Source organism: Ictalurus punctatus, chromosome 1, assembly GCF_001660625.3.
Source record: "Ictalurus punctatus breed USDA103 chromosome 1, Coco_2.0, whole genome shotgun sequence".
NCBI lineage: Eukaryota > Metazoa > Chordata > Actinopteri > Siluriformes > Ictaluridae > Ictalurus > Ictalurus punctatus.
Window position 1 is genome coordinate 2,918,298 of NC_030416.2, and position 124,462 is coordinate 3,042,759.

The 124,462-nt window shown below is 40.6% G+C and overlaps 13 protein-coding genes across 22 annotated transcripts in view; 6 read left to right on the top strand and 7 right to left on the bottom strand.

The window, feature by feature from the left end:
• lmtk3 (lemur tyrosine kinase 3) overlaps positions 1 to 419 on the bottom strand; it is a 19,063-nt gene extending 18,644 nt beyond the window's left edge. For all 3 annotated transcript variants that reach the window (XM_017483287.3, XM_017483202.3, XM_017483121.3), the window contains exon 1: positions 1 to 419. This exon is cut by the window's left edge and continues 127 nt beyond it. The gene's annotated coding sequence lies outside the window, so the exon portion shown is untranslated.
• Positions 420 to 1,794: 1,375 nt separating this feature from the next.
• On the bottom strand, positions 1,795 to 6,726 carry leng1 (leukocyte receptor cluster (LRC) member 1). Its single transcript, XM_017480642.3, has 5 exons — positions 6,270 to 6,726; positions 5,763 to 5,945; positions 4,957 to 5,175; positions 4,709 to 4,824; positions 1,795 to 2,466 (listed from the first exon to the last, which is right to left on the bottom strand). Exons 1-5 carry the CDS (start codon positions 6,399 to 6,401, stop codon positions 2,235 to 2,237), a joined length of 882 nt encoding a protein of 293 aa, XP_017336131.1. The 5' UTR covers positions 6,402 to 6,726; the 3' UTR covers positions 1,795 to 2,234.
• Positions 6,727 to 7,020: 294 nt separating this feature from the next.
• On the bottom strand, positions 7,021 to 20,342 carry tmc4 (transmembrane channel-like 4). Its single transcript, XM_017465600.3, has 16 exons — positions 19,656 to 20,342; positions 18,268 to 18,454; positions 17,993 to 18,141; positions 17,736 to 17,903; positions 17,402 to 17,487; positions 16,839 to 16,984; positions 16,600 to 16,747; positions 15,728 to 15,886; positions 15,031 to 15,185; positions 14,522 to 14,642; positions 9,253 to 9,350; positions 8,895 to 9,078; positions 8,437 to 8,567; positions 8,123 to 8,278; positions 7,808 to 7,886; positions 7,021 to 7,574 (listed from the first exon to the last, which is right to left on the bottom strand). Exons 1-16 carry the CDS (start codon positions 19,681 to 19,683, stop codon positions 7,356 to 7,358), a joined length of 2,214 nt encoding a protein of 737 aa, XP_017321089.1. The 5' UTR covers positions 19,684 to 20,342; the 3' UTR covers positions 7,021 to 7,355.
• Positions 20,343 to 21,898: 1,556 nt separating this feature from the next.
• On the bottom strand, positions 21,899 to 29,508 carry LOC108264261 (lysophospholipid acyltransferase 7). The gene is made up of 9 exons (XM_017465606.3): positions 29,378 to 29,508; positions 28,028 to 28,107; positions 27,775 to 27,904; positions 26,727 to 26,853; positions 26,468 to 26,624; positions 26,096 to 26,291; positions 25,836 to 25,988; positions 25,502 to 25,678; positions 21,899 to 24,842 (listed from the first exon to the last, which is right to left on the bottom strand). Exons 2-9 carry the CDS (start codon positions 28,101 to 28,103, stop codon positions 24,488 to 24,490), a joined length of 1,371 nt encoding a protein of 456 aa, XP_017321095.1. The 5' UTR covers positions 28,104 to 28,107; positions 29,378 to 29,508; the 3' UTR covers positions 21,899 to 24,487.
• Positions 29,509 to 33,405: 3,897 nt separating this feature from the next.
• LOC108264268 (lysophospholipid acyltransferase 7) lies at positions 33,406 to 39,038 on the top strand. The gene is made up of 9 exons (XM_017465621.3): positions 33,406 to 33,494; positions 34,864 to 34,943; positions 35,177 to 35,306; positions 36,616 to 36,742; positions 36,870 to 37,026; positions 37,210 to 37,405; positions 37,542 to 37,694; positions 37,840 to 38,016; positions 38,203 to 39,038. Exons 2-9 carry the CDS (start codon positions 34,868 to 34,870, stop codon positions 38,555 to 38,557), a joined length of 1,371 nt encoding a protein of 456 aa, XP_017321110.1. The 5' UTR covers positions 33,406 to 33,494; positions 34,864 to 34,867; the 3' UTR covers positions 38,558 to 39,038.
• A 21,546-nt stretch (positions 39,039 to 60,584) lies between these two features.
• Positions 60,585 to 68,086, bottom strand: LOC108264271 (lysophospholipid acyltransferase 7). Its single transcript, XM_017465634.2, has 9 exons — positions 67,988 to 68,086; positions 66,610 to 66,689; positions 66,248 to 66,377; positions 65,138 to 65,264; positions 64,879 to 65,035; positions 64,529 to 64,724; positions 64,268 to 64,420; positions 63,928 to 64,104; positions 60,585 to 63,406 (listed from the first exon to the last, which is right to left on the bottom strand). The coding sequence occupies exons 2-9, from the start codon at positions 66,683 to 66,685 to the stop codon at positions 63,052 to 63,054; spliced, it is 1,371 nt and encodes a 456-aa protein (XP_017321123.1). The 5' UTR covers positions 66,686 to 66,689; positions 67,988 to 68,086; the 3' UTR covers positions 60,585 to 63,051.
• A 156-nt stretch (positions 68,087 to 68,242) lies between these two features.
• LOC108264277 (lysophospholipid acyltransferase 7) lies at positions 68,243 to 74,057 on the top strand. Of its 2 annotated transcripts, none has more exons than XM_017465656.3 (9): positions 68,243 to 68,320; positions 69,934 to 70,013; positions 70,246 to 70,375; positions 71,665 to 71,791; positions 71,919 to 72,075; positions 72,243 to 72,438; positions 72,586 to 72,738; positions 72,879 to 73,055; positions 73,236 to 74,057. In XM_017465656.3, the coding sequence occupies exons 2-9, from the start codon at positions 69,938 to 69,940 to the stop codon at positions 73,588 to 73,590; spliced, it is 1,371 nt and encodes a 456-aa protein (XP_017321145.1). In that variant the 5' UTR covers positions 68,243 to 68,320; positions 69,934 to 69,937; the 3' UTR covers positions 73,591 to 74,057. The 2 variants fall into 2 exon arrangements, with proteins under 2 accessions (XP_017321145.1, XP_017321135.1); XM_017465646.3 differs by lacking the exon at positions 68,243 to 68,320 and adding an exon at positions 68,626 to 68,727.
• An 880-nt stretch (positions 74,058 to 74,937) lies between these two features.
• Positions 74,938 to 86,831, top strand: LOC108264329 (glutathione S-transferase kappa 1). Of its 3 annotated transcripts, none has more exons than XM_017465771.3 (7): positions 74,938 to 75,017; positions 77,842 to 77,923; positions 78,536 to 78,664; positions 79,013 to 79,158; positions 86,136 to 86,252; positions 86,336 to 86,429; positions 86,517 to 86,831. In XM_017465771.3, the coding sequence occupies exons 2-7, from the start codon at positions 77,872 to 77,874 to the stop codon at positions 86,564 to 86,566; spliced, it is 588 nt and encodes a 195-aa protein (XP_017321260.1). In that variant the 5' UTR covers positions 74,938 to 75,017; positions 77,842 to 77,871; the 3' UTR covers positions 86,567 to 86,831. The 3 variants fall into 3 exon arrangements, with proteins under 3 accessions (XP_017321260.1, XP_017321253.1, XP_017321268.1); XM_017465764.3 differs by having other exon boundaries at positions 74,961 to 75,155; XM_017465779.3 differs by lacking the exon at positions 74,938 to 75,017 and adding an exon at positions 75,084 to 75,169.
• Positions 86,832 to 89,821: 2,990 nt separating this feature from the next.
• Positions 89,822 to 94,928, bottom strand: LOC128629175 (uncharacterized). Of its 2 annotated transcripts, XM_053676013.1 has the most exons (5): positions 94,795 to 94,928; positions 94,005 to 94,178; positions 92,772 to 93,201; positions 92,509 to 92,662; positions 89,822 to 90,553 (listed from the first exon to the last, which is right to left on the bottom strand). In XM_053676013.1, exons 3-5 carry the CDS (start codon positions 93,055 to 93,057, stop codon positions 90,466 to 90,468), a joined length of 528 nt encoding a protein of 175 aa, XP_053531988.1. In that variant the 5' UTR covers positions 93,058 to 93,201; positions 94,005 to 94,178; positions 94,795 to 94,928; the 3' UTR covers positions 89,822 to 90,465. The 2 variants fall into 2 exon arrangements, with proteins under 2 accessions (XP_053531988.1, XP_053531968.1); XM_053675993.1 differs by having other exon boundaries at positions 92,772 to 94,178.
• gstk1 (glutathione S-transferase kappa 1) lies at positions 94,353 to 98,062 on the top strand. 3 transcript variants are annotated; one of them, NM_001200353.1, is given in 9 exon segments: positions 94,380 to 94,428; positions 94,534 to 94,607; positions 94,699 to 94,764; positions 95,078 to 95,159; positions 96,129 to 96,257; positions 96,688 to 96,833; positions 97,582 to 97,698; positions 97,786 to 97,879; positions 97,967 to 98,060. In NM_001200353.1, coding segments are annotated over 7 exon segments (684 nt in total). In that variant the 5' UTR covers positions 94,380 to 94,428; positions 94,534 to 94,607; the 3' UTR covers positions 98,017 to 98,060.
• Positions 98,063 to 98,088: 26 nt separating this feature from the next.
• Positions 98,089 to 102,914, top strand: LOC124629198 (glutathione S-transferase kappa 1). Of its 2 annotated transcripts, none has more exons than XM_047162071.2 (8): positions 98,089 to 98,716; positions 98,827 to 98,898; positions 99,688 to 99,769; positions 101,259 to 101,387; positions 102,185 to 102,330; positions 102,455 to 102,571; positions 102,642 to 102,735; positions 102,820 to 102,914. In XM_047162071.2, the coding sequence occupies exons 2-8, from the start codon at positions 98,827 to 98,829 to the stop codon at positions 102,867 to 102,869; spliced, it is 690 nt and encodes a 229-aa protein (XP_047018027.1). In that variant the 5' UTR covers positions 98,089 to 98,716; the 3' UTR covers positions 102,870 to 102,914. The 2 variants fall into 2 exon arrangements, with proteins under 2 accessions (XP_047018027.1, XP_047018052.1); XM_047162096.2 differs by having other exon boundaries at positions 98,209 to 98,716; positions 101,259 to 101,291.
• Positions 102,915 to 103,200: 286 nt separating this feature from the next.
• On the bottom strand, positions 103,201 to 109,068 carry styk1b (serine/threonine/tyrosine kinase 1b). The gene is made up of 10 exons (XM_017465741.3): positions 108,918 to 109,068; positions 107,380 to 107,441; positions 107,093 to 107,272; positions 106,715 to 107,008; positions 105,961 to 106,142; positions 105,156 to 105,227; positions 104,604 to 104,812; positions 104,329 to 104,369; positions 104,141 to 104,237; positions 103,201 to 103,959 (listed from the first exon to the last, which is right to left on the bottom strand). Exons 2-10 carry the CDS (start codon positions 107,438 to 107,440, stop codon positions 103,764 to 103,766), a joined length of 1,332 nt encoding a protein of 443 aa, XP_017321230.1. The 5' UTR covers position 107,441; positions 108,918 to 109,068; the 3' UTR covers positions 103,201 to 103,763.
• Positions 109,069 to 113,752: 4,684 nt separating this feature from the next.
• mlf2 (myeloid leukemia factor 2) lies at positions 113,753 to 121,586 on the top strand. The gene is made up of 8 exons (XM_017465753.3): positions 113,753 to 114,527; positions 115,694 to 115,811; positions 115,922 to 115,963; positions 117,389 to 117,442; positions 117,725 to 117,850; positions 118,759 to 118,918; positions 119,679 to 119,862; positions 120,492 to 121,586. The coding sequence occupies exons 1-8, from the start codon at positions 114,484 to 114,486 to the stop codon at positions 120,493 to 120,495; spliced, it is 732 nt and encodes a 243-aa protein (XP_017321242.1). The 5' UTR covers positions 113,753 to 114,483; the 3' UTR covers positions 120,496 to 121,586.
• Positions 121,587 to 124,462: the final 2,876 nt, after the last annotated feature.

Genomic DNA, 124,462 nt, shown 5'->3' on the forward strand with positions numbered 1-124,462 from the left:
CCTTTCTTTCTTTCTTCCTTCCTTTCTTTCTTCTTTACGGTTTGTTGTTTGTCTTTTCCTTTTTCCCTTTCTTCTCCGTCAGTGAGAGGATTTTTTTTTCTTTTGTGCTCCTCTCACCCTAACGACAACACCATCGTCAGCATCACCATGTCCGCCTTCATCTTTAATTATCTCATTATAAATATATACATCAAATAATAATAATAATCCAGATAAGAAAGCTCGGGTCGACCTCTGCTCTCAGGATCCTTCTGTCTACCACAGACTCGCATTTATTTTACTGTTTTGGTTTGGGTTTTTATTATTATTATTATTATTTTTAAATAGTGTCTGTTATTTTCCGTTGCCCTCCGCCTGTCTAGAGAGGTGCGCGCGCGAGACGTTCTTCGGGGTCGCGTCTTGTCGCGTGCGTGCGTGCGTGCGTGTCTGCGTGAGCGCGTAAACCCAGATTGTTTTTCTACAGAACTGTTCAGTTTGCGCGAGCTCCAGTAGAACCTGTTCAAAATATAAATGTTTTATATATATATATATATATATATATATATATATATATATATATATATATATATATATATATATATATATATATATATATATATATATACAGAATGAGCACGCGGACAAGCGGAACAATCGGCTAACTGTCGCCTTTGTCTGTAACATTAATGATAGGCATTACATTTGTGTGTGTGTGGTTTTTAAAAAAAATAATTTTTAAAAAAACAGAGCGTGCGACCTTGTTCTTTTTATTAAAACAAACAAAACAAAACAAAAAAACAGCGCGTGCTCACTCATTGTAGTGAATGCTGCTATGAAGCAACGGTTCTCTAAAAGAATGTGATAAATACCACAGGAGTGTAAACACCAAGCTTCCAACACGATACGAGAGCATATTCATCGAATCTTATGGCAATGATTCGATTTTGATGATAACACTGAATCTGCTTCGATGTAATACGATATATAATTTCGATTCAAAACGCGACAATATTTGCCAATAAATTTGAGCCTGCTATATTATTTAGATTCCGAACGCGACAGTTGACGATAACATCGGATCTGAAGATGCAACGCGATACGATTTCAATTCAAAACGCAACATTCGATGATAACATCGAATCTGCTACGATGTAATGCGATACAATTTCAATTCACAAGGTGACAATATTTGATAATAGTAAATCTGATACGATGTAATACGATGTAATTTTGATTCCAGACGCAACAATATTTACAGCTAACTTTAAACCTGCTATATTATTTTCATTAAAAAACGCAACATTTGACGATAACATCGAATCTGCTACGATTTCGATTCATAAGGTGGCAATATTTGATAATATTGAGTCTGCTACGATATAATACGACACAAGGTGAAAATATTTGACTTTACCACTGACTCTGCTTCCATACAGTTTCGATTCAGAAGACAAGGATTCGATATTTGATGATCCACTTATAATCGTTCATTTTTTAAACCGATTGAGTCAAATCGCCCGAGCCAAATCCTACTCCCCCAATAAATGCCAATGCATCTTGTCACGTGCGTCCATAAAACTGTTGGTATTTATCACATATTTTACAGAACCATTATTGCAACCTCATCAAAACATAACTTAGGAGATGGGTACTAAAATAACCAAACATGCACATGTACAGAACAATACAAAGCAAAGATGAAACTTTAGAAAAGGCTTGATTTAGTAGAAATGTTGCAACGATTACCTACATGGACATGAAAGAAGACAGGGATATTGGATTAAAAAAAAATGAGCGTGCATGAGAAGTGAGAGCTAGGTTGGTTAAAGGATTTTTAATAGCAAGGTCTTTGAGAAAATTTTAACATGAAATTTGATAACGAAGGCAGGATGAAAAGAAAACATTTTGAGACTTCAAATGCTTAACTACTGTGTAGGAACCAGACATCGTGTTTGGCCCACGATACTTTATATACACGTAAGGAAAGAACATCAGGAATGATCTATACTTTACACAGATTTTATATTCCAGCTCACATAAACACACTTATGAGATACAGGAGTTTGGGGACTGTGTGTGTGTGAGAGATAAATGAAACCATAGGTTATGTGTGTTCCTGTGTCTCTGTGACTGCTTGTGCTTGATGGCACTTTTTTGATGACATCACGTCGAGGACGTCATACTTTGCTTTAAAGCATAAAGCACGTGAGACGTCCAGGTGGAGGCGGAGCTTCAGTCGAAATAAACAGGAGAGTCTAGGACTTCGAATTCAGGAAGTCATATATCTCTCTGTCTCTGTCTCTTCTCGATCTCTTGCGTACTAGTTCTGGAAAGTATGCGTTGTTGTACGGTCTGTCTCTCTCCTCCGACTCCTTCTGTCCATCCTTGGCTCCGCCCACTCCATTCCTCTGGTCCAGCAGGGCCTGAGCACGTCTCCTCTCCTCAGCTTCCCTCTGCAGTCGCTCCGCACGCAATCGCTCCTTCAAGCTGAACAGTAGGGCAGATCGATTTATTGTTTACTCAAGGCTTGTTTAGCGACAGTTCACTTTCACTTTCTTTTATATGTCTCTCTATCCATGTGTGTATCCTGTTATCTATTTTCCCTTTCTGTCTATTTATACCTTCCCATTTATTTATCTAATCTGTACCTGTCTATTTATAAAAAAAAAAACAACAACATCTGTCTGTACGTCTGTCTATCTGTTCATCGGTGTATCTGTTTATCCAAACATTCATCCAATCTGTCTATCTGTAATTATGTTTCTGCCATCCAAGCAACCATCCACCTGTCTGTCTAACTATCTACGTGTATCATCCATCCAGCCACCTCTCTGTCTATTATCCATCCATTCATTCACCCATCTACCTGTCTATTATCCATTCATCCATCTACCTATGTCTATTATCCATCCATTCATCTATCCACCTATCTATCTATCTATATCTATTATCCATCCATAAATCCACCTATGTCTATTATCCATCCATCCATCCATCCATCCACCTATCTGTGTCTATTATCCATCCATCCACCTATCTATCTATGTCTATTATCCATTCATTCATCTATTCACCTATCTATCTACCTATCTATTATCCATTCATCCATCCATCTATCTATGTGTATTATCCATCCATCCACCTATCTATCTCTCTATGTCTATTATCCATTCATTCATCCACCTATCTATCTCTCTCTCTCTGTCTGTATTATACATTCATCCATCCATCCACCTCTCTCTGTCTATCTGTATTATCCATTCATACATCTATCTATCCACCTTTCTCTTTATTATCTATCTATCTATCTATCTATCTGTATTATCCATTCATCCATCCATCCACCTATCTATTATCCATCCATTCATCCAGCCACCTATCTATCTCTCTGTCTGTCTATCTGTATTATCCATTCATCCATCCATCCATCTATCTATCTATCAACCTTTCTCTTTATTATCTATCTATCTATCTATCTATCTATCTATCTATCTAGCTATCTCTCTATCTGTATTATCCATCCATCCATCCATCCATCTATCTATTATCCATCCATTCATCCAGCCACCTATCTATCTATCCACTTTTCTATGTTTATCTTTCCACCTATCTATGTCTATTATCCATTCATTCATCCAGCTACCTAGCTCTCTGTCTGTCTATCTGTATTATCCATTCATCCATCCATCCATCTATTATCCATCCATTTATCCAGACACCTATCCACCTTTCTATATTTATTATCTTTCCACCTATCTATCATCTATGTCTATTATCCATCCATCCACCTATCTATCTATCATCCATTCATTCATCCAGCTACCTATCTCTGTCTATATGTATTATCCATTCATCCATCTATCTATCTATTATCCATCCATTTATCCAGACACCTATCTACCTTTCTATGTTTATTATCTTTCCACCTATCTATCATCTATGTCTATTATCCACCCATCCACCTATCTATCTATCTCTCTATGTCTATTATCCATTCATTCATCCACCTATCTATATATCTATCTCTCTGTCTGTATTATCCATTCATCCACCTATCTATTATCCATCCATTCATCCAGCCACCTATCTATCTCTATTATCCACCCATCCACCTATCTATCTCTCTCTATGTCTATTATCCATTCATTCATCCACCTATCTATATATCTATCTCTCTGTCTGTATTATCCATTCATCCACCTATCTATCTATTATCCATCCATTCATCCAGCCACCTATCTATCTATCTATCTCTGTCTGTCTATCTGTATTATCCATTCATCCATCCACCTATCTATCATCCATCCATTCATCCAGCCTCCTATCTATCTATCTATATGTATTATCCATTCATCCATCTAGCCACCTATCTAGCCACCTATCTATCTGTCTGTATTATCCATTCATCCACCTATCTATCATCCATCCATTCATCCAGCCACCTATCTATCTATCTATCTCTATGTCTGTCTATCTGTATTATCCATTCATCCATCTATCCACCTATCTATCATCCATCCATTCATCCAGCCTCCTATCTATCTGTCTATATGTATTATCCATTCATCCATCTAGCCACCTATCTATCTAGCCACCTATCTATCTATCTTTCTATCTATCTGCCTGCTCACCTATGTCTATAATCCATCCACCTGTCTGTCCATCCATCTAATCTGTTTAAGAAATGCTCTGATATGTAAATGAATTGAAACGAGACGACTCTCCTCACCTCCCGGCACTCGTCCTCTCCCCTTTATCTCTCTTCTCCTTCTTCTTGTGCTTTTTCTCCTTCCTGTCTTTCACTGCCAGAGCTTTTTTGATGTCCTTCAGAGGGTCCAGACTGTCCTACACAGGTACACAGGAACAAGCAGACACATTTCCCACTTAAATACATCATTCATATAGGACACGTTATTGATGCATCACACACACAGTGTGTATTATTATTATTACTATTACTGTTAAGATTCACAGTACCTTTAACTTCCGGTCCTTCTTCTCTCTCTCCTCCTCACTTATAACCTTCCTTTTGCCCTTGTCTTGTCTCTCTCTCTCCTTCTCTCCATCCTTGTCTCTCTCTCTCTCCTTCTCTCCGTCCTTGTCTCTCTCTCTCTCCTTCAGATACCAGGGAGTGGCCTCAGTACCAGGGGCGGGGCCAAGAGACACCAACAGACCAATAGCACGCTCCTGTTTCTCCTGATCGACAAGCAAAAGAAAACGAGTCAATCAGCGTCACAATGGTGTGCGTGTGTGTTTCCCGAAAAGCTCAGTGGGTGTGACTTGGATGTAAAACTATATTCCTCCCAAAAGGACAACGTGTGACGTTTACTTTTTTATTATTCATTTAAATATGTTACTGTTTAATAGGCAGAAGATCCTAATTATTACGCTGCCTAGAAGAATAGTTAGTGAGCACGACTCAATTACTCATCTAATGCACTCCTCTATTAACGGGACCCAACCGACAGGAAGTGGGCTGGATGCTGGGGTGGAAATACCATGCTTTACTTGATCACTCATTCTTTCCAGATTGTAGAACTTAGTTTTATAAGTTCCGACGACACGTAATGCATTACATCTCTCTACAGTGGCAGAATAGTGCACCGGGTGCCATTATTGATGCGTGTGAAAGACCTGGTGCCAGTTCTCTGCTCTGCTCTGACAGTGTCGGAAAGTAAGCAGGTGTACACCGCATTACCGGTCGTAACAGAACTGCCCTCACGCTCACTGTTTATGAAACGTTATGGCTTTATCGAGTCATGCGTTATGTTCTTCACACGCACCTTCTCCTCTTTCTTCTCGTGCAGGTACTCGGCGTTGCCTTTCTTCTCCGACGAGTCCTCCAGAGGAAACAGGTTGAGATGCTCAGTCCTGCCGGTCTCTCCACACGTCTCTCCCTCGTCCCCCTGTCCTGCTGTGTGATCGAGCGCCGCGCGGGATTTCCTCCGTAGATACGCTGTCCGAGCCTTCAGGGAAGGAGAGGGAAAAAAAATTAAAAACATGCAGCATCAGAATCACTAACAATAATAATAAGACTTTTAATTGTGATTCATGACTTTTTTATGCTCAGATAAACTTACTGACTTCCACACTTTCATGACAGATTAACCAAAATTTTAATTACATGAGTATTTACACATGCATACAAGAATACAATAAAAAGTTAAAAAATGTAAACAAAAATCTTCTAAAACAATAGAATTAATATATAATGTAAATATATTATAAATGAATATAAACATTGGTTTAAATCATATCTTATACCCGTATGACGGGGTTGCCATGGTTACCTCTTGCTCCGCGAGCTCTGCGCGCCGCCGTAATTCTTTCTCCTCCTCGGCCGCGCGCTCTTCGTCTCGACGCACGCGCGCGACGTTGTCTTTATTGCGCACGTGCCAACTCTTTTTCGGCAAAATATTCATGTTTTCTTTTGCGAGAAAGGTAAATGCAGAAAATAAACAAAATACACGAACAAGAAGCCGAATCTATGGCCTTTAATTCGGGGGGAAAAAAGTAAGCCGAAAGAGGCTAATCGAAAAACACGATAACGGGCTAAATAGCTAGCTGACGTTAGCTAGCGTCCAAAATATAATTCGAATTTAGTCACCCAGATTAATCTAAAGTCTATTTTGAAGTCTACTGTGAATTAACATTTCGCCCATGTAAACATTCAATGTTACTTGTCGACGGTTTCGGAACCGACGACAAGTAAACAACGGAAGTAGCCGTACGTAACATGGCAACGTCATCACGTAAATGAGTCCGTACGACCTAGTGGAAAGACCAGTGACGACCACAAGATGGCGCCCAGGATAGAGAACAATCGACCGACAGCGCTCTCGGCCAATTAAAACAGCCTTCCGACACGCCCCCCCCTTAGGTTTGGTACGCCCATATCTTACGACACGCCCGTTGCTCTGACCTGCAGGGACCATTGCCACCCCAAAGCCGGAGGTTTCCTCTTAAACTATTTAAATAGTTAACGAATTTTACAGTAATATCCCATATAATTACTGCAACTAATCATTAAGTCAAAAATAGTTCCATAGTATGATCTTTAAGCAGAAATTGACACAAAATAGACACTTTGTATATACATTTTTTTTTTTTTACATTATATAACAGCATACAGTATAGCAAGCCGTCTCAGAGTAGGTATGTAGGTAATTATAGTGAAAAAAAAACAGTGGTCACAGTTATAAAACTATTTCCATGTGCATCTGTAGAGCATCCTACTTCACATACAAACAGTAGTATAGTAGAGTCGTAAAGCAAAGTAAATTGTTTATGTACATTTTGCCACTATGAAGTATAAAGGAAAACAATAACGATGTTGGTATGAGTCTATTGCCTTTTCATATGACACGACAGGAACGTCAAACGTCTCTTTCATAAAAGCCACCATTCGTAAAGTCTCTAGCTGGCATTGCTGGTTCTTCATCTGTCTCGAATGTAGAATTGTAGTGTTCTCCCCATCGTGGCACAGCATCTCTTGCTCCTCTGCTGTCTCTTAGTTCTGGTTCTTGTTCGTTTCTGGAAACCTCTGCGCTCAACTCCTTGATCTGTTTGACCAGGAACTGTTTATCTCGTCCTTCCTGTATCGCCAGGGAGAAAGCATGCGAGATAGCAAACAGAGAGCATTTTAGTATTCATACGTTATGAGAGAACATTTACAGTTATGTAAAAAATATATATATTTTAGAGAAAAAGTGTAATGGGCGCATTAAAAAAAAAACAGAAGCAGGCCCTCATGGTAGCATATAAAAATAATGACAGAAACATGATGTAGTCAGTCAGTTACTGGCTGTAGTGTATCTGATGCACTCACCTGTTTTTGTTGTTTCTTCAGCAGATTAACAGTTTTCCCATAAACTGAAACCAACACAGCCACGTAGCACATCACCACACTGCAGAAGAGTACAGTTGGTAGTTTACATTGTGGTATATATATTTATATACATACATACACACATATATATTTTACCACAAGCTGCAAATTTTGTCTTTATTATGTCCCACAACATTAAATGCAACTATAAACAGGTAAAAGTATGATGGGCTATTTTTTTTTGTGCCATAAGAGGAATAAACCTCTTTAGGACTCTTTAAGACAGACAGACAGACAGACAGACAGATCACTTACCATGATAAGATGAAGAGCGGGATGGAGAAAGCCTGTGAGCCAATAAACAGCAGAAACTTCTGCGTTGTGTTGGACAGCGAGTTGAAGGAATCAGGAATGACAGTCCACATGGAGGAGGAGAAACGGAATGGACCGCAGCCATACGACGGATGAATACTGCAGATAATAATAAAAATAATAATACAGTGCTGCTGGAGAGATTTCTTGGGTATTATATTTGTACAGCCCATAGCTAACCAGCTGAATAATCACCCAGCATGTTAAATGGCTAGATTTCTAACTATTAATCAGTGAGTGTGTGTGTGTTGACACACCTAGCTACACTGTAAATAAGCACCACACTAGAGAGCACCCAACCGAACAGAAGAACCAGGAAGAAGAAGAAGTTGGAGCTCGTAGAGCGAAACGTCCTCACCGCCGGACGACAGTTCTGGAATAGAGTGACCTGAAGAAGAAAAAAAACGAGAGAGAGAGAGAGAGTGAGAGAGATGCACATACAGTGGTTGTTGAAAGTTGTGAACCCTTTAGAATTTTCTGTATTGCTGCATAAATGGCCTAAAACAACATCAGAAGTCCAAAAAGTAAATAGAGAACCCAATTAAACAAATGAGACAAAAATATTATACTATATAAATATTGTAAATATTGAAACACTTGTTCTTATTAGAAAAAAACTTCAGTAATCAATATTTATCAATGCATCAATATTTAAATGAACCTATAACTAATTTATTATTACCACTATTACTACTACTACTACTAATAATAATACCTTTTTGCAGTAGAATATGATGATGAACTTGATGGTGTTGATGAGCGGCAGTATGGGACAGAACAGAGCGCCGCACCACACTACAGTCTGACTGTAAACAAGCGCTAACACGTTTGACGCAACAACAAACTCCTGACGACCCACCCACTGAGCCAGCTTACACGAGCAGTGATCCACTACCAGCCTGTAACATACACTTCAGTTAGGTCCAAATCTTTGAGTCCACAATAATAATAATAAAAAAAATTCATATGAAACTGAAATCTATCTGAATACTCTGTTCCCTTTATATATTTCAAATTATGATGATTGATAAACAAAGAGACAGACAGAGAAATTACAGAACAGATGGACTAACCTGCGAGGAAACTCCACCAGTACCATCACCAAAATCGTAATAAGAAAGTCGAACAGCGTCAGTTTGTACATTTCCTGCCCAACACGTGTCTCCCAGCACTGTGCGTGCGATGGAAGATAATGAAACAAAAAAACTCAATAAACAACACTGTATGAAGAAAATATAGAATAAAATTCAATATTTCCCACAGGATTAAAACATATTGCTAAATATGTTCCCACAGGAGGCTATTGCTAGCTAAATTTACCACAGGATGTTATTAATAGCTAGCTAAAGTTACCACAGGAAGTTTTTACTAGCCAAATTTACCACATAAGGTTATTACTACTATTACCACAGGATGTTATTAATAGCTACACTTACCACAGGAACAAGAAGCTATTACTAGCTAAATTTACCACAGGATGTTATTACTAGCTAAATTTACCACAGGATTTTATTACTAGGTAAATTTACCACAGGAAGTTATTACTAGCTAAATTTACCACAGGAAGTTATTACTAGCTTAAATTTACCACAGAAAGTTATTACTAGCTAAATTTACTACAGGAAGTTATTACTAGCTTAAATTTCCACAGGAAGTTTAATAACTAGCTAAATACTAGCTAAATACTAGGTAAATACTAGCTAAATTTACCACAGGATGTTATTACTAGCTAAATTTACCACAGGATGTTATTACTAGCTAAATTTATCACAGGAAGTTATTACTAGCTAACTTTACCACAGGATTTTATTACTAGCTAAATTTACCACAGGAACAGGATGTTATTACTAGCTAAATTTACCACAGGATGTTATTACTAGCTAATTTTACCACAGGAAGTGATTACTAGCTAAATTTACCACAGGAAGTTATTACTAGCTAAATTTACAACAGGAAGTGATTACTAGCTAAATTTACCACAGAATGTTATTACTAGCTAAATTTACCACAGGATGTTATTACTAGCTAAATTTACCACAGGAACAGGATGTTATTACTAGCTAAATTTACCACAGGATGTTATTACTAGCTAATTTTACCACAGGAAGTTATTACTAGCTAAATTTACCACAGGATGTTATTACTAGCTAAATTTACCACAGAAACAGGAAGTTATTACTAGCTAAATTTACCACAGAATGTTATTAGTACCTAGATTTACCACAGGAAGTTATTACTAGCTAAATTTACCACAGGATGTTATTACTAGCTAAATTTACCACAGGAACAGGATGTTATTACTATCTAAATTTACCACAGGATGCTATTACTAGCTAAATTTACCACAGGAAGTTATCACTAGCTAAATTTACCACAGGATGTTATTACTAGCTAAATTTACCACAGGAACAGGAAGTTATTACTAGCTAAATTTACCACAGAATGTTATTAGTACCTAGATTTACCACAGGAAGTTATTACTAGCTAAATTTACCACAGGATGTTATTACTAGCTAAATTTACCACAGGAACAGGATGTTATTACTATCTAAATTTACCACAGGATGCTATTACTAGCTAAATTTACCACAGGAAGTTATCACTAGCTAAATTTACCACAGGATGTTATTACTAGCTAAATTTACCACAGGAACAGGAAGTTATTACTTGCTAAATTTACCACAGAATGTTATTACTAGCTAAATTTACTACAGGATGTTATTACTAGTTAAATTTACCACAGGAACAGGAAGTGATTACTAGCTAAATTTACCACAGAAACAGGAAGTTATTACTAGCTAAATTTACCACAGGATGTTATTACTAGCCAAATTTACCATGGGATGTTATTACTAGCTAAATTTACCACAGGATGTTATTACTAGCTAAATTTACCACAGGAACAGGAAGTTATTACTAGCTAAATTTACCACAGGATGTTATTACTAGCTAAATTTACTACAGGATGTTATTACTAGTTAAATTTACCACAGGAACAGGAAGTGATTACTAGCTAAATTTGCCACAGAAACAGGAAGTTATTACTAGCTAAATTTACCACAGGATGTTATTACTAGCCAAATTTACCATGGGATGTTATTACTAGCTAAATTTACAACAGGATGTTATTACTAGCTAAATTTACCACAGGAAGTTATTACTAGCTAAATTTACCACAGGAAGTTATTACTAGCTAAATTTACCACAGAATGTTATTACTATCTAAATTTACCACAGGAACAGGAAGTTATTACTAGCTAAATTTACCACAGGAACAGGAAGTTATTACTAGCTAAATTTACCACAAGAACAGGAAGTTTTTACTAGCTAAATTTACCACATGAAGTTATTACTAGCTAACTTTACCACAGGAAGTTATTACTAGCTAAATTTACCACAGGATTTTATTACTAGCTAAATTTACCACAGGAAGTTATTACTAGCTAAATTTACCACAGAATGTTATTACTAACTAAATTTACCACAGGATTTTATTACTAGCTAAATTTTACCACAGGATGTTATTACTAGCTAAATTTACCACAGGAAGTTATTACTAGCTAAATTTACCACAGGATGTTATTACTAGCTAAATTTACCACAGGAAGTTATTACTAGCTAAATTTACCACAGGATGTTATTACTAGCTAAATTTACCACAGGAACAGGATGTTATTACTAGCTACATTTACCACAGGATGTTATTACTAGCTAAATTTACCACAGGAACAGGAAGTGATTACTAGCTAAATTTACCACAGAAACAGGAAGTTATTACTAGCTAAATTTGCCACAGGATTTTATTACTAGCTAAATTTTACCACAGGATGTTATTACTAACTAAATTTACCACAGGAAGTTATTACTAGCTAAATTTACCACAGAATGTTATTACTAACTAAAATTACCACAGGATTTTATTACTAGCTAAATTTTACCACAGGATGTTATTACTAGCTAAATTTACCACAGGATGTTATTACTAGCTAAATTTACCACAGGATGTTATTACTAGCTAAATTTACCACAGGAAGTTATTACTAGCTAAATTTACCACAGAATGTTATTACTAACTAAATTTACCACAGGATTTTATTACTAGCTAAATTTTACCACAGGATGTTATTACTAGCTAAATTTACCACAGGAAGTTATTACTAGCTAAATTTACCACAGGATGTTATTACTAGCTGAATTTACCACAGGAAGTTATTACTAGCTAAATTTACCACAGGAAGTTATTACTAGCTAAATTTACCACAGGAACAGGAAGTTATTAGTAGCTAAATTTACCACAGGATGTTATTACTAGCTAAATTTACCACAGGATTTTATTACTAGCTAAATTTACCACAGGATTTTATTATTGGGTAAATTTACCACAGGAAGTTATTACTAGCTAAATTTACCACAGAATGTTATTACTAGCTAAATTTACCACAGGATGTTATTACTAGCTAAATTTACTACAGGATGTTATTACTAGTTAAATTTACCACAGGAACAGGAAGTGATTACTAGCTAGATTTACCACAGAAACAGGAAGTTATTACTAGCTAAATTTAACACAGGATTTTATTAGTACCTAGATTTACCACAGGAAGTTATTACTAGCTAAATTTACGACAGGATGTTATTACTAGCTAAATTTAACACAGGATGTTATTACTAGCTAAATTTACCACAGGAAGTTATTACTAGCTAAATTTACCACAGGATTTTATTATTAGGTAAATTTACCACAGGAAGTTATTACTAGCTAAATTTACCACAGAATGTTATTACTGGCTAAATTTACCACAGGATGTTATTACTAGCTAAATTTACTACAGGATGTTATTACTAGTTAAATTTACCACAGGAACAGGAAGTGATTACTAGCTAAATTTACCACAGGAAGTTATTACTAGCTAAATTTACCACAGAATGTTATTACTATCTAAATTTACCACAGGAACAGGAAGTTATTACTAGCTAAATTTACCACAGGAACAGGAAGTTATTACTAGCTAAATGTACCACAGAATGTTATTACAATCTAAATTTACCACAGGAACAGGGAGTTTTTACTAGCTAAATTTACCACATGAAGTTATTACTAGCTAACTTTAACACAGGATGTTATTACTAGCTAAATTTACCACAGGATTTTATTACGAGCTAAATTTACCACAGGAACAGGAAGTTATTACTAGCTAAATTTACCACAGGAAGTTATTACTAGCTAACTTTACCACAGGATGTTATTACTAGCTAAATTTACCACAGGAAGTTATTACTAGCTAAATTTACCACAGAATGTTATTACTAACTAAATTTACCACAGGATTTTATTAGTAGCTAAATTTTACCACAGGATGTTATTACTAGCTAAATTTACCACAGGAAGTTATTACTAGCTAAATTTACCACAGGATGTTATTACTAGCTAAATCTACCACAGGAAGTTATTACTAGCTAAATTTACCACAGGATGTTATTACTAGCTAAATTTACCACAGGAACAGGATGTTATTACTAGCTAAATTTGCCACAGGATGTTATTACTAGCTAAATTTACCACAGGATTTTATTACTAGCTAAATTCACCACAGGATGTTATTACTAGCTAAATTTACCACAGGATGTTATTACTAGCTAGATTTATCACAGAATGTTATTACTAGCTAAATTTACCACAGGATGTTATTACTAGCTAAATTTACCACAGGATGTTATTACTAGCTAAATTTACCACAGGATTTTATTACTAGCTAAATTCACCACAGGATGTTATTACTAGCTAAATTTACCACAGGATGTTATTACTAGCTAAATTTACCACAGGAAGTTATTACTAGCTAAATTTACCACAGGAACAGGAAGTTATTAGTAGCTAAATTTACCACAGGAACAGGAAGTTATTAGTAGCTAAATTTACCACAGGATTTTATTACTAGCTAAATTTACCACAGGAAGTTATTAGTAGCTAAATTTACCACAGGAACAGGAAGTTATTAGTAGCTAAATTTACCACAGGATTTTATTACTAGCTAAATTTACCACAGGAAGTTATTACTAGCTAAATTTACCACAGGATGTTATTACTAGCTAAATTTACCACAGGAAGTTATTACTAGCTAAATTTACCACAGGAAGTTATTACTAGCTGTCTAGTTAGCTACCACAGAAGGTTAAATATATATATATATATATATATATATATATATATATATATATATATATATATATATATATATATATACACACACACACACATGCATACATACATATATATGCACTGATATGTGTTTTCTACATATTATTGATTATCTGATACTGTGTGTTGTTGTTCTTGTTTACCTGATACTGTGTGTAGTTGTAGCTGCAGGGTGAACAATTTTGTGTGTTTCCCTGACATGTGATCTGTTCCCACAGTGTGTACAAGAGTACACCTAAACTCACTAAACGTAGGATCACGGCCCTGAACAGAGGGAGGAAGGGAAAAAAAAGTTATGTTATTTTGTATAATTAGAAAGATTATTTAGACCCCATATACACTGATAATTGATTACACAGTATATTGTGATATTAAACAAGTCACCTGGCCCTTTTCTACTATACAAAAGCTGCTGTTAGCAAGTTAGCTAGGTAGCTATAATATTATTTGGAGATGGCCAGGAGTTGTTTCCATGGTTACTTTTATTTATCCGAGCTACTTAAGCAAGTAAAGTACGCTAACAACTTCCTAGCATAGGATCATTAGTAAGTTAGCAATGTTCTTCAGCTTGCTCTTCATTACAAAAGAAAATAATACAATATTAGAACATGATTCTGTGTTGTCCCTGTGTGTGTTTATGTGTGTGTCTAACCGTAGCAAAGCAAAGATCACAGTGACACTAGGTGAGTATTTCTCCAGCCTAGCGATCTGGTCACACAGAAAAGGAACGACAAAATTACTAGCCGTTATAACCATTGAGGGCAGATACTCCAGCAGCAATCCCACGATGCCTTCCTGTTGTTGAGACTGAAAAAAAAAGAGACCAAGATACACTCATTAGTTGTTTCTCACCAGGCTTTCATTTTTATACAGCCATTGTTGTATTTTCGACAGTATGGTCTTCGCCTGTAATTCTGGAGCTGACGTCAAATGACTTAATGCTAAACGAATGATTTTAGCCACTCGTTTTAGCACTTCTCTCTTAGGAAAAACTGAATCAGAGAATATTCTATAACTGGACGGTCAGAAAATCATGTAGACATAGTTAATAGTTTTTTCTGTCAGCTAGTGTGATTCATTAGCTAGTTTAAAATCTGTACCTGGAAATCACCAGCTACAAGTGTGCTAGCTAATCTAGCTATTTAGCCGGATAGCTGCTGAGCATTTACGAGGCACTCTTCAAACATTTCCCTTTATTTGAAGGACTTCTTAAAATGTTTATTACTATAATGACTGATACTAATATACTTCCATTTAAAATAACTAAAAGTTGTATTTTTTGTGAAATGAGACTTTTGCTAGCAACTAAAGCGTTTTAGGTAAAACCGTGTTTTTAAACATGGTTTTACCTGACTGTACTGGGTTGCATTGCCGATGGCAAAGAAAGCGCCAACTATCATTGCCAGAGCGATGAGGCCTAGGAAGAATCGGAGGGAATACAGAAAGAACGCTTGAGAGAGAGTGAGAGACTCAGCCTTCCTGTTAATCCTCTCCTCCTCCAAATCCACCTGAGAGAAGAGAGAGAGAGAGAGAGAGAGAGAGAGAGAGGGAGAGAGAGAGAGAGGGAGAGAGAGAGAGAGAGAGATGCAGATAAAGAGACATAAAGGTCGGGTGTTTGGAAGGCTCTAATATTGGTGGTTATTGACAGACATTAAAATTAGCCATTTTGTTTGCAAAATTAAGGCAATCCTGTACATTCTGTTAGACTCCTAATCAGGAAGTAATGCTCCAGAAAATAATTAAAGTAAGGTATTGTTTTTTAGGTCACATTGGAACACACTTTCGACATGGGAACACAAACATTCAATACATTTAGGTGGCTAAACTCATGACAATACTGTTGCTAGGCAACGGGAGCATAATCTAGCTATTGACAGAGACTAATGATTTCACTAGATAGCACATAGCGCCTAAGTTATGTAGACAAACATGACGTAATCAATAATGCTTAGCATTAACCACTAACCAAACTGCAACAGGCTGGGCCATATTGAGAAACGTCAGAACATTTTGACTGCCAAAGACATGATGAAAATGATCGCATTGGAGGCGTATCCAAAATGTGGGCGTGTCATTGAATCCATATATGGAATTAAGATCATCTCCTTGTGCGTATAGCTTGATTTTTAGATCAAATTCATATACATAAACGTTCATAATCTTGAGAGTTCAGCGCAATCGTTTTACGGTTTTGTCTAACTGAACAGGAAGTGGCGCTCACCTGTAGCCGATAGCGCAGGTTGTTGTGTTTTACTCTGGCAGCTCGTTCATCCTGGAGGCCGTGATCCCACCCTGTAAAAACAAGCACACTGTACCCTCCTAAGCGTCCTCCATCCATCGCCATGACAAGCCGCGCCACTCCACCCATCCTGTTGACCAATCACAGGCTGTCATTCATTGTATGCATACATTTAGCGCTTGGATAGATGTATGTAGATGCTACGTAAGCAAAGGTATTACCGAACCACGATGCATAACAGGCAAAACAGGAAGTAGAAGGCAGCGCTGAGCAGGTACGCCAGTGGAATGTTGTATGAAAACCCGTTGCTTGTGACCTCGGTGTTATTATAAAATCCATAGAACAGGAATGAGTACTCCATGAAGCCCTGGAAGAGGACGAGGAACAGGAATGCTACGCTGTTAGAAAGCTCTGACACTGGAGACAACTTCATGAAATGCTAAATAAACATTGTCTTACAGGAAATTTTACCATATCAACAATTACACACTTTTTTAATCCATTTATGTGAAGCGTCCATTTGCAGAGCCAGAACTACTTTCCAAACTCTGGTGTGTTTATCATGATGTAACTAAAATATTTCAAGTCATTCTTATCACCACTGATTCCTGTTACGTAAAGTGATAATAGCGGCCATGTGATGTCCGTGTGATACTCTGGTTTATTACTATTAGATTAGTATTAGAGTTCATAGTTCAATGAGTCAAATATCATAAGCACAAAAACACACACTCGAGAACTAAATCTGGAATGTGATGTGTCTGTGTGTGTGTGTTTGTTGTACCGTTCCTGAGAGCAAATCCAGGAAGTAGGTGTAGTAAACGGTGAGAGCTTGAGGCTGAACATCGTAACGCAGACAAACCTCCACACCTGCATCAAAAACAGAGATCTCATATGCAGATGCAGATGCACAATAAAGACTTTATGAGGAGTTTAAAAAAAATGAAACAGTAATCCAATCAGAAACGGACCAATGATGGTACAGCGGCGGAGACAGGACCACAAGTTACTGCTTATGGTATAAATAAAGTTTCTTAAATTGAATAGAAAGAAACAAAACTGAGTGGACTCAGTGGATTAATAAATAAACAAACAAATAAATAAATAGCAGCTTTTACCTGAAAGGTTGATGGCGGAAACGAGTGCAAGACCGCTGGAGTTGACCGAGTAGAAAACGATGCTGGGGATGATCACGAAACCAGCCATCAACAGGAAGGACAGGAAGTTTAGAACAACAAGGAACCTCAAGAACAAGAAATACGACTGGACGCCTCCTCCAAAATGTCCTGTTGAGGGGAAAAAAAACAAAAACATTTCCAGTTCCTTTCACTTGGTTCTTCTGAGCCCAGAATAAATCTATATGATTTTTTGTTACCTCCGATCTGGTGCATGGGCCTCCTCCAGAGCTGGACGAAAGATAAAATGCTCGACAGGTCCTCACGAAAACGCCGAAAGGACTTGGAGTGACGGAAACGCCAGGAACCCCAACTAGACACAACGGGGATTCGCATCTGCTGCACCTGCCTGAGAGACAGAGACAGAAAAAGAGAGTGAGAGAGAGAGAGACATGCCTGACTGGCAGCTATATTGGTATGTACTTTTCATGATATAATTTTATAACTAATTAAAAAAATCAAACACATATTATACCGTATAGCTTTCTTCAGTCCCATGTGAAGCGGCAGCTCTCTCAGATTTTGCATTTTGTTGGAATTTTCATCCTCTCCGTCGTCGACCTCAGGACGTGAGGCCCAGTCAATCTGCACTGCACCCTCGTTCACGTCGCTGAAAGGAGCTTTGCGTGCCCTAAGGGAGCCATAGAGGCCGCTGCTATAGTCTGGAGCAGGGAACACGGCAGGGAAAGGAAATGATGGGTACGGTGAGAGAAAAACAACCGTGTGGACTGTGCAGGATGCTAAATCCTGTACAAATTGGAGGCTCTAGTTTGAGACCTCGCAGGTTCTCATCTAGCAGCTTCTTGGCCAGCGAAATCACGCAACGGAAAAAATTTCCCATCGGGCCAGTCCAACTTGCACGAGGTGCTTCAGGAAGCATGGGGTGAAATTTCTGCAGATTACCTCAACAAACTAACAGCTAGAATGCCAAAGTTCCCCAAGGCTGTAATTACTGCAAATGGAGGATTCTTTGACGAAAGCAACTACTTTGTTATTTTAAGCAGAAATCATTGTTTCTAACGCTAGTCCATGTCTCGACTCTATTCGCTATTCATTTAGCAGCTTATTTGACGAACATATGTGAGTTTTTGTGGAAAATGCGAAATCTGTGAGTAACTTTTGAACAGAAGCATATACACTTAGGTCCATAAGTATTTGGACAGTGGTACAATTTTCATGATTTTGCCTCTGTACATCATCACAACCGCTTTGAAATGAAGCAGTCGTTTAACCGTAGGAGTTACAGCCGTTTTCTTGGCTTGGCTAGATGTTGTGAAGGGGTTTTTCTCTTCATCAAGGAAAGAATTCTGCGGTGTTCCAGGTCTTTCTCATGTCGCTGAGCTCGCCAGTGCGTTCCTTCTTTTTAAGAATGTACGAAATTGTTGATTTTGGCCACTCCTAAAGTTTCTGCTATCTCTCTGATAGGCCTGTTTTGATTTTTTTTCCCAGCCGTATCCAACCGTATATTTGGATTTCCAATTATCAGCTATCAAATACAAATTCAACACTTGGAATCAACTCTAGATCTTTTATCTCCTTAATTTGTCATGAAATAATGAGGAAACAGGCCGGACCTGCCCATGAAACCGCTGATCAATCAATTGTCTGATTACTTCTGAGCCTGTGAAAATGTATAAGACACAGAACCTTAATAAGGTTCTGAGTGTTGGTTAAAAAGAGCCATGGATGCCATTTATGGTTTAGTTCTCTAAGATGTCCTCCCAACAGAAAGACACTACATAGGGTACATCTGATTCACTTAATCACAGCTTTCTGACTAAAAGAGACTAGTACTTTAAGAAATAAAAATAAATAAAATCAAACAAAGCTTATATTAATGTATGACACACGATACAATCCTACCTGCTGTGTTTAATTGTCTCAGCTCCATTAGAAGTGCACTAGATCCACCTTCGAGTAATGAAATACCAACACCAAGCACTCAAACACTCATCAGTCTAAATGACGTAAAGTCTGTAGTTACTGCCAAAAAAACCCATATGTGTGTGTAAGTGTGTGTATATCCAGGATTTTCTCGGGCCTGGACTTTGAGCTTGAAATAAAAGTGTCTTAGAGACACTTCCTTGTATGAGAGTGCATTAATCTCCCATTGTGAGGTCAGTATGTGTGTGTGTGTGTGTTTGTTTAGCGGTAGAGTTGCAAATTAATCCGAGGGGGATGAACCACTGAACAGGTTTGGCCTCAACCTAAATATTTGTTTCTGTTCTTAGCAGAACAATGGCTATTTCCAGGCTCTGTTTCAAACCATACTCATTATTCACTATACACTGTAGGTCACATAAATGCGGACACTCGACTCTGGATTTGTCACAAACCACTAATATTCACGATAATGTAGGACACATAAACGTTGTTAGTCCACTATGGACGAATCCCAAACCCCACACACACTATTCACTATTTTTTGTAGAACAAATAAACACCGTCAGTCCACTGTGGACATGTCCCAAACCATACTCATTATTCACTATACACTCTAGGTCACTTAAACACCGTCAGTCCAATGTGGACGTGTCCCAAACCACACTCATTACTCACTATACACTCTAGGTCACTTAAACACTGTCAGTCCACTGTGGACATGTCCCAAACCACACTCATTATTCAATGTACACTCTAGGCCACTTAAACACCGTCAGTCCACTGTGGACGTGTCCCAAACCATAAAACAGCCAATGTAACGGCACTAACTAGTGAATTGGCAAGTGTATTACCCAAAATGCAATGTGAGCAAACGTGCTGTTAATAGAAGTAAGCTAACATTTATTAACTATCACATACCGTAGGCGTAGCACTGAATGTAGCAAGCTAACTAGCATTACACAAGCTACTCTGGTATTTAGCTATATTAGCTAAATAATAATAATAATAATAATAATAATAATAATAATAAAAATAGCTAGCTAGTTCAAGACTATTCCTCAGTATTATGCTAGTTAGCTTTGTTAAATACAGCGTTTATTCAGTAGTCTTATGACCCGTATAGCTAGATAGCATAAGACTGAGGGATGGCCACTGAACTAGCTTGCTAGTTTGGTAGTTAGCGATTATTACTGCATTAAATAATACAAAAATATTATATAATAAAGTAAAGGAGCTCATTTACTCTCGAGTACTGTGCTAATATCATTACAACATCATCACGCTAAAGACAGAAACAGGAGCTACTGTGTGTTAATGGCTGCCGGTTACCATGGAGATCAGGGCAGATCGAGGTGTGCATGTAGTTAGAATTTATCTGGACTGATACAAGAGTGTGTGTGTGTATGTGTGTGTTAAACATTTACTGTCTCTTCCAGGAAATTCAAGCTTCCTGCTGAGAGCGGTCATAAAGTGTGACCACACATACACAGCATAATGACATGTTTTCCTATAAATAATATAACTAGCTATAAATAATTATCATTATCCATGTTCTAAACCACATAATGCTCACTACCATAGTGCACTACTCTCATACGCAGTCAGAACAGAAGGACTGAAATCCCACAATGCCCTGCTATGGGCTAGTGCCCAAACAATGCACTCCTGTTTACTGTGGTTTGGGACACGTCCACAGTGGAATGATGGTGTTTATGTGGCCTGCAGTATATACTGAACAATGTGTGTCATTTGGGATACGTCCACAGTGTTTATGTGGCCTAGAATATATAGTGGTTAGTGCGTGTGGTTTGGGACACGTCTACAGTGTTCATGTGGCCTAGAATATACAATGTATAGTGCGTGTGGTTTGGGACATGTCCACAGTGGACGCAATGTTTATTCAGTCTACAGTATATAGTGCATGTGGTTTGGGACATGTCCACAGTGGACACAGTGCTTATGTGGCCTACACTATATAATGAAAATGAAGTGCAGTTTGGGACACGTCCACAGTGAACTGTAGCCTGCTACTAAACAAGCTAGCTAGGGTTCTTGGCTAACCCATAACAGCTAGCTAGTTAACAACTTCATAAAATAAGGCGTTAGATATAGCTAGCTGACTAGCGACACATCGCTGGCTGTTGGAGTCGCTAATCATCCATCGCTAAAAAGCTTAGCTAGCTTGGTTATTATCGAACAGCAGTAGCAACTTAAGACGCAGGTTCATTTCAACTTGGAATTTTAATATCAACACATGACTATTTAGTCTCATGGCAGAACAGGGAAACACTTTTCTCATGTAAAATACTTAAAAATATACACAAAATATACATTCACGTTCAGTGTGATGGAGTGAGTGAGAAGTACGAGGCTTTTTCCTGTGAGAAGTAACTGCACGTCACGATGCGGTGTTCGTGTGTGCGGAATGACTGTGGAAATCCATAAGGATCTACGGTGCAGCTACACTCTTATTCGTAATGAATGTGTTTCCACCGAAGATCCTACCGAAGCCACGTGAAAAGCAAAACATAGATTTACAAACTAAATTTTCGGAAATTTCCATTCGTAAAATTCGCAATTTTGTCGCTGTGTTCACGCAGTATTACTCACGACAGGAAATTGACGCCTTAGAGAATGTTCCAGTGAAGGAAAGTGACAAACAGAAATAAACAGAATGTTGGTACCCAAAAACAACAACAAAAAATCCACCATATAAAAACTACATAACTAAGATGGACTTCAACTCCCATGAACCTCTGTAACATTTCTGGAATTAACGCACACCTTGTCTCACTTTAACGCTCAGGTTCTTGTACCATTGCGCTACACGTCGTCTATCACGTACCCCTGAGAACCTCCAATCACGTTCACATGGCAGTGGAGCGTCGGCTGGTTGAGGCAGAAGCAGTGCACGATGGGAAATGTAGTCTTTACACACCAACTATGACTTTCTACCACGCTTCAGATCACCTCTGTTGGTGAATGTTGTGAATAATACTGGGTGTATGGCAGTTAGTACAGAAGCAGTGCATGCTGGGAGATGTAGTTCTAACGTAACGTTGCTCATGTCTCGGTTTGGCACGTCATACTCTCTAACATAACGCTCCATCCTTTTCTAATGTAAACCTTAACATGAGAACTGGCATCGAAGCAGTGCATTCTGGGAAACGGTGTTCTCACACATTGGTGATTGAGAAATTTTTTAAACCTCTTTTCTTTGATTTCACAGAAGCAGTGCATTGTGGGATATGGAGTTCTTAAACACCTTCCTTTTTTGTAACGCTAATCTCTCTGTCCTACAGACAGTATTTATGTGCAGTGCATGCTGGGAGATGAAGTCATTATGCACTGGTTACTGGCACATGAAACTTTTATATTCATTTTTAAGTCCTTTTTTGTTCCCTCCCTCTATCTGTCCATCAACCGTTTCGTTTTTTAGCACATTCACGGCACAGAAACATCACAATCTGTTCATCCCCCCGTTTCAGTTCTGTCTTTAACACACCCCCAAAACTTCATCAGCCCAAGTGAAGTGGGGTTCTATCCTTTTTTAAACATGTATCTTCCCCCTTTCATCCCTCTATCCAGCTTGCTTTTATTCTTCTATATTTGCATCTTTGTTTTTCCATTTTCCTTAAATCCCTAAACTATCTTTTTTTGTTAGTCTTTTTCTTTCTTCCATCATTTATTTGTTTTTCATCCCTCCATCATTCCCTCTTCTTGATTTTGATATTCCTCCATGTCATCCGTTTCTTTTCCTTCTCTCCATCCTTCCTTCTCATCATTTCATTCTTTCCTTCCCTCCATAATGCCATCCTTTCCTTCCTTCTCTCCATCATTTCCTTCTTTCTTTCCCTCCATCATCCTCTTCCTTCCATCATTTCCTTCTTTCCTTCCCTCCCTTCATCACTTCATTAATTTTTCCCCTCCATCATTTCCTTCAATCTCTCCATCAATTATTTCTTTCCCTCAATCATTTCCTTATTTCCTTCCTTCTCTCCACCAATTCCTTCTTTCCCTCAATCACTTAATTCTTTCTTTCCTTCTCTCCATAACTTAATTCTTTCCCTTTTCCCCTCCTTCTCTCCATCATTTCCTTCTTTCCTTCCTTCCCTTCATCATTTCATTCTTTCCTTCCCTCCATAATGCCATTCTTTCCTTCCTTCTCTCCATCATTTCCTTTCTTTCCCTCCACCATCTTCTTCCTTCCCTCCATCAATTCCTTCTTTCCCTCAATCACTTCATTCTTTCTTTCCTTCTCTCCATAACTTCATTCTTTCCTTTTTTCCCCTTCATCATATCATTCTTTCTTTCCCTCCCTCATTTCCTTAATTTCTTTCCCTCCCTTCATCATTTCATTTTCCTTCTCTCCAGAATTTCCTTCTTTCCTTTCCTATATTTCTTTCTTGATCATCTTCCCATCTTTCTCTCTTTCCCTAAGCCATTCTTTTCTTTCATTACTTTACCGTGTCATTAGTGAGTTGATGTGACTGAACGCAGTTTGGAGGAAATCAGTGACGGTGTGCTCGTTGCTAAGGGTAACCAGTTCCCTCAGACTGAAAATCCTTACACACTTCCTCCTCCTGCATTCGGGCTGCGAGTGTGCGCTCCTGATGCGCATTTTAAAGGAAGCTGTAGAGGGCGTGGTAAAAAGAGAGCTAAAACAGGGGGCTAAAACAGGGGGCTAAAACAGGGGCACAGAAACAGTGCATGCTGGGATTTGTAGTTCTTACATGGCAGGTGCGCTAATAATAATCCAAAATACCCAGCGCACGCCTGAAATCCCATAATGCACTGCAGACCACAGAATGTCACTTCTCACGCTCCTCCCTCGTCCTCTCCTTCTTCCCACCCCCCATCAGTCGTCCGGCAGCGATACAGACGAAGGCCACGACGTGGATCAGGAAGTAAATAGAGCTCCAGTAATGCAGCGTGTCACTGGCATTCAGCAGGACGAAGCCCATGCACATGTAGTCGTACGCGCGCATCTTCAGGAACCAGTGCACCCAGTCGAACACCTTCTGTCCCTCAGCGCCGAGACGCGCGCGCACACACGACTCCATCGACAACTCTGCAGCAATACACACCGGGATGGTGAGGAAGGACAGGTAATAACCTGCGTGCAGACCGTGCCAGTACGCGCTCACCAACATCGTCCATCCCGCTCTGGAGAGAGAGAGAGAATTTATAATTTTTTATTAAAATTGTATGTGTGCGCGTATGCGTGTGTATGAGAATTCTTCATTTGCTTCTTTGTTTTTCCGTTTTCCTTTCCCTAAACTATCTGTTTGTTTGTGTCTTTTTCTTTCTTCCCTCATTTATTTTTTCCTTTGCCATTTGTTCTTCATCCCACCATCATTCCCTCTTTTTGATTTTGATATTCCTTTCTATTGTTCAGTTTCTTTTCCTTCTCTCCATCATTTCCTTCCTTCATCCCTCATTTCCTTCCCTCCATCATCATCATCATCATACATTCCTTCGTTCCTTCCCACCACCATCGTTTTTCCTTCCTCCATTTCCTTCTTTCCTTCCATCATCATCCTTTCTTTCCTTCCCACCACCACCGTCATCATCCTCATCATCATTCCTTCCTTCCCTCCTCATTTCCTTCCATCCCTCTATGATTTCACTCTTTCCTTCCCTCCATCATCATCATCTTTCCTTCCTTACCTTCATCATCATCTCCATCATCGTCATCGTCTATCCTTCCTTCCCTACATCATTTCCTTCTTTCCTTCCTTCCCGCAATCATTTCACTCTTTCCTTTCTTCCTTCCCTCAATCATTTCATTTCATTCTTTTTTTCATGGTGTGCGTGTGTGTTACCTCAGGGCGTAGGCTCTGAACGGTGCGCTGCTGTAGATGTACTGATGAAGCCACCACTGCACTGTCATGTTCCAGTAGCGCATACCGTGTCGCACTTTCACACAGAAGTCTGTATTGTAGCAGTCGATGTTCTGGATAGTTCTGAAGTCATACTCGACCAGAGCACCGGGCTCGGGGCTAAACACACACACACACACACACATCAATGTTTATGTTACTCTATTTGTTTCACTTCTCATATAGACACTAATAAATGAACAGTATTGGGAATATGGCCATTGGAACAGAAGCGGTGCATGCTGGGAAATGTAGCTGGCTACTTTAGGACACAGACCTGTATTGCACTGTAGGTCCGCCTCCTGGTTTAGACTCCGCCCCCTTTGGGTAGCACCCGAGTCCTGCGGTGATGCAGCCAGCCTCGGCTCCGCACCACGCCGAGTAGAACCTCATGCGGAACACGAAGAACACTGCCACCATGTAGAAAAACCTGCGACGTTTATTATACACGTCGCGTTATACACGGCTACGCGATAGCTCCAAACATCGTCAGCCTTCAGTCATTCATCCTTTTCATTTAGAAGAAGAAGAACGCACCTGAAGAAGAAGTTGTGCTCCAGGAAGTCGTCGGTGCGAACGTAGGACAACGGGAACAGGAAGTTAACACCCATGAAGAGAGCAGCATAAACAGGAACCAGCTTTAACTTGCTCAGGCACGGCACTTTACACGGCAGCGCGAGAGGATCGGTCTGTTCGAGCCAGTCCACATACGTCTGATAACGGAAGAACGGCCCTGAGAGAGAGAGAGAGAGAGAGACGGAGAGAGAGAGAAAGAGATGGATGCCAATGGAATGCCTTTTCAGTCACCATGGAAACCTATTTACGCCACAATGCAAGATTATGAGAAGGTTATGTTACTGCGTTACAACACGGAGCGATAACATGTAGGAATCTCACAAACAAACTTACCCGTCATGATCCCAACGTAGCAGTAGCTGTATGAGAGGATGTCATAGAGGGAGGGCTCGTGAGAGAGCCGGCCAATCACGGGCGACTTGGAGAACGAGCTCACTTCCTTTTTCTTCTCAAAGTGATAGCTCTGAACCTCGTACGCCAAACTGACCAACTGTTACACACGACACATTACACATGCATGATTCGTTTCTTCACTTTCGCACATGCTCAGTACAACGGCGTGAGAATCTTGTGAGCTGGGGTTCCCGCTGACCTTCAGGGTGAGGAGAAGCTGGATGGCGTTTGCGAACGGCGGCGGAGCCGGAAGTCCGAACCACATGACCATACGGAAGAAGAAAAGATAAAGGAACGTCCATCCGAGAGAAAGGGGCGGAGCTTTCCTACAAAGAAATCAACAATATATAAAATAGACAATGAATATTAAACATTAGAATGCAATACGTAAGGAATAAAACACTTCCAATTACAATTTTAAACGAACTCCACTGACAGAACGGGTGAAACGATTATACGACTACAGTTTAGCGTTTGACATAGTAATTAAATGCGGTTTTGAGTTGCGCTTCAGTTGATATCTCCGAGCACATGCTCTCCCGACATACTAATATGGGCGGGTGAGAGGCGGAGCCACTGTCTGACTGGCTGTCTCTACTGCGCTTAAAAATTTTCACAAAACTGCGACTTCCCTTTCGACCAAAAAAAATTAAAAAGGCTCTGAAATCGCACAATGGGAGCGAATGGTGCCATGTTGTCCACACATATACATATACTGAGTAATCCTGGACACACTGATTATACATTATTTTCGTATTTAAATTGATTATTTAAAAAAAAAAGTTTCCGTAAATAAAGAATAAACAAATAAATAAATGTATGTGTAATTAATACTGATAATTAATTAAGAAATCATTTTCCATATGTATTTATAAAAGATAATTATACGCTTCATAATTATTAGGCATGTTTTCGTTACAGTGTTCTTTGAGAGCAGCAGGCTGTGTTTGTCATATTAAAATGTGTCGTTTGCATAGAGCCACAAAAATATAGGGAACAGGAAGCTGTTTAACACGGAAGTCTAATGATGAAATCGCTGAAAGCTAACCACGCCATGACGAAAGGCACGAAACATCATCTTTACGACTGCAGAAACACAAGGACCTATCCTGTGGATATACAGCATCACATCTGAATAGCTGGGGACTCTGATGTCTATGCTAACACTAAAGTCTACATTTTAGTGGGCGGGGCTAAAGTTGTGTTAAAAAATCTGGACACACGCACACACACACACACACTCTCACCTCCAGTTGACTCGGATGATCAGCCACGTTCCCAGAACGGTGCACAGCGAGTGTAAAGTGTGTATCCCGCATGTGCCGATGGTCATGAGGAGACCCAAACTCAACGCTGCCCCCTTCTTCGCTTGAGGACCTGTTACACAACGCAACACACACAATAATAATGATCTCATCCTGCGAGGAGTCGAAAAAAAGAATAAAGTTTTGAAATAGGACACCGCTTTTAAGACAGTGTATTAATGTTCGTTAGACTTACTGAGGTAGCGGAACAGGATCCCCACAGGTATGGATGCGGCGAGAATTCCCAGGTACACCAGCTCATCTGGAGACATTTCTCTGTTCACAGTAAAAGGAAGAAATAATCCTGTGAGCAATGCCTTAGAAACAGCAGAGGCCCTACTGAGAACACGAACATGAATTCTAAAATATGAGAGACGAAATGGCCGACGTTCTACTAAGAACACGAACTAGACATGAATTTGTGAATGAGAATAAAACAGATGTTTTAGATGGAACCTTAAACACTCAGAGGCTCTAGTTATTTTTCGACATCGCTGTGGTTACGCTGCATTTACATGCGGTGGATGTAAAACACAGGATGTTTGTGATATGAGGGAGAAGAAGCTCAGATCAGACCAGATCAGATGTGGAGTTAAAGAAAAACGCATCTCTGATAGGCAAATGACGGAAGAGTCTCGTTTCAGAGCCGACTCACTGTGGCTTTAATTTACGATTTATGATCCTCACACCTGTTTGTTCAAATTCAAAGCAAGCTGGTCAGTTTATATACAATATAATATAATATAATAAAATATTCTATACGTTTTAGAGAGTATCACGGACATCATTAGGACTGTGATAACACTGACATTAACTCCACTGTTAATCTAATCGTGTGTTATTTCTGCCCCAAATCTTTCAATCCTTTTCCAGGTTACATAACTTACATTTTATAAACAGCGAACACATAGAAATAAAACCATTTCAAAACAGTTTAAACTGTGACGAATATCATCAATCGGATAACTGATATATTCTCCATTAACGTCAGAAGATAACAGATTTCAATAGTTAATGATGTTTTTTACAGGCTCGGTGGCATCGTACAGCCTCCTGCGATATCTATTACAATTTAAATATTTATACAATAATTATTATGACTGAACCATATACAAGTCTAGTGTCAGTATCTGTTTTTTTTTTGTTCAGGATACAGACAATTTATTTTATCAACATTTAAACCTGTTTTAATTATCATTATATTCACTCTGTGTATTATATTTATTTATATTTGATTTTTTTTAGGTGTTTACATGTAAATGGCCATGTCACATTATTCACACAATACACATCAACAAATTAATAGTTTACAGCTGAGCAATTTTAGATTCTTTTATAATCACAACTATTTATTATTCTAAAGATATTTAAGTCCCAAGTCCAACATTTTTGCAACCTGTTTAAGTGACCTGTCCACTACTGACATGCTAGCAGGACTTAGCACAGAATAACAACCCGAACATAACAGGACGCTTAAAATAGCATTTAAAAGCTGGTAGTCTTATTTTACTAAAATCTAAACTGAAATAGTTTTATTAATACTTACAACAGCAGGTATAAACGTCTTCCGGTCTACACTAGAGGCACAGAGTGAGTGAATCACTTCCTGTTACCAGGTTAACCGCACGCGCCTATTGGTCGAGCTCTGATTGGCTGGTTCGTTTCCCCGCCTAGCGCATGAGAGCTAGCTAAAGCACGAAGTGACTGTCGAATAGGTAATAATAATAAAATGATAATAATAAATAATAATAATCACTGATTTTAAAAGATATTTAAATCCTCGTTTCCTAATGAACGACTTTCACCTCCTCATCCGAGCCATCACTTCCTACAACTGGACAGCCCCCTCCAAAAGTATTGGAACAGCAAGGCCAATTCTTTTGTTTTTGCTATTATGCCGAAGACATTTGGGTCTGCGATAGAAAGTTGAATATGAGACCATAGATCATAATTTCAGCTCTCATTTTCTGATATTTACATCTAGATGTGTTAAACACCTTAGAACACGGCACCAACAACTGGGTATCACACCACCCAATTTTTAAGTGAGCAGAAGTATAGGAAGAGATAGTAACTGAAAGTAGATAACACGTAATATTTGGTATATCGGATATAGGGAATATGGGAGAAATATGGATTTAATTCTCTTCACACTCCATAATAGTAGGTGGCGGTATATGCACCTCTTAAGTTGATTCACAATTCGCTATAAAACCAAAAAGAAGACGAAGAAGAACACGAAACGTGTTAATGACGGAAAGGGCACACGGTATAGTAGTTCACATAACACAGAAAGTGCTATTGATCTGACGATAATGTCAACTGAAATGGCAGGAATCAGCACATGGGAGGTTTTAGACCAGTCAACAGTAGGTAGTGATCACTATCCAATAATAACCAGTATAGGAGTATACATACACCAGGATAGCGAAGTGAGAATACCAAGGTGGAGGTTAGATAAAGCTGATTGGCAGATGTACCAATTGCTGGGTGAAATAAAATGTGTAGAATTAGTGAATAGGGATATTACAGATGTACAATAAATGAACAGGAAAGTGACTACGGCAGTCATACAAACAGCTGAAGAAAGAATTCCTAAAAAGACAAGAAATAAAGCTTTTAGGCAACTCAAGGCTCACCATACACTGGTAACTTTGATTAACTATAAAAGCGGACAAGCAGTAGTTAGGAAACCAATTAGCTCAGCCAAACGTGGGTATTGGAGACAATTCTGCAATAAAATTGGAAGAGAAACCCAGCTATCAGACATCTGGAGAACAATTGGGAAAATGAGCGGAATGAGAAACAGTGTAGAAATACCAGTGTTAAGTAGCAATAATATAAATGCGATCAGCAATGCAGAAAAAGCAGAACTTTTGGTAAAAACTTTTGTGAAGATCCACAGTACTGAAAAACTATCCTCAACAGCTAAGCAGTGAAGAGATCAGACACTTGCCCAAAACCCAGGGATAGTGGAAAGAAGGACTACATCAGGGGGAGAGTTGGACTTACCATTTACTCTATTTGAATTAAAAAGGGTAACATCAAATGCACGGCAAACAGCACCAGGGAAAGATGGTATATGCTATAGCATGTTAGATCACATGAGAGACACCACACTTGATATGGTATTAAGACTGTTAAATATGGTATGGAATACAGGAAAAAACCCACTAACATGGAAACAGGCAGTTATAGTTCCAATACTCAAACCTGGAAAAGACCTGTCAGATCCAGCAAGCTATAGACCCATAGCATTAATGTCACAGCTAGGCAAAACTATGGAGAGGATGGTAACAGATAGACTAGATAATTATATAGAAAGTAAAGGGCTTCTTTCACCGTATCAGTCAGGATCTCGTAAAGGGCGGGGGACAATGGATTCTATATTATGCCTAGAGACAGAAATTACGAAAGCTCAAACTAACAAAGAAAGTGTAATTGCTGTATTTTTTGATGTTGAAAAAGCGTATGATATGCTTTGGAAGGATGGACTTCTAATTAAACTTGACAAATTAGGAATAAATGGTAAGATGTATAATTGGGTATTAGACTTCCTGAACAGAAGAGCAATAGAAGTTAGAGTAGGTGCAGAGTACTGAAATAGGTATGCAGTGGAAAATGGTACCCCACAAGGCAGTGTATGTAGCCCAATACTGTTTAATATTATGATCAATGACATATTTGATTAGGTCGGAGGAAATATAGGAAAGTCACTTTATGCGGATGATGGGGCACTCTGGGTTAGGGGTCGGAATATAGAATATTTAAGAAAGAAAATGCAACATGCAATAGGGAAAGTAGAACAATGGGCAAATGAATGGGGATTTAAACTATCAATTTCAAAATCACAAGGTATATGTTTCTCTAAACGTCATAAAACAGTACCACTTAAATGACATGGGCTAGATCTTGAACAGGTCAAGGCTGTGAGATTTTTAGGAATGTTTTTTTGATTTGATGAGAAGCTGACCTGGGGTCTGCATATTGATAAAATTAAAAACAAATGTAAAAAGATTAGTAATGTTCTGAGGTGTCTGTCAGGGTGAGACTGGGCAGCAAGTAAGGCATCGCTCATAAATATATATCAGTCTCTTATGAAGGCCGCCTTTGATTATGGCTGCCTAGCATATATGTCGGCATCACAATCAAATCTTAAAAAGCTTGATGTGGAACAGGCACAAGCACTTCACATATTTACTATTTAAATCATCACCAGTGACTGCATTACAGGTGGAGACAGGAGAGATGCCGTTGTGTATCAGGAGGCTTAAGATCATGCTGGCATATTGGGTAAATCTACAAGGGCATAGCAGGGTGCACCCCACGAAAGCCATCTTACAAGAATGAAGAGTTTTATATGACTAACTTTAATAGCTTTGGATGGTTAGGAAATGCAAAGGCACAAAATGCAGGGCTCAGTCAGCTACAAGTAAGCCCCATTGTGGCAATACCAACTGTACCACCCTGGAGATTCATAAAACCATCTGTAGATACAAGATTACAACAAATATTAAAAGAGAATTAGAAAATAGCACCACAAGGGTTAATAATTCAAAACTATATGGACCAATATCAGGATAAATTACTCATATATACAGATGGGTCAAAACAGCCTGAGACTGTCAAACAGCCTGTAGCAGTCAAAAAAAGGACGACTGATTATTTATCAGTGTACACTGTAGAATTGTTAGGAGTCCTATTGGCACTGCAGTGGTTGGAAAAAAGTCATCAGAACCAAGATGTCGCTATAGCTTCTGACAGTCTATCAGCACTATCAAGCATACAGTCTGGGACAACATCATGCAGACAAGACATTGTCTACCAAATATTTTATCTGCTTCAAAGTACCATTATGTAGAGCAGAGATCAAAACCCTTATAAAGGGACACGCGCATAAAACATGGAAGGAATACTAGGACACAGCTGACACCGGACGACACCTATATACCATACAAAAACAAGTAGGCATGAGTGTGAGGCAGGCCAGAAACCCAAAGGAAGAGATGATAATTATGCGTCTTAGAATAGGTCATGCTGGATTAAATCTAGCATTAAACAGAATAGGAAAACACCCCCACTGGACTCTGCACACACTGCAGTACACATTCTGTTAGACTGCAAAAGGTATGAGGAGGAAAGAGCTGAGCTAGAGATGCAGATTGGAAAACAAAACATGACACTAGAGAACTTGCTGGGGAAAACATCTGGGGAAATGCACCGCCTCCTAATGAACTATTTAAAAAGTACTGGTATAAGTGAGAGTATTTAGTCATCTATAGTACGAATAACTAGTATATAGCTATTTATCTCTTTATTTTCTTTTATTTATGCAGTATTGTTTTGGTATTATTATTATTATTAGTGTTTTTTTTCTATTTAATTTTAGTATTATTATTATTCCTATTATTATACTTTTTTCTTTTTATAAAAAAGTATCATTATTATTGATCTAATAATAATAATAATAATAATAATAATAATAATAATAATAATAATAATAACAATTTATTTAATTAATCCCCCCCCCCGCCAATCTACTGCCCACACTCCAGTCCAGTAGGTGGCGGTAATGCACCTTTAGTGGTTTGCCAACCGCCATTAAAAACAAGAAGAAGAAGAAGAACACGAAGAAGAGCACGAACGTATTAATACCTGCTGGTGTATGTATTAATAAAACTATTTCAGTTTAGATTTTAGTAAAATAAGAGTACCAGCTTTTAAATGCTATTTTAAGCGTCCTGTTATGTTCGGGTTGTTATTCTGTGCTAAGTCCTGCTAGCATGTCAGTAGTGGACAGGTCTCTTAAACATGCTGCAAAAATGTTGGACTTTGAACTTAAATATCTTGAGAATAATAAATAGTTGTGATTATAAAAGAATCTAAAATTGCTTAGCTGTAAACTATTAATTTGTTGATGTGTATTGTGTGAATAATGTGACATGGACATTTACATGTAAACACCTAAAAAAAAAAATCTAATATAAATAAATATAATAAACAGAATGAATATAATGATAATTAAAACAGATTTAAATGTTGATTAAATATTGTCTGTATCCTGAAAAAAAAAAAAACCAGATGACAAAATGTCTTCATACAGGCACTAGACTTGTATACGTTTCAGTCATTATAATTATTGTATAAATATTTAAATGGTAATAGATATCGCAGGAGGCTGTACGATGCCACCGAGCCTGTAAAAAACATCATTAATTATTGAAATCTGTAATCTTCTGACGTTAATGGAGAATATATCAGTTATCTGATTAATGATATTCGTCACAGTTTAAACTGTTTTGAAATGTTTTTATTTCTACGTGTTCGTTGTTTATCAAATGTAAGTTATGTAACCTGGAAAAGGAGTGAAAGATTTGGGGCAGAAATCACACACGATTAGATTAACAGTGGAGTTAATGTCAGTGTTATCACAGTCCTAATGATGTCCGTGATACTCTCTAAAACGTATAGAATATTTTATTATATTGTATTATATTGTATATAAACTGACCAGCTTGTTTTGAATTTGAACAAACAGGTGTGAGGATCATAAATCGTAAATTAAAGCCAGAGTGAGTCGTCTCTGAAACGAGACTCTTCCGTCATTTGCCTATCAGAGATGCGTTTTTCTTTAACTCCACATCTGATCTGGTCTGATCTGAGCTTCTTCTCTCTCATATCTGTGGTTGCATGCGAACATTACATCACAAACATCCTGTGTTTTACATCCACCGTGTGTAAATGCAGCGTAACCACAGCGATGTCGAAAAATAACTAGAGCCTCTGAGTGTTTAAGGTTCCATCTAAAACATCTGTTTTATTCTCATTCACAAATTCTTGTCTGGTTTGTGTTCTCAGTAGAACGTCGGCCATTTTGGCTCTCATACATTGGAATTCATGTTCGTGTTCTCAGTAGAACGTCGGCCATTTTGTCTCTCATATTTTAGAATTCATGTTCGTGTTCTCAGTAGGGCCTCTGCTGTTTCTAAGTCATTGCTCACAGGATTATTTCTTCCTTTTTATTGTGAACAGAGAAATGGCTCCAGAGGAGCTGTTGTTCATGGGGTTCTTCTCCATATACGTACCTGTGGGGGTCCTGTTCCGCTACCTCAGTAAGTCCTGACTCTCAGCCAAGAGCTAATTAAGGTTCTTAGCTTTCTAAAGGGGTTCTATGTAGGAAACTTCTCTGATGCAGAAACACTGTTCTGGTATTCTACGTAGGTCTGTCTAACGAACATTAAGAGAATGTCTTAAAAGCGGTGTCCTATTTCAAAACTTTATTCTTTTTTTTCGACTCCTCGCAGGATGAGATCATTATTATTGTGTGTGTTGCGTTGTGTAACAGGTCCTCAAGCGAAGAAGGGGGCAGCGTTGAGTTTGGGTCTCCTCATGACCATCGGCACATGCGGGATACACACTTTACACTCGCTGTGCACCGTTCTGGGAACGTGGCTGCTCATCCGAGTCAACTGGAGGTGAGAGAGAGATAGAGAGAGAGAGTGTGTGTGTGTGTGTGTGTGTGTGTGTGTGTGTGTCCAGATTTTTTAACACAACCTTAGCCCCCCCTTTTAAATGGGAAGGAAAGGAATTGTGTTGAGGTTAATGTAGACATCAGGGACCCCAGTTATTCAGACTTGATGCTGTATATCCACAGGATAGGTCCTTGTGTTATAATCAGTGCCTACAGGATTTCACAATTTTTGTGATCACACAAATTAATGCAAAATCGAGCTTTTTTGGCCGCAACAATCACAAATTTTTTTTTTCTGTATAGTGTTTTTCGTGTGAGATATCAACTCAAAGTGGCAGTTAATTAGCACGTCAACGCTAAACTGTAGTCGTATAATTTTTCGCAAGAATATTGATGTTCACCATTGTCAGGAAACAAATTTAGAGCTTTGAGTCATGATTGACTAAGCTAGCTGACATTAGCTAATTATGTTACTCGAGGTAATGTAAGTATAAGTAGCGAATGGAAGGTACTAACCGAAAATACACTCATTTACACTCAAACTATTTTTCAAGGTAAACAATCGCCGCGCTCCATGATGTTCATCTGATACCTGCTGTAAGATACACATCAGAATGGAGAAGTGCTCTTTAATGCTTCACCTGTTCTGTGAGTGGAGTTTGTTTAAAAACCAGTGACTCGCAGACCATAACAAGTTACTTTGAGTGTTAGTTAGGGTCATACAGGGTCAAACTGCTGGAAACTTTGCAGAGTTGTTTGGTGTGTATGAAAGAGCTATCCAGCTCCTAGTAGCCTTATAGCCTTTTTATCTTTCAGATGCATTAGTGTTCGTTTGGGTCTGTGTCGTGTGGTTAATAACGAGTTTGTGATTTATTCTCTTGGACCTGACACTTATACGTGAGCTCTCAACCAATGATGTACTGGAGCTACACAGGGACACGCCTCCCTCATTTCCATATTGCACACGGGAGAGTAAAAATAAATAAATGTATAAATATGGAAATAAAATACATCCGGGTATAAATAAATATAACAATAAATGAACGCATAAATAAATAAATATAAAACATAACTAAAAGAATAAAAATAAATAAATACAGAAAATAATGAATGAAGGATAAAAGTAATACAAAATTAAATTTAGGAAAAAATTTATTTATTTTTAATTTCTGCAGGTTTGGTCCTCCATATACATGCAACGTGCTGTTTTTTACTAAATAATAATTGTAATTGGAAGTGTTTTATTCCTTACGTATTGCATTCCAATGTTTAATATTCATTGTCTATTTTAAATATTGTTGATTTCTTTGTAGGAAAGCTCCGCCCCTTTCTCTCGGATGGACATTCCTTTATCTTTTCTTCTTCCGTACAGGCACGTGGATCGGACTTCCGCCTCCGGAACTGTTCCCTAACATCATCCAGCTTCTCCTCACCCTGAAGGTCAGCGGGAACGCCGACTCACGAGATTCTCACGCCGTTGTACTGAGCATCTGCGTACTGTAATCATAAGCGCATGTGCGAAAGTGAAGAAGCGAAATTTGCATGTGTACTGTGTCATGTGTAACAGATGGTCAGTTTGGCGTACGAGGTTCGGAGCTATCACTTTGAGAAGGAAAAGGAAGTGAGCTCGTTCTCCAAGTCACCCGTGATTGGCCGGCTCTCTCATGAGCCCTCCCTCTATGACATCATCTCCTACAGCTACTGCTACGTTGGGCTCATGATTGGTAATTTTGTTTGTGTTGTAACGCTGTAACAAAACCTTCTCAAAATGTTTCTCATGCGGTTGCATTGTGATGTAAATAGGTTTCCATGGTGACTGAAAAGGCATTCCATTGGTGTTCCATCTCTCTCTCTCTCTCTCTCTCTCTCTCTCTCTCTCTCTCTCTCTCTCTCTCTCTCTCTCTCAGGGACTTTCTTCCGTTATCAGACGTATGTGGACTGGCTTGAACAGACCGATCCCCTTTCACTGCCGTGTAAAGTGCCATGCCTGAGCAAATTGAAGATGGTTCCTGTTTATGCCGCTCTCGCCCTGGGTGTTGATTTCCTGTTCCCAGTTTCCTACGTTCGCACCGACGACTTCCTGGACCACAATTTCTTCTTCAGGTGCGTTTTTTTTCTTCTTCTCCTTTTAACTGAAGCTTTTGATGTGATGTGCTGTTGCTAGGTAACTGCGAGGCTGACGGTGTTTGGAGCTAGTGCGTAGCCGTGTATAACGCGACCTGCATAATAAACGTTGCAGGTTTTTCTACATGGTGGCGGTGTGCTTCGCGTTCCGCATGAAGTTCTACTTCGCGTGGCATGGAGCCGAGGCCGGCTGCATCACCGCGGGACTCGGGTGCTACCCAAAGGGGGCAGAGTCAAAACCAGGATGCGGACCTACAGTGCAGTACAGGTCTGTGTCCTAAAGTAGCCAACTACATTTCCCAGCATGCACCGCTTCTGTTCCAATTTCCATATTCCCAATACTGTTCATTTATTAGTGTCTATATGAGAAGTGAAACAAGTAGAGTAACATAAACATTGATGTGTGTGTTTAGCCCCGAGCCCGGTGCTCTGGTCGAGTATGACTTCAGAACCATCCAGAACATTGACTGCTACAACACAGACTTCTGTGTGAAAGTGCGACAAGCTATGCGCCACTGGAACATGACGGTGCAGTGGTGGCTTCATCAGTACATCTACAGCAACGCACCTTTCAGAGCCTACACCCTGAGGTAACACACACACTTGCAATTTTCTTAAAAAGATAATAGGGTTCTCTCTTTCTCTCTGCCTTTGTCTCTCACACTTTCTTTCTCTTTTCTACCATTCTCTTTCTGTCTCAGGTGACTGTAGAGGAGCCGTGTGTGTGTATGAAGTTTTAATAATGATGAAATTTCTCTCTCTCTCTCTCTCTCCAGAGCGGGATGGACGATGTTGGTGAGCGCGTTCTGGCATGGTCTGGATGCAGGTTATTACCTGTCCTTCCTCACCATCCCGGTATGTATCGCTGCGGAGTTGTCGATGGAGTCGTGTGTGCGCGCGCGTCTCGGCGCTGAGGGACAGAAAATGTTTGACTGGGTGCACTGGTTCCTGAAGATGCGCACGTACGACTACATATGCATGAGCTACGTCCTGCTGAATGCCAGCGACACGCTGCATTACTGGAGCTCTATTTACTTCCTGATCCATGTCGTGGCCTTCATCTGTATCGCCGCCGGACGACTGATAGGGGGAGGGAAGAAGGAGAGGATGAGAGAGGAGCGCGAGAAGTGACACTCCGAACTGCCGAACGCATTCCACAGTGCATTATGGGATGTTAGGCGTGCTGGGTGTTTCAGGTTATAATCGCAGGGTGTCTGTGGGTCATTAATATGTCTTACATTCCTTAATGTAAAAATAAAGCCTTAATTAGTATTAAAATGTCTTACATTCAAGTTTCAAATGTCTTAAATATTCAACCGGACCGACATCGTAAAGAAGATATACATGTTATTTTTGCTCGTTGCTGTATGAGACGGTGAACCCGTCTGACTGTGTTGCACTCAGAAACATTTTTGTGGGCAGAGGTTTACAGCATTTCACCTCATGGGTAATGAGAAGTGAATTTTAAAAAACTGAGGACTTCCTGCAGTTTTCCGGCAAAATGAAAGCCACAAGGTCTAACATGTTTCTGACTTCCTTCACTTTTATATTACTATTGTTATAGTACTATTACTAATTGTACCCCGAAATAAAATTTTTATTGTTGTTGTTATTATTATTATTATTATTATTATTGTTGTTGTTAAGTATTTTTCAGTGCAATAATAATGTTGAGGGCTGCAACTAAAGGTTATTTAGATAATCGATTAATCGGTCAATTATTTCTTCATTTAGTTGGATTAAAAGGCCAATTTTTATTTTCTGTATTCTTACATTTATATACAAAGACATGTTGTAACCCCAGTACAGTTACTGCTCTCATAAAAAAAAAAAAAACATTTAGTTTCTAAATATAGCATCAAACAACATATTTGACAGGAGGATTTCCAAAGTGATGTCACAGATCCAACTAATAATAATAATACTAGTAATAATGTTTCTTAAGACATCCATCCATCCATCTTCTACCGCTTACTCCTTTTCAGGGTCACGGGGAACCTGGAGCTTATCCCAGGAAGCATCGGGCACAAGGCGGGGTACACCCTGTACAGGGTGCCAATACATCGCAAGGCACAATCACATACACTCTCACACACCCATTCATACACTACGGACACTTTAAACACGCCAGTCAGCCTACCATGCATGTCTTTGGGAGGAAAGGGGAGGAAACCGGAGTACCCGGAGGAAACCCCTGCAGCACAGGGAGAACATGCAAACTCCGCACACACATGGCCCCGGCGGGACTCGAACCCCAGACCCTGGAGGTGTGAGGCGAATGCGCTTGAAACATTTTTGGCCTGTATACTTATAAATACTGTCAATTTGTATGTGTTCTTTTTGTTGCTTGTTCATTTAAAAATGATCAATTTGTATAAAAATTAAGTTGGTGTGGTTGTGTCGGAGCTCGCAGACTCTCACTTTTGGCACTATTACCACTAAAAGTGCCTAAGGCCATGCCCTTAATATTAAAATGAAGCTTGATTAACCAGGTTTTCAGAGAGCGGCTGGTTTAACTGTCTCCTGTGCTGTGTTCGAGTAAGGACGATTTGCACTCACATTAAACGGGGGTATGTAAAAAAACTAAAAACGAACACGAAATTCATTGTTTAAACTGCAAGTGGTTTAAAAACCACCTGTATCCGGAGATGTCAAGGAAAGTGATTGAACTGTTTTACGACGTGGTTTCGCCCTATGCCTGGCTGGGGTTTGAGGTGAATCTCTAAAGGTGCGTTCACACTTAATGCGATTTTATTGCTGCAAGTCACCAGTAGGTGTTCCTACTACTGGTAGCATGGGTAGTAACATGGGTGGTGCAACTAACATTCCACTTTTGACAACAAACCAGTTTTCTTAATGCTTAAATTAAACATTCTGGAGGGAGAGCAATCTTATATAAAATTCACCAGTACATGTGTGTGTGTGTGTGTGTATACGTACATATATACATATACATATACATATATATATATATATATATATATATATATATATATATATATATATATATATATATATGCACATAATATCCTACGAGATGAAGTGTGTGCTCTTTGCCGTTGTGGCCGTTTACATTCAAGGCCGTCCACCTTGAAACAATTTAGACTCACAGGCAGCGTTCTCCCATTGGAAGTCGCTGCACCAAGTTGCTCCAAATTTGCATCAAGTTAAACTTTTCTCAACTGGACACGCCCACATCTAGTCACTTGTATCAGCAGAAGTCGCCAGCTCTCACTGAAAAAGAATGGTCTCCGGTCCATTCAGTCCTCGTTTATTCCGCTGAGTGTTTACGGTCAGCATGCATTCAAGAGCTCACATCGGAAATAAAACCAAAATAAATTTTATTCTGGTTAGGCTCTGTCACGTATTGTGACGGAGTGGAGATAGGACAGATGCAAGTGCAGTATGAACAGTTGTTTATTTTAAAAGAAAGACAGGCAGACAAATCCAAAACGTGATCCAAAAACGTAATCCAAAACAGGCGAAGGTCAGGCGATCGGCAAACAGGCATACACAGGGTTAAACATGAATCAAGGTCGTGGATGATCAGCGTCTAAACTGCTAGCAGCTGAGGGCAATACAGACACACGTGAAATCCCAGCCAATGACAGAACAGGGAGGAGACATGACAGAAACATAAACAAAACACACGTGTCCAGATGTCACTACTGTCAACAATGGAAAAGCAGGTGCTCGCGCATTCGCGCTTAGAGCACGCTGCTTCAAGGGGAAATCATGACAGGCTCCTCATAGCTGAACTTTTGCCACACTGAAGAGGAAATAAAGAAACTTGTAGCTAGCAAGCTCAGTGAATTTAAATAGATTTTTGAAGTGTATATAGTGATCACTTCTTTATGAACATAAAATCTACCATCATGCTAGTACCCTAAACCACAGGTCCTGGGTCCTGATTGGCTGGAACAAACACCTTCACCCTAGCTCATAAACTGGTCATGAATTATAATAAAGATGTGACAGCGCATCAATTGATTCACTGATGCGGAACATAATCCACGTGCACAATTGCACACATACTACTTGTCTAAAATGTATGAGTGGAGACCACCTCAAATTATTCTGCTGAACATTTGATTCATGTGATTAATGGTGTGTTTTTCTTTCTTTCCTTCTCTGTGTTCAGGTGCGGTGTCGCTACAGAAATGTGTGGAACATGGAGCTCAAATTACGCCCTGCCCTTCTGGGCAGAGTCATAGAGGCATCAGGTAAAATAACAAAATACAGCACACCGATTCAGAACTACTTTACTTTTATCCAGAGCATGCCCAATACCGGTGTCAGCCTCAGGTGCGCCTAGAGTCTGGTACACTTCATACACTTTTCTGGCCACAAGCTTCAGAATCGTACGCTTGGTAGTCTGATTGGCTGATGAGATAATCCTGCATGCTTGACGCCTAGCTCTGTGATTGGTCATTTTCAATGTCTGTCAAATAATAATAATAATAATAATAATACCATATATAATTTTCACAATATTACTGGTCATGATTTCAAAAGGTAGTCGTGAACAGTGCTAAATGCCATCTTGACAGGCACCAAAACGTTAGCTTTGTAGACGTCATACAGAGATTAAAATGCAAATAAAAACAGTCTAATGCATAGAGTTGTAAAGGAGCATCAACAGGACATTAAACGATTCCTACCACTTTTAAATTATAACGCTTGCTTTCAATACACCCCTACCATGGCACGTAAAACCTTGTGTTTGTGTGTGTGTGTTTGCAGGTAACAAGTCACCTGCACCTGCAGTTTTCTGTTAAAGCTTTGCCAATGGTCAGCATAATTAATAAAACCAACGTAAAATGTTTATTCAGTAAACTGTGTCTTGTGTGGATCATTCGCTGACCAACAGAATGGCTCGATTAAAGTATATACATTCTGGATGTAGTTGAGCTACAAGTCCGGTTTCAGTCAGAGTAAAGCGTTTACATGACATTTTAAAAAGGGACAGGTTTAAGATGCGATGGAATCGAACCATTGATGGAAAAAAAGAAATCAAAAGGAAAATACATTGGTTGATATATTGATTTGTTTAAGGAAGACTAATGAATATTCGTGGGGGTGGGGGGCGGGTAGCGACGTCACTGGGCTCAGTGATATGTAATTCCCTGCTGCCTTGGCATATTTTCATGGTGATGGATATGTAGTAATAGTTATCTAGCAATGCACTTTATTTGATTTTGATCATTGTAACTATGGCATACAATGGATATTAATTGAGAATTGTTCCTTAATAATATGCCAAATGTTTCACTCAGAAACATATTGTAATATTAGAAAAAAAAAATTCTTTCAGAACTGTTTATTACACATCTGTTTTCATATGTTATATGCAATGATTTGCATAAGGGTAGAGATGCAAGAAACTGTGTGTTTGAGATGTTCTAAAAATATATAATTACAAACAAAACAAAACAAAAAAAAGGGGGGGGGGGGGGGGGGGTGCTGCACGCCCATAAATAAAAAAGGTTTTATTTGTCACACATATAGTATGTGGCCCTTCACTTGGTGTCAAAAACTTGATCTGGCCCTTGGGTCAAAAAGGTTGCCTACCCCTGGGTTAGTACCTACCAAAAGTGGTCCATGGAAGGACAACAAATTGCTGAAAAAGTTAATTCTGGCTATGATAGAAAGGTGTCAGAACACAGTGCATCGCAGCTTGCTGTGTATGGGGCTGTGGGCACTAGGATGCGCTTTGGGAAGAAGGCAAGAAGGCCAAGGCAGTTAGATGCTCTGGGCAATGTTCTGCTGGAAAAGTTTGGGTCCTGGCATTCATGTGAATGTTACTTTGGCACATACCACCTAAATGTAAATCCACACCAACCACTGAGATTAGGACCACCTGGAGGCCCTGCTGAGTCGTGTCTTGACTGCAGGCCTAAAGGTCTTCCACATACTAGTGATTCAACCTCTTGTCTATTCACCTCTACTGTCTCCCCCTCATCTGAAATCTACCATCAAGTAGAAAAACTGTGGCAACTTGACATTTTACCACATAGAAGTGAAAAGTCTAATCAAGATCAAGAGGCTATGGACCTTCTGCAAGCCAAAACAGAGAGTAGAAGTCAATGGAGTCCTGAGATATGCCACACCCTTGTTACATGTAAAAAAAACATGAACACTCTGACAGTGCCCCATGAAGTACTTCTAGGTAACCTTCATAGTACTGAGAAGTGCCTCATCAAAGATCCAGAACATGCTGCAGCACATAACGCAGAGATTGCCAAGCTTGAACATGCAGAATATCCAATCAAAGTAGAAATACAGACGGAGTGCTTAAAGGAATCCTGGTTCATTCTCCACCATATGGTGACACAGGTTTTGATAGAGGCCCGAGAGTAGTGTGTTGTAATAGTCCAGTTTTGGGATAACAAGAGCCTGGACTAATAGCTGTGTAGCCTGTTTAGTGATAGTTAGTTAAAGGCCCTAGACTCGATTCCGAGCCATGGCTACTTGATAGATGAACGATCTGTAGGAAGATCGATCATGTGCCAGTTGGATAAGTTGGGTCAAAGTCTTCTCGATTGTTGCCTTGATGGTGTCGAGCCATCAAGTTGCTGATCTTCCTCTTCTTCTTGTTCCTTCGATGCGTCCCATCATAACGTCCTTCTCCAGTGAGTGATCTGTTCGTACAATGTGTCCAAAGTAGGCAAGTCGTAGTTTGGTGATCCTTGCTTCGAGAGACATGTCCGGTTTGATTTGCTCCAATATAGATTTATTTGTCCATCTGGCTGTCCATGGTATCAACAGGATTCGTCTCCAGCACCACATTTCGAAGGCGTCGATTCTTTTCTGTTCTTGTTTCTTGACTGTCCAGCTCTCGCTGCCATATGTTACAATGGAGAAGATGAGACTGTGCATGAGTCGTGTCTTTGTGGGCAAAGAAATGTCCTTCGATTTGAAAATTCTGTCCAGTGATTTCATCGTTGATTTTCCCATGGCTATTCTTCGTTTCACTTCTTTGAGAGTAGTTGCCTATGTGTTGATCATTGATCCAAGTAGGCTGAAGTCGTTGATAACCTCAATTTTGTCTCCATCCAGGTCAAAGGTTCGTCGATCATAATTTTCATTGGTCATCACCTTGGCCTTCTTGAAGTTCAGCAACAGTCCCATTTCCTGGATCTCTCTTTTAACTGTCCGCAGTAGGTTCTTCATTCCTTCTTCAGTGCCCACTATCAAGGTAGTGTCGTCCGCATACCGTAAATTGTTTACATTTCGGCCTCCAATTTTGATCCCTTCTTCGACCACGTCCAGTCCGGCTTTTCTGAAGATTGTTTCCGCGCACAAGTTGAACAAAAACGGTGACAGGATGCAGCCTTGTCTGACGCCTCGTTCCACTCTGAACCATTCGGTGTTTCCATGTACCGTTCGGACGGTTGCTTCTTGTTGACCATATATATTTCTGATGAGGCTAGTCAGATAGTCTGGTACGCCCATGTTCTTGAGTGTTTTCCATAGCTTCTCATGATCGATGCAGTCAAACGCCTTGTTGTAGTCAATAAAACACATGTACAGAGTCTTCTGGTATTCTTTGGCCTTTTCCATCAACCATCAAACGTCTGCGATGATGTCACGTGTGCCTCGGCCTCTTCTGAACCCCGCTTGTTCTTCTGCAAGTTCTCTGTCAACGTAAGGCTGTAGTCGTCTTTGTATGATCTTCAACAGAATCTTGCTGGCATGTGATATTGGAGCGATGGTTTGGTAGTTACCGCAGTCTGTTGCAAAGTTTCGTGATTACATCGATGACTGTTTCTGATGGTTTAATAAGTTCGATAGGTATGGCATCACATCCTGGAGCTTTGTTGTTTGACAAAAGCTTGATGGCAGCAATGACTTCTTCCTTCAGTATGTCTGGTTCTTGCTCGTATACAGGGGGTGCTTCTTCTTCAGTTGCTGCATCATTCTTGTAGAGATCTTCTGTATATTGTTTCCATCGGCTTTTGATTTGTTCTGGCTCGTTTAGTATATTCCCATTTTTGTCTTTCAGCATGCCCATCATTGGTTGAAAATTCCTTCGGATCTGCTTGATCTTCTTGTCGGCTGCTCTTGATCTTCCTTTCGTATGTTCATCTTCCATTTCTTTGCACATAGTTTGGTAAGATGCTTCCTTATCTTTTCTAATAACTCTTGTCAGCGTTTTGCTGATATCGTCTGCCGCCTGTTTGTTGCCACTAGCTTTAGCTTGTCTTCTTTCTTCTATAACTTTCAGCGTTCCTTCCGATATCCATGGTTGAATTGTCTTTTTCTTCACATTCAGTATTGTTTTCATTTCTGCTACAATCGTGGTCTTTATTTCGGTCCATAACTCTTCTGGCTCTTTATCTTCTGTGTTCAATACACCAAATCAATTGTGAAGATTCTTCCAAAATGCTTCTGGTATGTTGGCAAAGTCAAGTTTCGGCTCAGTCTTTTCCTTGGTTTTTTTCCGTAATTTAATTTTCATCTTGCATTATAGAAGTTCACGATCGGTAGAGACACAATCATATCACTTTTTATGACAAAACCAAAACACCATTACACAGAACAAGTCCATTTCAAAGGAGTCCTGGCAGTGCTTGCTCATTCTGCTAGTTGTCTTCGGCCCAGGTACTTTGCGTACCGTAGAGGACCACCCTTGGGGAGAGGTTAGGCTAGCACTTACACCCAGGGTACGGCTCTTCACTTCATCACACAACAAAAACAGAAAACACAGAATTACAACAATCAGATGCTCAGCTCTACCCCCATTGATCCTTCTGGGGCAGGCTAATGGTTATACATATACATGTAGTCAGTTCACGGGATACAGTTCACGGGATGCATTAACATCGCCTTTCTCATGAGTTGTCCCTGGTTAGTTAATTGTCGAATCGTGACGGTTACTTCTCCCCATTTCTGACGATCCACGTCACCAGGCCTATGCCTGCCGTGTTAGTTTCGACCTCAATAACCGCTTGTCCAGGGTTTCTGAGCAATAAATCTTGGGCAATTCGGGGCTCATGGTGTATCCGCGTGCTGCTACTATTCATATTGAAGGAACATGGTAAGTGTAAAATGGGTTGGAGGGTCTCTGCCTCAGTTTGAGCTGGACACACATACCAGTAGACTGCCATTGCTAGTCGGATCCTGTTTTCTCGGATAGGCCTTTGTCGACCACTACCTTGTATGCACAGGGCCCCGTTAAAGTGCTCACTAATGTTCGACCTGATAATCCTTTCCCTTGTCCACTCGGTGTAGTTCTTGTGTCTTTGTGGCTACAGTGTCCCTTCCCCTTCCGCCAAGTCTTTTGTGGATTCTTCCAGAATGCAGCTTAGGGACTCGCCCGATGGTTCCCTAAGGGGCAAGGGTTCTATGCTCCCCGCCTGTGGAGCACTATGTTCAGTAGTGTCTTGTGTGGCCAGTAGTTCGTAGTCTTCATACATATGATCCAGGTCCGTGGTCTTGGTTGCGTTGCCAGTGTCATTGTTGTTGTCGTGCATGTGCTGGAGTAGCATATGTATTTGAACACCACCCCCCGTTGAGGCAGTAACGCCTCACCGATAACGATGTATTGGCCAGAAATGTGGTTAGTCGTTACTGCAGACACCGCAAGTTTCCTAGTACAGGGTATAATACAGCAAGCAATCAGGGCGATGATGAAGAATATGGTCAGTAGGGCACCGACCAAGCGGGTGAGAGTAGTGACCCAGTCACCAGAGAGTAACCAGGTTAACCAGGTGGGGAGATGTAACTGGCTCCCAAAACCAGTGTTGGCCACCTGCTCTTGCTGTAGGGCCTTAAGTCAGGCCAACACCTTGGTCAGGGCCCCCTGAGCGCCGGTGTGAACTGGAATGGTGGCGCAGCATTCAGGGCCAATCATGGTGCAGATGCCCTACTCTGGTGCTTGCATCTGATTGAGGATGAAGCAATTTTGGGCCGCCTTTAGAGAGGTGGCATGGAGTTGATCCCAGATGAGGCCCAATGCTCCCAACAAATAATTAATAAACCTCTGTTGATTATACCAGATATAGTTTATCCAGGTAATGCGGTTTACTTGTACGGCGGGAAACAATATGGAGGCAAAGCCGCTCCCCACAGCCTCCATTGCTTTGAAGCATTCTGGGACTCCCACAGGAGTACCCCCAAAGTCCAGGTGAACACATTCATCTGCCGCCCAGTCCGAGTAATTCATAGTGTCGCCGTCATTAATGTATTGGGTCCACAGGGCTGTGTCACGCCTAGCACGGGCACAAGAGCGCGAAGCCGTGTTGGGCAGAAGTAATACACGGGTTTTTCCATCAAGTCTGACAGACGCACAACAGCCTTGCCATTCTGCTGGCAGGGTCTGCCGGACACGATCCCCACCACAGTACCAGAAAACATCAGCAACAGCTAAGGTCCCGTCGCCAAGGTTGGGAATAGGGAGGGAAACACGCTGAGCGTCTGTGCATGTATAATCCATGGTAGAGTTACATTCCGGGAAGGTAGAAATCTCAAGGGTAGCTGAAGGGAGCAAAACGTTACAACGGGAGGAAAGGTTCCCTATGGGGTATACACCCCGAAGGATGAGCACAGGCAAAGGGAAAAGGTCAACGGGACATCCTCATGAACAGGGACATAAGTGGAGCCACTCGTCTGTATGGGCTGGAAAAGGCATGAGGAGCTCACATTACGCATCCACTTGGCGCCATAATCAGCTGAGAGGGCGCCAAGAGGCAAATAGTGAGGCATAGGAACTCTTCCGTATACGGTTGAGCAAGACATTCAGCAAGGTCACCCATGGGGAACATGAGATGGGGAGAGGAACTACGGTCATGGCAGACGAGACATGAGCGGTCTGTGACCGACTGAGCCGTATGGAATATCCAGGCCAGGTACATATTGGTTTGGTCACGTACCAGTGAGCTGTTATTGAATGTTATAGAGTAATGTTGCAACTTCATGAATATATGGGTGTGTGCCACCGGGAGGGCCACAAGGGCATGGGTAAGACGAGCCGATAATGACGTGGCAGAGAGGAGATTAACACATGACCCATTAAAACAATGAAATGACAGGCGGGGAGAATCCTGAGCGAGGGCAGAGAAAGGCAAAGTAAGGTGGGAGGAGTTAAAGTAACACCACCAGTTTACTGATGATCCCTTGAGCCTCAGGTGTCCGATCTCAAGGTCTGCGTTGGTCTGGTCAAAGGAGTAGGAGGCCGTATGAGGGCTACCTCGAAGCAGGGATTCTGAATGAGCAATAGTCACCAGGGCCAAAGCACAAAACATCTTGCGGGACATAATGTCCCCAGGATAGTTCGGTACCGGGCCAGAATATTCAGCTGGGAGGTCCTGGGGCGTGTGGGGGTCCTTGGCTTTGGGAGAGTCCAAGTGCCCACCCAGCCGATACCTCGCTTAGATCTAGGCAAAGAAGCAAAGGGCGGCGGGACAGTGAGTGCCACAGCTACTAGGTCGGGAGCGGACGAGGTGTTGAAAATGGAGGTGTCGTTCATGGTCTTATCAGAGTGTATTGAGTCTGGGGTGTGGAAAAGAAAAAGGAAGGTGACCAGGCCAAGTACAAATGCTGCTGGCCAGGCGACAGCGATCAATTTATCTGAGCGGTCATGTTTGTAATGTAGTATCTAATTCAGGGGACCCATTATGCATAGAAGACGGACCCAACCACTCTTCCTAAGTGGGGAACAGCGCATGCGTTTCATCTATGGCAAGAAGGGTGTGTAATTCAATTGTTTCGTAAGGCAGATGGTCCTGAAGGGGGGGATCGGTGAGTTGATGGACCAGCAGGGCCAGGGCGTCTGAGTTGGAGCAGGGGTCACCAGTCACCTCTGGACAAGCCGGACTTTCTGCAACGCGGGATGTGTCCTTAGGACTATCAGCTGTCTCAACCAAGGCTGGGCTGTCAGTAACAACGCCTTCCTCGCAAGCTTGTTCCGGGCTTAAGGCACGTCTGAGGGCATGCCGTTTGGTTCTGGCCCTGATTCCCTGAGCAGGGCTTTGAGCGTCTTCAGAGTCACTGTCAGTACTACTGTTGATTTCACTAGAGGAAGGGTTAGGCAGCTGGGCCGGTCGTGTCTTCCCAGAGGTTGAGGGTTGCTCCTAGGATGGGTCATGGTATAGGGAGCCTTTACCAAGACCTCGGCTGCAATGGTTCAAGTGGTACCAGTGTGGTCTGCCCTCAACTTTCACGGCTGTGGGTGTAGTTGCAACTACCTTAAAGGGGCCTTCTCTGCGGCCATCGAAAGGATTCTTTCTTTTGAAGACACGGACGTAGACATAATCACCCGGCTCTACCTGTCTCACGGGGGGAACCTCGGCTCCGTGGATTGCGTCACGGACCTGCGAATACAAATGTCTATGGATACGAGGGAGGGTGCGCAAATAATCTTGCATTTCGCCTTCCAATTGTTCAAGGGAGGGACCCGTATAAGGGCCCCGTGTATATGCTATTGGCATAGGGCGCCCTGTGAGCATTTCATGTGGGGTGAGGTGCGTTATGCGGCTGGTTTGAGAGCGCATTTTCATTAACGCCAGAGGCAGAGCTTGAACCCAGGTTAACCATGAGCTATCACAATTTTTTGCCAGCTTGCTTTTTAAAATGCCATTGGCCCACTCTACCATGCCCTGGGATTGGGGGTGGTACACACACCCTAACTTATGGTCAATTCCCAGGGCCTCTGTAATGTACGTGATGGTCTGATTTACAAAATGAGCACCATTGTCTGAGCTCAGAAAGTCGGGTATGCCAAATCTAGGTATAACCTCTCTACACAGAAATTTAGCGGCTGATCTGGCGTCCTCTTTTGCCAATGCAGTGGGCTCCACCCACCTGCTAAAGCGATCTTCTATCACCAAGATATACCGCTTGTTCTCTTTCCTATTTTCTGCCCCCATGTCCACATAATCCATCATTAAGTGTCTAAACGGTCCCATGGGTGGAGGAATGTGTCCGTGAGGGACTGTGAAATGTTTTCGCACATTATTTTTGATACAAACTTCACATCTGTTTATGGTGAGGTCCATCATACTGGCCAGGTAAGAAGACCACCACCCTTGCCGAATTTTACGTATAGTTTCAGCCCTGTTGGTGTGATCAATACCATGGGCTTCTTTTATTAGCAATGGGAGGAAGCTGGCCAGGGCTACGCATAGTCCTTCAACACTGTGCCATAGTCCAGTCCCCGCTTCTTTTTTAGCCCCCCATTTAATCCAAGTATCTCCGACACTAATGCCATCATCTGAGTAGGCCCCACCACAGCTTTTTTTGCTGCTTCGTCCGCACTACTTGGTGATAAAAGAACCATCCGTTTTATGCACCTTACATTTAACAACGGCTAACTCTGATGGCTAAAAATCATCGACGTATTGCAGTACGGTGCTCTGGCACTCTAGGGCTGCGAGATCCTGGGCCAACACCTGATTGACTATTGACGGACTTTCGCAGTACCCTTGTGGGAGCCTAGTGTACGTGTATTGTTGTCCCTCGTATGTGAATGCAAATAGATGCGAGTCCAGGTGTAGTGGCACACTAAAAAACGCTAAAACACAAATCTATGACCGTGTACCATTTAGTCCCCTCTGGGATATTAGACAGAAGGGTCTGAGGGTCCGGCACCACCGGTGTTTCTGGTATCACTACCTGATTGACTGCGCACAGGACATGCACCAATCTCCACTTATCTGAGTCGGGTTTTTTTACTGAAAAAATGGGTGTGTTGCATTGGCTTCTAGTGGGGATTAAAACCCCGGCCTCTGTCAGCCCATGTATGGTAGACCTTATGCCTTCTCTTGCCTGCTTTGAAAGTGGGTACTGTTGCTGACAGGGTAGTCTTGCATTTTCTTTTATTCTTATCTTTGCCAACCCACCTGACTTCATTAGACCTACATCTGTTGAATGTTTAGTCCATAAGTGTTCTGGGATGTCCTTCAAGAGCTCTTCAGTATCTGTGTCTTCCCCTTCATTTAACATTACCATTTGGCCGTTTGCACAAGTCATCCCTGAGTATATGCTGACACTGCTAGCGACGACAGTGTCAACCGCCATAACTGAGATGCGCGTATACTTCCCATCTGGTGAGTTATGCAAATAGGGATTCCTAATTGGCTTCCATTCCCTGACTTCCCTAGCTTGCTTTACCATTGGCCCTAGATCTCTTGATTCAAAATCTTTTGCGACCATGAGAGTGACCTGGGTAGCTGTCTCTTCCTCTTGGTACCAGTTCATCATTCTTTCGGGGAGTTTTATCATGGCAGCCACCCCCTGGGGTCCACTGACTATGTCCATGGTTTTAATAGTCATTTCTTGACCTTGTTCCATTTCCTCCCACAGCTGAGCATATTCCTGGTCATGTCCTCCGTTATCATACCTGATTGTACAGTGCAATGGTATTTCCGCCTCCCTACACTCAGGTCTCAGGTGGTGTAACCATGGATGCCACTCTTCATACCTGTTCCATATTTCTGACTGGGACAGGTCAGCTATCTCCAGACAGTACACATTGTTCCATTCTTGTGTAATTCTCTTGGTATCGTGTAGAATCACACACTGCGTGGCTATGGGCTTGGGGAACGTTACCCATATTCCTGTGGCTTTGCATTGTATTTGTGCCCCCAACTTGCATAGGGCGTCATGCCCTAACAGACTGACCGGTGCTCCCGGTGAGTATAATAAGGGGGCCTGAATTGAATTGAAATCTAGAGTCAGTTCTTGCAGCTCGGTAAATCGTAAGGTCTGTACTTTTCCTGAGAAGCCCATCGTTTGAATCGCCTTACGTGTGAGGGGGAGCTGCGAGCCTTCTTTCCCGATACTTGAGTAGGTGGCTCCAGTGTCGATCATAAAGTGTATTTCCGATCGTTGCTGTGACAGTTGGTTCTTGTTCGGGATGCAGTGTGGTGACATAATGAATCAACTCCCCCTCAGGCTTCTCTAGGCTTCTTCAACTTTAATTGGGGTCCGGCCCTCCATATGGACCATACATGGGGCCTCCTGGGGGTACTGGGGCCAGTGGCTGCCACTGTGATTGTAACCTGTAGTTCTCCTGCAGAGGTTGGTCCTAGCATTTGCCCCTGTCTCTCGGCTCTGTCCACCCTCTCTCCTCATGTTGGCTTCGGAGCAAGGGGGCAATTTCTTCTTACGTGGCTGGGGTCTCCGCACTCCCAGCACCCTTCAGGTTGCATGCTCATTCGTTGTATGAATCTCCACTCCCATACCCCCTTCCTCTTCCCCAAAGGGATGGCACTTGTTGTTGTGGGGGCCCTGCTAGGTACATGAAATCTTGTGACATGGGTTGCATTATCATTGGTGCCTACGCTACTTGCATCGGTGGTTGTCCTTGGAATCCATGTGCGGTCGCTGTCGGGGCTGGTCCACTGGGGGCAGTTGTTGGCTGGGGTGTCACCATTAGTGCCGCCTGCTTGACGTTTTCCTTTTTCTTTTCCCTTTCTTCTTGCTTAGTCCTGGTTATCTCCCCGAGTTGTGCTTTGTACAGCTGGGTCAGCAATGTTTCAGTGGCATCTTTAGCCTCCTTCTTCAGCTTCCTGAATTGGTCCACATGATGTATTACGTGGGCAATAAATGTGCCCCAATCCACTGAGCTAAGTCCTACTACCTCCTCCAGTTTTTTCTGTACCTCGTCGGGGAGAGCCTTTTTTAACAACATCTTGAACAGACCTACACTGGCTACTGTCCCACTTGTCGCCTGTCTCGTCTCTCCATTTATCCTGGAAACTTTGCACAAAGGTCATCACATTCTCATTATCCTGTAACTTTACAGTTTCCAGCTTCCCTGTATCCATTTTGACCAGGTACATGTCCCTTATCACATTCCATATGTCCTGTCGGTACAGACCGAAGGGGATGGGGTCAACCTTCAGTTCATCCATCAGATCCCCATGCTCTGACATACTCAGTATTTCTTCTGCTTGTCCTTTGCCCACTGTTTGGCACAGGATTGCTTTTATATCCCCAATTGCTAGGTGTTGTCCTGCTGTTTTTTCCTTGAATTGTGTGATCCATTTTTGTCCTCCTTCACACATGTTGGGCAGCCGTTGGATGAGTCCAGTTAGATCCATGAAACTCCATGGCGTGCAATGCAGGGCTTTCCCTTTGACCATCAGGGGGAGTTGTTTAACCGGGCTATCCCTGCCATATAACGATCGCCTTCTCCTCGATGTCGATGTTCCAGGTTGGCTTTCCTGGTATCTAATAGGGAATTCCAGCTCTCCCCGGTTTCTCAGTACTCTTCCCTCATCCACTTTTCCTATTCCTACTGCGGCCGCTGTTATTTGTGTCTCGTCTTCGCTGGTTTCCTCCTCCACCTCCGTGTCCTCTTGTTTGTCATCTTCTTTTCCCATCTCCTCCTGTGTCTCACTTTCCAAATCTATTAGGTTTTGAGCCTTTGAGTCCCCCCTTTTGGACAATCCATGTACCTGGGCTAGAGTTTCGGCAACTTCTCATAGGTTCTCCAATTGTTGTGTTGTAGAGCGGTTCAGTGCTTTCTCGACGGCGTGGAGTTTCCTTACCTCCTTTAATTGTTTTGTCTTCACCTTTTTTACGGAGTTGCCTATCTGCATTGTCTGATCTGCGAGCTTCTCCAGCTTGGTCATCTGTTCTTTATCATATATGGCTACGTCTTCCAGTCATGCAATGCGGTCCTCTATTCCCTGTTCGTCCTCCCCCAGGTATGAGGTTATCTTGACGTCTCCTTCCAACCTGACTATCCTTCCTGCTCCTTCTTTTTCCCGTTTGGCCCACCTATTTTCCACCACTCTTTCCCATCCGTCTTCGACGTACTGTTTCCTCTTTCCCGACTTTCCCCACTTTCCTCCCGCCAGTCTCTGTCATCTTCTGAGTTGCTGTCTTGCACTTCCTTGAGTCCTTTTCTCTGTTCCTCCTATGATTGATATGCACCTCGGCCACCCACACGTATCAGCTGCATTGGGGTGCTCTTGGGACATTTGCCATAGGTCATTTTAATCTCTGAGTGTTCTCCAGTCTCAGGGCACTTGTGTAGGTACTTCCTTACTACATCTTGCCGTTCTAGGTTGTCCATGTTAGGTAGGTCAATCGTTGAGCTCCAACTTCTCCTGTCATTTCCTGCTTCATCCTCTTCATTCCCCCTTTCTCTCTCTTTTTCTTCTTGTTCCTCCTGTCCCCTGCGGGTTCTCTTCTGGAGTCCCTTAAACGTCCCCTGGATTTCCATTTCAGCCTTCTTCCATGTTTCTTCATCCTCGCTCTCCACTTCTTTTACCATATATATTCCTGCCACTGGTACACATCTCCGTGGCTTTACTGGTGGCTGAAACTGGGGGTTATATGGCGGTGGGGGCTCCAGCTCCCTTTGTTTCTCACATAGTGGTGCTATTCCCTCTTCCTTACTTTCTTTTTCCTTTTCAATCATGGCTTTTTCTCTTCGCAGTGCCTACTGTATCCTCTTTGTCAGTTCCTCCTTTCTTTTTTCTTCTCTTTCCCTTTCTACCTCCTTTGCCTGTTCTTTAAGCATTTTCTCTCCCTCCCTTCTATCCTCCCCTTCTCCTTCAAACCAGTCTATTATTCTTTCTTGTTTTATCAATTTCTCCTTTGCCTTTTCACCCTGTTTTTTCTCGCCCCAAATCGCCAAACTATCCCTCATTTTTTGGCATCAATGTTCTTTAAACGTCCCTCCTTCTGGCCACTTCCATACCCCACAGGTTTTCTCGTTCCACTTTTTACAATAATGTCTAATATCCTTTTCATACACCACTATGATCTCCAATGCCATTTTCCCACCCTCCATCACTAGTTCACCTGTGCGTTAACTATTATACTTTGAAGATCAGGTGTTTGCCCACTCCCCCAGCCCTTTCATCTCTTTACACGCTTTTAACTTGCACGACTTTTACTCTGCAGCCTTTTATCGCAACCGTATGCCTCTCCCACCTTCACTCCAGTTCCTTGCCCGCTTCGTGTTGTACTTCGGTCCTCTCCCTCGGAGTCTCCTTTGTTTCCCCTTCCTTTTCTTCCTCAGCCCGAGCTTTCCCTACAAACTCACAGTACAGACTTATACAGTTATATACACTTATGTACACCTACAGTATCTCACAAACGTGAGTACACCCCTCACATTTTTGCAAATATTTGATTAAATCTTTTCATGTGACAACACTGAAGAAATTACACTTTGCTACAAATAGCAAAATACAATCAGAAACGGACCAATGATGGTACAGCGGCAGAGACAGGACCAAAAGTTACTGCTTATGGTATAATTAAAGTTTCCTAAAATTGAATAGAAAGAAACAAAACTGAGTGGACTTAGATTAATAAATAAACAAATAAATAAATAAATAGCAGCTTTTACCTGAAAGGTTGATGGCGGAAATGAGTACAAGACCGCTGGAGTTGACAGAGTGGAAAACGATGTTGGGGATGATCACAAAACCGGCCATCAACAGGAAGGACAGGAAGTTTAGAACAACAAGGAACCTCAAGAACAAGAAATACGACTGGACGCCTCCTCCAAAATGTCCTGTTGAGGGAAAAAACCCCAACATTTCCAGTTCCTTTCACTTGGTTCTTCAGAGCCCAGAATAAATCTATATGATTTTTTGTTACCTCTGATCTGGTGCATGGGCCTCCTCCAGAGCTGGATGAAAGATAAAACGCTCGACAGGTCCTCACAAAAACGCCGAAAGGACTTGGAGTGATGGAAACGCCAGGAACCCCAACTAGACACAACGGGGATTTGCATCTGCTGCACCTGCCTGAGAGACAGAGACAGAAAGAGAAAGAGAGAGAGAAAGAGAGAGAGACATGCCTGACTGGCAGCTATAGTGGTATGTACATTTCATTATATAATTTTATAACTAATAAAAAAATCAAACACATATTGTACTGTATAGCTTTCTTCAGTCCCATGTGAAGCGGCAGCTCTCGGAGATTTTGCGTTTTGTTGGAATTTTCATCCTCGCCGTCGTCAACCTCAGGACGTGAGGCCCAATCAATTTGCACTGCACCCTCGTTCACATCGCTGAAAGGAAGTTTGCGTGCCATAAGGGAGCCGTAGAGGCCGCTGCTATAGTCTGGAGCAGGGAACACGGCAGGGAAAGGAAATGATGGGTACAGTGAGAGAAAAACAACCGTGTGGACTGTGCAGGATGCTAAATCCTGTACACATCGGAGGCTCTAGTTTGAGACCTCGCAGGTTCTCATCTAGCAGCTTCTTGGCCAGCGAAATCACACAACGGAAAAAAGTTCCCATCGGGCCAGTCCAACTTGTACGAGGTGCTTCAGGAAGCATTGGGTGAAATTTCTGCAGATTACTTCAACAAACTAACAGCTAGAATGCAAAAGTTCCACAAGGCTGTAATTGCTGCAAATGGAGGATTCTTTGACGAAAGCAACTACTTCGTTATTTTAAGCAGAAATCATCGTTTCTAAACCTAGTCCATGTCTCGACTCTATTCATTTAGCAGCTTATTTGACGAATAGATGTACGAGTTTTCGTGGAAAATGCGGAATCTGTGAGTAACTTTTGAACAGAAGCATATACACTTAGGTCCATAAGTATTTGGACAGTGGTACGATTTTCATGATTTTGCCTCTGTACATCATCACAACCACTTTGAAATGAAGCAGTCGTTTAACCGTAGGAAGTACAGCCGTTTTCTTGGATTGGCTAGATGTGGTGAAGGGGTTTTTCCATTCATCAAGGAAAGAATTCTGCGGTGTTCCAGGTCTTTCTCGTTTCGCTGAGCTCGCCAGTGCGTTCCTTCTTTTTAAGAATGTACCAAATTGTTGATTTTGGCCACTCCTAAAGTTTCTGCTATCTCTCTGATTTTTTTTTTTTGTGATGGTTTTTTCAGCCTAATGATGGCCTTGCATCGACACCTCTTTGGACCTTATATTTGGATTTCCCATGATCAGCTACTAAATGCAAATTCAACACTTGGAATCAACTCCAGCTCTTTTATCTCCTTAATTTGTCATGAAATAACGAAGAAACAGGCCGGACCTGCCCATGAAACCGCTTATCAATCAATTGTCTGATTACTTCTGAGCCTGTGAAAATGTATAAGACACAGAACCTTAATAAGGATCTGATTGTTGGTTAAAAAAAGCCACAGATGCCATTTATGGTTTAGTTCTCTAAGATGTCCTCCCAACAGAAAGACACTGCATAGGGTACATCTGATTCACTTAATCACAGCTTTCTGACTAAACGAGATTAGTACTTTAAAAAATAAAAATAAATAAAATCAAACAAAGCTTATATTAATGTATGACACATGATACAATCCTACCTGCTGTGTTTAATTGTCTCAGCTCCATTAGAAGTGCACTAGATCCACCTTCGAGTAATGAAATACCAACACCAAGCACTCAAACACTCATCAGTTTAAATGGTAAATGGCACACTTACATAGTGTTTTTTTTCAAAGTGCTTTACACTGTGTTTCATTCACACACACACTCACACCCCAATGGTAGCAGCTGCCTTGCAAAGCGCTAACTTGCCATCGGGAGCAACTTGGGGTTCAGTGTCTTGCCCAAGGACACTTCAGCATGTGGAGTCATGTGGGCCGGGAATCAAACTGCCAACCCTACGATTAGTGGACAACCCGCTCTACCAACTGAGCCACAGCCGGCCTAAATGACGCTCTAAAGTTTAAATGACGTAAAGTCTGTAGTTACTGCCAAGAAAAACGTGTGTGTAAGTGTGTGTATATCCAGGATTTTCTTGTGCCTGGACTTTGAGCTTGAAATAAAAGTGTCTTAGAGACACTTCCTTGAATGAGAGTGCATTAATCTCCCATTGTGAGGTCAGTGTGTGTGTATGTTTGTTTGTTTGTTTAGAGGTAGAGTTGCAAATTAATCCAAGGGGGATGAACCACTGAACAGGTTTGGCCTTAACCTAAATATTTGTTTCTGTTCTTAGCAGAACAATGGCTATTTCCAGGCTCCGTTTCAAACCATACTCATTATTCACTATACACTGTAGGTCACATAAATGCGGACACTCGACTCTGGATTTATCACAAACCACTAATATTCACGATACTGTAGGAACATAAACGTTACATAAACGTTGTTAGTCCACTATGAACGAATCCCAAACCCCCCACACACTATTCACTATTTATTGTAGAACAAATAAACACTGTCAGTCCACTGTGGACATGTCCCAAACCACACTCATTATTCACTATACACTCTAGGCCACTTAAACATCGTCAGTCCACTGTGGACTTGTCCCAAACCACACTCATTACTCACTATACACTCTAGGTCACTTAAACACTGTCAGTCCACTGTGAACGTGTCCCAAACCACACTCATTATTCACTATACACTCTAGGCCACTTAAACACCGTCAGTCCACTGTGGACATGTCCCAAACCACACTCATTATTCACTATACACTCTAGGTCACTTAAACACCGTCAGTCCAATGTGGACGTGTCCCAAACCACACTCATTATTCACTGTACACTCTAGGCCACTTAAACACCATCAGTCCACTGTGGACGTGTCCCAAACCATAAAACAGCCAATGTAACTGCACTAACTAGTGAATTGGCAAGTGTATTACCCAGAATGCAACGTGAGCAAACATGCTGTTAATAGAAATAGGCTAACATTTAACTATCACATACCATAGGTGTAGCACTGATTGTAGCAAGCTAACTAGCATTACACAAGCTACTCTGGTATTTAGCTATATTAGCTAAATAATAATAATAATAATAATAATAATAATAATAATAATAATAATAGCTAGTTCAATGATTATTCCAATGTATTATTCCTTAAATACAGCGTTTATTCAGTAGTCTTATGACCCTTATAACTAGATAGCATAAGACTGAGGGATGGCCACTGAACTAGCTTGCTAGTTTGGTAGTTAGCGATTATTACTGTATTAAATAATACAAAAATATTATATAATAAAGTAAAGGAGCTCATTTACTCTCGAGTGCTGTGCTAATATCATTACAACATCATCACGCTAAAGACATAAGCAGGAGCTACTGTGGGTTAATGGCTGCCAGTTACCATGGAGATCAGGGCAGATCAAGGTGTGCATGTAGTTAGAATTTATCTGAACTAATACAAGTGTGTGTGTGTGTGTGTGTGTGTGTGTGTGTGTGTGTGTGTGTGAAACATTTACTGTCTCTTCAAGGAAATTCAAGCTTCCTGCTGAGAGCGGTCATAAAGTGTGACCACACACACACACAGCATAATGACACGTTTTCCTATAAATAATATAACTAGCTATAAATAATTATCATTATCCATGTTCTAAACCACATAATGCTCACTACCATAGTGCACTACTCTCATACGCAGTCAGAACAGAAGGACTGAAATCCCACAATGCCCTGCTATGGGCTAGTGCCCAAACAATGCACTTCTGTTTACTGTGGTTTGGGACACGTCCACAGTGGAATGATGGTGTTTATGTGGCCTGCAGTATATAGTGAACGGTGTATGTGGTTTGGTACACGTCCACAGTGTTTATGTGGCCTAGAATATATAGTGTATAGTGCGTGTGGTTTGGTACACATCCATAGTGTATACACTGTTTATTCGGTCCACAGTACATAATGTATAGTGTGTGTGGTTTGGGACGTGTGCACATTGTTTATGTGGCCTGTAATATATAGTGTATAGTGCATGTGGTTTGGGACATGTCCACAGTGGATGCACCGTTTATGTGGTCTACAGTATATAGTGCATGTGGTTTGGGACACATCCAGTGTTTATTCGGTCTACAGTATATAATGTACAGTGTGTGTTTTGGGACACATCCACAGTGTTTATGTGGCCTAGAATATATAGTGTATAGTGCGTGTGGTTTGGGACATGTCCACAGTGGATTCACTGTTTATTCAGTCTACAGTATATAGTGTGTGTCTTTTGGGATACGTCCACAGTGCTCATGTGGCCTACACCATATAGTGAAAATGAAGTGCGGTTTGGGACATGTCCCTAGTGGACTGTAGCCTGCTACTAAACAAGCTAGCTAGGGTTCTTGGCTAACCCATAACAGCTAGCTAGTTAACAACTTCATAAAATAAGGCGTTAGATATAGCTAGCTGACTAGCCACACATCGCTGGCTTGTTGGAGTTGCTAATCATCCATCGCTAAAAAGCTTAGCTAGCTTGGTTATTAGCGAACAGCAATAGCAACTTAAGACACAGGTTCATTTCAACTTGGAATTTTAATATCAACACATGACTATTTAGTCTCATGGCAGAACAGGGAAACACTTTTCTCATGTAAAACACTTAAAAATATACAAAAAATATACATTCACGTTCAGTGTGATGGAGTGAGTGAGAAGTACGAGGCTTTTTCCTGTGAGAAGTAACTGCACGTCCACAATGCGGTGTTCGTGTGCGGAATGACTGCAGAAATCCGTAAGGATCTACGGTGCAGCTACAATCTTGCTCGTAACGAATGTGTTTCTAGCGAAGCCATGTGAAAAGCAAAACACAGATTTACAAACTAAATTCTCGGAAATTTCCGTTCATAAAATTTGCAATTTTGTCGCTGTGTTCACGCAGTATTACTCGCGACAGGAAATGGACGCCGTAGAGAATGTTCTAGTGAAGGAAAGTGACAAACAGAAATAAACAGAATGTTGGTACCCAAAAACAACAAAAAATCCACCAAATAAAAACTACATAATTAAGATGGACTTCAAGTCCCATGAACCTCTGTAACATTTCTGGAATTAACGCACACCTTGTCTCACTTTAACGCTCAGGTTCTTGTACCATTGCGCTACACGTCGTCTATCACGTACCCCCGAGAACCTCCAGTCACATTCACATGGCAGTGGAGCGTCGGCTGGTTGAGGCAGAAGCAGTGCATGATGGGAAATGTAGTCTTTACACACCAACTATGACTTTCTACCACCCTTCAGATCACCTCTGTTGGTGAATGTTGTGAATAATACTGGGTGTATGGCAGTTAGTACTGAAGCAGTGCATGCTGGGAGATGTAGTTCTAACGTAACGTTGCTTATGTCTCGGTTTGGCACGTCATACTCTCTAACATAACGCTCCATCCTTTTCTAATGTAAACCTTAACATGAGAACTAGCATCGAAGCAGTGCATTCTGCGAAACGGTGTTCTCACACATTGGCGACTGAGAAATTTTTTAAACCTCTTTTCTTCGACTTCACAGAAGCAGTGCATTGTGGGATATGGAGTTCTCAAACACCTTCCTTTTTTGTAACGCTAATCTCTGTCCTACAGACGGTATTTATGTGCAGTGCATGCTGGGAGATGAAGTCATTATGCACTGGTTACTGGCACATGAAACTTTTATATTCATTTTTAAGTCCTTTTTTGTTCCCTCCCTCCATCTGTCCATCAACCGTTTCATTTTTTAGCACATTCACGGCACAGAAACATCACAATCTGTGTGTGTCTTTAACACACCCCCAAAACTTCATCAGCCCAAGTGAAGTGGGGTTCTATCCTTTTTTAAACATGTATCTTCCCCCTTTCATCCCTCTATCCAGCTTGCTTTTATTCTTCTATATTTGCATCTTTGTTTTTCCATTTTCCTTAAATCCCTAAACTATCTTTTTTTGTTAGTCTTTTTCTTTCTTCCATCATTTATTTGTTTTTCATCCCTCCATCATTCCCTCTTCTTGATTTTGATATTCCTCTATGTCATCCGTTTCTTTTCCTTCTCTCCATCCTTCCTTCTCATCATTTCATTCTTTCCTTCCTTCTCTCCATCATTTCCTTCTTTCCTTCCCTCCCTTCATCACTTCATTCATTTTCCCCCTCCATCATTTCCTTCTCTCCCTCCCTCCATCATTTCCTTCCTTCTCTCCACCAATTCCTTCTTTCCCTCCATCACTTCATTCTTTCCTTCTCTCCATAACTTCAATCTTTCCCTTTTCCCCTCCTTCTCTCCATCATTTCCTTCTTTCCCTCAATCATTCCCCTCTTTCTCTTCATCATTTCATTCTTTCCTTACCTCCATAATGCCACTCTTTCCTTCCTTCTCTCAATCATTTCCTTCTTTCTTTCCCTCCATCATTTTCTTCCTTCCATCCATCAATTCTTTCTTTCCCTCAATCACTTCATTGTTTTTCCTTCTCTCCATAACTTCATTCTTTCCTTTTTTCCCCTCCATCATTTCATTCTTTCTTTCCCTCCCTCATTTCCTTAATTTCTTTCCCTCCCTCCATCATTTCATTTTCCTTCTCTCCAGAATTTCCTTCTTTCCTTTCCTATATTTCTTTCTTGATCATCTTCCCGTCTTTCTCTCTTTCCCTAAGCCATTCTTTTCTTTCATTACTTTACCGTGTCATTAGTGAGTTGATGTGACTGAACGCAGTTTGGAGGAAATCAGTGATGGTGTGCTCGGTGCTAAGGGTAACCAGTTCCCTCAGACTGAAAATCCTTACACACTTCCTCCTCCTGCATTCGGGCTGCGAGTGTGCGCTCCTGACACGCATTTTAAAGGAAGCTGTAGAGGGTGTGGTAAAAAGAGAGCTAAAACAGCAGGCTAAAACAGGGGCACAGAGGCAGTGATTGCTGGGATTGCTGGGATTTGTGGTTCTTATATGGCAGGTGACTAATAATAACCCCAAATACCCAGCGCACGCCCGAAATCCCATAATGCACTGCAGACCACAGAACGTCACTTCTCACGCTCCTCCCTCGTCCTCTCCTTCTTCCCACCCCCCATCAGTCGTCCGGCGGCGATACAGACGAAGGCCACGACGTGGATCAGGAAGTAAATAGAGCTCCAGTAATGCAGCGTGTCGCTGGCATTCAGCAGGACGAAGCCCATGCACATGTAGTCGTACGCGCGCATCTTCAGGAACCAGTGCACCCAGTCGAACACCTTCTGTCCCTCAGCGCCGAGACGCGCACGCACACATGACTCCATCGACAACTCTGCAGCAATACACACCGGGATGGTGAGGAAGGACAGGTAATAACCTGCGTGCAGACCGTGCCAGTACGCGCTCACCAACATCGTCCATCCCGCTCTGGAGAGAGAGAGAGAATTTATCATTTTTTATTAAAAATTGTATTTGTGCACGTGTGTGTGTGTGTGTGTATTCTTCTTTATTTGCTTCTTTGTTTTTCCGTTTTCCTTTCCCTAAAATATCATTTTGTTTGTTTCTTTTTCTTTCTTCCCTCATTTATTTTTTCCTTTGCCATTTGTTCTTCATCCCACCATCATTCCCTCTTTTTGATTTTGATATTCCTCTGTTTCTATTGTTCAGTTTCTTTTCCTTCTCTCCATCATCCCTTCCTTCATCCCTCATTTCCTTCCCTCCATCATCATCATACATTCCTTCCTTCCTTCCCACCACCATCATTATTTTTCCTTCCCCAATTTCCTTCTTTCCTTCCCACCATCACCGTCATCATCATCATCATTCCTACTTTCCCTACATCATTTCTTTCTTTCTCTCCTACCCGCAATCATTTCAATCTTTCCTTTCTTCCTTCCCTCAATCATTTCATTTCATTCTTTTTTTCATGGTGTGTGTGTGTGTGTTACCTCAGGGCGTAGGCTCTGAACGGTGCGCTGCTGTAGATGTACTGATGAAGCCACCACTGCACCGTCATGTTCCAGTAGCGCATACCGTGTCGCACTTTCACACAGAAGTCTGTATTGTAGCAGTCGATGTTCTGGATGGTTCTGAAGTCATACTCGACCAGAGCACCGGGCTCGGGGCTAAACACACACACACACACACACACACACATCAATGTTTATGTTACTCTACTTGTTTTACTTCTCATATAGACACTAATAAATGAACAGTATTGGGAATATGGCCATTGGAACAGAAGCGGTGCATGCTGGGAAATGTAGCTGGCTACTTTAGGACACAGACCTGTATTGCACTGTAGGTCCGCCTCCTGGTTTAGACTCCGCCCCCTTTGGGTAGCACCCGAGTCCTGCGGTGATGCAGCCGGCCTCGGCTCCGCACCATGCCGAGTAGAACCTCATGCGGAACACGAAGAACACTGCCACCATGTAGAAAAACCTGCGACGTTTATTATACACGTCGCGTTATACATGGCTACACGCTAGCTCCAAACATCATCGACCTTCAGTCATTCATCCTTGTTCATTTAGAAGGAGAAGAACGCACCTGAAGAAGAAGTTGTGCTCCAGGAAGTCGTCGGTGCGAACGTAGGACAACGGGAACAGGATGTTAACACCCATGAAGAGAGCAGCATAAACAGGAACCAGCTTTAACTTGCTCAGGCACGGCACTTTACACGGCAGCACGAGAGGATCGGTCTGTTCGAGCCAGTCCACATACGTCTGATAACGGAAGAACGGCCCTGAGCGAAAGAGAGAGAGAGATGGATGCCAATGGAATGCCTTTTCAGTCACCATGGAAACCTATTTATACCACAACGCAAGGTTATGAGAAGGTTATGTTACTGCATTACAACACGGAGCGATAACATGTAGGAAGCTCACAAACAAACTTACCCGTCATGATCCCAACGTAGCAGTAGCTGTATGAGAGGATGTCATAGAGGGAGGGCTCGTGAGAGAGCCGGCCAATCACGGGCGACTTGGAGAACGAGCTCACTTCCTTTTTCTTCTCAAAGTGATAGCTCTGAACCTCGTACGCCAAACTGACCAACTGTTACACACGACAAATTACACATGCATGATTCGTTTCTTCACTTTCGCACATGCTCAGTACAACGGCGTGAGAATCTCGTGAGCCGGGGTTCCCGCTGACCTTCAGGGTGAGGAGAAGCTGGATGGCGTTTGCGAACGGCGGCGGAGCCGGAAGTCCGAACCACATGACCATACGGAAGAAGAAAAGATAAAGGAACGTCCATCCGAGAGAAAGGGGCGGAGCTTTCCTACAAAGAAATCAACAATATATAAAATAGACAATGAATATTAAACATTAGAATGCAATAAGTAAGGAATAAAACACTTCCAATTACAATTTTAAACGAACTCCACTGACAGAACGGGTGAAACATAAAAGAGCACTTCTCCATTCTTATATGTATCTTACGGCAGGAAAAATTATACGACTACAGTTTAGCGTTTGACATAGTAATTAAATGCCGTTATGAGTTGCGTGACAGTTGATATCTCGCAGCACATGCTCTCCCGACATACTAATATGGGCGGGTGAGAGGCGGAGCCACTGTCTGACTGGCTGTCTCTACTGCGCTTAAAAATTTTCGCAAAACTGCGACTTCCCTTTCGACCAAAAAAAATAAAAAAGGCTCTGAAATCGCACAATGGGAGCGAATGGTGCCATGTTGTCCACACATATACATATACTGAGTCCAAAAATAAGGAATAAATAGCAAAATCCTGGACACACTGATTATACATTATTTTCATATTTAAATTGATTACTAAAAAGTTTCCATAAATAAAGAATAAACAAACAAATAAATATATGTGTAATTAATACTGATAATTAATTAAGAAATAATATTCCATATATATTTATAAAAGATAATTATATGCTTCATAATTATTAGGCATGTTTTCGTTACAGTGTTCTTCTTCGAGAGCAGCAGGCTGTGGTTTGTCATATTAAAATGTGTCGTTTGCATAGAGCCACAAAAATATAGGGAACAGGAAGCTGTTTAACACGGAAGTCTAATGATGAAATCGCTGAAAGCTAACCACGCCATGACGAAAGGCACGAAACATCATCTTTACGATTGCAGAAACACAAGGACCTATCCTGTGGATATACAGCATCAAGTCTGAATAACTGGGGACTCTGATGTCTATGCTAACACTAAAGTCTACATTTTAGTGTGCGGGGCTAAAGTTGTGTTAAAAAATCTGGACACACACACACACACACTCTCACCTCCAGTTGACTCGGATGATCAGCCACGTTCCCAGAACGGTGCACAGCGAGTGTAAAGTGTGTATCCCGCAAGTGCCGATGGTCATGAGGAGACCCAAACTCAACGCTGCCCCCTTCTTCACTTGAGGACCTGTTACACAACGCAACACACACAATAATAATGATCTCATCCTGTGAGGAGTCGAAAAAAAGAATAAAGATTTGAAATAGGACAACGCTTTTAAGACAATCTGTTAATATTCGTTAGACAGACCTACGTAGAATACCAGAACAGTGTTTCTGCATCAGAGAAGTTTCCTACGTAGAACCTCTTTAGAAAGCTAAGAACCTTAATTAGCTCTCGGCTGAGAGTCAGGACTTACTGAGGTAGCGGAACAGGACCCCCACAGGTATGGATGCGGCGAGGATTCCCAGGTACACCAGCTCATCTGGAGACATTTCCCTGTTCACAGTAAAAGGAAGAAATAATCCTGTGAGTAATGCCTTAGAAACAGCAGAGGCCCTACTGAGAACATGAACATGAATTCTAAAATATGAGAGACAAAATGGCTGACGTTCTACTGAGAACACAAACTAGACATGAATTTGCGAATGAGAATAAAACAGATGTTTTAGATGGAACCTTAAACACTTAGAGGCTCTAGTTATTTTTCGACATCGCTGTGGTTACGCTGCATTTACACGCTGTGGATGTAAAACACAGGATGTTTGTGATATAATGTTCGCATGCAACCACAGATATGAGAGAGAAGAAGCTCAGATCAGACCAGATCAGATGTGGAGTTAAAGAAAAACGGATCTCTGATAGGCAAATGACGCAAAAGTCTCGTTTCAGAGACGACTCACTCTGGCTTTAATTTACGATTTATGATCCTCACACCTGTTTGTTCAAATTCAAAGCAAGCTGGTCAGTTTATATACTATATAATATAATATAATAAAATATTCTATATGTTTTAGAGAGTATCACGGACATCATTAGGACTGTGATAACACTGACGTTAACTCCACTGTTAATCTAATCGTGTGTTATTTCTGCCCCAAATCTTTCAATCCTTTTCCAGGTTACATAACTTACATTTTATAAACAGCGAATACGTAGAAATAAAACCATTTCAAAACAGTTTAAACTGTGACGAATATCATCAATCGGATAACTGATATATTCACCATTAACGTCAGAAGATTACAGATTTCTATAATTAATGATGTTTTTTACAGGCTCGGTGGCATCGTACAGCCTCCTGCGGTATCTATTACAATTTAAATATTTATACAATAATTATTATAATGACTGAAACGTATACAAGTCTAGTGTCTGTATGAAGACATTTTGTCATCTGTTTTTTTTTCAGGATACAGACAATTTATTTTATCAACATTCAAATCTGTTTTAATTATCATTATATTCATTCTGTTTATTATATTTATTTATATTAGATTTTTTAGGTGTTTACATGTAAATGTCCATGTCACATTATTCACACAATACACATCAACAAATTAATAGTTTACAGCTGAGCAATTTTAGATTCTTTTATAATCACAACTATTTATTATTCTAAAGATATTTAAGTTCAAAGTCAACATGTTTAAGAGACCTGTCCACTACTGACATACCAGCAGGACTTAGCACAGAATAACAACCTGAACACAACAGGACGCTTAAAATAGCATTTAAAAGCTGATACTCTTACTTAAAATTAAAATCTAAAGAGAAATAGTTTTATTAATACTTACAACGGCAGGTATAAACGTCTTCCAGTCTACACTAGAAGCACAGCGTGAGTGAATCACTTCCTGTTACCAGGTTAACCGCACGCGCCCATTGGTCGACATGACGATTCGATAAACTTGAGCTCTGATTGGCTGGTTCGTTTCCCCGCCTAGCGCGTTATGGCTAGCTAAAGCACGACGTGACTGTCGAATAGGTAATTATAATAATAATAATAATAATAATAATAATAATAATAACTGATTTTAAAAGATATTTATATCCTCGTTTCCTGGTGAACGACGTTCACCTCCTCATCCGAGCCATCACTTCCTACAACTGTACAGCCCCCTCCAAAGGTATTGGAACAGCAAGGCCAATTCTTTTGTTTTTGCTATTATGCCGAAGACATTTGAGTTTGCGATGGAAAGTTGAATATGAGACCATAGATCATAATTTCAGCTCTCATTTTCTGATATTTACATCTAGATGTGTTAAACACCTTAGAACACGGCACCAAAAACTGGGTATCACACCACCCAATTTTTAAGTGAGCAGAAGTATAGGAAGAGATAGTAACTGAAAGTAGATAACACGTAATATTTGGTATATCGGATATAGGGAATATGTGAGAAATATTTATTTAATTCTCTTCACACTCCACAACAGTAGGTGGCGGTATATCCACCTCTTAAGTTGATTCACAACCCGCTATAAAACCAAAAAGAAGACGAAGAAGAACACGAACGTACTAATACGTGCCGTTGTATGTATTAATAAAACTATTTCAGTTTAGATTTTAATAAAGTAAGAGTATCAGCTTTTAAATGCTATTTTAAGCGTCCTGTTGTGTTCAGGTTGTTATTCTGTGCTAAGTCCTGCTACCATGTCAGTAGTGGACAGGTCTCTTAAACATGCTGCAAAAATGTTGGACTTTGGACTTAAATATTTTTAGAATAATAAATAGTTGTGATTATAAAAGAATCTAAAATTGCTCAGCTGTAAACTATTAATTTGTTGATGTGTATTGTGCGAATAATGTGACATGGACATTTACATGTAAACATCTAAAAAAACTAATATAAATAAATATAATAAAACAGAATGGATATAATGATAATTAAAACAGATTTAAATGTTAAAATATTTAAATTAAAATATTTAAATTAAATTTAAGGATAAAATATTGTGTGTATCCTGAAAAAAAAACCCAGATGACAAAATGTCTTCATACAGACACTAGACTTGTATACGTTTCAGTCATTATAATAATTATTGTATAAATATTTAAATTGTAATAGATACCGCAGGAGGCTGTACGATGCCACCGAGCCTGTAAAAAACATCATTAATTATTGAAATCTGTAATCTTCTGACGTTAATGGTGAATATATCAGTTATCCGATTGATGATATTCGTCACAGTTTAAACTGTTTTGAAATGGTTTTATTTCTACGTGTTCGCTGTTTATAAAATGTAAGTTATGTAACCTGGAAAAGGATTGAAAGATTTGGGGCAGAAATAACACACGATTAGATTAACAGTGGAGTTAATGTCAGTGTTATCACAGTCCTAATGATGTCCGTGATACTCTCTAAAACATATAGAATATTTTATTATATTATATTATATAGTATATAAACTGACCAGCTTGCTTTGAATTTGAACAAACAGGTGTGAGGATCATAAATCGTAAATTAAAGCCAGAGTGAGTCGTCTCTGAAACGAGACTTTTGCGTCATTTGCCTATCAGAGATCCGTTTTTCTTTAACTCCACATCTGATCTGGTCTGATCTGAGCTTCTTCTCTCTCATATCTGTGGTTGCATGCGAACATTACATCACAAACGTCCTGTGTTTTACATCCACAGCGTGTAAATGCAGCGTAACCACAGCGATGTCGAAAAATAACTAGAGCCTCTGAGTGTTTAAGGTTGCTCACAGGATTATTTCTTCCTTTTTATTGTGAACAGAGAAATGTCTCCAGAGGAGCTGTTGTTCATGGGGTTCTTCTCCATATACATACCTGTGGGGGTCCTGTTCCGCTACCTCAGTAAGTCCTGACTCTCAGCCGAGAGCTAATTAAGGTTCTTAGCTTTCTAAAGAGGTTCTACGTAGGAAACGTCTCTGATGCAGAAACACTGTTCTGGTATTCTACGTAGGTCTGTCTAACGAACATTAAGAGAATGTCTTAAAAGCGTTGTCCTATTTCAAAACTTTATTCTTTTTGTCGACTCCTCGCAGGATGAGATCATTATTATTGTGTGTGTTGCGTTGTGTAACAGGTCCTCAAGCGAAGAAGGGGACAGCGTTGAGTTTGGGTCTCCTCATCACCATCGGCACTTGCGGGATACACACTTTACACTCGCTGTGCACCGTTCTGGGAACGTGGCTGCTCATCCGAGTCAACTGGAGGTGAGAGAGAGAGTGAGTGTGTGTGTGTGTGTGTGTGTCTAGATTTTTTAACGCAACCTTAGCCCCCCTTTTAAATTGGAAGGAAAGGAATTGTGTTGAGGTTAACGTTGACATCAGGGACCCCAGTTATTCAGACTTGATGCTGTATATCCACAGGATAGGTCCTTGTGTTATAATCAGTGCCTACAGGATTTCACGATTTTTGTGATCACACAAATTAATGCAAAATTGAGCTTTTTTGTCCGCAACAATCACAAATTTTTTTTTTCTGTATAGTATTTTTCGTGCGAGATATCAACTCAAAGTGGCAGTTAATTAGCACGTCAACGCTAAACTGTAGTCGTATAATTTTTCGCAAGAATATTGATGTTCACCATTGTCAGGAAACAAATTTAGAGCTTTGAGTCATGACTGACTAAGCTAGCTGACATTAGCTAATTATGTTACTCGAGGTAATGTAAGTATAAGTAGCGAATGGAAGGTGCTAACTGAAAATACATTCATTTACACTCAAACTATTTTCCGAGGTAAACAATCACTGCGCTCCATGATGTTCCTCTGATACCTGCTGTAAGATACACATCAGAATGGAGAAGTGCTCTTTAATGCTTCACCTGTTCTGTGAGTGGAGTTTGTTTAAAAACCAGTGACTCGCAGACCATAACAAGTTACTTTGAGTGTTAGTTAGGGTCATACAGGGTCAAACTGCTGGAAACTTTGCAAAGTTGTTTGGTGTGTATGAAAGAGCTATCCAGCTCCTAGTAGCCTTATAGCCTTTTTATCTTTCAGATGCATTAGTGTTCGTTTGGGTCTGTGTCGTGTGGTTAATAACGAGTTTGTGATTTATTCTCTTGGACCTGACACTTATACGTGAGTTCTCAACCAATGATGTACTGGAGCTATGCAGGGACACGCCTCCCTCATTTCCATATTGCATACGGGAGAGTAAAAATAAATAAATGTATAAATATGGAAATAAAATACATGCAAGAATAAATAAATATAACAATAAATGAACGCATAAATAAATAAATATAAAAAATAACTAAAAGAATAATAATAAATAAATACAGAAATCAGTGAATGAAGGATAAAAGTAATACAAAATTAAATTTAAGATAAAATTCATTTATTGTTATCTTTTAATCAGGTTTGGTCCTCCATATACGTCCTAACGTACTGTTTTTTACTAAATAAAAATTGTAATCGGAGGTGTTTTATTCCTTACGTATTGCATTCTAATGTTTAATATTCATTGTCTATTTTATATATTGTTGATTTCTTTGAAGGAAAGCTCCACCCCTTTCTCTTGGATGGACGTTCCTTTATCTTATCTTCTTCCGTACGGGCACGTGGATCGGACTTCCGCCTCCGGAACTGTTCCCTAACATCATCCAGCTTCTCCTCACCCTGAAGGTCAGCGGGAACGCCGACTCACGAGATTCTCACGCCGTTGTACTGAGCATGTGTGTACTGTAATCATAAGCGCATGTGCGAAAGTGAAGAAACGAAAGATGCTTATGTAATGCGTCGTGTGTAACAGATGGTCAGTTTGGCGTATGAGGTTCGGAGCTATCACTTTGAGAAGGAAAAGGAAGTGAGCTCGTTCTCCAAGTCGCCCATGATTGGCCGGCTCTCTCACGAGCCCTCCCTCTATGACATCATCTCCTACAGCTACTACTACGTTGGGCTCATGAATGGTAATTTTGTTTGTGTTGTAACGCTGTAACAAAACCTTCTCAAAATGTTTCTCATGCGGTTGCACTGTGATGTAAATAGGTTTCCATGGTGACTGAAAAGGCATTCCATTGGCGTTCCATCTCTCTCTCTCTCTCTCTCTCTCTCTCTCTCTCTATATCTCTCTCAGGGATTTTCATCCGTTACCAGACGTATGTGGACTGGCTCGAACAGACCGATCCTCTTTCGCTGCCGTGTAAAGTGCCGTGCCTGAGCAGGTTAAAGTTTGTTCTTGTTTATGCCGCTCTCGCCCTGGGTGTTGACTTCCTGTTCCCAGTTTCCTACGTTCGCACTGATGACTTCCTGGAGCACAATTTCTTCTTCAGGTGCGTTCTTCTTCTTCTCCTTCTAACTGAAGCTTTTGATGCGAACATCTAAAACAAGATCACTGTTGCTAGGTAACTGCGAGGCTGACGATGTTTGGAGCTAGCTCGTAGCCGTGTATAACGCGATGTGTATAATAAACGTTGCAGGTTTTTCTACATGGTGGCGGTGTGCTTCGCGGTCCGCATGAAGTTCTACTTTGCATGGCATGGAGCCGAGGCTGGCTGCATCACCGCGGGACTCGGGTGCTACCCAAAGGGGGCGGAGTCAAAACCAGGATGCGGACCTACAGTGCAATACAGGTCTGTGTCCTAAAGTAGCCAGCTACATTTCCCAGCATGCACTGCTTCTGTTCCAATGGCCATATTCCCAATACTGTTCATTTATTAGTGTCTATATGAGAAATGAAACGAGTAACATAAACATTGATGCGTGTGTTTAGCCCCGAGCCTGGTGCTCTGGTCGAGTATGACTTCAGAACCATCCAGAACATCGACTGCTACAACACAGAATTCTGTGTGAAAGTGCGACAAGCGATTCGCTACTGGAACATGACAATGCAGTGGTGGCTTCATCAGTACATCTACAGCAGCGCACCGTTCAGAGCCTACACCCTGAGGTAACACACACACTTGCAATTTTCTTAAAAAGATAATAGGGTTCTCTCTGTCTCTCTGCCTTTGTCTCTCACACTTTCTTTCTCTTTTCTACCATTCTCTTTCTGTCTCAGGTGACTGTAGAGGAGCCGTGTGTGTGTATGAAATTTTAATAATGATGAATTCTCTCTCTCTCTCTCCAGAGTGGGATGGACGATGTTGGTGAGCGCGTACTGGCATGGCCTGGACGCAGGTTATTACCTGTCCTTCCTCACCATCTCGGTGTGTATCGCTGCAGAGTTGTCGATGGAGTCGTGTGTGCGTGCGCGTCTCGGCGCTGAGGGACAGAAAATGTTCGACTGGGTGCACTGGTTCCTGAAGATGCGCACATACGACTACATGTGCATGGGCTTCATCCTGCTGAATGCCAGCGACATGCTGCATTACTGGAGCTCTATTTACTTCCTGATCCACGTCGTGGCCTTCGTCTGTATCGCCGCCGGACGACTGATGGGGGGAGGGAAGAAGGACAGGACGAGGGAGGAGCGTGAGAAGTGACACTCAAACTGCCGAAGTGCATTATGGGATGTTAGGCGCACTGGGTGCTTCAGGTTATAATCTCAGGATGTCTGTGGGTCCTTAAAATGTCTTACATTCCTTAATGTAAAAATAAAGCCTTAATTAGCATTAAAATGTCTTAAATTCACGTTTCAAAGGTCTTAAATATCCAACCGGACCAACATCGTAAAGAAGATATACATGTTATTTTTGCTCGTTGCTGTATGAGACAGTGAACCCGTCTGACTGTGTTGCACTCAAACATTTTTGTGGGCAGGGATTTACAGCATTTCACCTCATGGGCAATGAGAAGTGAATTTTAAAAAACTGAGGACTTCCTGCAGTTTTCTGGCAAAATGAAAGCCACAAGGTCTAACATGTTTCTGACTTCCTTCACTTTTATATTACTATTGTTATAGTACTATTACTAATTGTACCCCGAAATAAAATTTTTGTTGTTATTATTATTATTATTATTATTATTATTGTTGTTGTTGTTGTTAAGTATTTTTCAGTGCAATAATAATGTTGAGGGCTGCAACTAAAGTTTATTTCGATAATCAAATAATCGGTCAATTATTTCTTCGTTTAGTTGGATTAAAAGACCAACTTTTATTTTCGGTATTCCCAACGGCCCGCCCCCTATATGTTGTATGCTATACATTGTGTGAAGGATTTTGAAAAATATTAACATTATATTTTGAAAACAAAAAAAAACAACCGAATGTCCACATGCTTTAAAGCAGAAGTATACTATACTATAATAAAAATGTTAAACGAAAGCAGAAACTAAGGGTTAAGGTTTAAGGGGCTGAATGTTCTGCAGTAACACATACATTCCCTCATTTAAACAAAGTAACGTGTTACTTCATTCTGTAAATATACGACACTTCTTACATTTATATGCAATTGCATGTTATAACCCCAATACAGTTAACGCGCTAATAAAAAAAAACAAAAAAACATTTAGTTTCTAAATATAGCATCAAACAACATATTTGACAGGGGGATTTCCAAAGTGATGTCACAGATCCAACTAATAATAATAATACTAGTAATAATGTTTCTTAAGATATGTTTTATTAAATTAATTTTTATTTGGCTTAATGCTTTTTATTCAATTTGATCGATTTTGCCATTTCTTAAAACATTTTTGGCCTGTATACTTATAAATACTGTCAATTTGTGTGTGTTCATTTTGTTGCTTGTTTATTTAAAAATGATCAATTTGTATAAAAGTTAAGTTGGTGTGGTTGTGTTGGAGCTCGCAGATGCTCGCTTCTGGCACTATTACTGCTAAAAGTGCCTAAGGCCATGCCCTTAATAGTAAAATGAAGCTTGATTAACCGGGTTTTCAGGGAGCGGCTGGATCAACTGCCTCCTGTGCTGTGTTCGAGTAAGGACGATTTGCACTCGCATTAAACGGGGTATGTAAAAAAACTAAAAACAAGCACGAAATTCATTGTTTAAACTGCAAGTGGTTTAAAAACCATACGGAGATGTCAAGGAAAGTGATTGAACTGTTTTACGACGTGGTTTCGCCCTATGCCTGGCTGGGGTTTGAGGTGAGTCTCTAAAGGTGCGTTCACACTTAAAGCGATTTTATTGCTGCAAGTCACCAGTAGGTGTTCCTACTACTGGTTGCATGGGTAGTAACATGGGGGGTGCAACTAACATTCCACTTTTGTCAACAAACCAGTTTTTTTAATGCTAAAAGGAAACATTCTGGGGGGAGAGCAATCTTATATAAAATTCACTAGTACGTGTGTGTGTGTGTGTGTGTGTGTGTATATATATATATATATATATATATATATATATATATATATATATATATATATATATATATATATATATTTGTATATACACACACACACACACACACACACACACAGAGTATCTCACAAGAGTGAGTACACCCCTCACATTTTTGTAAATATTTGATTATATCTTTTCATGTGACAACACTGAAGAAATGACACTTTGCTACAATGTAAAGTAGTGAGTGTACAGCTTGTATAAGACTGTAAATTTGCTGTCCCCTCAAAATAACTCAACACACAGCCATTAATGTCTAAACCGCTGGCAACAAAAGTGAGTACAACCCTAAGTGAAAATGTCCACATTGGGCCCAATTAGCCATTTTCCCACCCCGGTGTCATGTGACTTGTTAGTGTGACAAGGTCTCAGGTGTGAATGGGGAGCAGGTGTGTTAAATTTGGTGTCATCGCTCTCACACTCCCTCATACTGGTCACTGGAAGTTCAACATGGCACCTCATGGCAAAGAACTCACTGAGGATCTGAAAAAAAGAACTGTTGCTCTACATAAAGATGGCCTAGGCTATTAGAGGATTGCCAAGACCCTGACACTGAGCTGCAGCACGGTGCCCAAGACCATACAGCAGTTTAACAGGACAGATTCCACTCAGAACAGGCCTCACCATGTTCGACCAAAGAAGCTGAGTGCACGTGCCCAGCGTTATATCCAGAGGTTGTCTTTGGGAAATAGATGTATGAGTGCTGCCAGCATTGCTGCAGAGGTAGAAGGGGTGTGGGGTCAGCCTGTCAGTGCTCAGACCATACGCCGCACACTGGATCAAATTGGTTTGCATGGCCATTATCCCATAAGGAAGCCTCTTCTAAAGATGATGCACAAGAAATCCCGCAAACAGTTTGCTGAAGACAAGCAGACTAAGGACATGGATTACTGGAACCATGTCCTGTGGTCTAATGAGACCAAGATAAACTTATTTGGTTCAGATGGTGTCAAGCGTGTGTGGCGGCAACCAGGTGAGGAGTACAAAGACAAGTGTGTCTTGCCTACAGTCAAGCATGGTGGTGGGAGTGTCATGGTCTGGAGCTGCATGAGTGCTGCCAGCACTGGGGAGCTACAGTTCATTGAGGGAACCATGAATGCCAACATGTACTGTGACATACTGAAGCAGAGCATGAACAGTATGCAGTATTCCAGCATGATAACGACCCCAAACACACCTCCAAGACGACCACTGCCCTGCTAAAGAAGTTGAGGGTGAAGGTGATGGACTGGCCAAGCATGTCTCCAGACCTAAACCCTATTGAGCATCTGTTGGGCATCCTCAAATGGAAGGTGGAGGAGCACAAGGTCTCTAACATCCACCAGCTCCGTGATGTTGTCATGGAGGAGTAGAAGAGGACTCCAGTGGCAACCTGTGAAGCTCTGGTGAACTCTATGCCCAAGAGGGTTAAGGCAGTGCTGGAGGCCTCACAAAATATTGACACTTTGGGCCCAATGTGGACATTTTCACTTGGGGGTGTACTCACTTTTGTTGCCAGTGGTCTAGACATTAATCGCTGTGCGTTGAGTTATTTTGAGGGGACAGCAAATTTACACTGTTACACAAGCTGTATACTCTACTGTACATTGTAGCAAAGTGTCATTTCTTCAGTGTTGTCACATGAAAAGATATAATCAAATATTTACAAAAATGTGAGGGGTGTACTTTTGTGAGATACTGTATATGCGCATAATATCCAACGAGATGAAGGAGAAGCAGTGTGTGCTCTTTACCGTTGCAGCCATCTACATTCAAGGCTGTCTACCTGGAAACGATTCAGACTCACAGGCAACGTTCTCCCATTGGAAGTCGCTGCACCAAGTTGCTCCAAATTTGCATCAAGTTAAACTTTTCTCAACTGGGCACGCCCACATCTAGTCACTCGTATCAGCAGAAGTCGCCAGCTCTCACTGAAAAAGAATGGTATCCGGTCCATTCAGTAGTCATTTATTCCACTAAGTGTCTACTGTCAGCATGCATTCAAGAGCTCACGTCGGAAATAAAACCAAAATAAATTTTATTCTGGTCAGGCTCCACATAACTGACCTTTTACCATACTGAAGAGGAAAGAAATAAAGAAACTTGTAGCTAGCAAGCTCACTGAATTCGAATAGATTTTTGAAGTGTATATAGTGATCACTTCTTTATGAACATAAAATCCACCATCATGCTAGTACCCTAAACCACAGGTCCTGGGTCCTGATTGGCTGGAACAAACACCTTCACCCTAGCTCATAAACTGGTCATGAATTATAATAAAGATGTGACAGCGCATCAATTGATTCACTGATGCGGAACATAATCCACGTGCACAATTGCACACATACTACTTGTCTAAAATGTATGAGTGGAGACCACCTCAAATTATTCTGCTGAACATTTGATTCATGTGATTAATGGTGTGTTTTTCTTTCTTTCCTTCTCTGTGTTCAGGTGCTGTGTCGCTACAGAAATGTGTGGAACATGGAGCTCAAATTACGCCCCGCCCTTCTGGGCAGAGTTATAGAGGCAACAGGTAAAATAACAAAATACAGCACACTGATTCAGAACTACTTTACTTTTTTCCAGAGCATGCCCAATACCGGTCTCAGCCTCAGGTGCACCTAGAGTCTGGTATACTTCATACACTTTTCTGCCCACAAGCTTCAGAATCATACGCTTGGTAGTCTGATTGGCTGATGAGATAATCCTGCGTGCTTGATGCCTAACTCTGTGATTGGTCATTTTCAATGTCTGTCAAATGGTCTTTTTTTTGTGAAAGTGGGCAGGTCATCGCTACCTAGCTAGCTATAATAATAATAATAATAATAATAATAATAATAATAATAATAATAATACCATATATAATTTTCACAATATTACTGGTCATGATTTCAGAAGGTAGTCGTGAACGTGCTAAATGCCATCTTGACAGGCACCAAAACGTTAGCTTTGTAGACGTCATACGGAGATTAAAATGCACATAAAAACAGTCTAATGCATAGAGCTGTAAAGGAGCGTCAACAGGTCATTAAATGATTCCTACCACTTTTAAATTATAAAGCTTGCTTTCAGTGCACCCCTAACATGGCAGGTAAAACCTTGTGTTTGTGTGTGTGTGTGTGTGTGTGTGTGTGTGTGTTTGCAGGTAACAAGTCACCTGCAATGGTGCCAAATAAAGCTCAGTACATGATAACCGACCTGGACCGGCTGGCGTCTTATATGAACGTCCCTGTGTGTCAACCGTCTCACGCGTTTGAGGTTATGTTTATTAAAGGTATTTAAAAAAAAAAAAAGTCAATGTTTACATAATTCACACAGTTTGTAGCTGCTATATTGCTATATTGTAAATTATAACAAAAGCTATCTTGCTTTGCAGATGTTCCAATACATTAATTGTAACTATAAATGGATAAAAAAATAGGACATGCCATTCAATAATAAATGGAAATAATTGTAATCATTGACAAACTGCTATGGTATAAGAGGAATAAAACACTTCAGAATGAGCTGGTATTGGAAAATGATCAGCTTTGGTAATTTTAATAATTGGATCTTGGCTTGATGTCGGGCCACATCGCAACTCCTTAGTGTTTTATTCCTTCTCTCTGGGTCACTCTCTCAGGTTCTCTCCCTGCGATGCGCTTTATAACTGCCGTAGCAGAGAAAGAGAAAGATGGCGATCACCTTTTAGAGAACGTTTCTAGAGAAGTGTGGAAGCGAATCTGGAGCACGGATCAGGATATCTGTGAGCCAGCGTCTCTCTCCGAGGTAATACTTACATGTACATGTGTAAAAATCATCTGAACTGTTAAACCAATTAAATTATCTCTTACAATGGCACCTGTAAAGGGGTGGGATATATTATGCAGCAAGTGAACAGTCAGTTCTCAAAGTTGATGTGCCGAATGCAGGAAAAAATGGGCACACGTAAGGATCTGAGCGACTCTGATATGGGCCAAATTGTGATGGGTAGACGACTGGGTCAGAGCATCTCCAAAATGGCAGGTCTTGTTGGGTGTTCCTGGTATGCAGTGGTTAGTACTGAGGGGGGGAAACTACAGCTGTGGGTCTTATACGGCCTGCCAGGCACTTTTATCCGACCCGCAAGGCAGCTTCTAAATGGATTAAATATAATTAAATTTGAGTTAGGGATTTGGTCCAAAAGGACTATTCTGATGCAATACCAACCAAATCCAATAGATGGTGCTGTATCCTGGGGTGGATGTCTTTGGGTTCTATGTTTCTTTTAGGGGGGTCTGGGCATACTCTCCCCAAAACTTTTTTAAAGGCACCAAATCATCTTTCTAGTCATGTATATTTTGGAGTAACACTGGGTGTTCAATCTATAGAAATAAGGTTATTTTTGGTCAAGGTAAACCGGTCTCATAATTTGTGTTCAAATATGACTTACTTAAATTATACAAAAATAAAGAAATTAAAGTCCCCATCCATCCATCACCAACAGAAGGCAAAAATGCCTCTACATGTAGACAAAATACTTTTTGGATTTTATTTAGAGTGAGAGAGAGAGAGAGAGAGACAGAGAGAGAGAGAGAGAGAGAGAGAGAGAGAGAGAGATGTTATATTTATATTGGATTTATATTGTACATTTTTCCTCATCATTATTTGTTTTGTGTTAAAGTTTTGCCAATGGTCAGCATAATTAATAAAACCAACGTAAAATGTTTAATCAGTAAACTGTGTCTTGTGTGGATCATTCGCTGACCAACAGAATGGCTCGATTAAAGTATATACATGCTGGACGTAGTTGAGCTACAAGTCGGATTTCAGTCAGACTGAAGCGTTTACATGACATTTAAAAAGGGACAGGTTTAAGATGCGAAAAAGGGGGGGGGGGCAGCGACGTCACTGGGCTCAGTGATATGTAATTCCCTGCTGCCTTGGCATATTTTCATGGTGATGGATATGTAGTAATAGTTATCTAGCAATGCACTTTATTTGATTTTGATCATTGTAAATATGGCATACAATGGATATTAATTGAGAATTGTTCTTTAATAATATGCCAAATCTTTCACTCAGATTGTAATATTAGAAAAAAAAAATATTTCAGAACTGTTTATTACACATCTGTTTTCATATGTTATATGCAGTGACATGCATATGGGTAGAAATGTAAGAAACTGTGTGTTTGAGATGTTCTAAAGATATATAATTATAAACAAATCAAAAAGAAAGGAGTGGGGGTTCGGGTGGGGGGGCTGCATGTCCATAAATAAAAAAAGGTTTCATTTGTCACACATATAGTATGTGGCCCTTCACTTGGTGTCAAAAACTGATCTGGCCCTTGGGTCAAAAAGGTTGCCCACCGCTGGGTTAGTACTTGCCAAAAGTGGTCCATTGACGGACAACAAATTGCTGAAAAAGGTCATGCTGGCTATGATAGGAAGGTGTCAGAACACAGTGCATCGCAGCTTGCTGTGTGGGGGGCTGTGGGCACTAGGATGCGCTATGGGAAGAAGGCAAGCTGGCCGAGGCAGTAAGATGCTCTGGGCAATGTTCTGCTGGAAAACTTTAGGTCCTGGCATTCATGTGAATGTTACTTTGGCACATACCACCTACCTAAACATTGTTACAGACCACGTACACCCCTTCATGGCAACGGTATTCCCAATGGAAATGGCCTCTTTCAGCAGGATAATGTGCCCTGCCACACTGCAAAAATTGTTCAGGAATGATTTGATGAACATGACAAAGTGTTCAAGGTGTTGACTTAGCCTCCAAATTCCTCATCAACTAGCATTACACAGGATTGCTTAATTGATGGATGGACCAGTGGTCCACCACAGCAACTCTATTTGATTCCGCAAACTCGTAAATCCACACCAACCAGTGAGATTAGTACCACCTGGAGGCCCTGCTGAGTCTTGTCTTAACTGCAGGCCTAAAGGTCTTCCACATACTAGTGGTTCAACCTCTTGTCTATTCACCTCTACTGTCTCCCCCTCATCTGAAATCTACCATCAAGTAGAAAAACTGTGGCAACTTGACATTTTACCACATTTTACCACATAGAAGTGAAAAGCTAAGCAAGATCAAGAGGCTATGGCCTTCTGCAAGCCAAAACAGCCAGCGTAGAAGTCAATGGAGTCCTGAGATATGCCACACCCATGTTATGTGTAAAAAACATGAACACTCTGACAGTGCCCCATGAAGCACTTCTAGGTAACCTTCATAGTACTGAGAAGTGCCTCATCAAAGATCCAGAACATGCTGCAGCACATAATGCAGAGATTGCCAAGCTTGAACATGCAGGATATGCAATCAAAGTAAATGGCGCACTTATGTAGAAAGTAGAAAGACAGACGGAGTGCTTAAAGGAATCCTGGTTCATTCTGCACCATAAGGTGACACAGGTTTTGATGGAGGCCTGAGAGTAGTGTGTTGTAATAGTCCAGTTTTGAGATAACAAGAGCCTGGACTAGTAGCTGTGTAGCCTGTTTAGTGATATAGGGTCTAATTTTCTTGATCCCGTACAGAATGAACCTACAGGATCCTGCAATTGTTGAAATCGAAAGTCACCCCAAGCTTTCTGGCTGTCCTGGTTGGTTTGAGTGTGGTTGAGCCAAGCTGTACGGTGAGGTTGTGGTTGATTGAAGGGCAGGCAGGGAGGAGCAGAAGCTCAATTTTTGCCAAATTGAGCTTAAGGTGGTGTTCCCTCACACAGTTTGACATGTCAGACAGGCAGGTGGAGATGCGTTATATAAGCAGTTAGAACTGAAAAAGTTCATAAAAAAATTCCCCATAGTTCAGAAATGTAGAGCTCTGCCAATATCTCTAAAAATGGCACTTACCTACAGTGTGCTTACATCTACAACAGCCACCTTTCTTTTCTGCAGGAATGGACTGCTTCGGGCAATTTGTGGTCAAAATAGGCCGTAGAAATGAGAAAAGATGGGGTATATTGTTTAAGTGCCTAACCATCAAATTATAAACGTTAACAAACATTTACAGGAGTAGTCCTGACCAGGGTTCTAGTGGAAATTAAGGGAATTTCAAACCCCAAACCTTTGGGTTACGTGTCAACAGATCTGGCACGTAATATGAAGAGGAATTTCACTTTTCAGCATGAGAATGACCCAAAGCAAACCTCTAGATCAAGGTTTTGGAATGGCCCAGCCCTAAATCCAATCAAAAATCTGTGTGGTAACATGAAGAGAGCTGTGCACAGGAGATGGCCAGCTAATCTGACAGAATTAGAATGCTTTTGCGAGGAAGAATGGGAAAATATCGCTAAGTCAAGACGTGCCGAACTCATTAACTTTCCGAAAAAGATTGAATGCTGTGATAAAATCTAAAGGTGCTTCAACTAAGTATTAGTTTAGGGGTCTGCACATTTATGCAACCAGGTTATTTTTTATTTTCCCCCCTAAAATGATTCTTATTGTTTTGCACTTTAATTAATAGGATAACATTTCACAATAAAGGTAGAAAACGTTCTGACATGACTTATCTTGGTTTAATTTAAAAACATTAAAAAAAAACTCTGCCATTTTAACAGGGATGTGTAAACTTTTTAGATCCCCTGTACCCTAAGGGTTTTCTTTCTGCCTGCTAAGACAGTAGTTATATCATACACTTTCTGTCAAACTGTCAATCAGAGTGTTGTGTGTGATAATTTATGACCCTCTGTGCTTCCCTGACTGGCAGGTCTGTAGGGGTGGTGAGGGGGGTAACCCTATGGAGTGTATTAGCTGGTCAATCTGGCTCCTTTGTGTCTGGGGGTGTTGTGGAGAGGTGTGTGTTGGGGGGAATAGCCCCCCTCCCAACAAAAGGTGTTTATGTTAATGAGTTTGGTTTTTGGGTGGGGCGAAATACGTCTAAAAAGAAATAATGTTTTTAATATGGGGATGTGTTTGTGTTACTGTGTGGCGTTATTCCGTTTGTGTAAACACACTGTTAGAAAAGCATGATGTTTGAATGTGTACATACAGTGAGGGGAAAAAAGTATTTGATCCCCTGCTGATTTTGTACGTTTGCCCACTGACAAAGAAATGATCAGTCTATAATTTTAATGGTAGATTTATTTGAACAGTGAGAGACAGAATAACAACCAAAAAAATCCAGAAAAACGCATGTCAAAAATGTTATAAACTGATTTGCATTTTAATGAGGGGAAAAAAGTATTTGATCCCTCTGCAAAACATGACTTAGTACTTGGTGGAAAAACCCTTGTTGGCAATCACAGAGGTCAGACGTTTCTTGTAGTTGGCCACCAGGTTTGCACACATCTCAGGAGGGATTTTGTCCCACTCCTCTTTGCAGATCTTGTCCAAGTCATTAAGGTTTCGAGGCTGACGTTTGGCAACTCGAACCTTCAGCTCCCTCCACAGATTTTCTATGGGATTAAGGTCTGGAGACTGGCTAGGCCACTCCAGGACCTTAATGTGCTTCTTCTTGAGCCACTCCTTTGTTGCCTTGGCCGTGTGTTTTGGGTCACTGTCATACTGGAATACCCATCCACGACCCATTTTCAATGCCCTGGCTGAGGGAAGGAGATTCTCACCCAAGATTTGACGTACATGGCCCCGTCCATCGTCCCTTTGATGCGGTGAAGTTGTCCTGTCCCCTTAGCAGAAAAACACCCCCAAAGCATAATGTTTCCACCTCCATGTTTGATGGTGGGGATGGTGTTCTTGGGGTCATAGGCAGCATTCCTCCTCCTCCAAACACGGCGAGTTGAGTTGATGCCAAAGAGCTCCATTTTGGTCTCATCTGACCACAACACTTTCACCCAGTTGTCCTCTGAATCATTCAGATGTTCATTGGCAAACTTCAGACGGGCATGTATATGTGCTTTCTTGAGCAGCGGACCTTGCGGGCACTGCAGGATTTCAGTCCTTCACGGCGTAATGTGTTACCAATTGTTTTCTTGGTGACTATGGTCCCAACTGCCTTGAGATCATTGACAAGATCCTCCCATGTAGTTCTGGGCTGATTCCTCACTGTTCTCATGATCATTGCAACTCCACGAGGCGAGATCTTGCATGGAGCCCCAGGCCGAGGGAGATTGACAGTTCTTTTGTGTCTCTTCCATTTGCGAATAATCGCACCAACTGTTGTCACCTTCTCACCAAGCTGCTTGGCAATCCTCTTGTAGCCCATTCCAGACTTGTGTAGGTCTACAATCTTGTCCCTGACATCCTTGGAGAGCTCTTTGGTCTTGGCCTTGATGGAGAGTTTGGAATCTGATTGATTGATTGCTTCTGTGGACAGGTGTCTTTTATACAGGTAACAAGCTGAGATTAGGAGCACTCCTAATCTCATATATGAGGGGTCATATACTTATTTCCCTCATTAAAATGCAAATCAATTTATAACATTTTTGACATACGTTTTTCTGGATTTTCTTGTTGTTATTCTGTCTCTCACTGTTCAAATAAATCTACCATTAAAATTATAGACTGATCATTTCTTTGTCAGTGGGCAAACATACAAAATCAGCAGGGGATCAAATACTTTTTTCCCTCACTGTATATGAGTAGAATATTTGTTTTGTGAAATAAATGAAAACAATTGTTGATTATGTTTTTAGGGATCCTGGTTTACCTTTGAATAAAAAGTTTAGGAGTTAAAGCGTCTTTTTTAAAAAAAAAAAAGAATCTGTTTCAAATAATCGTTTGTATTACATACATTCCAAACACAAACCTTTAGGATGTAAAAATGATTAAAAGAGCTGTTTAAAAAGAATCCGTATTACTAGGCTTCCAAAAAAACTCATAAAAACTTTAGGAGGTAAAAATGGTTAAAAGAGCTGTTTAAAAAGAATAGCGCATATTACATGACTTCTAAACAAAGATCCTTACGAGCTAAAAATGTTGGTTAAAAAAAAGTGCTGGTTAAAAGATTTTTAAACTAGGAGATAAGTTTTTTCCAGAGATGTCTACCAGTCGCTGTAAGCAGTAATGAAGTAAAACTCAGACACCTCACTCTTGCTAAACCCCGCCCACACATACGTGTTTTCAGACAAGCCTCTCTCTCTCTCTCTCTCTCTAAACACACCCATACACGTGTTTTCATAGTAGCCAGTATGTTCTGTCAAAATGTCAATCATGGCGGTAAAACTAGAGGGCTAATTTATGGTTTGTGTTTTTCCTGACGGACAGTTCTGTAGGTACACCTAATTTATGGCTAGGGTGGTGGGGGTGGTTGGGGTAACCCTATCCACTGTATCAGTGGGTCATTTTGGCACCTGTATGTCTGGGTTGTGTCCTTCCATTCCTGGGGGGGGAGTGTGTTTTGTGTATTGTGGGGGATCTCCCCCAACAAACACCTTTTGTTGGGAGGGGGGCTATTCCCCCCAACACACACCTCTCCACAACACCCCCAGACACAAAGGAGCCAGATTGACCAGCTGATACTCTCCATAGGGTTACCCCCCTCACCACCCCTACAGACCTGCCAGTCAGGGAAGCACAGAGGGTCATAAATTATCACACACAACACTTTGATTGACAGTTTGACAGAAAGTGTATGATATAACTACTTAGGACATTCTAGTAAGTATTTTTTTCCCATATATTTAGATGTTATCACTTTATGAATCATAATTAACCTTAGTTTTATAGTAGCCTTTATTAACTACTATGCAGTATTGAATGTGTCCTTACATATGTATTGAACATTTATTTCTTTTTCAGGATGGTAAGAATAGTGCCTGTAGTGGATTTTTAGATATTCTCATGAACGTACAAAATGTTTGTATATTGTTATTTGTTGCACAGGCAGGACTGAAGGCCGGTTTGTCCTCCAGCGAAGTGGAAGAACTGCTCGGCCTGGCAAAATCTCAGCCAGTCAAAGACAAGCTGAAACAAACTATACAGGAAGCGATCAACTACGAGGCTAGCATCAAATCACTTTCTCATATTGATCAGATTTCACTAGTATTTGATATATTTAATTCTGTCTCTCTCTTTCTCCACAGGCGTTTGGGCTTCCTCTCATAGTCTGTCACGTTGACGGAAAACCTCAGGTGTTCTTCGGATCGGACAGGTTCGAGCTCATGGCTCACTGCATCGGTAAATAGGTTTTGTATTTAAATATTCAGGTGTATTATTGTATAATATACTTCAAATTAATCAGTTGTGTTGCATTTCGTCTTTCAGGAGAGAAGTGGCTCGGTCCACAACCTTTCAAGCCCACTTCAAATCTGTAACACCACCCTGTTTAAGCACAATTTCAATAAAACGTGTACCTACTCATATTGTGTGTGTGTGAGTGTGTGTGTTGGTCAGTTTATATATTATACGCAACATATAAAATATATCAATACTTTTTAGAGAGTATCATTAGGACCGTCATAACACTGACCAGCTCCATTGTTAATCTAATTGTGTGTTATTTCTGTCCCAAATCTTTCAATCCTTTTCCAGGTTACATAACTTCATTTTGTAAACAACAAATGTATAAAAAATAAAAACATTTCAAAACAGTTTAGACAGTGACAAATATCATTAATCATACAACCAGGGTATTGCGATTACATCTTTGCCATTCATGTCAGAAGATTTTCATAATTAATGTTTTTTTTTACAGGCCCGTTGGCATCATACAGGCTCCTGCAATATGCAAAATTAAAATGGTGAATATTGCAATTAGTTAATATAATTACGAAAACGAATAGTAGGGGGGCACGGTGGCTTAGTGGTTAACACTGTTGCCAAGCACCAATGGTGTTGGGGGTTCAAGTCCCGCCTCTGCCCTGTGTGTGCGGAGCTTGCATGTTCTCCACATGCATCAGGGGTTTCCTACCCCAGTCCAAAGACATGAGTTGTAGGCTGAATGGCATTTCAAAATTGTCTGTAGTGTGTGTGGGATTGTGCCCTGTGATGGCTTGGCACCCCGTCCAGGGTGTCCCCTGCTTTGTGCCCCGAGTTCCCTGGGACAGGCTCCAGGCTCCCCCTGTGTAGGATAAGCAGTATGGAAACGGATGGATGGAGATGTTTTTATACTGTTTATTATAAATGTATTATAAGATTCATTATAATTACATTTTTGGATAAAAGCATCTACTAAATGTTTTTGTTAAGTATATGGTGTGGCAATTATTGGCACCCTTTTAGTCAATACATTGCACTACCCCTCTTTGCCAAGATAACAGCTCTGAGTCTCCTCCTATAATGCCTGATGAGGTTGGAGAATACATGGCAAGGGATCTGAGACCATTCCTCCATACAGAATCTCTCCAGATCCTTCAAATTTTGAGGTGCATGCTGGTGGACTCTCCTCTTCAGTTCACCCCACAGGTTTTCTATGGGGTTCAGGTCAGGGGACTAGGATGATCATGGTAGGACCTTGATTTTGTGGTCAGTAAACCATTTGTGTTTGTTTGGAAAATCCAACCACCACCCATTTTAAGCTTTCTGGCAGAGGCAGTCAGGTTTTCATTTAATATCTGATGATATTTGATAGAGTCCATGATGCCATGTATCAAAATGTCCAGGTCCTCTGGCAAAAAAAGAATTATTTAACTGTGGGCATGAGGTACTTTTCCATATGGCTATGGATAAACACTTCTGTTGTTTATTGCCAGAAAGCTCTATTTTGGTTTCATCTGACCATAGAACCCGATCTCATTTGAAGTTCCTGTAGTGTCTGGCAAACTGAAGACTCTCGAGTTTGTTTTTGGATGAGAGTAGAGGCTTCTTTCTTGAAACCCTTCCATACAACTTGTGGCGATGTAGGTGACTTTGGATTGTAGTTTTGGACTTTTGGACACCAAGACGCAAATAACTTCTGCAATTCTCCAGCTGTGATCCTTGGAGATTTTTTTTGGCCACTTGAACCATCCTCTTCACAGTGCGTTGAGACAATTACGCACCGAGATTTGAACGGATTCCTTGAATCTTTTAATTATATTCTGCGCTGTAGAAGATGAAATGCCAAAAATCCTACCAATTTGTCTTCGGGGAATGCTGTTCTTCTCAATGTGTTGGATTATTGGCTGACGCATCTGTTGGCAGATTGGCGAGCCTCGACCTATCCTTGTTCTTGAAGGACTAGGCCTTTATTGGAGGCTCCTTATATACACTGACTACGTTTACATGGACAGCAATAATCTAATTATTGACCTTAATCTGTGTAAGATAATAATGTGATTAAGGTGTTTACATGGATCGCTTTTAGAATACTCCTGTCATCTTCCCGTTTTACATGTTATAGATCATAATTAGATTAAGAGCCCGTGTCATTACGTCACTGCACCACGCCTTCCGACGTCCCTCCAGAATGTTACATATTAACATACAGCTCCTCTTTGTTATGGTACCGTATAGTTTTGGGTGTTTCATTTTTAATTTTACAAAAGCTTCAAGAGCAGTTAATCATTTGTCATGCTAAACGTACAAATAGACGACTGCGATTACAAATTCTCCAGAAACAGGTCTCATTTGTACTTTCATTCGGCAACATTTCATTAATGCCACCGCGACAAACTCGGAGGTACTGGATGAGAGTATGAAGTAAGGACTGGTGGGAGAGAGTTGTTTTAATGGAATTTGATGACGCCGAATGGAAAGAAAATTTTCGCATGTCGAGGAGATCATTTGTAAAATTATGTTCCGTGATGGAGGGTGTCATGAGTCCCCAGGAAGTCACTGTACGTGCACCTGTGCCCTTGGAGATGCGGGTGGCAGTGGTCCTGTACCGACTCGGTAGCTGCGGGGAATACCGAGTAATAGCTAATCAATTTGGCGTGCACAAATGCACGGCCAAGAAGTTTGTGTACATGTTTTGCAAAGGCATGGTATCCTATGCAAAAAATCTAATCAAGGTTCCTAGTTTGGAGGAGGCAATTGCAATTGCCCACCGATTCGAAAAGGAACATCACATACCACAGATAATCGGATGCGTTGACGGGACGCACATTCCCATACTTCCGCCAAAAGATGGATATAGGGACTTTGTTAATCGTAAAGGATGGCCCTCATACATGCTTCAGGCAGTTGTGGATGACTGATATTGGTAAGTAGCCAAGAATACGTTTATTTCCCTGTATTAGCCCACATGAATCTTGCCTTTATTGTATATAGCGCGTATTACGTGTTTGTTGTTTGATCAATTGTTTTTACTGGTATCTGTCCTATCATAGGTTCCATTTTAAGTATTTATTTCCCCTGTGAAGTGTTTTATGACTTGTCTGTAACAAGCACAATACACATTTTTTATTTACTTTAAAATATAAGTGATTTTCACTTAGATATGTACCTTTCTCTCAAACCTATATATCGTATGCAAAACGGTAGAGCCTAAGTTGTTTATCTGCTAATATGACCAATAAACTCAGCTATACTTCTGAAATGCTGACATTATTTTTTTCTTGTTTTATGAAGAAGTGCTGCACATTTTACTTTAATGTGAACTAGACAATTTCTTTGAGTACTTTGTGTTACTCATTAATTACAGAAAGAAACACCATTTATGTTGGGTTTTATATGCTTTGATTCCAGGAACACTGCACACAGGTTTGAAATGTAAAAAAGGACAACAAAAAGGGACCTCTTCAAGTTCTGCTCGCTTATGTTAAATATTACTTTACAAAAAATAGAGGTTTAAATTAAAAAAAAAAAACATTTCAACCTCATACAGGGTGTAAGTTTCACTTACTAAGCAATTTTATATAACAAAAGACAAGGCACATTCTTTCCTGTAACACAGGCAAATATGAGGTAGGCAAACATATCTAATCTGAAGCCAATACAGGCATTCACAAACTATTTTACATAAGCAGATTGTCTGCTAACCTAATGGCAGGCTGCTCACAGGTGAGTGTACATTCGAGCATTGTTATTTGCTTCTTCTGACCCATGTTTAGCAGTGGATGTATTTGACACAGCAGAACCATGCATGGGAGAGTTAGCTGGCTGTGTGTGATAACAATATTGAAAGTGTTGGGGGTGCAGTGAAGGAGGTGCAAACATTGGCTGTGGCTGGGTGCTTTGGAATCCCTCAGGTACTGATATCAGGCACTCGGTGGAACGGACATTGCTCTCAATTAAAGCACTAAGGAGTCTCTCCTCTTTTTGCTCGGATTGCTGGATTTGGTTTTGAAACCATTCATTTTGTTGCCTCATCATCTGCATGATTAACTGCTGATGCTGAGAGATCACAGTGCCTCTCACTTTCTTCTTTCTTCGAGAGTAACCTACACAATATGTTTCCATTAAAAGAAAAATAGAAACATCAGTTGAAGTGACAGGCTTTGATAGCAATAACATAGCTAAAAGTCTTGAATATATATATATACATACATATATATACATACACACACACACACATACAGTGAGGGAAAAAAGTATTTGATCCCCTGCTGATTTTGTACGTTTGACCACTGACAAAGAAATGATCAGTCTATAATTTTAATGGTAGATTTATTTGAACAGTGAGAGACAGAATAACAACAAGAAAATCCAGAAAAACGTATGTCAAAAATGTTATAAATTGATTTGCATTTTAATGAGGGAAATAAGTATATGATCAGTATCTCAATCAGAAAGATTTCTGGCTCCCAGGTGTCTTTTATACAGGTAATGAGCTGAGATTAGGAGCACACTTTTAAAGGGAGTGCTCCTAATCTCACCTTGTTACCTGTATAAAAGACACCTGTCCACAGAAGCAATCAATCAATCAGATTCCAAACTCTCCACCAAGGCCAAGACCAAAGAGCTCTCCAAGGATGTCAGGGACAAGATTGTAGACCTACACAAGTCTGGAATGGGCTACAAGAGGATTGCCAAGCAGCTTGGTGAGAAGGTGACAACAGTTGGTGCGATTATTCGCAAATGGAAGAGACACAAAAGAACTGTCAATCTCCCTCGGCCTGGGGCTCCATGCAAGATCTCGCCTCGTGGAGTTGCAATGATCATGACCACAGTGAGGAATCAGCCCAGAACTACACGGGAGGATCTTGTCAATGATCTCAAGGCAGTTGGGACCATAGTCACCAAGAAAACAATTGGTAACACATTACGCCGTGAAGGACTGAAATCCTGCAGTGCCCGCAAGGTCCGCTGCTCAAGAAAGCACATATACATGCCCGTCTGAAGTTTGCCAATGAACATCTGAATGATTCAGAGGACAACTGGGTGAAAGTGTTGTGGTCAGATGAGACCAAAATGGAGCTCTTTGGCATCAACTCAACTCGCCGTGTTTGGAGGAGGAGGAATGCTGCCTATGACCCCAAGAACACCATCCCCACCATCAAACATAGAGGTGGAAACATTATGCTTTGGGGGTGTTTTTCTGCTAAGGGGACATGACAACTTCACCGCATCAAAGGGACGATGGACGGGGCCATGTACCGTCAAATCTTGGGTGAGAATCTCCTTCCCTCAGCCAGGGCATTGAAAATGGGTCGTGGATGGGTATTCCAGTATGACAATGACCCAAAACACACGGCCAAGGCAACAAAGGAGTGGCTCAAGAAGAAGCACATTAAGGTCCTGGAGTGGCCTAGCCAGTCTCCAGACCTTAATCCCATAGAAAATCTGTGGAGGGAGCTGAAGGTTCGAGTTGCCAAACGTCAGCCTCGAAACCTTAATGACTTGGACAAGATCTGCAAAGAGGAGTGGGACAAAATCCCTCCTGAGATGTGTGCAAACCTGGTGGCCAACTACAAGAAACATCTGACCTCTGTGATTGCCAACAAGGGTTTTTCCACCAAGTACTGTCATGTTTTGCAGAGGGATCAAATACTTTTTTCCCTCATTAAAATGCAAATCAATTTATAACATTTTTGACATGCGTTTTTCTGGATTTTTTTGGTTGTTATTCTGTCTCTCACTGTTCAAATAAATCTACCATTAAAATTGTAGACTGATGATTTCTTTGTCAGTGGGCAAACGTACAAAATCAGCAGGGGATCAAATACTTTTTTCCCCTCACTGTATATATATATATATATATATATATATATAAAAAGTGTTTCCATTTTCTACATTATGCATATTTTAAATGTTGGGACAAATATGTGCAGCATACAGTAGCTAGCTTATGTAACAACTACTGAACCTGATGAGTCAAACTAATACATGCCTCCAGAGAGTTGTCTTATACATGTACATACATACATACCCCCTATTTAACTGAAATTTCATTTACCTTGTATCCTGGGTGGGTCGACATCTGGTGCTGTGGCTGAAAAGCTTTCCTCGAGTACCAGACGTATCACCTGATGATGTGGTATCTTCATCTGCATACTCGTTCATTTCCTCCTGGCGAGCTAGACAACTCACTTCATCCCCAACGACACTCTCTATATGGCGAAGTAAATACATAAAATTAGCAATGTATAGACTATTTACTGTAACCTACTAGTTAGCTAATAGCAGAAAAACAAATACAACCTGCTCAAACATACTTACCCTCCACTGAATTCAGGTGTTCCGCTGCATCCTCGTCCTCGTCAAACCCAATGTCCAATCCACTCTCGGAAATGTTGGACAAAGGTCGATGACCGAGTATGTCATGCATACTTTCAAAATACGGGAAACCACTGGGGTTATTCTGTTTTTTCGCCCGATAATAGCTAGTTTTTAGGATTTTCCAACGGGTGAGCACTTGTTCAGTCGAACGTACGTACGTAACCTTCCTCTCCCATTCTGTCTGCAACTCTTTTAAATATGTCACCATTCCTGTTCTTAGGGCCATCAAGGAACTTCATAATATCCATTTCTTTCAGAATACCAAACATTATCATCGTTTCCTGCTCGGACCAAAAATTTACCTTCTTGCTTGTAGCCATGCTCTCTTGTTCGCCGTAAAATCTTGAGAACTGCCGTGTGTGATCGTGTCCTGTCGCAAAATGTGGTGAAAACTCTCACATGATGTTCATAATGTGATTAAGGTGTTTACATGTCTGTAATACACGTTCATAATGCGACTAAAACAGGAGTACTCCACCTGTCTTAATTCGATTAGAGCTTACTTAGATTATGACCTTAATTAGATTAAGGTTGGTGTTTACATGGTGGTTTCTTAATCAAAGTATGGTCTTAATTAGATTAAGAGCGGATTATTGTTGTCCATGTAAACGCAGCCTATGATTAGACGATTGCCTCACCTGTTTCACATCAGCTTCTTATTTCAACTTGTCACATCGCTATTAGTCCTAACTTGCCCCGTCCCAACTTTTTTCGAACGTGTTGCATGCTTCAATTTCAAAATAGACATTTATCTTAAAAAAACAAAAAAACAAAAAACTATGCAATTCATTACGTAAAACATTAAATACCTTGGCTTTATACGGTCAAAGTACATTTACAAATCACTCCTCTTTGTTTTTATCCATACTTTCCCAACGTTTTTGGAATTGGAGTAATATATTTAACAAAGTTTTTTTTTTAAATATATAAACCTGTGTTGTGTTTGCAATTGTTTGATATGTTTGTGTGTGTTTACCTGTCTATGTCCTTGTCACATTATTCACAGACTATGCATAATGAATTAATTGGTTACAGCTAAGCAATTTTAGATACTTTTATATGACTAATTTTTGAGGCATAGCACACCATAACAATCTGAACACAACAAATTGATTGGTACTTGTTTTCTCAAAGCCTAACCTGTTTGTTTTTCTTTTCTTTTTTTATACTTACGTGTGGCAGGTATAAATGTGTTTCTGCGTTCACCTGAGGCAAAGTTAGAGTGAAATCACTTCGTGTTAGCCAGCAAGCTAACAGCACGCGCCCATTGGTCGACCTGACGCTTCGATAACTCCAGCTCTGATTGGTTGGTTAGTTTCCCCGCCTACGAATAGATAGCGAAACTGGCTGGAAATTAGAAATAAAAATAATTTTTTAAAACATTAAAAAAATGTAAAAATATATATTTTATAACATCTGGTGACTTTCAAGTACAGAAAGCACAAGTCAGAATCTTGTCTGCGTGTTCACTAGGAAACGGTCCGCGCAGTCACGTGACGTGAATCAAACTATCAAACTGACTCGCTGCGAATCGAATCATTTGATTCTATTTTGAATTTGGATCTGACATATCTACTTTAAAGAAAAAGGAAGAAAGGAAAGCACAACTGCAATACAGTAGACAGACTCTATCCGTGAACAGTACACGTAGGTCATATTAATAGCGATTAACTGGACGTATATTAACTTCTGCTGCTTTAAGGGTTGAACTTTGCCACAGTTTACTCCATTCGTGCCACGTTCAACCAAGGACGACTCGCACGCGCATTAAACAAGGTACGTAAATAAATGAATAAACAATTGCGCTATTCATCATTTAATCTGCAACTCTAAGGTGGTTTTAAAAAACACATGTATGTCAACGCAGATGTCAAGGAAAGTGATTGAGCTGTTTTACGACGTGGTTTCGCCCTATTCCTGGCTGGGATTTGAGGTGAGTCTCTAAAGGTGCGCTCACACTTACAGTGATTTTTATCGTTGTACCAGTTTTCCAGTTTTCTTGAAGCTAAAATGAAACAATGTGGAGGGAGAGCGATCCTCGGACCTGTTTACACCTGGTCACTTCATGCGTTTTGTCTGATCGGATCGTTATCTGATTTGTTCAAAGGGTTCTGTTTACACTTAACATAATACTCGTCTAAAATGTATGAGAAGATGTTTCAGATCATCTTTCATTTGATTTCTGCTGAATATCTGATTCCTGTGATTAATGCCGTGTTTTTCTTTCTATGCTTCTCTGTGTGCAGGTGCTGTGTCGCTACAGAAATGTGTGGAACATGGAGCTCAAATTACGCCCCGCCTTTCTGGGCGGAATCATGCAGGCGTCAGGTAAATAAAAACATACAAAAAAAAAAACAATACATAACAACTTAACTTTTTCCAGAGCATGTCCAGTACCAGCCTCAGCCTCAGGCGCTCCTAGAGTCTGATATCCTTTATATACTTTTCTGGCCACAAGCTTCAGAATCATACATACAGACTACAGTTGATAGTTTGATTGACTGATCAGATAATCCTACATCCCAGACGACTGGTTATGGGAAGAGCTTTATGATTGGTTGTTTGCAATGTCTGTCAAATGGTCTTTTTTGTGAAAGTAGGCGAGTCTTCTCTAACCAGCAAGCTATTATAATAAGGTATACGCTGATCAGCCTTAATATTAAAACCACTGACGATGTGAATAACATTGATTAACTCGTCGCAGTGGCACCTGTCAAGGGGTGGGATATATTACACAGCAAGTGAACAGTCAGTTCAACAGTCAGATGTGTCGGAAGCAGAAAAAAATGGGCAAGTGTAAAGATCTGAGCGACTTTGAAAAGGGCCAAATCGTGACTGCTAGACGACTGGGTCAGAGCATCTCCAAAATGGCAGGACTTGCCGGGAGTTCCCCGTTTGCAGTGGTTAGTACCTACCAAAAGTGGTCCAATGAAGGACAATCGATGAACCAGCGATAGAGTTTTGGGCGCCCAAGGCCCAATGATGCATGTGGGGAGCGAAGGCTAGCCCGTCTGGTCCGATCTCACAGAAGAGCTACTGGCCTCCAAATTCCCCAGCTTTCATGTTTTCTAAAGCTTGTTGTGAACAGTGCTAACCGCCATCTTGACAGTCGCCGAAACTTTAACTTTGTATATCAACATCATACTGAGATTAAAATGTATTTAAAAACAGTCTATTTTGTAGAGCGTTAAAGGAGCGTCAACAGGACATTAAACGATTCCTACCACTTTTATATTATAACGTTTGTTTTCAATACACCCCTACCAGGCCATGTAAAACTTGTGTGTGTGTTTGCAGGTAACAAACCACCTGCAATGGTGCCAAATAAAGGTCTGTACATGGTGAAGGACTTGAACCGGCTGGCATCTTATATGAACATCCCTCTGCGTCACCCTTCTGACCCGTTTGAGGTCATGTTTAATAAAGGTATTTTTTTTAAATGTCCACATTTACATAATTCACACTGTTAGCTGCTATATTGTAAATGATAACAGGAATTAACTTGCTTTGCAGATGTTCCCCTATATTAATTGTAACTTATAAATAGATAAAAAGTACGACACTTTGTTCAATAATAAAGGAAAAAAATATCGTTGGCAAATTGCTGTGGTATAAGAGGAATAAAATACTTCAGAGTGAGCTGGTACTGGAAAATAATCAGCTTTGGTAATCGTAATGATTGGTTCTTAGATTCATGTCGGGCCACATCGCAACTCCTTGGTGTTTTATTCCTTACACGATGTATAACAATTCATAAAGGCAGGAATATTTCACACCGTTGTCAACTAGCTTACCCAAAGTTTAATAGCAATCGATCTAGCATCATCATTTCTTTCTCTCTCTGTGTGACACTCAGGTTCTCTCCCTGCGATGCGCTTTATAACAGCTGTAGCAGAGAAAGAGAAAGATGGCAATCGCCTTCTGGAGAACGTTTCTAGAGAAGTGTGGAAGCGAATCTGGAGCACGGATCAAGATATCTGTGAGCCAGCGTCTCTCTCTGAGGTAATACTTAAATATAAATGTGTAAAAGCCTGTTAACCTAGCCAGTAGTGGGTTTGTATGGTCCGACTGGGCTAAACATGTGTGTGTGTGTGTGTGTGTGTGTGTCCCACCAGAGGCCATTGTTGGACCAAAAGTGATGTGACGCTGCACCTTTTATTAGACCTGTATGTTGCCAAATTTTCATATATATCACATAATTTTGTCATAATTAAAGAATAAAATCAGCCGTTGGCAGTCATTGCGTTCGTCCCCTGAGCCGCTGTGAAGGAGAACACACCCAGAATCTGCTAAAGAAGTTCCCTCAAGTTCAATCTCTCTAGTTTGACTGTTTCAGTTGCCTCTTATGGGTCAACAGAAAACAAGAACATGTGACTATGGTGTGTTTGGTCCATTAAAAAACTGGCAAAGCTGCTAATTATTAATTAGCGTCACACTTTAGTCTTGCCACCTCGTTCACTGACATATACCATAAGCCGTTTTGCTGTAGTTGTTTTTTTCTGCCTGCTGGGATGTTCTTGTAGGTTTTTTCATTCAGATATTTCGATGCATCACTTTATGAGTCACAATTGACATTAGTTCTATAGTAGCCTTTGTTTACTAATATGGAGTATTGAATTTGTGTGTATGTACTGAACATTTTCTTTTTCAGGATGGTAAGAGTTGTGTCTGTGGTGTGTTTTTTTTCCCCATAAAAATAGATATTCCCATAAACTTACAAAATGTTAGTATATTGTTATTTGTTGCACAGGCAGGACTGAAGGCCGGTTTGTCCTCCAGCGAAGTGGAAGAACTGCTCGGCCTGTCCAAATCTCAGCCAATCAAAGACAAGTTGAAACAAACCACACAGGAAGCCATCAACTATGAGGCTAGAATCAAATCACTTTCACATATTGATCACATTTCGCTAGTATTTGATATATTTAATTCTGCTTCTCTTTCTCTTTTTCCGCAGGCGTTCGGGTTTCCTCTCGTCGTTTGTCACATTGACGGAAAACCTCAGGTGTTCTTCGGATCGGACAGGTTCGAGCTCATGGCTTACTGCATCGGTAAATAAGTTTTGCATTTACATATTCAGGTGTATTATTGTATAATATACTTCAAATTAATCAGTTGTGTTGCATTTCGTCTTTCAGGAGAGAAGTGGCTTGGTCCACAACCTGACAAGCCCACTTCAAATCTGTAACACCACCCTGTTTAAGCACAATTTCAATAAAGTGTGTACCTACTCATATTGTGTGTGAATATTGAGAAAATAAGAAAAATATTTCTAAGCTAGAAAGTGTGTTTAGTGTCAGGAGAGATGGACAGATTGAGAGAAATATGGTGGGATGAAGAATGAAAAAATATGCTAGCTATATTTGCTATATATAACAACAAGAATCTAGCTATATTTGCAGGAAGTGATGATTCGGATGAAGAATCAGAGGAAAGAGTGATCATAAAGGAGAAAACTGTGTGCACAGTCATGAATAACTGAGTTCTTTAAGGACTGTTTTTAAACTTTGAGGCACACCAAGCATAAGATTGTGTGTGTTTCTCCTTAGCCGTTCACTAGAACAGTCTCCAGTCACGTGACTTGCATTTTGAATCAGGCTTAGAAGCAAAAGGAGTCGAGTGACTCGCTGCGATTCGATTGATTTGAATCTTTTTTTTTTAATCGGTGTTTTGAGCCTGATCTTCCTACTTAAAAGCCGAATCTGCAAAACAGAAGACCGACATTACACATAAACAGTTATCATAGCTTATATTAATAGCGCTTTATATATATATAAATAAGAATATTTGTTCTTATTGAAACGTTGAACTTTGTACACGTTTCCCCGCCCCTGCTGTAAACACTGCATTCTTCAGAGTCTCGGGTGCACTCTTACGGACAACACAAGGTACGTAAATGTGTAAAAAAAAAATAAAAAAAAAAATAAAAAAAGTGCTTTAATGATCTTAAGTCGAACTTTAAAAGGGTTATTTAAACCACTAAGCATTTTATCCGCAGATGTCCAGCTCCAGGAAAGTGATTGAACTGTTTTACGACGTGGTTTCGCCTTATTCCTGGTTGGCATTTGAGGTTAGTCCCAAAGTCCAACCTTTTTCTGCTGCCTATAACAGCAACAACAACAACAACAACAGATGAGCCAATCAACACGTGAATCTGGAATGATTAAGAGCTGCGCAGGTGTTCTGAATTTACACCTGCTGCTGGAAGCCCCGCCCCCTCCCCATCTCATGGCACTAATCTCTTGCCTCGTGAGATGTTTCGTTTTTGTTCGACCAAAAGAAAAGCTAAAAGGATGAAACATGCATACAACAAAGTGTCAAATCTAATACTTTACAAAGAATTTTAATGGTAATCATAATTAGAAGGTGATTTAAAACGCGGTTCAGGAGAGGTCAGCGCATAGTCGATGAAACTGGATGGATTATATTGTATATACAGGGTTTTATGGTAACCATCAAGTGCTCACGTTGAAAATAAAACAATGGGTGCTATTGGCTCCAGAATCCACCATTATGATAATCTTTGTAGAATAATAAATAGTTATCTATTTTTCGTCCAAGGAACCACGGAATATGGTCTCTGAACTTCCTAGCACTTTCACCCTCGTTAAGAACAACACAAAGGATATGAATACATACATTCTATACAAATTGTAAATGAGTACTGAAACTCTATTTCTAATAACTAGCTGGCATGATAAGAAAATTTTATTAATTTAAATGGAATAAAAATGTGAGAAAATTTGATAAACACCAAAACCTACATTTTAATCATCAGATTCAGGCATCCAAGATAGGTTCATTATTTGGACACCATTTTTGTTGGGTTAATGTTTTTTCTTCCTTTCGCTGTGTTCAGGTGCTCTGTCGGTACAGAAATGTCTGGAACATCGAGCTCAAATTTCACCCCGCCTTTTTGGGCGGAGTCATGCAGGGGTCAGGTAAGTAACAAAAGCTAACAAAACGTAGCACACCATTAAATCCATGCTTTCCAGTGCATGCTTAGTTTCAACCTCAGACACTCCACCCATGGGATACGGAGAATCTGATTCTTTTATGCACCTTTCTGGCCACAAGCGTCAGAATATTTACTTACTCTATGCTTTGGGTCGTGCTGCATAATCCAGCTGCACTTGAGTTTCAACTTACAGACTGAAGACCAGACATTTTCCTTTAGGATTTTCTGGTAGAGAGCAGAATTCATGTTTCCCTCAATTATTACAAGTTGCCCAGGTCCTGAAGCAGCAAAGCATCACCACACTATCACACTCCCACCACCATGCTTGACTGTAGGTATGATGATCTTTTTGTGGAGTTGTGTGTTTAGTTTACATCAGATTTAATGGGACCCCTGTATTCCAAACAGTTCCACTTTTGACTCCTCAATCCACAGAACATTGACCCAAAAGGTTTGAGGATCATCAAGGTGTGTTTTGACAAAATTCAGACAAGCCTTAATGTTCTTGTGGGTTAGCAATGGTTTTCACATCGCCACTCTTCCATGGATGCCATTTTTGCCCAGTGTCTTTCTGATAGTGGAGTCATGAACAGTGACCTTTACTGATGCAAGAGAGACCTGTAGGTCCTTTGTTGTTGTCCTTGGCTCTTTTCTGACTTGCTGGATGAGTCGTTGCTGTGCTCTTGGAGGAATTTTGGATGGTCGGCCACTTCTGGGAAGGTTCACTACTGTGCAGAGTTTTTCCATTTGGAGATAATGGCTCTCACTGTGGTTCTTTGGAGTCCAGAGCCTTTGAAATAGCTTTGTAACCATTCCCAGACATGTATTTCAATCACCTTCTTCCTCATCATTTCTGGAATTTCTTTCAACTTTGGCATTGTGTGTTACTGAGTAAGACCTTTTAACCAAATTCATACTGCTGAGAAAGTTCTATGCAAGTGTTGATGTGATTGAACATTGTTTGCAGTAATCAGGCCTGGTTGCGTCTAGTCCAGCTGAACCCCATTATGAATGTAGTTTCATAAATTTGGGGAATTTGTTTTTTTGCTTCAATAAATAACTATCATTTAACAATTGTATTTTGTGTTTACTCAGGTTGCCTTTGTTTTATCTTCGATTTTATTTTAATTTATGAAACAATTTAGTATATGATATACACAAACACAGAAGAAATCAGGATGGGGAAAATACTTTTTAACATCTCCTACCTCTAGAGTGAAACCCGTCAGCTTTTCTATAACAAAGTCATGCTTTCGGGAAGTTTCTCTCAGCAGCAGGTACCAGTATTGACAGTAAGTAATGGTTAAATGCAGTTTCTCAGGTTGTAAAGAAAGCACGCGTAGCGCAATTTATAGATTAAATCATGAGCTAGTTAACAGGGCAAGTAAAAGCTCCTGTGTGTGTGTGTGTGTGTGTGTGTGTGTGTGTGTGTGTGTGTGTGTGTGTGTGTGTGTGTATACGTGTTCATTCAGGTAACAGGCCGCCTGCGATGGTGCCGAATAAAGGTGAGTACCTGGTGAAGGACCTGACACGGCTGGCGTCTTACATGAACGTGCCTCTGTGTCAACCGTCCAACACGTTCGAGGTCATGTTTGAGAAAGGTATTTTTTAAAAACGTCCACGTTTAAATAATTAATAATCACTACATGGCTTCTCCTTTATCTATGCTTACATTCATGTATGCTTGCAGCCTGTTCTATTCACAAATCTATTCACAAAATATCGGGACATTTACACAACAAATGTGTTCATCGACACTAATTTCCCAAGCTAATTTGTGAAAATTTGTCATTTTATTAGTGATTTCAAAGAAAGTGATCCAGAACAAAACCATAAATTAAACTAAATAAGAATTAGCCATTCAGTTAAAAGTAATGGCACCCTATATGATTAGGAGGTGTTAGTATGCATCTATGGTCGTCGTCATGCTGCCGATTGAGCTGCATTAATGGACAAGTTAGCATACGATGGGTCCAAGGATTCATTTGAGCCAGTTGTTTGGATTTGTCACTTTTACTACACCATATCTAATTTGAATGAACTTGAGAAAAATCTTTTTTGTGAGCTTTGCCTTTTATGGAGTTTTGTAGGCATAGCTAAATGTAAATATCCTGTGCTATGAACCCGCTTCGTAACTTTATGCCTGATGTAACAGGTACGCTTTCAGTGTTTCAGTCTGTATTGGATGCTAGACCTGCCCATTATCTAAGATGCTCAGCTACGCACTAATGATAAAATAAACAATTAATCTCATGTTAAATAGCTAGCCAAGTTTGATAGCTAGCTCTCTACTTTTGGAGACCGATTTTTGGAAAAATACAACTTGTTGACAAAGAAATACTTACAAGTCAAGATGTTCCTATAAGCACGCAATTGTACACTTCTCTCTCTCTCTCAGGTTCTCTTGCTGCTATGCGCTTTATAACTGCAGTAGTGGAAAACGCTAAAGATGGCGATCGCCTGGTGGAGAACGTTTCTAGAGAAGTGTGGAAGCGGATCTGGAGCACGGATCAGGATATCTGTGAGCCATCTTCCCTCTCAGAGGTAATACTTACAGTTCAGAATGTATTGCGTCAGTGTGCTGATACAAAAATATTCTGTTTGAAATTCTGTTATTTATCTCAACCCCAGAAATAATAGCAATAACAATTTACTCTATGTTGTGCAGGCAGGACTGAAGGCCGGTTTGTCCTCCAGCGAAGTGGAAGAATTAATCAGACAGGCCAAATCTCAGCCAGTCAAAGACAAGCTGAAACAAACTACACAGGAAGCGCTCGACTACAAGGCAAGCATCAGATCATCCCTCTTACCGATCATATTTCACTAGGATTCGATGTCTCATTTTCTATCCGCAGGCGTTCGGATTTCCTCTCATAATCTGTCACGTCGACGGAAAACCTGAGGTGTTCTTTGGCTCGGACAGGTTCGAGCTCATGGCTTACTGCATCGGTAAATCAGGTTTGCGTTCATATTCAGGTATATTATCGTATGCTAACTTTTAAATAATCAGCCGTGTTTCATTTTGTCATTTAGGAGAGAAGTGGCTCGGTCCTCAACCTGACAAGCTCACATCATATCTGTAACTACACCCTGTTTAAGCACAATTTCAATAAAGTGTGTACATACTCCTTGTGTGTGTGTGTGTGTGTGTGTGTGTGTGTGTGTGTGTTGAATGAGATCAATGTTGCTGGACTAGAAAGTCAGGTTTGTTTCGTGTCAGGTGAGAAAGATGGTGGGATGAAAGAAAGAATGAAATGTATGCAAACGACAAGAAGCTATTCATAGGAAGTGATGGTTCAGCTGAAGTAGAGGAATGATGACTGAGTATAAATGAGAAAAAGACTGAGAAATGAATACGGATAGAGTTCTTGAAAGTAAACGCCTGTGTTCTTTAAGAACAACATGAACAAGTGCTATGTTGACTGGTCTTCTTTTATTCTGCCTCATCAGGTAAGACAAACGTTCACAGTTTAGATATTTTTTTTTCCATGATCCATTTAGAAAAGCAGAAACTAACAACGTGAATCAATTGTTAGATTTACTAAAGCTGGAATGAATTAAATTGACACCAAAAACAACAATTTTAAAGAGTTAAAAAAAAATAAACGTTAATTATGTGAAACACTGTGCAGACTGATGTATTTAAAAATATGTGTACAACACTGTAAAACTCATTAATATAAACTGCTATACTGTAGTGCAATAATATTCATCAGGATTGTACCAACGTACTGTGGGGGGGGCGCTGTTGTTACTGAGGATCCATCTTTCTGGAGAGTAAATTGGTTCACACCATTGTTATGTGAACTGGGAGGAGCAAACCAGTAGAAATCCAGGTTGTACCATGTTTCAACGGTGCAGGTTTAACTGGATTGTCCTATTGGTGGTGGATTAGGGCTATACCATCATTTTGGGTTTACTGAGGAAGTAAACAAAAGGTCTGAGGTCAAATGTGTCCTTATTGGCTGTAAAGATTTTCAGAAAATGGTATAGTTGATGGCTTCGCCATATCCCGCCTCCTGAAGGTAATGCTGAATGTTGATTGGCTGAGATGCCCGGAGAACCGTTTTGTCGTTGCCGGTCTTCTCTCCTGATTGAAGTTTGTGTCTGAGCTCGGCCATTGAGAAGCGATCTTGTTCCTTCCAGTGGCAGCAGCCTTTAATGATGCTGTGGCTGGAAAAGAAAACAAACATAATTAGTTTTTTTCCCCCCCATCAGTACAGAGATAGAGCGAAGAGATATGGAAAGAGAAACAGACAATACAGAGAAAGGGACAAAGCACAAAATAAAGAAAAAGAGCAAGAGGTACAGTAGAAAAGGAGAGAGAGAGTGTGTATTTGTGTGAGTAATATACAGTGAGTTGGAGCAGCCATGTGGTTTCTTCAGTGATTTTCCTCTCTGGAGAAACTGCAGCAGCTCTTTAACAGGAACCTCAGCAAACGGGACCTCACCTAGCGGAGAACCACACATCAGACATAAGATCGGACAGAGTGACAGAGAAAGAGAACCGAGGGAACTACACAAGTGACAATCGTCACTTACCGAGAGTCACCATCTCGTACAGCAGCAGGCCAAACGACCACCTTCATCGATCAAAACAGAAAAACCTCAGCATTCTTTCTTTCTTTCTTTTCATAGCTAGCTATGTTACTCAGCTGTTTGCTACAAATGCTTGCTAACAGGTCATTAGCTAGCTAACGATTAGCTAGATGTTTGCCTATTAGCAATTTGCAACCAAACATTGTCTCTATTAACATGTCCAGGTGTTAATCTTAACACACTTTGTCACATAAATGAAATAGATATAAATAACGTACACATCACTCTTTTGGCTCGCCTCTCTGTTAGCCAGGATTTCTGGTGCCTGCCATTTTTTCTGTCCGGGACCGGTTTTGTAATTTAAGCTGGACGTATTCCTGGTGTATACGTCATTGAGACCCCACAGCTTAGCAGTTAGCATCTGGGTAATTAATACGCTGCGGGCTTTGATGTTTCCGTGAATCAGATCTTTGGAGTGCAGGAAGTCCTGTTCAGAAGGAGAAATCCAAGAGAAAACAGTAGTTAGTTATCTAGCTGAAGATGAACACTAACGTTCTGTGAATTAGCATGTATTCTAAGATCAAACAGTCATCACTGGCTAGACAACAGAAAAGATAATTGCTAAACATCTAATTGCAACACAACACAAAAAATGTTTTGTTTCATAACTTTTCATAAAAATTTCATAACTTCTGTAGCCTATTTTGTAGCTACCTAGCAGCCTGCTAACTAACAGGCTAATCAGCTGTATTTGTATGCTGATGTGTGAGGAAATACATGAACCAGTGCATGGAGATAAAGCCTTCAGCATGAACATGAACATTTCTCACCAAAGCGGAGGCCACTTGCGAGGCCATAGTGAAGATCTGCCTCTCAGTCATCGCACCAGAGTCAGGTCCTGCCTGTCAATAATAATAATAATAGTAAAAGTAATCTCTCTGTGGGAGTTTACATCTGACTTTCTCTCTTCCTCACCTGTCTGTCTCTCTGTGTGAGTATATAATATGCTTCCTCACCTGTCTGTGTCTCTGTGTGAGGGTATAGTACACTTCCTCACCTGTCTGTGTCTCTGTGTGAGTGTATAGTACACTTCCTCACCTGTCTGTGTCTCGGTTTGAGTGTATAAAATGCTTTCACTCCTGTCTGTCTGTCTCTGTGTGAGTGTATAGTACACTTCCTTACCTGTCTGTGTCTCTGTTTGAGTGTATAGTACACTTCCTCACCTGTCTGTCTGTCTCTATGTAAGTGTATAGTATGCTTCCTCACCTGTCTGTCTCTCTGCGTGAGTGTATAGTACGCTTCCTCACCTGTCTGTCTCTCTGCGTGAGTGTATAGTACACTTCCTCACCTGTCTGTCTCTCTGCGTGAGTGTATAGTTCGCTTCCTCACCTGTCTGTCTCTCTGCGTGAGTGTATAGGACGCTTCCTCACCTGTCTGTCTCTCTGCGTGAGTGTATAGTACACTTCCTCACCTGTCTGTCTCTCTGCGTGAGTGTATAGTTCGCTTCCTCACCTGTCTGTCTCTCTGCGTGAGTGTATAGTACACTTCCTCACCTGTCTGTCTCTCTGCGTGAGTGTATAATACACTTCCTCACCTGTCTGTCTCTCTGCGTGAGTGTATAGTTCGCTTCCTCACCTGTCTGCATTTCCACAGGTAGCTGAGCAGATCCTGGTTCTCGAGTTCCTCCATGACCATGATAAGCGGTGCTCGGAGTGAAACGACGCCAATCAGCTCAGGCAGGAACGGGTGAGGACCCAACTGAGACAGGAAGGATGCAAAGCCGAGGAAGGACTGGCATTCAGTCTCACTCGCTGAGTCTGACAGACAGAGAGCAGGAACGAATAGACGGGTATAAGAAAAGTTGATGCATTCAAAAATTCTGATGTTGTATAAAAGTTGGGACAGACAGACAGACATATCAAGTGCGTCTACAGCCATTAATTTTGTCACTGGGTGCAAGGCAGGAATACACCTTAGTAACTTCCCTGCTCTTTTTTCCAATCTTTTTGTCCAGTTTTGTTGAGCCTGTGCTGTGTTGTGCATTCTGAGATGCTTTTCTGCTTAGCACTGTTGTACAGAGTGGTTAATAACGTTGCCGTAGTCTTCCTGTCAGCTTCAACCCGTCTGGGCGTTCTCCTCTGACCTCTCTCATCAGCAAGTTGTTTCTGCCTACAGAACTGGGTGTTTTTTGTTTTTCGCACCACTCTGTAGAACTTGTATGTCAAAATCTCTGCTATCAATCAATCAATCAATCAAACAAGAAGGACCCTGATTGTGTGTCAGGTTCAGGGAGCATCTCGGAGAACATAACAGAATGTTTTTATGATGCAGCAAAGGTGCTGTGACAGACAGGCAGGAGAGGTGGTTACAGAATAAACGGCACACTCACCTGTGAGCACATGCAGCACGACATTGCGGTTCTCCATGCGTGCTCTGTAGAGCGACACCCTGCTGTCCGACTTCAGTGCGTACGAACCCTGCAGTGACGTCACCAGTTTGAACTTCTCCGGCAGGCGCTGGCGCGGGGCATCACGTGCGCTCAGCAACGCAGCATTACCGAAGGCGGGATTTTCGATACCGTGTTCACGTCCGCCGCCACGAACTGATGACGCAAACGTGGAGTAAGTCGGGGAGAAATTCAGCGCTATACTCTCTCCTTCTAGAGCATTCAGACCCGGGGGAGCTGCAAGGAGACAGACAGGCAGATTGTTTACAGACAGATTGATAGTTTTAGGGTTTTCTTGATGTTATTATGCGTGTCTCTCACCATCGATCCCGTTGAGGATTCTGGTGGGGCCACGGCTCGCCCGGAACGTGTTTCTAGGACGCACTTTGTGCGCTTTTTCAGGACAAAAGCGCAGCAGCAGCAGGATTGCGAGTATCACGACAAAACTGAGCAACAGCAGCACAGGAACGATGATCACTTCCTGCTCGTACATACGGATCTCTGCAGAAACACACAGACACACAGGAATAATTATTTAATCAATATGCATCAATGAATAATAGCTATTCTTATTCTTCTTCTTCTTATTATTATTATTAACAACTCACCACACAGTGTGTCTTCTGGTTGACACAGTGTGTATTCCTGAGAGCTAGTTGTAGATGCCATTCTACATAAAAACAACACTTAACATTTAATCACTCAAACACACACACACACACACACACACACACACACACACACACACACACACACACCTGTTTGCATTTGTGTACATTTGGGCTTGTGACTGTTATCAGGTGGTTAAGCAAACACAACACAGCTAAATGACACAGGTAAGCAGATCAGTTCTTGTGCTCTCTCTCTCTCTCTCTCTCTCTCTCTCTCTCTCTCTCTCTCACACACACACACACACACACACACACACACACACACAGATACACACATTCAACTTTACACCATGAAAGAGAGCCTGGATACCACAGCGGCGATGATACAGGGAACGTTTCGAGCTACCAGTTTCAATTACAGTTAAAACTTTTTTTCATTTACAGTATTCCACATATATTGTAGAATTTGTAAACATTTATTAAAGAACCACAGAGGGTACTTTTAAAAAGTTCCGTTCCATTTAATGTTGTGAAACATCAATGAAGCAAGTTAGCTCCTGTTACCACATATCATTATTGTTTATCACTTACGATATATCATTATCACGTATGATATACAGTGGGGGAAATAAGTACTGGACGCGTCAACATTGTTTTCAGTAAATATATTTCCTATGAGGATATTCACATGAAATTTTCCCCAGACATCAGTATTAACTCAAGAAATCTGGAAATATAAAGAATTCACAACATTAAAGTCCATAAATTCAAGTTATGTGTAATAAAGTGGAATGACACTGGTAGCAATACGAATTAATTGTTAGCCACAAAGTTAAAGCAGCAGACACAATGCAGACCTCTGTGAATTGTTGTGTAGGTTTTATTGTTGGCCGAATGATCCCTTTAATCAAATGTCAACGACACCAGTGCAACACAATCAAGAGTGTTTAGGGTCACAACAACAGACACACCCTGAACTAAAGCCTCAAATTACAACATTACTGCACTAAGGGTGTGTGTGTGTGTGTGTGTGTGTGTTTCACCATAATGCTCTTACTTCTGAGTGTCTCAACATTATATTTACATAGTGTGTCTTATTTGAATAACTAATATATTGTCTACAAATGAGGTCAATCATAACACACACACACACACACACACACACACACACACACACACACACACATACACACACACGGAACAAGTCCGGGTTTTCCTGTAGGCTGATGTTTCATGACAGCACCAAACCTGTCTGTCTGCATTTTTCATTACCGAAGAAACACATTAACATACACACATGCACAGTGGTAAAAAACACCAATCCTGACTTTTCAAATACACTCAAATCACCAAACAGAATATATATATATATATATATATATATATATATATATATATATATATGTGTGTGTGTGTGTGTGTGTGTGTGTGTGTGTGTGTGTGTGAGAGAGAGAGAGATGTGTTTCTTCAGTGCCTGGATTTTTCCACCTGTAACATCATGACAAACAGATAGAAGATGAGCCAGAGTAACTTACCTCTTGTGTGTGTGTGTGTGTGTGTGTGTGTGTGTGTGTGTGAGAGAGAGAGAGAGAGAGAGATGTTGTCAGCTTCCCTTGTTCGGCATTGTTTCTTGTGGACTTCTCTGTCGCTCTGTTGTCCACTTTCTGTTTCTTCAATACTCTCACACTCGTTTTGTCACTCTACCACGCCCTGTTCCTCCCTCTCTCGCTCTGCCTCGCCGTGCAAGTCCCTCCATCTCTCTCTCTTACTGTATATATATTTCTACCTTTCTCTCCCTCTCTCTCACTCACTGTAGATATAGCTCTCTACCTTTCTCTCTCTCTTACTCACTATACGTATATCTTTCTACCTTTCGCTCTCTCTCTCTTACTGTAGATATATCTCTCTACCTTTCTCTCTCTTGCTCGCTGTCTTACTGTATATCTGTCTCTGTCACTGTACGTACATCTTTCTACCTTTCTCACTCTCTCTGTCACTGTACGTATATCTTTCTACCTTTCTCTCTCTCTCTCACTGTATATCTCTCTCTACCTTTCTCTCTCTCACTCTCTATACGTATATCTTTCTACCTTTCTCTCTCTTACTGTATATACATATCTACCCTTCTCTCTCTCTCACTCACTCTACGTATATCTTTCTACCTTTCTCTCTCTCTTACTGTATATCTCTGTCTTTCTCTCTCTCACTCACTATACATATATCTTTCTCTCTCTCTCTCACTCACTGTATGTATATCTCCCTACCTTTCTCTCTGTCTTACTCACTATACGTATATCTTTCTGCCTTTCTCTCTCTTACTATATATATATATATATATATATATATATATATATATATATATATATATATATATATATATATATACCTTTCTCTCTCTCTTACTCACTGTACGTATATCTTTCTATCTTTCTCTCTCTTATTGTATATATATCTACCTTTCTCTCTCACTCACTATACGTATATCTTTCTACCTTTCTTTCTCTCTCTCTTACTAACTGTACATATATCTTTCTACCTCTCTCTCTCTCTCTGTCACTGTATGTATATCTTTCTACCTTTCTCTCTCTCTCTCTTGTACTGTATATATATATATATATATATATATATATATATATATATATATATATACCTTTCTCTCTCTTACTCACTCTACATATATCTTTCTACCGTTCTCTCTCTCTCAATCACTATACGTATATCTTTCTACCTTTCTCTCTCTCTTACTAACTGTACATATATCTTTCTACCTCTCTCTCTCTCTCTGTCACTGTATGTATATCTTTATACCTTTCTCTCTCTCTTGTACTATATATATCTCTCTACCTTTCTCTCTCTCTTACTCACTCTACATATATCTTTCTACCGTTCTCTCTCTCTCAATCACCATATGTATATCTTTATACCTTTCTCTCTCACTCACTATACGTATATCTTTATACCTTTCTCTCTCTCTCTCTCTCTCTCTCTCTCTCTCTCTCTCACACACACACACACACTGTATCGCTCTCTCTCATATTGTTTATAAAAAGTTTCCATTCTCAGACTCGTGCCATGTAGGCACTAAACTAGATTTTCTGCATGTCCCATTCAGATTATTAAGATTACTTGCATAGCTCATACCTCTGAGGTTAAATGCTGGGTTTACCTTCCCATGCCCTTTAAACTGAGACTGCATTTGTTTGCAAACTTTACTGAGCTAGTAGATGGCCTTTTTTGGAAGATGGGAGAACATGCTGGAAAAAAACTCCTCCGAATAGTGCTTAATAGTTCGCTTAATTTTGCATTCATTTCTGCGAATTCGAAATCCTTGAGGGACTGCTCCATCAACCAGGCCTTTATGTTAGAGTGTCTAGACAGAAGGCACTAATGATTAGAAGGCACTGGTCTGATGAGACAAAAATGTAACTCTATGGATTGAACATTAAGCACTACAACAAAAAGCAAAACAGATATTGACTATGTTTACATGGACGGCAGTAATCTAATTATTGACCTTACTCTGAATAAGACAATATTGTGATTAAGGTGTTTACATGAGTCGCTTTTAGAATATTCCCTTCATGTTCCCGTTTTATAGGTTATAGAACATAGTTCGATTAATGGCACACGTCATTACGTCACAGCGCCACGCCGTCCGACGTTCCCTCCAGAATTTCAGCTATCAACATACAGTTGGTCTTCGTTATGGTACCGTATACAGTTTTGGGTGTTTTTATTTTACATTTTTACGAATGCTTCAAGTGCGGTTAATTATTTGTTGTGCTGTACGTGCAAATAGACGACTGCTTGAAACTGTGTGCTGTGTCCCAAACCGCGTACTTACTGTCTATATAGTAACTGAGATACATGGATTTCGCCTACTATAGGCCTATAGTAGGTAAGTACGCAGTTTCGGATACAGCTGTGCTCCCTTGTTTGCCGTAAAGCGGTTGAGCGCTGTTGTGTGTGTACGTGTCCTGTCACACAATCCGGTGAAAACTCCCACACTACGTTAATAGTGTGATTAATGTCTGTAATACACGTCGATAATGCGACTAAAACAGGAATACTCCACACGTCTTAATTCCATTTGTGTTTACTTCGAGTATGACTTACTCGGATTAAGGCATTAAGGTAATTAAAAATTGATGTTTACTTGGTAGTTTCTTAATCAGAGTATCGGCTTAATCTGGTTAATATTGGATTATTGTTGTCCATGTAAACATACTAATTGCTCATTAAGCAGTAAAGCATGGGGAAGCATGGTGGCGGTGGCTTCGTGAAGAGAACTGTGTAGTCAAGACAACATAGAGTGGCTTCAGGACAAGTCTCTTGACCCAGCCAAAGCACAGCCTTGAACCCCTTGGGAATCTCTGTGGAGAGACCTGAAGCTGGCGGATTATAGTCACTCCACCCATCCAATCTGACTGAGTTTGAGACGATCTACCAGGGAGAATGGACGAGATTCCTTAAATCCAGTTGTGCAAAACACAGCATTTTGCCAACAATTACAACGTTTAATTTATTAATCAATAACGCAAACTTGTATCCAGTTTTTTTACATTTAATATTATGCAATATAACCTCGCAGCTTGTCATGTTCCCGAGAAACTGGAAAACACAAAATGCTGACGCTGGAGACTCCTTCCATAAATGCTACATGAACTTCTAACTACATGCACTTCCTTACAGAAAACTTCAGTATATCAAAACAGTAGACTTTATTATTAGGTTTAGAGTATTATGGAGCGTCCATCATTCAAGTCCCTGTGTTAGTTGTTACTATAAAAAGGATAATGTATTTAGGATATGAAATAACAGGCAACAAATTTATATGAACGCATACACATTTTTGTGTTGTTATTTCAGAAACATTCCAGAATGAAATGTAGAAAATGTGAAAATGTAAATCAGTACAGTGATCAGCCAGTAGGGGGCGTGGCGCATATGCGCGCGCACACACAGAAAAACAATCCTGCAGCACTTCAGCCTGTCACAGTTTCACGCATGCGCACTGTTAATGTTGAAAACGCCGAATAGTAATCGCCGGATTTTTAAAGCGTTCACTGTAAAAGCGTCCTGGTGTTGCTAATTATCGCGTAACATCCGCATCACACACCATTTCATTTTCATTTGAACTACAGACGGATATTTTCTCATCTATAATCGGGCTGCAGAACATTTCAGCTGTGTGAAGCGAACAACGAAAGCGTTTGAGAAAATTTTCAAAATAAAAGTCCATTTAACATAATTTTCCTCCCCTTTTTGTTAACAGCGTTTCAATTAAAGGGCAAAAACAAAACAAAACATGAATTGTGTATGATATAGTAGCGTGTAAGTTTGCAAACAAAACAAACAAATGATAATATTTATGGTAAATATGTAAGCACATAATTAAATAAATACATGAACAAAAAAACACGTATTTCTGATAGATAGATAGATAGATAAATAAATAAATAAGCAAATAAATAATCCAATAAAAAAATATGTTTCTGGTAAGTAAATAAATAAAGAAATAAGTGATATTTCTGGTCAATCAATCAATAAACGAGTGTTTATATTTCTGGTAAATCAGTACAGAAGTAAATAAATAAACAAAAAAATAAGTCTGTGAAACACACGCACACACCCCAATCAGCCATAACATTAAAACCATCTGTCTAATATTGTGTACGTCCCCCTTCTTTGTGCTTCCAAAACAACTCTGACCCTTTGAGCCATGGACTCCACACCACCTCTGAAGGTGTGCTGTGTGGTCTGGCACCAAGACGTTAGAGCAGTTCCTTTAAGTCCTGTAAGTTGCAAGGTGGGATCTCCATGGATCGGACTCATTTGTCCAGCATGTCTCAGAGATACTCAATCGGATTTAGATCTGGGGAAATTGGAGGCCGTGTCAACACCTTGTCATGTTCCTCAAACCGTTCCTGAACAATTTTTGCAGTGTGTTAGGGTGCATTATCCTGTTGAATGATCCCATTCAGCCATAATGGTATGCCCCTTCGTGAAGGGGTGTACTTGGTCTGTAACAATGTTTAGGTAGGTGGTACGTGTCAAAATAACATCCACATGAACACCAGGACCTAAAGTTTCCAAGCAGAACATTGCCCAGAGCATCACACTGCTTCTGCTGGTTCACATCCAAACACAAACAAGCCTTCCGGACCGGAAAGGAGCAGTTTTCCAAACGGGTTTTCTCAGCGACTTTACTAAGACTACGGCTTACCCAGTTGCATTTGATCGTGTTCTACATATCTTCCAGATTATTTATACAATCAAGGAATATAAAAGTTAAAAAAAAAATAAAAAAAAAACAGTTATTGCACCTTTAACAGCTAGGACTTTTATATTTTTTTATGTCGTGTTACTTAGAGTTGCCTGGTTCCTCCTGTGTTCATCCGTTTAGCTGGAGGCTGGGGCCTGGTTTTGGACCATATTTGCATTTCCAGATCTTTTTGTTCCTGTTATTTGACATCGTTTGCTACAAACAGCAGGATCTGAGAGATCTACAGCGTCTTCAGTACAGCCGGCGTCGTTTATATTGCTACACTGTTAGCCGAGAGAGCTAATATTAGCTGTATCTTGGTGAATGTTTTGGGCTTCCTTTGTCGCACTGACGTTCGTTCTTCCCTCCAGGTGAACTCGTTTAACGAAAAAGAAAAAAAAGAAAAAACAAAACCCACCCCAAAAACAAACACCAAACAAACTATTTCATTTGACCCTGTCGTTTTCTTCTTCTTCTTCGTTTCCTTTGGCTTGCGAATCACCGTGCGTTGAAATCGGCTTTTGTTTTTGTTTGTTTTTTTTTTCCCTCACCCCGTGCGAGGATGCTAACTAGCTAGCTCGAGCTGTTTGTTTATTGTATTTAATGACAACAGTTATAAATGTTCACACACACCGAGGCGTTGTGGCACTTCGGGTTTTTATCATTTCCTTTATAGCGTCGATTATCGAGATAAAATCAGCTGCTGTCGATTAATCGCGCCGCCTGAGCCGCAGCGAGCCAGTTGTTTTTATCCGGCTGCAGCGTCCAAGCTACAACGCGAATCCATTCACGCAAAACTCGAACGAATTTACGCAAATTCTCCAACTCCGCACGAGATGTTCCGCTTCCTGGACGACGTGGATGACAATCCGTACATCATGTGAGTGACTTCTAAAAGCTGGTTGTTGTTTTTTTTCTCCTTCCATCTTCTCTTTATTTAGGTCTTGTGTATTACATTTATATAAAAAAGGGGAAAAACCCAAATTTGTTTGTACATTGTTTGCAGGAGCGTTTACACAAGAAATGTTCGTTTCCTGCGATCACTGCTGAGTTACGTTTACACGCAAGGAGACACACTAACGTAAATCCCAATTAATCGGCTGTTCATCGTATTCTTGATGACGAGTTGCTGCGATTTTTATTTTATAAAATGGAAAAAAAAAAGTGTCATTTTTTTTGGGAACCAATCATCGGGTCTCGGGTTATAAATTGTTTGCGCTAGTGTTGGTGACGTTGCTGCAATTTTTATTTTTAACCAATCAACGAGCCTCATTTATCAAAACAGATACGAGTGACTTGATCCGTAAATTGTTTGCGCTAGCGTTTACACAAGAAACGTTTGTATCCTATGATAGCTGCTGAGTTTGTGTAAATTTACGCATAATTAACTTTCAAATAATCAGCTATTAATCGAATAATTGGTGACTGGTTGCTGCAAATTGTTTTCGAACCAATCATCGGGCCTCATTTATCAAACCAGATACGAACAAATTGATTCGTAAATTGTATGCACTAGTGTTTATACAAGTAACGTTTGTATCCTAGATAGCTGCTGAGTTTGTATAAATATGCGCAAGTCACTCTCGATTAATCGGTTATTAATCGAATAATTGGTGACTGGTTACTGCGATTTTAATTAATTAGTTGATTGTATATATTTTTTTTAACCAATCATTGGTCCTCATATATCAAACCAAATACGAACAAATTTATTCGTAAATTGTTTCAGGAGCATTTACACAAACTTTTTCTTGTATCCTACGATAGCTGCTCGAGAAATCTCGATTAATGTTAAGTTGAAGAGTCAAAGTTAAGTCGAAATAAAAATAATTATGTTGAAATAATGATGTAGCTTTGCAACTTTTTTTATAGCTAGTATAGCTAACCTGTAGCTATACTCTATAGCTAACCTGTAGCTATACTCTATTACAAATTCATAGGCTCTTTAGGAAACGTCAAATCAGTTGGAGATTATTGAAGATAATTATCCTATATTCGATATTATGTGACTATAAATTCAAGTGTTGGTTTATCTCGTTTTCTCAGGGACCCGTTTGCAGCACACCGTCGGCAGATGAGGAGTGTGTTCGGGTCGTTCGGGTTCGACCCGTTTCCTCTGACTCCTCAGATCCAGTCGGCCCGAACTCCCACCATGCAAGTACAGGTAAACACGCGCTTCCCCAAATCTTAAACACTCTCAATCTTCAGGCTTTTGTATATGTTGTTCTACATCTTGCGTTATCTGTTTATTAATCTGTCCGTCTGTCTCTGTAGCCTCAGGCTGGTGCTTTGGCCCCTTTCGGTATGATGGGAATGGTAAGATAACATTATTCCACTTTTTGCACCTTTTTTTTTGTCACTTAAAATATAAGAGTTGTTTGCATAGTTTGTTTATGACGAACGACCGAAACGACGACGAGGGTGTCTGTGGTGTTTAGGGTTGTGTCGATAGACGATGAAATTGGGGATGTTGCCTTTGACGATATATCAAGACAATATTGGGCTTGTGTTCCCACTGTTAACAAAACCATGCTATGTGCAGAACTTCTGTGTGTACATGGGGACTTATGCGATATATCTTTGGAAAACTAAGATTCTTGTGATTCGATTCATCCACAACGTTTCAAGATACAATCACAACAGCAGCTACAATCAACATCTTTGTCAGACCACCAACTCACCTAAGAAGCCTCCTAGTAGTCCACTGATCGATAAAATCCTGACAGAAACAGTCTTGTTGTATTGGCAAAGGTTCAAATGTTCCAATCAAGTAAAAATATTTACTCTAAAACACATTATTACATCAGTAAATACCCACGGACTGTTACTGTTTCACGTGTTCTCCGTAATAACTTTAATTCACGTCTAAACATTACCGATGTCTTGATATCAAAATGGCCGCCGCAGTCTGACCTTTCGATTGACACCTCATTTGAGCCAATAGGCGCGTCCTTGTCCTGTCCAAAGCTTTCAAAAGTAAACTAGAATCCACGTTGAACTGAAGTGCCTTCCCCTTTTCCTTCGTGAAAAGCTCGAGTCTATTGCAACCGATCGTGTGGCTGACTGGCGCTTCGTATAGCCGACGAAATCCTGAAAAATATGACGCGCCGCTTTAGTGGGAAGTTTCAACACTTCAACTTAAAAGGCCGTGCGTAAAGCTGGCTAAGCAGTGCTAAGTGTTTTGTGCGTTCGTCCGTACGTAAAAGTGTAGTTTTGTGACTGTGACTAACTTTTGGAAGGTGAATTATGTCGAAATGGACGAGGAAAACAAAAATACTCGCTCCGATATGTGCTGGAAGAATGCACTTGGCGTGAAAGCGACGAGTCTGAGGATGACGTTTCGGAAGTAAATAGTGATGAATCATATATTGTTTCTGGAGGGAGGAGACATTACTCTCGACATGTAAGTATTTTATTATAATAATATAATAAAATATGATAAAAACTGTGTATATATATGTAAAATACATGAGTAAGTAAATGAGCAAATGATAACTATTGCTCCGCACTGCCCCCGCGCGCGATAATATCGTGTATCAGCAATCTCGCAGGCTGACGATAGGACGATCGGACTATGGAGAAGATGGCTCAACATTAGTGGAGTTTGCAGTAGAGATAAATGTGTATGATGTCATAAATTGTGATCAAAGTTTAGGCGGTAATCATGATGTGAAAATGTAAAACTGGTACATGGGTAGGTATGTGTGTTTAGAGTTGTGATGATGTTGGTGTGTGCTGCAGGGAGGAGGATTCATAGATATGTTCGGGATGATGAACGGCATGATGGAGAACATGGTGAGCCACATCACATTCGTTACATGCCTGTAATAGCGAGAGTGTTTTTATTATTTTATAAACGAGGTATTTTTATCTGTTCTTTCGAGTAGTTTGTGTTTAGGTGAAATGGTTAATCCAGTTGCTGTAGGCTATTTTGTGTGTGTGTGTGTGTGTGTGTGTGTGTGCGCGCGCGCGCATGTGCGCCCATCAAAATGTCTCCATGTTTGGACCTGCTTGTGTGCGAGTGTGTTCGTTGTTGTGTGTTTGCATGGTATTTGTTAATGTGTGTGTCTCCTTTAGGAGAGGTTCTCTGGTTCTCCAGCCTGTCAATCGTTCTCCTCCTCCACCGTGATCTCGTACAGCAGCGACTCCGCAGCTCCGAAAGTGTTCCAGCAAACCAGAGAAATCAGAACAGCACCTGGAGGGGTGAGACAGAGACACACACACACACACACATACACACACATGTGAAAAATGACATTATGAGGACACACACCTGGTTTATGTGGACTCCATTTTTCCATGATCCTGTGCGCGCGCACACACACACACACCGCAGCAGCAGCTCTGAAAAATTAGAAATGACTGGATTTCACACACACACACCCCCCCACAGACATTCTTGTAATTATGAGGACACTGCTTTACAGGAAGGTTTTCCTGATGTGGGATGTGATCCCACATCACAGTATCGCTTGGAGGGGTCTCTCTCTCACACACACACGCACACACGCGTACATTCTTGTAATCAAGATATTATGAGGATACAACACTGCTTTACAGGAAATCTTTTTTCCAATGATCCCACACACACACACACACACACACACACACACACACACACACACTCTCTCTCTCCTACTACAGTGGCTAGAAATTAGAATATCACCTGGAGGGGGGGTCTCTTTCACTCACACACACACACTTGTAATCATCACACTATGAAGACACACACCTGCTTTATGGGAACTCCGTTATCCCATGAGCCTACACACACATGCTCCTACACTCTTAGAAATTAAAACATCACCTGGAGTGGTCTCTCTCTCTCTCTCTCTCTCTCTCTCTCTCTCACACTCACACACACACATACGCACACACACACTCTCGTAATCATTATGTATATGAGGACACAAACCTGTTATATGTGGACTCCAATTTCCCATAATATCTCACACACACACTCCTCTTGCAGTGTCTCTGAGAAATTAGAACATCACCTGGAGGGGTGAAACACAGACCCACACACCCACCCTTCTTGTGATACCTTAATTTAATTAGCATTAAATATTAACATTTGAATATTTCTATTTTCACTGTGTGTGCATGTGTAGATCAGAGAGACACGTCAGTCATTGCGTGACAGTGAGAGTGGAATGGAGCGGATGTCCATCGGCCACCATATTGGAGATCGAGCTCACGTGATGGAACGTTCCAGAAACGCACACACTGGAGATCAGGAGCACCGACAAGACTTCATCAACCTGGAAGAAAGTGAGTGCAGCACAGCTTTAACGTGCAGTTCTGACATGTGCAGTGTATCCGCTACAACCTGTCAAAGTCTGTTTTTCATACTAATGTCGTAGATTAAAGAAGACTGTTGAATGTAAGGTCCTAGCTTTCGATCTGAGAGCCTGCTGACAAAGACAGTGGTTTTTCCGGTTTGTCCAGGTCCATAGTGTCCGTAACTGTGTCCCGGATTAGTTGACGTGATATTTCTTTAAATCACATCACGTGACCCACTTGTGTAGGACGGTCGTTAAGTGTAACTAAAAGAGCTATCTGTTTAGATAACGTTCTTACTACGATATCGTAGACTTTCAGGTTCTGTCTCAAAGGCTAGAATTCAGTCCCTCCAGGATGTCAGGATTTTGCGATCTCAGAAATGCGCGCAAAATCAAGCAACCTCCACAATATTCGTTGGAGCGTGCAATTTTTCACGTGCGTTGAACGTGAGTACAGCTAAGAGGTCCCATTTACCAACTGTGAAAGACCACGCAAAACAATTTCGCGTAATTGAAGTGGTTTTTCCGGGGGGAAAAAAGCACAAAAAGACTCCCAAGTTTTTTAAAAAGCCACTGCCGAACCGAGCATTTTTGGCCGCGACAATCACAAAACAATTCTACAAAATCCTTAAGGTTATTGTTCGACCATCTTAAACATTTTTTCCTGGAATGTCATTCTGCAGTTTCTAGTGTACCTGCTCATACGTTATTTATTTACCCTGTCTATTTTCTGTCTCTTTTTGTCTCAGGTGAAGCTGAAGCCTTTGATGAAGAGTTTAGGAGGGGGGTAGGGCGCTACATGAGCCCTAACGCTCGTGGCCTGGATTACGGACGGAGCCGAAGGACAGCGGCCGGACAACTGGCCTTAACCGCACCACCGAACTCCAGCGCCTCTTCCTCCCCTCGACCCCCCCACCGCCCCCGCTATGACTGGTGAGGGCTAAATCAAACTGCCAAACTGGTTGTTTATGTATGTATGCATGTATTTATTTATGTTTAGGTAGTTCGATGGCCTTCCCCTGTGTGTAACTCCAACTAGCTATATTCAGTATCTTCGTTTATACGTCATTTATTCCGAATTCTCAATTCTGCATGGTTGATTTCATTTTCTATAACAGCAGCTCAGATGGTCGTTCCGGCTGCAATGCAAATCCCAGGTTTACGTTAAAGTTTTCGTCCTGGTACGTCATAACAATGCACATGAGGACTTTGAAAGTAGGTTTTATTAAATAACATGCGATCATTGACATGGCAAAACTTTTTAAAAGATTTTTGGAAGGAGTCTCCACTGTCAGTGCTTCGTAATAGTCATTGGTTTCTCCATAACAGGACAAGTAAGCTAATATATAAATTAGCTGATTCAGCATAACATTATTTTATTAAGCTATTAGTGTGTGTGTGTATGTAGGTGTGTGTGTGTGTGTGTGTGTGTGTATGTGTGTGTGTGTGTGTGTGTGTGTGTGTGTGTGTGTGTGTGTGTATTGTAATACAGATTCAATCAGGATTCATTTGAATAATGGCATTGGTTAATTTGGTGTGTGTGTGTGTGTGTGTGCATACAGGTGAAGGAACCAAGCAGAAGAGCCTCATGATCTACCTGATGATGTGAACGAGATTGTTTAGGAAACCCTGGTTCTGTGTCCTGGCGTGAAGTGTGTGTGTGTGTTTGTGTGTGTGTGTGTGTGTGAGCGCGCATACGCGTATGTAAAATGTTACCCTGCAGGACTGACACTGTACAGAATAAATAGCTGGGTCCAAAAATCCGAGTGCACTACTGTCCGCTATATAGGCCACATCACAAAAAGTCTCACCATCCCTGTGGACGTTTCCCAAACCATACACCTTAGTCACTACGTGTAGGTCGTGGTGCATTATGGAATACAATGTCTGGACTCTACTCTATTGTAGGGCGGTGTGTGTGTGTGTGTGTGTGTGTGTGTGTGTGTGTGTGTGTGTGTGTGCTACATATGCTTTGACAGAATAGTGGATTCCAAAGATAGTAAAAAAAAAAAAAAGAAAAAAAAAGTTGTGATTTAGGACATACAGTGAGTGTTAATAGTAGTATCAAAACTGCATTCATGTTTGCTTGGTAGTGCACTCTGACATTTTGGACACTATGTAGCCTCATCGCACACATACAAACACACAAACACACACACACACACACACACACACACACACACACACACACTTAAACATTCAAAGTCCATTCCTATGCTTCCAACTCTTAAATATTAAAATGTGTAATTATATACTGCTACACACTAGGCATGTGCCGATATTAAAATTTCTTATAACTAAAATAGTTTTGTTGCAGTTAACAATAAAAAAAAAAAAAAAAAAAAAAAAAAAAATACTGTTGATTCCTCTCACGCCTTCCCTGATAAGGACACACACCACATGCTCCAAAAATAAGGAGTCCCTGTGAGCGAGACGTGCAGGACGACCACGCGCCTCCTCCGGACTGGAACGCCGACGGCGTTTTGTGTCAGCGGTTCTGAATATTGCCGCGTATCATATTCTTAATCATCGGCACATGCCTACTACACACACACTGTACAGTTCATTAATGTCTGTGTTGTTGACGCTATGCTAATCTGTGATTTGAGCTGTACACTGTTGGCTAGTTAAACTTATTAATAAATAAATTAAAGTCGTCTTTGGCCCCTGTCTTGTTTTTAACTGTACAGTGTGTGTATATGTATGTATGTATGTATGTATGTATGTATGTATATACATACACCAGTTACTTTATTTGGAACACTAGTAATACTCTGTAGGACCCCTTAGTTCTTCATGGTATGAATTCTACAAGGTGTTGGAAACATTCCTTTGAGATTTTGGTCCATGTCGACAGGATGGTGTGATGTAATTGGTGCAGATTTGGAAGTTATGCGTTCACATCTCAAACGTGCTCTACTGGATTCAGATCTGGTGATCAAGGGGGCCGACTGAACCCCTTGCCATGTTCACGCAACCAGTTTGAGATGGCTTTGTGACATCATCATGCTGGATGTAGCCATTAGAAGATGGGTAAATTGTGGCTGTGAAGGGATGCACATGGTCAGCAACAACATTCATTCAAACCATGCTCGAGTTGTATTAAGAGGCGAAAGAAAACATTCCCTACACCACCACGACCAGCCCGTACTTTTGACGCGAGTCATGTTGGTTCCATTGTTTCCTGCTGTTGACGCCAAATTCTGACTATTTTTTCCAATCCTCAGCAGCCCGGTTTCAGTGACCCTGTGGTCACACTGTCCTCATATTCCTGTTCTTGGCTGACATGGTGTGGTCTTTTGCTCTTGCAGACCATTTAGGTTTGATGTGTTGCACGTTCTGAGATGATTTCTGTTCTCCATGGTTGTAGAGAGTGGTTATTTGAGTTCCCATAGTCTTCCGGTCAGCTCAAACCAGTCTAAAGACTAAAGTTTAGTCCTAATTGTGTTTTGTGTGTCAAAATGTGTTATGTGTCAACATTAAAACCGCTTGAACCGCTTGACCTGTATCTGCATGATGTTATACATTGCGCTGCTGCCACAGGATGAATTGTACAAATGAGCATGTGTATAAACGTTCCTAATAAAGTATATGACGAGTATATGTATATATATATATATATATATATATATATATATATATATATATATATATATATACACGACATTGAAATGACTTTGCTAGCTAATATGTGTCAACCCTGTATTCACAGGTCCCTAAACTCACTCATTTTAATTTGATAGGAAATAGATGCTTCAGGGCCCTTTATTTCAGCTCCATGTTGTTTCAATCCTGTTCTCTCAACATGAAGAAATTTTTTTCTCTATATTTTATATTTGCTACATCTGGAGTAGTGTTTATGGACATGCTGCTTGCGAAAAGGTTTGCTATTAAAACACATCTGGGTTTAATTACTTGGAAGTTGTTTATTGGTGTCTGTTCTTAATTAGATTCGAAAGAGTGTTCTGAGGCATGACCTTCGCTGATCCTATGACCCCAAACTATGACCTTAGGAACCTTTTCACAAGTTCTCTTAATGAGTCATGAGGCAGGGAAGACTTTCGTTTTCAACATAATTTTAAACAAAATACGCACAAACGGTTAAATATATTTCGACTTGTTCCCAAATGAACTGAAGATGGATAAATATTTCAAGAACTCAATGCACATACCGTATGTACAATAGGGAATTAGTTTATTGCATATTTCAATTCAATTATGCTAGCTACCAATCTTTCAGCCTAGTTAATATTATTAGCTAGCTAGCCTAATGTTACCGTTACTGGTCTTAAGGTGTGATTAAACATGAAACTTTGCTAAAAAATACAAAATACAAATATATATTTCTCCATATGACATGTTAGCTAAATTGGCCCAAATTCATAGAAAAGTTGGGTTTCTTGGATCTTTTTTTTTGTCCTTTTCTTGGAACAAGAACTGTAACAACGCAGTAGCTACATCTTCCTAGCGTATGTTTGCGAAATAGCTTGTTACTTAAAACTGCGTGACCATTACTATTTAACCACTGATTGACTGCGTAGGTACTAGTAGATGTAGCTAGAGTAAAAGGAACAAACTAATAAAGATACTACAACTAGCTAGTTTAGGCCATCTGCATCGTCTTTACAGACAGGTAAAATGTTGTCGCGCCTCAGATTTTTTTTTGTCTACGGAGGAACGACCACAAAGTTTATGGTGTGATTTTGAGAGAATCACTTCCTTTCTGATTTTAACCTTGAATGACCTGTAACCATAGTGACAACTGCAGTAGGAATGTTTATTAAAGGGAAAAAAATCTATACAGTTGGAAAAAAAAACAACACTATTGTAAAGAATTCAGAAATGATAACTGTTGCCATTTTAAGTGCACATTGAAGGAATTAAAGTAAGAATATTTAGTATATTGAATTACCAGCAACCACAGTACATTACATCGTAGTACAATATATCCAAATATTAAGCACCAATATTATTAATATTATGATGTCAGAGGCCTTGAGCAGTGTGTGTGCCCTCCAAAGATCAAATGGAACTGATGCCCTTGCTATGTATAGTACAGGTGCATCTCAAAAAATTTTTATATCGTGGAAAAGTTTGTTTTTTCCCGTCATTTAATTCAAAAAGTGGAACTTTCATATATTCTAAATTCATTACACACAAAGTGAAATATTTCAAGCCTTTTTGTTGTTTTAATCTCGATGATTACGGCTAACAGCTCACGGAAATCAAAAATCCGGTATCTCAAAATATTGGATTAAAGAATTTATAATACAGAAATGTCAACCTGAGAAGACTCTATTCAGCTAATTAACTCAAAACGCCTGCAAAGGTTTCCTGAGGCTTTAATCTCTCAGTCTGTTGCAGTACACACAACCACAATCATGGAGAAGATGAAAGTAAACAAAGCATTTCATTTGGAAATCAAGGTTCCAGAGTCTGGAGGAAGAGTGGAAAGGAACAGAATCCAAGCTGCTTGAAGTCCAGTGTGATGTTTCCACAGTCAGTGATGATTTGAGGTGCCATGTCATCTGCT

What these genes read in the sequence shown, in the direction of transcription:
- LOC108264277 (XM_017465656.3), top strand. Translation starts at nt 69,938, where the DNA reads ATGTCTCCAGAGGAGCTGTTGTTCATGGGGTTCTTCTCCATATACATA. An exon ending in AGCTTCTCCTCACCCTGAAG is followed by an intron (nt 71,792 to 71,918) that starts GTCAGCGGGAAC and finishes CGTGTGTAACAG; the next exon opens with ATGGTCAGTTTGGCGTATGA. An exon ending in CTACGTTGGGCTCATGAATG is followed by an intron (nt 72,076 to 72,242) that starts GTAATTTTGTTT and finishes TATCTCTCTCAG; the next exon opens with GGATTTTCATCCGTTACCAG.
- LOC108264268 (XM_017465621.3), top strand. Translation starts at nt 34,868, where the DNA reads ATGGCTCCAGAGGAGCTGTTGTTCATGGGGTTCTTCTCCATATACGTA. An exon ending in AGCTTCTCCTCACCCTGAAG is followed by an intron (nt 36,743 to 36,869) that starts GTCAGCGGGAAC and finishes CATGTGTAACAG; the next exon opens with ATGGTCAGTTTGGCGTACGA. An exon ending in TTCAGAGCCTACACCCTGAG is followed by an intron (nt 38,017 to 38,202) that starts GTAACACACACA and finishes CTCTCTCTCCAG; the next exon opens with AGCGGGATGGACGATGTTGG.
- tmc4 (XM_017465600.3), bottom strand. Translation starts at nt 19,683, where the DNA reads ATGGAGCTGAGACAATTAAACACAGCAG. An exon ending in GCCCATGCACCAGATCGGAG is followed by an intron (nt 17,904 to 17,992) that starts GTAACAAAAAAT and finishes TCCCCTCAACAG; the next exon opens with GACATTTTGGAGGAGGCGTC. An exon ending in ACCTGCGCTATCGGCTACAG is followed by an intron (nt 15,887 to 16,599) that starts GTGAGCGCCACT and finishes CTCTTCTCTCAG; the next exon opens with GTGGATTTGGAGGAGGAGAG.
- LOC108264261 (XM_017465606.3), bottom strand. Translation starts at nt 28,103, where the DNA reads ATGTCTCCAGATGAGCTGGTGTACCTGGGAATTCTCGCCGCATCCATA. An exon ending in AGCTTCTCCTCACCCTGAAG is followed by an intron (nt 26,625 to 26,726) that starts GTCAGCGGGAAC and finishes CGTGTGTAACAG; the next exon opens with TTGGTCAGTTTGGCGTACGA. An exon ending in TTCAGAGCCTACGCCCTGAG is followed by an intron (nt 24,843 to 25,501) that starts GTAACACACACG and finishes CTCTCTCTCCAG; the next exon opens with AGCGGGATGGACGATGTTGG.
- LOC124629198 (XM_047162071.2), top strand. Translation starts at nt 98,827, where the DNA reads ATGTCCAGCTCCAGGAAAGTGATTGAACTGTTTTACGACGTGGTTTCG. An exon ending in ATTCCTGGTTGGCATTTGAG is followed by an intron (nt 98,899 to 99,687) that starts GTTAGTCCCAAA and finishes CGCTGTGTTCAG; the next exon opens with GTGCTCTGTCGGTACAGAAA. An exon ending in CGAGGTCATGTTTGAGAAAG is followed by an intron (nt 101,388 to 102,184) that starts GTATTTTTTAAA and finishes TCTCTCTCTCAG; the next exon opens with GTTCTCTTGCTGCTATGCGC.
- styk1b (XM_017465741.3), bottom strand. Translation starts at nt 107,440, where the DNA reads ATGGCATCTACAACTAGCTCTCAGGAATACACACTGTGTCAACCAGAA. An exon ending in CGTGCTGCATGTGCTCACAG is followed by an intron (nt 106,143 to 106,714) that starts GTGAGTGTGCCG and finishes TCTGTCTGTCAG; the next exon opens with ACTCAGCGAGTGAGACTGAA. An exon ending in CGCAAGTGGCCTCCGCTTTG is followed by an intron (nt 104,813 to 105,155) that starts GTGAGAAATGTT and finishes CCTTCTGAACAG; the next exon opens with GACTTCCTGCACTCCAAAGA.
- LOC128629175 (XM_053676013.1), bottom strand. Translation starts at nt 93,057, where the DNA reads ATGGCCCTAAGAACAGGAATGGTGACATATTTAAAAGAGTTGCAGACA. An exon ending in ACACCTGAATTCAGTGGAGG is followed by an intron (nt 92,663 to 92,771) that starts GTAAGTATGTTT and finishes TTCGCCATATAG; the next exon opens with AGAGTGTCGTTGGGGATGAA. An exon ending in CGACCCACCCAGGATACAAG is followed by an intron (nt 90,554 to 92,508) that starts GTAAATGAAATT and finishes CATATTGTGTAG; the next exon opens with GTTACTCTCGAAGAAAGAAG.
- mlf2 (XM_017465753.3), top strand. Translation starts at nt 114,484, where the DNA reads ATGTTCCGCTTCCTGGACGACGTGGATGACAATCCGTACATCAT. An exon ending in CTTTCGGTATGATGGGAATG is followed by an intron (nt 115,964 to 117,388) that starts GTAAGATAACAT and finishes TGTGTGCTGCAG; the next exon opens with GGAGGAGGATTCATAGATAT. An exon ending in TCAGAACAGCACCTGGAGGG is followed by an intron (nt 117,851 to 118,758) that starts GTGAGACAGAGA and finishes GTGCATGTGTAG; the next exon opens with ATCAGAGAGACACGTCAGTC.
- leng1 (XM_017480642.3), bottom strand. Translation starts at nt 6,401, where the DNA reads ATGAATATTTTGCCGAAAAAGAGTTGGCACGTGCGCAATAAAGACAAC. An exon ending in ACGAGAAGAAAGAGGAGAAG is followed by an intron (nt 5,176 to 5,762) that starts GTGCGTGTGAAG and finishes CTTGTCGATCAG; the next exon opens with GAGAAACAGGAGCGTGCTAT. An exon ending in GAGAGGACGAGTGCCGGGAG is followed by an intron (nt 2,467 to 4,708) that starts GTGAGGAGAGTC and finishes CCTACTGTTCAG; the next exon opens with CTTGAAGGAGCGATTGCGTG.
- gstk1 (XM_047159558.2), top strand. Translation starts at nt 94,699, where the DNA reads ATGTCAAGGAAAGTGATTGAGCTGTTTTACGACGTGGTTTCGCCCTAT. An exon ending in AGCCAGCGTCTCTCTCTGAG is followed by an intron (nt 96,834 to 97,581) that starts GTAATACTTAAA and finishes TTTGTTGCACAG; the next exon opens with GCAGGACTGAAGGCCGGTTT. An exon ending in GCTCATGGCTTACTGCATCG is followed by an intron (nt 97,880 to 97,966) that starts GTAAATAAGTTT and finishes TTCGTCTTTCAG; the next exon opens with GAGAGAAGTGGCTTGGTCCA.
- LOC108264271 (XM_017465634.2), bottom strand. Translation starts at nt 66,685, where the DNA reads ATGTCTCCAGATGAGCTGGTGTACCTGGGAATCCTCGCCGCATCCATA. An exon ending in AGCTTCTCCTCACCCTGAAG is followed by an intron (nt 65,036 to 65,137) that starts GTCAGCGGGAAC and finishes CGTGTGTAACAG; the next exon opens with TTGGTCAGTTTGGCGTACGA. An exon ending in TTCAGAGCCTACGCCCTGAG is followed by an intron (nt 63,407 to 63,927) that starts GTAACACACACA and finishes CTCTCTCTCCAG; the next exon opens with AGCGGGATGGACGATGTTGG.
- LOC108264329 (XM_017465764.3), top strand. Translation starts at nt 75,090, where the DNA reads ATGTCAAGGAAAGTGATTGAACTGTTTTACGACGTGGTTTCGCCCTAT. An exon ending in ATGCCTGGCTGGGGTTTGAG is followed by an intron (nt 75,156 to 77,841) that starts GTGAGTCTCTAA and finishes CTCTGTGTTCAG; the next exon opens with GTGCTGTGTCGCTACAGAAA. An exon ending in CAGAGTTATAGAGGCAACAG is followed by an intron (nt 77,924 to 78,535) that starts GTAAAATAACAA and finishes GTGTGTTTGCAG; the next exon opens with GTAACAAGTCACCTGCAATG.